This window comes from Schistocerca americana, chromosome 8, assembly GCF_021461395.2.
Source record: "Schistocerca americana isolate TAMUIC-IGC-003095 chromosome 8, iqSchAmer2.1, whole genome shotgun sequence".
Taxonomy (NCBI): Eukaryota; Metazoa; Arthropoda; class Insecta; order Orthoptera; family Acrididae; genus Schistocerca; species Schistocerca americana.
In genome coordinates this window covers 176,764,223-176,908,401 of record NC_060126.1, presented here as the reverse complement: position 1 = coordinate 176,908,401, position 144,179 = coordinate 176,764,223, and the positions used below count along the sequence as shown (strand labels likewise).

Sequence of the window (144,179 nt, the reverse complement as noted above, 5' to 3'; positions counted from 1 at the left end):
CCGATGCAACTCCGTCTCTGCAATCTAAACAAAATCCGACTATTTCTCTCGCAGAATGTCTGGATGACATAACGACAAATTCAAATGTAGCAAGTCGATTTCCTGTATTCAAACCAGGAGGCGAACTTCACCCTATACTCTTTATAAAAGCTTTTGAAACATCATTATCTCCTAAATGGAGTAATGAAAAACGCATTCAATTTGTAATAGGACATTTAGAAGCAGAAGCTGCGGAATGGGCAGTCCTGCATAGAACTGAATTCAGGGATTGGGATGATTTTGTTAAGCAGTTTAAACAAAATTATTGGTCAAGAGGAAAACAACAACACTTAACTTTAGAGTTGTTAGACCCTCCTCCATATTCTAAACGGTGGGGAGGTTATAGGAATTACTTCAAGTGGAATTTAAACCGTGCTCAATTAATTGAAGAACCAATTATTGAAAGTCATTTAATACGAGTCCTAATTAGTAGGTTACCGTATTACATAAAGGAAAGAAAAATGTTATTCTACGAATTATATAAAACCTTAATAATGGGGACGAAACAGTTAACACTCGGGGTGTGTGGTTATATTTTAACGACTTGTTGCATTGGAAAGCACAGAGGGAACACCAGAGATGGAAAATCTGCATTCCGAAAACTGTTGTGGGCGAGTTAATTACTTATATTCATGAAGGTTACGGGCATTTTGGAATTCATAAATGTATTAAACATCTAATGAAGTATTACTATTTCAAAAATATGTCACGTATTGTGAGAAGTATTATTAGGGCTTGTGAAACCTGTCAAAAGGTTAAAGTTAATAACAAAACTAAGCGTTATAATTATATGCTGTAATTCCTCGAGGTTTGTGGGATCTACTGTCATTAGATTTTTTCGGCCCTCTGCCTCGTAGTTCAGGAGGATTAACTTATGTGTTTGTTGTAATGGAATGTTGGTCCAAACATGTGAAGCTATATACTTTGAAACGAGCGAATACAGCAAGCGTTATACGCTGCCTCACCCGAAATTACTTTGTTAACTGGGGCATTCCTAAACGACTTATGTCTGATAACGGTAGTGCCTTTATTAGTCAAAGATTTCAAGATATGATAAAACAATATGGAATCAAACATATCTTAATTTCGAAATATCACCCTCAGAGTAATTTAGTAGAAAGAGTCATGAGAGAATTAGGACGATTATGTAGAACTTATTGTGCACATAAACATACTCGGTGGGCCAAACTAATGCCTGAATTCGAAAAGAAATGAATTGCCTCACCTAACGACGGGATTATCACTTATAGAAATTTTAGGCAAACTAATTATAGGTGAGCCTTTACTAGCTGCTCTACCTTGGCCACCGGTAAATGAGATCCAACAATGCATTCCAGACGAAAAAGTTTGCGAACAGATTGTAAAAAATGCCGAACGGAGAATTAAAAGTTATAATCAACAGGCTATAGAACCCTCATTTCAGGTAGGAGATCTTGTGTTAGTACGATCTCATCCTAAAAGTTCTAAGATCGGTAAGGAATGTAGAAAATTCTTCTTTATCTTTGAAGGTCCATATGTTGTACATAAGATTGTACATCCCAAAGCATTACTTCTTATGGAACCTTCATCAGGTGTAATTAAAGGATTATATAGTGTTGATCAGATGAAACCCTTCATTCCTAAATAAGTTAATATTTAGTAGATGTTACACACGGAAGAGCGTTCATAGTTTATTCATGTGAAGTTTTTCGTGATAGTTACGTATTATTTTAAAGAATGGAACAGAAAGCTTAAACAAGTGTTCTACAATAATCTACTGGTACTTCAAAAAGAGAAAGATAACCAAAAGGGGGATTTATATGGAAGAAATTTTGCTCTTAGGTCAAAAGGAACTTTGCATATTTTAAATTTACTCGGATAGTAGGAACCAAAGGGGATGGTTAATAGTTTAGGGACCATGGGCGTCCAGAGCTATATGGCTCACGAGAACATAGCAGAGTGCCTTTAATAGAGGTTTTTAATAGTGTTAATATAGAACACACCAAACGGGGCACTCTCGCTTGTTTCGCCTAAATAAATTGCCATTACCCAACAAGGTGTCCGAAGGCAAAGAAAGCCGTGCCGAGATTCTAAAGAAAGTTTTGCTTGATTTCTTCTTGACCTCAGGTATAAATAAGGCATTAGGGAAAAGAATGACGTAAAGTAAATAGTACTATTAGTTATTGTGAGAAACTTAGTAGTAATGTACATTTTTGGAAAGAATAACTCTAGTAAATAAATGAAACTGAAACTAATCTATCACAATTTGAATGCTCTGTCCTAATGTAACAACGTTAAAGAACGTACTAAATTAGTATTTATTAGCAACTATTAACTGAAGAGGAGCAATCTCCCTATATTCGGTTACGAATCACCATAATAGCACAATTAAGAGTAAATGACAAATAGTCACAACAATATCGTATTAAAAGGATTAAATCTATCTAAGAGCAAGGACTCTAGGTTACGTAAAATGTGAGGAAAATGTATTAACAGTTAAATATTGTATATTGAAAAGTTTAATTTCGGTTAAAACCTGACAAACTGAGCTTGTGGGTGGGGTATGTAGTGGGACGAAATTAAGCGTCACCCATCCACCAAAGTCAGCCCAGTTTGCAGGTGACTATAAGTTTAATTTAGTTTTGTTTATGTGTTTTCTTATTATTTGTAATAGATGTGAATTATCTAAAAGTTTTGTATTTTTTTTATGTGTTTCATGTACGGAGAGGTCGGCGCAACGAACGGGGACAGCATCTTCGTTGCCGCGACCAGAGAGGAAATTGCTGGCCGCTATACGTCGCGGGTCGACAGCCAAGGAGCAACGGAAGATCCTGGAACCGAGTTGTTGCGTCGTGTTTCTAAAAATTAAAAATGAAGTTTTATACTCTTTTTGTACAACAATGACGTCATATAGAGCTTAATCTTATTGAAATGTCAGTCACTGTCTGTCAACGCTCAAGTTCACATCTGTATGTGTAGGAAGCTAATAAAATAGTGTATGCTATTAAAGTTGAAACACGTGTCTTGAAGATTTATTTATGAAGAATTGTGTGAACGGATTAATAATATATTTGACAAGATTAGTAATTCTTACGTCGTTCACCGAAACTTTGAATCTAAAAAGTTTATTTAATGTGTGATTCTGATATCGATTAGATCAAGATAACGTGTGCCAATATAATTTTCCTCAGAAACAAACGAAATTTAAATTCGAAAAAGTTACAAAAACCAATTGGCCCAAGTGATGTAATTCTTTGCACACGACTCAACTGATGTTTTACAGTTTCGTTCAAGAACCATTCTATGACAATTTAAAAGAATATGAATCATTTTTTAAGTGGGTTGTAACTGACGTAGGTGACGAAGTCTGCACATGGTCATACATACATCAAACGAAAACTAATACGTCGTTACACCACATCCTGCCTCGGCACGGATGTGTGTGATGTCCTTAGGTTAGTTAGGTTTGATTAGTTATAAGTCTAGGGGACTGATGACCTCAAATGTTAAGTATCATAGCGATTAGAACCTTTCAAATAAGCTACGACGAATGTCTAAAACGGAGCGGGGATTACCTAGAAAAGTAGCTGGAAGGGGTAGCAAAGTTTTGCAAATAAAACGTTTTTGATTTTTACTGTGGTATCCATTTCGCGACCGATCTGAGCTTACATTCCGAATAGTCCTCGTAAATCTGTCAGAAATTACGACAGCAATTCCGTTTCATGGCTGTTCTAGCGCCTGAAGGTAGGCAAAGTACAACTATGGTACCGAAGAGATTGTCAAAAAATTTGGCGCTATAGAAGGGCGTGAAAAATGACTGATGAAAAAGCATAAATATCCTTCGATGAATCTGTTGACGTTAAAATTTTGTCGAATGGTTCTGAACGGTTCCAAGTAGTTCCAACCTGTACACAACACCAAAAATTGTGGTCGCGGTGCACTCCAAAGGGGTGTGATCGCGTTCAATGGGGATGCAGCCCCACAACGTCCCTAGAGAAGGGTTGAATCGCCAGAGGGTGTCAGCAAAGTTAAAGGTAGTCAAGAACATCTTTCTGTCGCTCACTGCACTGCTGACTCTCATTTTCAGCGACGAAATGAGTAGGAATCAAAAATGTTCAAATGTGTGTGAAATCTTTTGGGACATAACTGCTAAGGTCATCAGTCCCTAAGCTTACACACTACTTAACATAAATTATCCTAAGGACAAACACACACATCCATGCCCGAGGGAGGACTCGAACCTCCGCCGGGACCAGCCGCACAATCCATGACTGCAGCGCCTGAGACCGCTCGGCTAATCCCACGCGGCTAGTAGTAATCAACGTCCCATGGAAACTGATGGGGTTATGCCACCCCCTGTGGCCTTTTCGTGTAGATTCTGAGCGGCGGCGTGCCTGAAATGTTTTCCTCAGTCACCCACATGAAAACCGCGTGACTTCACTGCTGGGTCTAACGGTTCTGACCTCCATCGCAGAAGTGTCAAAAGAAGGAGTGAGATGTGAATGAGAGGGGGTATAACGCTTCCTCATCGTATGACATGTCCACGATGGTGTCGGCAGAATTCTGGTGGGTTTTTATGCTAATGTGACATCATTAACCTACCTTACCGCTCACATGAACTTCTGAGTTCTGGACTTTTTTTCGCACGTGCCGAGACCTAGCTGTTTGAAGCACGTGGCTGATGTCGCAGGGCGTCACTCTTTTGCACAGTTACAGAGGAAGGTTTTACACACCTTTCTGCCAAATTTCAAACATATGCGTTGCAAATGGAGCCAGTTACGTGGTTTGAAAAAGTGCGCAGTTTACAACTTGAGCACATGCTCTTTTGTTCTGAGTAGGAAAGTTTCTGTCAGCTCGTTGCATGGTGAAGACTCGCTATTTGATACCAGTTCATCATAGCAGAACACTCGATTACGAAGATAATGGAATTTCCCAATGACAAAATTCTACACAGTATTAAAACGAAAAGTACTGTGTCAGTTGACAATGTCTTCTTTCTACATTTAGATCCACATTCCGTACACTACTTCAAACTATCTGGCGGAGGGGACTCTGTATACCACTATCGCATGCTCTCTTCCTGTTCCAGTCAAAAACTTGGTCAAATGGCTCTAAGCATAAGCACTATGGGACTTAACATCTGAGGTCATCAGTCCCCTAGACTTCGATTTACTTAAACCTAACTAACCTAAGGACATCACACAAATCCATGCCCGAGGCATGATTCGAACATGCGACCGTAGCAGCAGCGGGGTTCCTGACTCAAGCGCCTAGAACCACTCGGCCACAGCGGCCGGCCCTATTCCAATCACGACTGGTGCACAGGAGTTTTGTGAGCAGTAGAGGAACGGATTGTTTGCATCAGCATGACAAATGATCCTGTCAGTAAGTAGCATCAGCAGAGATAATGATTTATGGGGATTTACATTCACGAAATCAGTTTACAGAGTCCTGACCAGAATCCAATAGAAACCCTTTGGATGAGTTAGAACGTCATTTTCGTTCTGGACCCCAGCACCTAACATCAGCAGCTTCTCTGGTTTCGCTCTTCAGAAAGAATGGCTGTCATTCTTCCACAGACATTCAACCACCTCACAAAGGCCATAAAAGCAATAGGTGGACACAACCCTACTCGCTTCTGCTAATACGTACCTGTACACTTTTAGTTACATAGTGAGTCAGCAGATTAGCATCCGCAGAGACAAGCGTACACACCACCGACAGCATCTAATTTAATTTTCTCTAATGTTCATGTGAAGAAGTCAATTCTGCGTATATAATTGCGTTGACTACTGTCGATTAGCTTGCTCTAAGTCATTGGGTATTTTTCAAAAATTAGTGTCGCGTAAGCTGACTTTATAGTGTACTGATAACCAAAAGAATAACGCCGAAGAAAACCGTCTATTGACACACAGTTACCATAGATTCAGAAAAATCGGTTTTGTGAAACACAATTAGCTCATTATTCACATGATGTAGTGAGTGCTATCGATAGGAGATGCAGGGGGTCTCAAGTTGATTCCATATTTCTAGAGCCGGCCGAAGTGGCCGAGCGGTTATAGGCGCTGCAGTCTGGAACCGCGCGACCGCTACGGTCGCAGGTTCGAATCCTGCCTCGGGCATGGATGTGTGTGATGTCCTTAGGTTAGTTAGGTTTAAGTAGTTCTAAGTTCTAGGGGACTGATGACCTCATATGTTAAGTCCCATAGTGCTCAGAGCCATTTGAACCATATTTGTAGATTTCCACAAGGTTTTTGACAGCGTTTCTGACAAGACACTTCTAATCAAATTGTGAGCCTTTGGAGTACCATCTCAGTTGTACGAGTGGATTCGTGATTTGCTGTACGTAGTAATCGACGGACATTCATCGAGTAAAACAGAAGTGATATCTTCCGCTCCCAAAGAAAGTGTTATAGGCCCTCTGCTGTTCCTAATCTATGTAAACGATTTAGGAGACAATCTAAGTAGCCTTCTTAGATTATTTGCAGGTGACGCCTTCATTGACCGTTTAGTACAGTTATCAGATTATCAAAACCAATTACAAACTGACTTAGAACGATATTTGTATGGCGTGAAAAGTGGAAATGGACTCTACCTAGGGAAGAGTGTGAGGTCATCCACACGGATATTAAGAGAAACCGTTAAATTTGAGTTACACGTTGAATCACACAAATCTAAAGGCTGCCAATTCAATTAAATATCTAGGAACTACAATTGCGAGCAACTTATATTGGAACGCATGAAATGTACTCGCAGTTGAGAATTGGATCGTCCATCTGCTGTATAAGGAAATGACGACAATGAAAATTTGTGCCAGACCGCTACCCGAAACCGTTCACGCGAGCGGTCGCCTTAACTACTTTGGCGATCCGTGTACGGCTTACGGTTATGTGTCGTCGTCACAGCCTATATTGGTGCATGTATTATGTAGTTACAGTGCATGGGAAGAAATTTTAACTCACAGTCCCTGCCTGGTTGCGGTGGATAGACGCGATATTGCAGTATCTGTGTTGTTAAGAAGAACTGGGCATTGTTCAGTGGCACATGCATGCATAGACAGCCTACACTACGCTTTCTGTCCACTACTGTAGTACTGCTGCTGGGTGGTATGGAATTCTTACAAGATGGGATTAAAGGGGGATATCGGAAAAGCCCAAAGAAGGGCAGCTCGTTTCGTATCTACATCTACATGTAAATGGATACTCTACAAATCTGGCAGAGGGTTCATCGAACCAACTTAATAATAATTCTCTATTATGCAAATCTCGGACAGCACACTGAGAACACGGACACCTATATTTTTGAGTGCGAACGCTGCTTTCCCTTATTTTATTATGATCTTCGTTTCTCCGATGTAGGCCGGCGTCAGTAATATATTTTCGTATTCCGTGGACAAAGTTGGTGATTGAAATTTCGGGAGAAGATTCCGCCGCAACGAAAACCGCCTCTGTGTTAATTATGTCTACCCTAAGTCCTATATCAGGTCACTGACATTCTCTCCCTATCTCTCGATAATAAAAAGCGTGCTACTCTTCTTTGAACTTTCTGGATGTACTCCGTTAATCCCATCTGGTAACGATCCCTTGCCGCGAATCAGTACTCCAAAAGAAGACGGACATGCCTAGTGCAGGCAGTCTCCTTAGTAGAGCTGTTGCATCTTCTCAGTGTTCTGCCAATAAATCGCAGTCTTTGGTTCGCCTTCCCCCAACATTTTCTGTGTGTTCTTTCCAATTTAAGCTGTTCGTAATTGTAATTCCTAGGTAACGTCAGAAATCACTTCTGTTTTACTCGATGACTTCCCATCAGTTACTAGGAACTGTGGCCTCACTGACAGGAAATAACGAATCCAGTCACTTAAGTGAGACGATATTCCACAAGCACGCAATTTGATTACAAGCCGCTTGTGAAGAACATTATATCGAAACAGGTGAGAAAGTGTCGGATATGATAAGCGGGTTGGGGTTGGAATCATTAACACAAACGTTTTTCATTACGGCAGGACCTTTTCACAAAATTTCAGTCACCAACTTTCTCCTCTGAATGAGAAAATATTTTATTGTCGCTAGCCTACAAGGGGAGAAATAATTATCGTAATAAAATAAGATGAATCAGAACTCGCACAGGAAGACTGAAGCGTTACAGAGTGGAACCGTAGAGAAATAGTCTGAGGCTGGCTGTGTAGATGCAGGCAGATGCAGATCAGCAGTAGTTGGATTGCGTCTGGCAACTGCTTGAGTCACTGTTATATTACTTGTTGTATAGACGAACTCAGGTTAAAGGTGAGCAAGAACTGGGCCTGTTGTGTATGGATACAGAGGGAACTGGTCAGCGTCCGGAACCACTTGGAAGCCGCACTGGCACGGTCGTTAGGTTTTAGGCTGCTGTCCTTGACTGCGTTGGCGTTGAGGCACCTGAGACGAATGCCTTGCCACCTCTGGCCTCACAGCCTCGCCTGGGATCCCTGACGTCACAGAGTCTTCCGTTTCGTCGTTCGTCCTTTTCCTGAAGCTGAATTCCAAGCAGTAACGGGGTCGCGAATCTCAGGAGGAAGGCGACAGTGGGTATTGGTCGCACGGTTGTTTCCTTATGCCTTAAACACGAATATGTGAGGAATTTCCAACTGCTATAAGTGCATCAGAGCCAGGACGAGACGCTTCGTTAGTTCGAACTGGGGCCGATCTTCCTAAAAGATTTGGACAACAGCAAATGGCGCGTTTGCTTGTCATTGGTAGCCTCAACGTTAGGCGGGTTATGCGGGTTATGGCGGGCAGATGAGGAAGGAAAGCCAGTATCCATTCTGTTTGCTTCCGGTGAGTCTTGTCCAATATATGGAGGAGTCTCAGCCGGTGGCGTCTGAGCGCACTGGATGCACCTGGCTGCAAATCGTGGCTCATGTCGGCACGAATGACGCCTGCTACCTGAGTTCAGCGGCTACAGGGGGCTGGCTGCTTTCGTAAAGACAGCTAGCCTCGCCCACGGTATAGAAGCAGAGTTGGCGTTTTTCAGTATCGTCCACATTAACAGTCGTAGTCCTCCTCAAGCTGAGTGGAAGCCATCAACCAGAGGCTAAGATATTCTGTGATGATCTTGAATGAGGATTTTTAGACCTCCGCTATCGGGTGAATAATTATAGAACCCCTAAAACTGGCAAGTCCTTCACTAAACTCAGAAAGCGGCTACTAGGATAGCAGGGTGCGTGCATATGTCGGTCTTGTAACACAGAGAAATCCTTCCACGTGCCCGATAATATACGTTCCATCAACCCTGTTAACCGAGGAGACTAGCATTCATCATGACAGAAGGGAGAAAGGAAATGCCAATATAGAAATTAGCTATCTACATGAACGCCCTCGAAAAAGTTCCACAACCCGTCTCACAAACAGTAATACTGCCTACATAGTACTGGGGAGAGATAGCAGGTTCAAATGCCTCTAAGCACTATGCGACTTAACATCTGAGGTCATTAGTCCCTTAGACTTAGAACTACTTAAACCTAACTAACCTAAGGACATCACACACATCAATGCCCGAGGCAGTGTAATGTCTCTTGCAGCGGTCTCTCCGCGCTATTTTCAGAAATTTTATAAATTATATAACTCAGTACATATCTCGAAATATCTCTTCTTATCCTACCGATCCCTAAACTTTAATATACGATGATTATCAATGCAAAGTAGTTTCAAGCCCTATTATTCCTTGGAGCGTCCATTTACTCCACGGAATAGCTTCTCTGCTATCTATGTTTTCTCTTATGAAAAGAATGAGGGAGGTTTGCCGATTAGCCGTGAAAGAACGAAGATGTATATGTATGTATTGTTGAGCTAGTCGCCATCTTGATGAGATTCTGTATGAGAAGGAATTTAATACATGAACTAAACAAAAGTAAGTGTGTTCGCATATTATTTAACTCATTATTATTGACAGTGTCTGCTTACTACGCTGTGTTGCACGGGATCTGTGGGGAACGTCTGATTTACACTGGACGAACCTGCCGTTTTGTATGCTCAAGATATCCAGTTTATTATTTCCAATAAATAGGCTAACACGGCCTTACCAGCAGATCTCCGGTCTTCCCTATGTGATCACCGAAAGTTAATGATTGTTACAAATGTTTTTAGGAGCTCGACTGACAATTTTCGTCGCACCGAAATTGCTTCACTGCCTTATGGAATTTGAGTTAAGCTCAATTTAATCAGGATAGAACAGTATTGAACTGTGTGAATGTGATAAGCCTGCTTTGTGAATGAAAATTCCCTTAATATACGCATGATCAGTGAAGCTAAATCAGGCCGGTGTGAGAGAGGTTTTTAAATTCTAGATCCCACAAAAATATTAAATTTGGCGACCGTGACAGGACACATTTTTGAGCATTACTTAAACATTGTGTGAATTTTATGTTGCATGTGCACGAGAGAAAAGAAGACAAGGCCTGTTCCAGAAGTCACAATTTCGCCACAACCTACGAGAATGTCGTTCAGGCCAGACAATATACAATTAAATTTTTGTACATAGAAATTTAGAATAACTATTTAAATGTCTAAAGGTGGACTTCGAATATTTTTAATCAGATTGATTGAGTGACTGTTGGGTTGAACGTTAGATAGGAAGTGTTTATTTTAAGTGAGTATTATGCAAAGTTTAGGTCAGTGTCATTATTAACTCAGATGCGAGTGACTTTATATTTTTATTGTTCTGTGAATTAATGGTTCTTACTAGGGCGGCTTATAAAATGGCAATGCAACAGCAGAGCGAATCACAACAGCCCTCAGCTGTTTCTGAGGTTAGTGAAACATTAGACGCTAGTAGACGCTGAAGTAGTGCCTAGCGGCAACATTAATCAGGCCACACAACAAAGCTTAAGTGTTTCGATGTCATCTGAGCAGGACGAAATAAACCCATTGACTGTAATCATGCAGCAGTTAACACTTGTTAACCAAAAATGCAACAGACTTAACTAAAGCGCAAATAGAGACTAAAAGGGAAATGGCCAAAAATGTAACAGACTTAACTAAAGCGCAAATAGAGACTAAAAGGGAAATGAATGAACAATTAGCAGCCAATCAAGTGAAAGTTGAACAATTAGCAGCCAATCAAGTGAAAGTCCAGGAGCAATTACTAGCTAATCAAACAAAGTTGAATGAGCAATTAGAAGCAAATCAAGCGGAAGTAAATAATCGATTAGTAGAGAGTTTTCAGAAACTTGATGATAAATTAAATAAAACTGCGGAAGAATTGAAAATTCAGAATGAAAAGACAGAATTAAAATTAGCTGCTCGAATTGAGCAAGTCACTCAACAGTGTAATGAAAATGCAAAGAAGTTACGCCTAGAGCTAACCGAGTATGTTGCTACTAGGCTTGATACTATTAAAGAGTAGGTCGAGTCAATCCCACAGATAGTTCAAGCACAAGAACAGATGCAATGTTCTATGGCGGTAATTCCGGTATTAGTTGAAGTTCAAGATGAATTAAAGCAACAAGTAAATGAGAAGTCATCAGATATGCAGGATTTGAGACAATCACAAGACAAGATTCCGAAGGACATCCAAAATTTGGATGAATCCATAAATAACATGAAGGAGAGACAAGACGAGGTTAATCATAAGGTAAACATTCTCGCGGGAAAATTCTCGCACAATCAATGACAATAAGTTATGAAGGAATGGAGCTACATTAATTAACCGATCAAGCACAGAAAGGGACATTAATGCACACGCTCGTCCTTGCAATCAACATCAATCACAACACTGTGAGGGCAGTCATAACGACTGCAATTGTAAAAGCAATACCGAGGAGTGAAACGCCAATTCCATATCTACAGCCTAGACAAGTAGTGCTTATAAAAAGCTTTAGGGGAGTATTGCCAAAAAATTGGAGTGAGTGGCAAAAGGTTAGTTTCGTGATCGGTTATATTCAGGGGTCAGGAGCTGTATGGGCATCTGATATGATATCAACTTGGGACACATATAAAGATTTTGAACGAGCATTTTTATCCAAATACTGGTCCGAAGGAGTACAAGAACGTTCAAGGCAGGAGGTATTATACCCGGAACCTTTTTCCTTTTCACGTGGTCTTTAAAGAAATACTTTGAGAAATATATAAACAAATCGCGGTATTGGGATAAGCTTATGCCTCTACAAGACGTGATTCGCATATTAAAATCTCGACTTCCGGCCAGCATCATAAATAGAATGCTGTATATTAATGAGCATGACCTTGACTCTTTCATGACTACGCTTGACACTATAGATATGATCGAGGAAGATGAACATCGGCCAAGACAACCGGTTATGCAGAGGAGAGCGATTGAGGCGCCAAACGCAAACCGGAACGGAAACGGATTTAATAATTATTATACTAGGAATAGTCAGAGATTCAACGGAAATAGTTGCAGAGGAAATGGAAATTTCAATAACAGTGCTGCGAGGGGCACGTTCAGAGACAATCGAACAGGCCGCAGATACAACCCAATGTTTGGAAATGCAAGAGATTATCAGAACCAGCAGTTTTCGAACAATAATAATGCGTACAGAAATTCTGACCCTCGATTTGAAGCAAATGACACAACCAGTCATCAACAACAACCAATCATAACAGAAGTAGTAGATGATTCAAGAGGAAATAATAATCGACATTTAAACTGAAGAGGGCCGCTTTATGCTCCGTAAAGTCGGACGGGGAATACATAAGGGGCAAACCTGTTTTAAACGAAATTAATTCCGTGGCAATTTTGAGATATAATGAAGGCGAATTAATGACAGATGAATGACGAGAGACTTAGAGGCCTGTGTAGTCGAAGATAGAAGGGTTCCTGTGTCTGAGATCATCACAGAAGTGGGAGGAATTTTAACCAATGTTGTATTGGACACAGCTTCATCTACAGACGTAGTATCCGGAACTTTGTTTCGCAGAATTAGTAAAATTAAGAAAATCCCTGTCCTACCAGTACAAAATTGCCGAGTGCAGTGGGAGCAAAATCCCGGAACGTCAAGATACAAACTCTTATAGAGATAAAATTGGGAAATGTAGTTAAACAATGCACATTCTTTGTAGTGGAAAAGTTTTTAGTAGATTGTATTCTTGGCATTGGAACTTTGCAAGCCTGCAATTGCAAGTTGGACTTGGTAGAAGGAAAGGTGCATTTTAAAATCGAAGATCAATTTGTTACACTGATCTTACTGAGAAAGGAGGCAGTGTATGAGCGATATTTCAGTGGTGCTGCTGTGCAGTTGATTTGTGCTGAAAATAATAATATGTACCGACTACCGATCAAGTCAATTCAAGTAGAGGATTTCAGACAAACAGTCGACCAGAAGATTGCTGAGTCAGATTGCCTAACGGATAGTCAGAGGGAACAATTATTCAATATATTAACAGCATATGAGTCAGTTTTCGATGAAAAGCCCGGAATTATTAGAGGATACGTTTGTACATTACAGATTAAGCCCCATAAGACATCTTGCCGCACACACTATCCCATTCCCTGGCGATTAAAACAACCAGTTCAGGAAGAGATACAAAAAATGTTAAACTAGAATCTTATTGAACCGTCGAACAGCCCATATTGTTCTCCGTTGCTTGTTGTACCAAAGCCAGGAGGAAAAATTCGATTGGTATTAGATGAAAGGGAAATTAACAAAATTATAGTACCTGTGCGCACACATCCGGAGAACACCGATGAGTTAATACAGAAATTTCAAGATGTATCCTATTTAACCAGTACTGATTTGAGAAGTTCGTTCCGGCAAGTCCAGTTAGACAAGGACTCAAGAAAATATACTGCTTTTATACAGGGTGTTACAAAAAGGTACGGCCAAACTTTCAGAAAACATTCCTCACACACAAAGAAAGAAAAGATGTTATGTGGACATGTGTCCGGAAACGCTTACTTTCCATGTTAGAGCTCATTTTATTACCTCTCTTCAAATCACATTAATCATGGAATGGAAACATACAGCAACAGAACATACCAGCGTGACTTCAAACACTTTGTTACAAGAAATGTTCAAAATGTCCTCCGTTAGCGAGGATACATGCATCCACCCTCCGTCGCATGGAATCTCTGATGCGCTGATGCAGCCCTGGAGAATGGCGTATTGTATCACAGCCGTCCACAATACGAGCACGAAGAGTCTCTACATTTGGTGCCGGGGTTGCGTAGACAAGACCTTTCAATGCCCCCATAAATGAAAGTCAAGAGGGTTGAAGTCAGGAGAGCGTGGAGGCCATGGAATTGGTCCGCCTCTACCAATCCATCGGTCACCGAATCTGTTGTTGAGAAGCGTACGAACACTTCGACTGAAATGTGCAGGAGCTCCATCGTGCACGAACCACATGTTGTGTCGTACTTGTAAAGGCACATGTTGTAGCAGCACAGGTAGAGTATCCCGTATGAAATCATGATAATGTGCTCCATTGAGCAGTACATACTGACGAAACTAAAATGAGCTCTAACATGGAAATTAAGCGTTTCCGGACACATGTCCATATAACATCTTTTCTTTATTTGTGTGTGAGGAATGTCTCCTGAAAGTTTGGCCGTACCTTTTTGTAACACCCTGTATATGGAGCGAGAAGCTATCAGTTCAAGGTCGTTCCGTTTGGTCTCGATGTCAGCTCTGGAGTTTTTATTTCTGCGTTGGACTATGCCCTTGGACCAGAACTACGTAGTCGAATAACAATTTTTGTGGACGATTTATTAATTGCCTCTAAAACTTGGGAGGAACATGTACAACTTATTGTGAGGATTTCTGCTGTGTTCAAACAAACTGGTATAACTGCAAATCTAAAAAAATCCCAATTTTCTCTACAGGGAATTAAATTCTTAGGACATATAATTAATGCAAAAGGCATTCTTCCAACAGAAGCGAAGATTAGTGCGATAAAAAATTTTCCAACTCCAAGAAACAGAAGACAACTGAAAGGCTTTATAGGCTTGGCTTCATTTTTCCGTCGATTTATTAAAACTCAAACAATGAACTCTGAAGCACTAAACCGGCTCCTGAGGAAAGATGTACCGTGGCAATGGTCTAATGATTGTGAAAAGGCTTTTTGTGAAATTAAGGATCAACTGATAAATGCTCCGTTATTATACCGCCCTGATATGAATGTCGGATTCTGTTTAGCCACTGATTCATCAGATGTGGGATTAGGATCTTTTTTATTTCAAATTAGGTATATTGATGGTGTAAAAACCTTTTGTCCAATTGCATTTGCTAGCAGAGTTTTATCCACCTGTGAAAGAGCACATACCACTACGGAATTGGAAGCTTTAGCAGTTATTTGGTCTTTGAAAAGGTTTAATTATTATGTATGTGGCTCAAGGATAACCGTTTATTGTGACCACCAATCACTAGCCTTTTTACAAACTTGTACGTTGCTGCATCCTCGCTTGTCAAGGTGGACGCTGGCGCTGCAAGAATATCAGTTTCAAATTATTCATGTAGCCGGAAAAGAAAATATTATAGCTGACGCGTTGTCAAGATCTCCAGAAGGAATAACACCTGAAATGGATGTAAATAATAAGGCAGAATTTCCAGTGCTTCTTCTTCAAGAAAATAATTACAAGTTATATTATATTCATTTATATAAGACAATGGCTCAGCTTCAGAAGAAGGATAGGCGATGGAATGCTATAATACGACAATTCAGTCAACAAAATTCTACGGTCAATTTGGAATACTACCGGCTTGTGAATAATATTTTATTTTTTAAATCTGGGAAGACTGAGAATTCAAAGTGGTGTGTCTGCATACCCGAAGAATATGAAGAACGATTAATTTGGTTTACACATTTGACCTGGGGTCCTGTTGGTGTTGTAAAGTGTGCTAATAAGATTAGATATTATTGTTACTTCCCAAATATAAGGCGAAAAGTGCACAAAGTCATACAGAAAAGTGTTCTCTGTCAAAAGGCTAAGCCGGACAGCAAGGGAAATAAAATTGCGCTTCACTCAATAATACCTGAAGCACCAAGATCACTTATACCATGTGATATTTGTGGGCCACTTCCTAGGGCCAGAGGTGGTGTTAAGTACATTGTTGGATTCTGTGATGTGTTTACAAAATATGTTAAACTATATCCTATAAAATCAGCAACTGCAAGAGCTGCCGCGGTAAAGTTTGTAAATGACTACATTCCTCATGCAGGGATTCCAAAATCTGTAATCTCTGACAATGCGAAGATATTTAGTGGATATTTATGGAGAAAATTAGTATCACAACTAGGAATAAAACAGATATTTACATCTTGCTACCATCCACAAGGGAATTTAATTGAATGGGTTTTCCGAGAACTAAACAGATTCATGAGAACGTACTGTCATGACAAACAAATTACCTGGATAAACTATTTGACCGAGTTTGAGCAGATTTATAATAATTTACCACACAGTTCGAAAAACTTTACCCCGAATGAACTGATGTTCAGAGATAACGAAAGAAACTTTTGGGTAGATAACTTGCCTAAACTCGAGGACACCAAAATGTCATGGGAAGAAAAAATTCGCAATGCTCTCATTGATATTACGGAGAAAGCAAGACAGCGAAAGGAAATCCATGATAGAAACATCAAACGGATTCAGACTTTCAATATCGGACAGAAAATTCTTTTAAGAAGACACATCAAGTCATCAAGGTTGAAGAAGACCATCAGAAAATGGAATCTAATTATTCAGGTCCATATATAATAGTTGATATACCGAATCCTGGTGCGTACTTATTAGCATATCCGGATTCTGGAAGAATAAAAGGATTATTTCCCCATGTAGACCTAAAGAGGTACTTTTAAGGAAAGTGTTTCAAATTAAATGAAAAGACTGTATGAAGTATTTGGGTGTTGAAAAAAAAATTGAAGTGCGAAGGACAGTATGCCTCAGCTACTGTGATAGGTTAAATGACAGCATGCCAAGCATCTGTGATAGTTTAATGAATAGTAAGCGATTACTTCTGTGATAGTATAGGAATATTTAGAAAAGTAAGTGGAACTGTAGCTATTGCTGCTGTGAAGACTTACGGGTTATCTGTCTACGCGATGATCACCAAAGAAGCTTGTGCGTGTGAAGTAATATACATTCAGGGAGTGTTAGGCTCCAGTGATAATAAGTTTACTGAAACTATATGATCGAATACGGCGCTTGCGTGTGAAGTTAGTGTTTGTAAACTGACAGTTCACAGGAGAACAAATGAACCGCGATAGGAAATTATAATCGATTGCAACTATCCACAGACATAAAGACTCGCTGTTTTTTTTTTTTTTGTTTTTTTTTATGGCGCGAGCTAAATTCTATTCAAGAGAATTTGATTAACTAGCTTAGTGTGTGTTTATAAAATTAGAGTTAATAAGAAAGTTCTTCATTGAATTTATAATAATGTGTCATTTCCAGTTGGATTTGTTTATTGTTATATTGCATTCATATATGTTCATGAGAAAATGCGGCAATCGGAGTATAAAAGATAAAAATTTGATCGTCAATCACTACTAACAAAGATTAATTTCAGCTGGAGAGGTCATGCAGCAAGACTTAATGAAAAGTTCTCTTTCAGCAAAATGTCATTGTAATCATGTATGAATAAGATATAATTTTTTTGGAAATTGTCTCAAATAATAAAGTTTTTAATATTCTGACATGCTATCCACATTCGTGCTTGAAACCAAATTAGGAAAGATTCAGATCTACTTCCAACTGGAAAAGCCAACGAAACAAACAAAACAAAAAAAATTAAAACCAGGATTAACTACAGTATCGATTAAGACACCTAGCTGTGGCAGGTATAAGACGAATGGATTTTCCCATTCCTCAGATGGAAGATTGGATGGATCAGGTCCATATTTGAGTTCAAAATGAATCTGGAGAAATTCGACTAACCCTTCTCTTCCAGGAATCTTTAATAGTTGACCATTCCTTAGACGAATTTCGATTGTTTCATGCCACAATCCTGAGTACCTGTTCCTGAGGTTCCTTCTGGTCTCTCAAATCCTTTACGTCTCCTGTCCGGTACGCCAATGCAACGCCTGTCCTCCGTGCCAAGTCCCATGTTCCTGTTCGATCAGTTTCACCGCAGTTCAGCAAGACATCGATGAAGAAAATTATTCAGAAGATTGTAAAAATTTGCATGTGTACAGATTTTTTTTTTTTGGCTAAGAGGCAGATTTTATCTTTCCTATGAATTCTAGAATATCTCTCAAATTTCTAAATTATTCTGTCTTTCCTATCATCTGTGATACCTAGTTGGGGTCTAAGCCTCCAGGTTTCCCGGGGTTTCCCTGTGAAGGCCAGTTGCTGAATAGGTAGACCTGATTAACAACTATATAAGTCCATCTTCCCTGGTTGTGTACGTGGGATGCGGGTATGCCCCAGTACACGTGAAAGCAACAACTAGGTATTTAGGTAACGAAGATCGGTGTTACCTATACCAAATCTCTTTCAACTCTTGTAATCAAAAAATCTTACTAACTTCTAAAATTTATAGGAACGCATGTTCCACAAATTCTGACGAGTTAGCTAAGCCAATAGTTAGCTCGCAAAGTGGATACATATATATACTTTGCTCGATGCGAGGGGCGATGTAATGTCTCTTGCAGCGGTCTCTCCGCGATATTTTCAGAAATTTTATAAATTATATAACTCAGTACATATCTCGAAATATCTCTTCTTATCTTACCGATCCCTAAACTTTAATATACGATGATTATCGATGCAAAGTAGTTTCAAGCCCTATTATTCCTTGGAGCGTCCATTTACTCCATGGAATAGCTTCTCTGCTATCTATGTTTTCTCTTATGAAAAGAATGAGGGAGGCTTGCCGATTAGCCGTGAAAGAACGAAGATGTATAAGTATGTATTGTTGAGCTAGTCGCCATCTTGATGAGATTCTGTATGAGAAGGAATTTAATACATGAACTAAGCAAAAGTAAGTGTGTTCGCGTATTATTTAACTCATTATTATTGACAGTGTCTGCTTACTACGCTGTGTTGCACGGGATCTGTGGGGAACGTCTGATTTGCACTGGACGAACCTGCCGTTTTGTATGCGCAAGATATTCAGTTTATTACTTCCAATAAATAGGCTAACACGGCCTTACCAGCAGATCTCCGGTCTTCCCTATGTGATCACCGAAAGTTAATGATTGTTACAAATGTTTTTAGGAGATCGACTGACAATTTTCGTCGCACCGAAATTGCTTCACTGCCTTATGGAATTTGAGTTAAGCTCAATTTAATCAGGATAGAACAGTATTGAACTGTGTGAATGTGATAAGCCTGCTTTGTGAATGAAAATTCCCTTAATATACGCATGATCAGTGAAGCTAAATCAGACCGGTGTGAGAGAGGTTTTTAAATTCTAGATCCCACAAAAATATTAAAGCAGGATTCGAACCTGCGACCGTAGCAGCAGCGCGGTTCCAGACTGAAGCGCCTAGAACCGCTCGGCCACCACAGGTTGAATCAGGTGTTAACAGCAATTAAGTTTTAAGTTATGACTGGAATGTCTATGGCAAAGATACGCTGAAAGCCGGTGGTGTAGACTTGTTTATAGGTGTAAATAATACCACAATGCTTAGTAAGGTTAGTACAGATTTCGAACGCGGAATAATTTGGGAGAAGGATGGTGCTTTTATAGACTCCGAGCCTCAGGAGCAGTAGTGGTCGAACACAAGGAAAAACTTTGAGAAGGTTATGCGTGCATTTCTTGAACATTTTGTAGTAACAAATGGAGATGAATGTACAAGCTACAGATTATGGGCCTTAAGCGATTACGTCGTGTAGTAGAGACAGTGAATCGCGTGAAATTGTTCTTTATGCATTATTCGACAATTACCTTGAGCAGCTGATTTGAGAACCGTCTCGTGACGGTAACATCTTAGATTTCCTGATTACAAAGAGGCTCGAACTTTTCGACTCAAATAACGCAGAACAGGGAATCGGTGGGTTCATGGCCAACATAGCATCTGTGAATGCGGCTGTAAATAGGGATGTTAAGAAAGGTAAGAAAATATTTCTGTTTATCAAATCTCACAAGAAATAGATTTCATACTACCTGAGCGGTCAACGTGAAACATTCGTCACTGAGACTAAAAATTTTGTGCAGAAATACATATAGTTCAAGAGTTTTATACAATGCGCCTTAGACAAATAAGTGCGGAGCAAAATTGCGAAATTAGGGAAAGATGCGACGAGGTTCGACAGCCATGTTAGAAAGCTGCTCCGAAAGCAAAGAGAGCCTCACTGCAAATTTCAATCTAGCCAAAGCTATACTAAAAAATAGAAAAATGAACAAGGCCATAAACAGTGTAAGGACAACCATGAATGAAATGTTCAACGAGTTTGGAAGTTAAATTGTATCTACCGGTTTGACAGGAAATATTAAGATGTTTGGATATTTTCTTTAACCAATAATTGAGTCAAAGTCAGCTGTATACATACTCTTTGACCATAATGGCATTCAAACGGAGCATAACAGAGGGAAGGCTGAAATACTGAATTTCTTTTTCCAAGAAAGATCGTACTGCGCACGACCACACGTGTAAATGACAGTTATCGGAACAAGTGACTGCGGTATATAAAATCATCTGAAACCACTCAACTAACGGGAGGCGAATAAAGCTGATGGGAAACCATGCGATTCTACATAGAGTATGTGAAAGGACTGGATCCTCTACTACAACAATGCAACGCAGGTCGCTATAGAAGCGAAGCGTTCCCAGTGATTAGAAGGAGATCCGCGAATCATTCACGTTCTCAGAAGGATCGTCGAAGGAATGCACAAAACCATAGGCCTCCTGCAGCAGCAAATGTGTTAGGCAGTGTCGCGTGTTTACCCACCCAGTATCCCTTGCAAAAGTTCCAAGTTATATTCTGTTTAAAGAATAACTTATGTTATAAATGCCCAATAACTATCATATAGTGAACAACGTACAATCGCAAAATCATGTACCAGTAAGGGTATTACATTAAACTTAAAGTTGATGTAAAACTCTTTAAATAACTTTATAGCCAGATGGATAAATTTCTGTGGAGGAAGAAATGTCGCTGGCTCAAAGAGAGACGGAGATAGCAACAGGCTAGGCAAAATGGCTGTAATCGCTGGTCTTTGTTTTGAGAAGAGAGAAGAATGTATTACTGCCGTACAAATTACTGGCAGTGAATGAAGTGATTGTTATGCTAAATATTTATATCGCCGTGTTGGCCTAAAGCAAACGTCACAATTGAAGTATCACGAAAGGGAAAGTTGCTGAGTTCACGCCGTGTTGTTATGGCTTCGATGACAAAGAATAAAGCCGAAGCAGCGTTATGTTAGCGGAATAATAGCAGTGAATAAACGCTGGAAGGTAACCACGGTCGTTCGAACACAAAAGAGAATACTGGCCTGGCTGTTAATTCGTGTACACGTTCTCATTGTTGTCAGTTCTCTGCCATTAGTTGCGTCTGGATTGTAAAAACATGCATAGTATCAAACTCCAAGACTAATTCGTGTCCCATAACGAAAAAAAATTAAACTGTGAGGAATGTATTTTTGCTCTCACATTTTATGTTGTTCTGACTTCCTTGTTTCGTATGGTTAATTTTAGCGAGAGGAAAATTTTTCCTTAATGTGTACAGCTAACCGTTCTGAGGTAGTATCATAGGATTCAGTTCCATCAGCTGCAGTCACTGTTGTTAGTGTTGAAAATTGTAGCGAAAGCACAGTACATTCTTGAATTGTTTCCCTGATATCCAGTCCAAGATTCAATCCGCTAAGGTTTTGTATACTGTTCATTCTGTCCGTGACTGTCAATCACACAGCCACCAAAGGGACTGACGATATCATAGGCACCTTCTGCATCGGACAGCTAATTTCACTGAGACGACAGGGACACCATCTCTCTAACATGGTAGGTATCTCTACATCAGTTACAGTTATGCCTAGGTTCAATTCATCCGTTTCGTCAACTTTAACCGGCAAGTGTTCGATTGACTTATATTAGAGCACTGTTGCGATCTGGAGAGCTGGGATCGCGTTGTGAGCAGGAGGCTGGGCTCGGGATGACAGTGAGTTGTCCAGTTTACATCTGGATGCATCAGTGAGACAGAGGTATCTGTTACAGCTATTATTTCTCGTGGTGAGTTTTACAGAGTTAAAAAGTGTCTTCAGGACGGCGGTCGGCGGCCAAACAAAAGCTTGTGCCAAAAGAAGTGCTCACGCCTTGGTAGTGGGAGGTCAGTGAGCCAGGCCGAGTGCTGTGCTGGTGGAAGCAGGGGAACGAGAAGGCATCACCTGCCCAGATGTTCTACAATACAGTGTAGCTACCATCTCAACACTCTCGTAGACAGTCAATCGCACGCTCGGATGAGGGCAGCCGACTGTAGTCCCGGATATCACTGTCTTGTTGACTAGACTACGGTCATCCATTATGGCTCGACCACGACTGCAACAGATACTCACGAGTTGACCAGGGGACTGCGAAAACGTGCCACATCTGGTCGGTGTGGAGTTAACAATTTGCATATCATCTGCGATGACCAGAAGCAGAGAAGGGTCGGCTGCACACCTGTCTTTTCAACCGCACCGTCCCAGTGGACAACAATAGCAGTCGATAGTTGTGGTATGCCTAACATTGGCTGCATCCTGGTATTGAAGTCAGCAAGCAGGTAGCAGGCATACCACCATCGATCAGTTCGCTGTGGTTTCACTGAATCTCAACAGACTGTCATTCTCTTTGGTTCTAGCGACACGGACAGAACATCACGACTGAATGTATCTTTGAGCGCCTAAAGCCACGTTATTTAAAGGGCTGAGCCTGCGCCTATGACATGGTGGCTCTGGGTGTAAGATCGCACTTGTCCTAGTATATCGTCCCGTCAGCGCTCCTTGCCTCGCTGTGGTAATTAATTGTTCTGGGCCGCCGAGCTTGGGTCTTCCCGCCTGCGTTTGACTTTTCAGTGGCGTTCTTGCGCTGAAGTTACGAAGTGTTACTTCACTCTACCTCGTTATGTAGCACTGGCGCAGAGCTAGCCTTCTCTGTTCTGAGCTCGTCTGCTACAACTTTAAAAATTCAAACCTGTTCAATAAAGTAATCCTGCTGCACAGCAATATTACATCTCCAAATTTAAACAAAATCATAAAGTAACAATATAGGGATACAGGAAAAAATATTTATTATTTTCAAAAAGGATAATTGCAGATTAAAATTTAATGTTATCCCTCAATCATCCACATCACTGAAAGCCATACTGATCTATCTTCAAAACAAATAGGAGGAATCTGCAGTAAGAAATATTTTAAAAAGTAAGAAAGAAACGCAAAGAGCGATGGGCCGTGCATATATCTACAGCTATATGAATTGCATGAAGCATGGTATCAACAAATCCTACAGAATCTGCTACAAGACATTTACACGAAGCATAGTTATAAAAGGCTGTTTCCCTGCTCGTTGCTCAGCACCTGTGTTACAATAACTCAATGAAATCTACCAGACTTGCATCAGTCACACAGGTATTGACGGACGACCACCAACATCATATGACGTTTGTCCAGTATATTGTTGCTTGTGACATTGGAAGAAAGAGGAAAGAAATATTAAGGCTAGGTCCCGTTGACAAGAAGGTCATTGGAGACATAGCACTAGCTCAGACTGGATGCGGAGGGAAATTATTTTTCGAAAGAACACTTTTAAAATTCGCCATAAGCTATTTAGAAAAGCCACACAAACGCTAAAGCTGAATGGCGAGACAGGTCCTATAAATAGCGAGCGTAATGAATTAACCAAAGAGCCATAGAACTTTAGTGGTAACGGTTTAAATCTAGTATCATTACCTTACATAAAAATTATTCATATGTGCTAACAAAATTTGTTCTGTTGAAGATCCCTTTGGAGCGCATTTCGTTGCTGCTTTTTTTCTCAGGTATAGGTGCATAGGTGCGTGTTTTGAAATCGTTCATAAGTGTTCGTTGTCTGTTCGATCGTTGAAGTCTCCCATTATGTCAATGAAATTTGATATCTGATTATTCAGCTGTTGGCCCGCATTCTCCCCAACTGAACGTGATTTTATTACTGTACCATACCCTGATGATCGAAAACATTATGACCACCGAGCACTGGGTCTTCACGATCAGCCACTAGAACGAGATGTGTAAGTCAAATATCTCAAGTAACAGTTTCAGTGTCATTTAAAGTGAAACGACAACAGAAATGTTACGTACTTGTAAGGAAGACAGGTAACAGACTGGGATTCATTCGAATAATCCTAAGAAAAATTAATGCGTACAAAAATGTAACTGTGAGAAAAATAGATGTTCAACTGAGATTCATTCGAAGAGTCCTAAGAAAATTTTATTCGCACGCGAATGCTGTAATTGTAAGGAAGATAGATATCAGTACGAAATGTATTACAAATGTCAGCAAATTCCAGTAGATTACGGCAAGGGGCAGACGTTATCGACCAATGAAAGGCTTCTTCCTTAAATTCTGACTGCGCGCGTTTCTAGTCCCTGGTTCCCGTTACGCTTCATATTGTTGCATCCATTGCTTGGTTCGTTTTTCGACGCTTCTTTTCCTTGCAGGCCGACAGTTTGAAACTGCACTGGGGAGTCTGCTAGCGCCCATCCTCTGTACATTGTTTTCCCAATTACTTCAGTACTTTTCAACTGTCTCCGAAACACATTTACATCTACATGATTACTCTCCAGTTCACAATTAAGTGCTTGGCAGAGGATTCATCGAACCACCTTCAGACTATTTCTCTACAGTTCCATTCTCAAACAGCTCACGGGAGAAACGAACACTTAAATCTTCCCGTACGATCTCTGATTTCTCTTATTTTATTTCGATAATCATTCTTCCCTATCCTCCGTGTATAGAAGGATGCCAAAAAACATTCTCGCAACCGGAAGAGAAGAAATGATAGTAAGATGTGCCTAGAGTCCTTCCAACTTTCGTACCCCACTGGATACACACACAAACTGTTCTTTACGCTCATGGTAATCGACGCTCACCCTGGAAGTTGGAATCCGTTACATTTCAGAACGAATGCTATGTCAATCGTAAGCAGTATACGTACTGTCCCAATCGCTTTCTGATCGAAATCCAAGTCCAGGGAATTGTAATCAGCACAGAAATGGCGCTTGAAGCAGTGCCTCATGTGGGTACGCAGTCTGCCTTCCGGCAGCGGTGTGCACCGAAAAACAAAGAGTTTTCCTTTACTGCCTCGCGGCACAGTGACTATATTCTGCCCCGTACCGAGGTAACTAATGGATTGTACCTCCACGTCGCTGCCGCTATTGGACTATCATCGTCGCTACTTGGCAGAGGTGCAATAGCACTTTTCTGATAAATCACTGTTGGGCTGATTAAAGTTTTCCTCTGTCGTTAGACGTCACGAACCATTTTTCTGTTCCACAGAGACCAGTTGGTATTGCAGCGGTTTTGTAAAACTTTATTAGTGTCTCTAAGACTGTTCATTATACAGATTCCTTCCTTCGACATACATACAGCTTAATGGTAATGATGTCAACATATTGAGGTTCGTACTGACAGTCGTTCTTACGAGTATCCTTTGTAAGTGTAAGGACGAGAGTAAAACGGTACTAATAGTGGACCCTCCGCCGCACTCCGAGCGGCCAACTTTTTCATGTCCTCAAGTGAGGCAACCAAAGGATACTACATTCGCTGGTTTTTAATTGTACAAACCAGTTTCAGCTGTTTGTTTACATCCAGTGCCCATTTAACTACATTGCCTGATAGAAAAATGGTAGCACCCACAAGACATAGTCGGGCGTCTTCTTACCTTGATACACGTTCACACTTCGGCGGATATGTAAATGATTAGAGTGCCAGTTCTCTGTGACCGGTAGAGCAGCCGCCAGAGTGCGTTAGTGGTGTTCGTGTTTAGCGTTGTTATCAGGTATGGCAGGATATATGAGGGGCGTGATGGCGTCATCTACATCTACATCTACATCCATACTCCGCAAGCCACCTGACGGTGTGTGGCGGAGGGTACCTTGAGTACCTCTATCGGTTCTCCCTTCTATTCCAGTCTCGTATTGTTCGTGGAAAGAAGGATTGTCGGTATGCTTCTGTGTGGGCTCTAATCTCTCTGATTTTATCCTCATGGTCTCTTCGCGAGATATACGTAGGAGGGAGCAATATACTGCTTCACTCCTCGGTGAAGGTATGTTCTCGAAACTTCAACAAAAGCCCGTACCGAGCTACTGAGCGTCTCTCCTGCAGAGTCTTCCACTGGAGTTTATCTATCATCTCCGTAACGCTTTCGTGATTACTAAATGATCCTGTAACGAAGCGCGCTGCTCTCCGTTGGATCTTCTCTATCTCTTCTATCAACCCTATCTGGTATGGATCCCACACTGCTAAGCAGTATTCAAGCAGTGGGCGAACAAGCGTACTGTAACCTACTTCCTTTGTTTTCGGATTGCATTTCCTTTGGATTCTTCCAATGAATCTCAGTCTGGCATCTGCTTTGCCAACGATCAACTTTATATGATCATTCCATTTTAAATCACTCCTAATGCGTACTCCCAGATAATTTATGAAATCAACTGCTTCCAGTTGCTGACCTGCTATATTGTAGCTAAATGATAAGGGATCTTTCTTTCTATGTATTCGCAGCACATTACACTTGTCTACATTGAGATTCAATTGCCATTCCCTGCACCATGCGTCAATTCGCTGCAGATCCTCCTGCATTTCAGTACAATTTTCCATTGTTACAACCTCTCGATATACCACAGCATCATCCGCAAAAAGCCTCAGTGAACTTCCGATGTCATCCACAAGGTCATTTACGTATATTGTGAATAGCAACGGTCCTACAACACTCCCCTGCAGCACACCTGAAGTCACTCTTACTTCGGAGGACTTCTCTCCATTGAGAATGACATGCTGCGTTCTGTTATCTAAGAACTCTTCAATCCAATCACACAATTGGTCTGATAGTACATATGCTCTTTTTCGAAACCCATGCTCATTCCTACAGAGTAGATTTCTAGTCTCCAGAAAAGTCATTATACTCTAACATAATACGTGTTCCAAAATTCTACAACTGATCGACGTTAGAGATATAGGTCTATAGTCCTGCACATCTGTTCGACGTCCCTTCTCGAAAACGGGGATGACCTGTGCCGTTTTCCATTCCTTTGGAACGCTACGCTCTTCTAGAGACCTACGGTACACCGCTGCAAGAAGGGGGCAAGTTCCTTCGCGTACTCTGTGTAAAATCGAACTGGTATCCCATCAGGTCCAGCGGCTTTTCCTCTTTTGAGCGATTTTAGTTGTTTCTCTATCTCTCTGTCGCCTATTTCGATATCTACCATTTTGTCATCTGTGCGAGAATCTAGAGAAGGAACTACAGTGCAGTCTTCCTCTGTGAAACAGCTTTGGAAAAAGACATTTAGTATTTCGGCCTTTAGTCTGTCACCCTCTGTTTCAGTACCATTTTGGTCACAGAGTGTCTGGACATTTTGTTTTGATCCACCTACCGCATTGACATCAGACCAAAATTTCTTAGGATTTTCTGCCAAGTCAGTACATAGAACTTTACTTTCGAATTCATTAAACGCCTCTCGCATAGCCCTCCTCACACTAAATTTCAGTCAGATGTTGACTGATCACAGTAGATGACACGAAGATGCCACTACTGTAGTGAAGTAGCACCTGCCAGAGTCTGAAAGCGGCCCCATTCTGTGTCTCGGTAAGACCGACTGGTCGAATCACGTAACATCCAGATTTGTGAGGCATTCGGATGTGACAGTGGCCCGATGTCGGACTGCACGGGAACGTGAGGGCAAACATATTCGTCGACGAGTTTCCGGTCGATCTCGATTGACCGCGCCATGAAGGATCGTCGTATTGTGCGCAAGGTCCTAAGTGCCTTATTGCAATAACTCAATGAAATCTGATCAGAGTTTTGTATAAGTTGCACTGGTCTTGATGGTCTACCCCCAAGACCATCCGACGTTTGTCCAGTAGGTTATTGTTTGTGATGTTGGAAGAAAGAAGGTTGAAAGATTAAGGGTTGGTCCCGCCCAAGATGAGGTCATTAGAGACAGAGCTCTAATGACTTTGAATATGTAAGGAAATTGCTTTTCAAAATAAAAAAAAATTACAAAGTTAACCATAAGCTATCTGGGAAAGAGACACAAAACCTAAAGCTGATTGAGAAGACGGGAATTTGGAATCAAGTCCTCCGAAAGGCGAGTGTAGTGCATTAAACACAGAGCCATAGATGTTTAGTAATAATGGTCTAAACCTAATATCATTACCGTATATAAAAATCAGTCATATGTGCTATAAAGTTTCGTGTTCTGATGAAGATTCCTTCAGCGGACTGCGTTTTTATTTTTATCTTGTATAGGAGTGTGTTTTCCAGGCGTTCATAAATGTTCGTTGTCTGTTCGCTCGTTGAAGTCTCTCGTTACGTCAGAATCGTATGCGACAGCAAGCGCTACCTACGATCTAGAACGCCGCACATAAAAACGGGATTCTTCTGGGGCTCATACCTCAGGTTCTGTTGGTGTCAGAAAGATAGTGTCAAGTGTTTTGGATAGCCCTTGAGCTTGGAACCATTTGTATGCCCAGCAGAAGGATCGTCTTAATGTCACTATCCCACAGTACAGGGTCAAAGTGTGAATGTTATACAGTTCCTCCTGCTTAGAAAATGTGACAAATCGGTTGGTTCTTTCTGCATTTCATGTGGTATACTGTGGGCCTTAAGGGGCTTATGAAGGCAGCATTAATTTATAGTCGTTTCCTTAGAATGATGTTTTCGTACCAAAATTTTTACGATATATTTCCAAGATCTGGATGTCCAGCAGTCTTGAAAATTTTCTTGGTATCTTTACCTGCTTCCGAGTTACAGAGATTCAACGTTACCCTACCTGTACACATAAAATATCCACGTAAAATCTGCTGTGAGGCGAACACGTAGTCTATAATGTGATACAACACGAAAAAATATGCTGTACACTGTCTCCGTTATCATTATAAGAATTCTAGGAACCCCCATCTTGTTGCAGTACTTAAGCACAGGCAAAATTTTTGTGCACTTTTTCGTAATTTCAGTTTCACATAAGTGAACTATCAAAATTTTACTGACACACGAAGTTCATTTCATGTGAGTGACATGATCTGCTGTAGCAGGGAAAATACAGGAACCAGCGGAGAAATGCTGCTATGGGAGCACAAGAAAGGCGAGTATGCTCCTGCGTAAAAGTCTCTGACTGTACCTGCCATCCCAGAACAAGTAATGGACACTCTGTGCCGTCCCACACCATCGTTCGGATACTAGTAGCAGCCGGACTACACAATTACCGTCCCATGTTAGCCTGCAGTTAACACTACAACACAAACAGCTGCTTCTGGAGTTGCTGTGACAAGGAATCATCGACTGTCGATGAATGGCTTCGCTTAGAGTTCACCGACAAATCGCGCATTTGTGGCAACTGAAGATAGCGAAACGAAAGCTGAAGTTTTAAATTTCGCGTTCAAGACAGCGCTCACACAGGAGAATCGTGCAAACATACCCTCATTTGAACATCGGACAGACTGCCATATGGGTTACATAGTAATAAGCATCCCTGGCGTAAAGAGACACATGAAAGATTTGAAAGTAAATAAATCATTAGATCCGGTTGGAATACCAATTCGGATTTACAAAAAGTGATCTACAGCATTGGCCCCTTACCTATCAAGGATTTGTCGTGAACCTCTCGCTCAACGCAAAGTCCAAAGTGCTTGGAAAAAAGGGCAGGTGACTGCAGTGAACAAGAAGGGTAAAAGAACGGACCCGCCAAATTACAGACTGATATCCTTAACTTCGGTTTGCTGCAGAAACCTTGAACATAGTCTCAGTTCGAATGTATTACATTTTCTTGAGACTGAGGAGCTTATGTCCACGAATCAGCATGGTTTTAGAATGCACTGCTCGTGCGAAACTTAGCTTGCCCTTTCCGCACGTGATATACTACGAACTATGGATGAAGAGCAACAGGTAGATTCCACGTTTCTACACTACTGGCCATTAAAATTGCTACACCACGAAGATGACGTGCTACAGACGCGAATTTTAACCGATAGGAAGAAGATGCTGTGATATGCAAAAGATTAGCTTTTCAGAGCATTCACACAAGGATGGCGCCGGTGGCGACGCCTACAACGCGCTGACATGAGGAAAGTTTCCAACCGATTTCTCATACACAAACAGCAGTTGACCGCTGTTGCCTGGTGCAACGTTGTTGTGATGCCTCGTGTAAGGAGAAGAAATGCATACCATCACGTTTCCGACTTTGATAAAGGGCGGATCGTAGCCTATCGCAATTGCGGTTTATCGTATCGCTACATTGCTGATCGCGTTGGTGGAGATCCAATGACTGTTAGCAGAATATGGAATCGGTGGGTTCAGGAGGGTAATACGGAACGCCGTGCTGGATCCGAACGGCCTCGTATCACTAGCAGTCGAGATGACAGGCATCTTATCCGCATGGCTGTAACGGATCGTGCAGCCACGTCTCGATCTCTGAGTCAACAGATGGGGACGTTTGCAAGACAACAACCATCTGCACGCACAGTTCGACGACGTTTGCAGCAGCATGGACAATCAGCTCGGAGACCATGGCTGCGGTTACCCTTGACGCTGCATCACAGACAGGAGCGCCTACGATGGTGTACTCAACGACGAACCTGGGTGCACGAATGGCAAAACGTCATTTTTTCGGATGAATCCAGATTCTGTTTACAGCATCATGATGGTCGCATCCGTGTTTGGCGACATTGCGGTGTACGCACATTGGAAGCGTGTATTCGTCATCGCCATACTGGTGTATCACCCTGCGTGATGATATGGGGTGCCATTGGTTACACGTCTCGGTCACCTCTTGTTCGCATTGACGGCACTTTGAACAGCGGACGTTACATTTCAGATGTGTTACGACCCGTAGTTCTATCCTTCATTCGATCCCTGCGAAACCCTACATTTCAGCAGGATAATGCACGACCGCATGTTGCAGGTCCTGTACGGGCCTTTCTGGATGCAGAAAATGTTCGACTGCTGCCCTGGCCATTACATTCTCCAGATCTCTCACCAATTGAAAACGTCTAGTCAATTGTGGCCGAGCAACTGGCTCGTCACAATACGCCGGTCACTACTCTTGATGAACTGTGGTATCGTGTTGAAGCTGCATGGACAGCTGTACCTGTACACGCCATCCAAGCTCTGTTTGACTCAATGCCGAGGCGTATCAAGGCCGTTATTACGGCCAGAGGTGGTTGTTCTGGGTACTGATTTCTCAGGACGAATGCACCCAAATTGCGTGAAAATGTAATCACATGTCAGTTCTAGTATAATAAATTTGTCCAATGAATACCCGTTTATCATCTGCATTTCTTCTTGGTGTAGCAATTTTAATGGCCAGTAGTGTAGATTCCCGGAAAGCATTTGCCACGATGCCCCATTGGAGGCTGTTAACGAATATACGAGCATATGGAATAAGTTCAAAGACATGTCAGTGGCTCGAAGACTTCTTTAGTAATAGAATCCAGCATATTCTCCTTGACAACGACTGTTCATCAGAGACAAGGGTAGCGTCAGGCGTGCTCGACAGAAGTGTGATAGGACTACTGTTGTTCTCTATATACACAACTGATTTGGCAGACAGGTCCGCCTGCTTAGCTGATTGGAAACGTGTTTGCCTACCACGCAGCGGGCCAGTGTTCAATTCCTGGCCGTGTCGGAGAGTTTCACCGCTCGTGGACCGGGTGTTGTGTCGCCCTCATCCCCATTTCATCATCGTTGACACGCAACTCGCCCAATATAGTGTCGGCTGAAATAAGACTTGCAACTCATTTCATTTGGCGGACAGGGTGGGCAGCAATCTGCGGCTGTTTGCTGACGATACTGTGGTGTACGGTAAGGTGTCGAAGTTCAGTGGCCGTAGAAAGATACAAGACGACTTAGACAAAATTTCCAGTTGGTCTAATGGATGGCAGCTAGCTCTAAAAGTGGAAAAATGTAAGTGAATGCGGATGAATAGGAAGAAAATACCTTCAATGTTCGGATACAGTATTACTAGTGTCCTGCTTGACACAGTCAAGTCGTTTAAACATCTGGCCGTAACTTTGGAAAACGATAAGAAATGGAACAAGCATGTGAGAACTGTTATAGGGAAGGTGAATGGTCGAGTTCGATTTATTGGAGAATTTTAGGAAAGAGAAGTTCACCTGTAAAGGAGACCGCGTATAGAACACTGATGCGACTTATTATTGAGTACTGCTCGAGTGTTTGTGATCCGTGCCAGGTCGGACAGAAGGAAGACGTAAAAGACATTCAGAGGCGGGCTGTTAGATTTGTTACCAGTAGGTTCGAACAACACGTAAGTGTTACGGGGACGCTTCGGATGCTCAAATGGGAATCCCTGGAGGGAAGACGACGTTTCTTTCGAGAAACACTCTAGAGAAAATTTATAAACGCGGCATTTGAAGCTGATTGAAACACGATTCTACTGGCGGCAACAAATTTTGCCTTTAAGGACCACGAAGATAAGATACGAGAAATTAGGGCGCATACGGAGGCATATAGACTGTCCTTCCTCCCTCCCTCTATTTACAAGTGGAACATGAAAGGAAATGACTTTACAGTGTACCCTCCACCACGCACCATACGGTGGCTTGCGGAGTATCTCTGTAGATGTAAATGACAATTGTCGGCGAGTATGGCGGCAACCTAGAGACATATTCGATTCTTCGTGTTTTGAAGAGGCGCAACAGCCTTACTCCAGTCATCATTGTGTGGTAAGCCATTGAATACCAATTCAGATCACGGCTGTTAGTGATCGAGGAAACTCTAGCAGCACAACGGTACGTCGCAGACATCCAGCGTCCTCGTGTGTTACCCCTCATGCGCTAATATCGTGGTGCCATTTTACAAGAGGATAATCCTCGTCCAAATATTGCCTTCGTGTTTATGAACCGTCTGCATGATGTTAAGGTACTCCCGCGGCCAGGCAGATCCCGAGATTTGTGTCCAACATGACATGAGTGGACCAGTTCGGACTTCAACTTCGTCGCAGCACCAACATACAGTATACCAATGACTTGTTACAACAGTTGGCCAGCTATCCTCAGATGAGGATGGCACTCTTCCGAGCCGAATCAGTGCATACATCCAGGCCAGAGGGCGGGCAACGTCTCTGAAATGACGTCACATATTCTCACAAACCTCAGTTATCACTTCGTTAACTCCCCCAGTTCTCGGACGTAAACTTATAAATAGAAAGAATGGGACGTGTCATATTGATGAGACATACCTTTTGCTAAGCTTTTAGATAGCCAAAGTTTGTATTTCAGATTTGTTATTTGTGTGTCGACTATTCTTGTTGACCACCTTGGATAGTACTCTTTCAGACTCCACAGTATTCCATCATATCATGGACGAACTACTACTCAAAGTTTCATTCATTTGAAAACTTTAATTCGAACGTACATCCTGCTACAAAGTAAAAGAATCACTCTGGAAGCATCTCAATACACCCTGGTTAAGCGATTCTTTATCATACCGGGTCTCCCAAGAGTGTTTATCCAACAAGATATGAAGATCGAGTTTGTAAGAGATAGGAAGGAGTAAAACCAGAATACAACCTTTGTTTCGTGCCAATGAATCGTATTCGCGTGGCTCAGTTGGTTGAGCTATTCTCGTGCGAGGCAAGCGTTCAGGCTCAAACTCCCATTAGGCACACTATTTCACATCATAACGAAGTTTCGTTCTGTTCATCTTGTGGTTGAAGCTCATTTTTTTCGGGTTTGGCTCCTAATATATAGCCGGCCGCGGTGGTCTCGCGGTTCTAGGCGCGCAGTCCGGAACCGCGCGACTGCTACGGTCGCAGGTTCGAATCCTGCCTCGGGCATGGATGTGTGTGATGTCCTTAGGTTGGTTGAGTTTAAGTAGTTCTAAGTTCTAGGGGACTGATGACCACAGCTGTTAAGTCCCATAGTGCTCAGAGCCATTTTTTTCCTAATATATAATTAGTCATCGAGTAAAACAGAAACGATTTCTGGCGTTCCCCAAGGTAGTGTTACAGGCCCTCAGCTGTTCCTTATCTATGTAAACGATTTAAGAGACAATCTGAGCAGCCGTCTTAGGCTGTTTGCAGATGATGCTGTCGATTATCGTCCAGTAAAGTCATCAGAAGATAAAAAAATTGCAAAACGATTTAGAAAAGATATCTGTATGGTACGAAAAATGGCAGTTGGCCTCAAATAATGAAAAGTGAGAGGTTATCCACATCAGTGCTAAAAGTAAACTGTTAAACTTCGGTTACACGATAAATCAGTCAAATCTAAAGGCCGTAAATTCAACTAAATACATAGAAATTGCAATTACGAACAACCTGAGTTGGAAGAACGCTTAGAAAATGTTGTGGGGAAGGCAAACCAAAGACTCTCCCTTATTGGCAGGACACTTTGAAAATGTAACGGATCTACTAAAGAGTGCCTACACTACTTTTGTCCGTCCCGCGGTCTGGGATCCTTACTATATGGGATTCGCGGAGTACATCGAGAAAGTTCAAAGAAGAACAGTACGTTCTGCATTATCGCGAAATAGGGGAGAGAGTGTCAATGACATGATACAAGATTCGGGGTGAACATTCTTAAAACAAAGGCGTTTTTCGTTGCGGCGGAATCTTCTCAAGAAATTTCAATCACCGACTTTCTCCTCCGAATGCGAAAATATGATATTTTGTTGACGCCGACCTACATAGGGAAAAACGATCATCACAATAAAATAAGGGAAATCAGAGCTCGCACGAAAAAATGTAGATGTTCGTTTTTTTCCGCGCACTGTTCAAGGTTGGAATAATAGAAAATTACTGAGAAGGTTATCCGATGAGCCCTCTGCCAGGCACTTAAGGGGCCCCGAAAACCCCTCTCTTTCCAATGTTAAAATAGCGCTTATAACTTACATGTTTTCTCAGAAAGTATTTGAGCTAGGAAGTTGAAATTTTTACGGTTTATTATCGGAGTATTGGCTACAACTTAACACAGGGATTTAAAAAAAATTGAGTTCAGTTGTTAGAGATTAATTTTTTCTATTGTAATGAAAATTCACTACTGTTTTGTGGCATTTTTTGTTTGCAAATTCAATAATACACAAGCTTTTTAAAAATAGTATGTTAAGTTACGCAGAACGGGCTGTGTGACATTTCGTGAAAAATTGAAGCAAATTGGTTTGGTAGACCCTGAGTGAACATGTAACTGTATAAAAAAACAAAACTTTTGGGAATCGAGAGACAATGTTTGGATTACCTTTTAGTATATTTCAGGCCCATAGGACGGATTATCTTCATCTTCCGCAAACTCCTCAAATGGCTGGTACAAATGGCTCTGAGCACTATGCGACTTCACTTCTGAGGTCATCAGTCGCCTAGAACTTAGAACAAATTAAACCTAAGTAACCTAAAGACAGCACACACATCCATGCCCGAGGCAGGATTCGAACCTGCGACCGTAGCGGTCGCTCGGCTCCAGACTGTAGCGCCTAGAACCGCACGGCCACTCCGGCCGGCGCAAACTCCTCCTCCAGCTTCTTCTTTGTCCTCCTCGTGTTTACTCTGAGGCTATTTACAGCCCTTTCAGCAGCCCAAAGACGTTCCTTGTCTAAAGCAAGCATCGTTCATATCGTGTGAAACCGATCTTCATTTCCATATTTCTAAATACTTTGCACCTTACAGCGTTGCCATCACTGAAAGTAGCAACAGCATCATACACACCATAGTGAAGTCTTTCTATGCCAACAAACAAAACCTTGGGGATTCTTGACCGTATAACACTATTTACGCTTTCATTGGGGTTTTGAGTTTTTCCGTGTACTCACTTTTTTAACAATTCAGGTGCTCCTAAGTCTCTGAAAATAGGTTTTATTACCTCCATTACAGCATCAGGCGAACTATGTTTACGGGTGTACACTTCACCAGTTTGCAATCCCTCGTTGTACTTACACCAATTGTTTTCTCTTTTGGGACACAAGTAGTTGACGGGGACTATCATCGATTGAGAAAGTATGAAAAAAAAGAGCCCAAATAGATTTCTTCATTTCATCGACACTGTGTGTCTTTTCTCTAAAAGCAATTCCATAATAGTTCTTTATGTTGTCGATTACACTGTCAGGTAACCTTCCCTTCCCATCCAAACCTTTACCGTCACTGGGTTTTTGTTTTTGTATGAAGATTCCAGACGTCGAAGTCTTGATCCCATTCGTTGCTGTACGAGTCCAAACACTCAAATTTCTGTACTACAACATCATCACCATAGGGTTTCAGTCCTTAAATGTGTTTGAAACTTTTAGAATTGCCGTTATCAAGGTAATCCAAATATCGCACTTTGTCACATGCAACAGGACATTGCAATGTAATAGCAACACCAGCCACTTACACTCCTTCACTACTGCCACTATAGTTAGCTGTGAAATTATTTTCATGTGTATCTTTATTTATTTTTTTTTTTTTTTTGTGGATACCTACAATATTTAGATATTACTGCTATGTCTAAAAATTTCCCTGTATACATACTGCTGGCAGATACTACATCATGAAGAGATGTGTGTACCCGTTTATGCCAGGTACCATCGAATGCTGCAGTCAAGTCTCTGTTACCACTGTTTTCTATTACTACCTCTTTCACAGCTTTCTTCATACATTCTATATATGCATCTTCTATTTTAGACCCTATAAAACTATTATAGTTCGTAAACTTGGTTTGGGGATTTGGGAGATTCATTATGCCACAGAAAACTGCACCTGCAGTAGCACCCTTACGAACAGTACGCAAGTCATAAACAAATATAATGATGTGCTCATAGATTTTGCTACCATTTTCTTCATTTGGAGTTATTACAACACTGTTCCAAAAGGCAGTCATGTGTGAACACCTACCACACTTCAGTTGCATTTCACTGGCAAGACCTACGTGATTTTTATAGAGTGTTCCAGACCAACTTCATTACGCTGAATACACCTTACACAGTTTGTAACAATTTCGTTAAGAACTGACGTATCAAATGTTTCATTCACATCCGATTCGTCCATAAAACATTCATACTTTTCACTAACTGAACAAAGCTTCCTCTGTGAAGTACTTCCTTTCTAACTTTCACTGCAATGGGCAAGTGTACCAACAAGGTTTTGTTCACACACTTGGTTAGTGTGTTTATTATTTTATTATTTACCTTTGGCCTTCCAACGTTTCTCGTTTCTGACTGGCTGACTAACGCCAACAAGTGGTCACCAGCTTCTTCAAAAAAAAAAAAAGAAACGACTATTGTTGACACCCACTACGGAACTCTACGGGAGATCTTTGTCTTCTAGACGCCACTGTTTGCAAGAAAGGTGTGTCCAATAAATTACATTAACACGCAGAGATTCAAAAACTGAACTACCACAGCACTCGAGTGAGACTAAATATTTCATACTATTCACTCATGTAACTTGCAATAAAGGTGATGTGATGGCGCAAAACAAAGGTAGTTGAGTAAAATAATGGTAATCTTTCATAAGTATGGCCAGGCAACAGAAGAAGATCATGTAGGACGACCATGCAGTCCTCCTGCTGTGGCATGCAATACTGAAAACTACATTGGCATCTAGAGAGCTGTCGAACACTCCATAGTGGCTCACTCACGACAAACACCGGCAAAGAAAACAATTCCTTTCAGTTTTCAGAAGAATAGGGGTTGCATACTCTCTGAACCTTGTTTAAAAAACAGCACATCCCGTTTTGTACTCAAGAACTAAATCCAGCAAAATACTCGTGTTGTCATGAAGAAACTTTTAATTTGCGTAATTCCTTGTGTCATCAAAGAAAGCCTACTAATGCTACAGTTGTGAGTTGATAAAGTTGTGCAATTGACACAATCTGGGGAAGACAGCTCTGAAAAGAAATTCCTAGAAAAATTTCTCGCCCCCTAGACAGCACTGAGGCAGGTAGATAAACCCAAAATCCTCACGCGCTACTTTATCTACTGGTGACAACAGAAATACAGGGTGATACAAAATGGTACGGCCAAACTTTCAGGAAACATTCCTCACACACAAAGAAAGAAAATATGTTATGGGGACATGTGTCCGGAAACGCTTGCTTTCCATGTTAGAGCTCATTTTATTACTTCTCTTCAAATCACATTAATCATGGAATGGAAACACACAGCAACAGATCGTACCAGCGTGACTTCAAACACTTTGTTACAGGAAATGTTCAAAATGTCCTCCGTTAGCGAGGATACATGCATCCACCCTCCGTCGCATGGAATCCCTGATGCGCTGATGCAGCCCTGGAGAATGGCGTATTGTATCACAGCCGTCCACAATACGAGCACGAAGAGTCTCTACATTTGGTACCGGGGTTGCGTAGGCAAGAGCTTTCAAATGCCCCCATAAATGAAAGTCAAGAGGGTTGAGGTCAGGAGAGCGTGGAGGCCATGGAATTGGTCCGCCTCTACCAATCCATCGGTCACCGAATCTGTTGTTGAGAAGCGTACGAACACTTCGACTGAAATGTGCAGGAGCTCCATCGTGCACGAACCACATGTTGTGTCGTTCTTGTAAAGGCACATGTTCTAGCAGCACAGGTAGAGTATCCCGTATGAAATCATGATAACGTGCTCCATTGAGCGTAAGTGGAAGAACATGGGGCCCAATCAAGACATCACCAACCCCAAACGTTCACAGAAAATCTGTGTTGATGACGTGATTGCACAATTGCAACATTACCTTCCTTCAATTGGGCCAACTGGCGGTCAATCGAGGAAGTTCAGTACATACTGACGAAACTAAAATGAACTCTAACATGGAAATTAAGCGTTTCCGGACACATGTCCACATAACATCTTTTCTTTATTTGTGTGTGAGGAATGTTTCCTGAAAGTTTGGCCGTACCTTTTTGTAACGCCCTGTATACCGTTTTTTATGTAAACGAAAAGTGTAATCTGCCTTCAAACGTGTTAAATGGCAGAATCATAGCACATCCCACTGCAAAAACCCAAACATGAAGGCAACTTTCACAAATCGCAATGCCAAACATACGACTAGTTACAGGAAATGTCTGATTAACCAGGAGCTGCTCCGAGTCTACAAATATGTAAGGAGCAAATCATGGAAAACTAAGGCACGGGACAGAGCAGTAAATCAGACTCTTCTTGCATCGAGTTTGGAACAATTTTATTCGCTATCAGGAAGAGATTCGACAGCGTCTAACTCAACATCCACACCAAACAACAACCACTCTGCTGCTACTCCTCGCTTCCGTACAACGATGCCAAAATTCTTCCTAGTACCCAAAATATCGTGGCCAGTTTTACTTTTATGCCACCGAGCTTTCAACAAGCACATGCCTACCATTCGACAAATCTCTGACCTAACCCCAAAATTCAATAAGCTAAAAATCATTACTGCTATGCAGAAAACAGCAGTCAAGCTCCGACAAAATACTAATGCATGCATTCGGATTTCGATCATCTATAGTGGAGTTTAAAATTTTTTCAATAGTTTCGATAAATAAACCCATCACTATTATGAACTGGAACGCCACTGACATTCTAAATCAACGCCTTCAAGTGGAAGAATTCTTCGACTCAAATCACTTTTATATAGCACTCATCAGCTAAACCCATGTTCACCCGAACCAAAGATTTAGAGTCAGGAACTACATTTTCTACACGACTGACCGGATTGCGGGGCCGCTGTGTTTGTAAAAAATCGAATCGCCCACAAAAAGATCACCACTCCTAAGCTGACCAGAACAGAATCAGCTGCAACCGAAATGTGCATAAACAGGAGACAGATTAGCTTCAATGGCGCATATATTCCACCAACAGGACCTCTTCTTTTTAAAAGCGATCTTGAAGCATTTAAAAACCGAGGATGGACGGTGATCATAGGTGGTGATATTAGTCTGAAACTGGCATTGCAGAATAATCATCACAATGGCAAAATTCTCCACTCATCCACAGAAAACTCCAAAAATATCACAATCCTGGTACCAGATGACTCCACGTAATTCCACTACAATCATTTACTATGACTCGATATCCTGGACAGATTCATATTCAGAAATATATGTTGATGAACCGAGATAACGGCTGCAAGTTATCTCGAGTTCAGTCATTCTCATCTTTGTGGAGAATCTTGTCTACCGTGACGTAGCCAGAGTAGTGATTATCTCCCACACTAAGTGGGAGAGATTCAACACCCTTGTTTCAAACAAGACTTCACCAAAAGCCAAACTAACCACACAGGTAATTTCCATCACGTCATCAAAGCCTTCACTGACATCTTTACAGGAATCTGTACCACATCCACCTCTACACTTGCCCATTAATCAGCCCGGAAATTAAAATTTAATAACTGAAAAAAAGACACTACAGGCGAAGCTGGCAAACCTATTGTGATCCAGAAGACCGACTTCGTATGGAATGGTTAAGCTGACAAATCAGAATTTAATCACAACAGCACAGAAGACGAATACGGAAAGAATCACTTCGTGAAACGGAACAGAGTCGCGAAAAATTATGGCACATAACAAAACGAAGAAAACACATAAGAATCAACGATCAAGCCCCTCCGTGGATTAGATGGATTAGTTTATGACCTCGATAAAGTTTGGGCCATGGCGGACTCCCTTGAAGTCCAATTTACCACGTCCAACACTAATGAAGCGAAGAATGTCGATCATGAGGAGATGGTCTTCAGATCAGTACCAAGAGCACTTGGGATCAATATTACGCCTTCAGTCCCACAAGTTACATCTGCAACTGTGTATGGGCGCTTTAAAGTCCTGCGAAAGAAAAAGGCCTGTGTGTCTGACAATATTACACTACCGCAGTTGAAATATGAGTCATCAAAAAGCATCGACTCTCTCACAAACATTTACAACGTCTACCTCCAAACACTTGTTCCCTAACCTGAAAACTTGCCAAACACCCTACGAAAGCCAGGAAATAATCAGTTACTTTCGCAAAACGATCGACCAGTTTCCTTTACTAAGCTGTCTTGGAAAAATTTTCAAAAAAGTCATCTTACAGTTTCTGTGCTACTTCCTAAACTCGAGACACGTCATCATTCTGCAGTAATTCGGCTTTCGTGGAAAGCACAGCACGTCCATGAAGCAATGAACACATCTGCTCAGCGAAGCTCTGTTTTTATATGTCGAAGAATCTTTCGATTAATTGTGGCATTAAGAAATCATTTGAGGTTTAATTCTGCTCAGCTATCTACTCTCACTCTCATAAATTAAGGATAATGCTGATACACTGATACACGGTGAAACAACGCTCTGGTGGGCGGTTTGCGGGTTTAAATCATGGAGGTAAGAATAAGGGGAGATGGCGCTACGTATCCCAGCCGTACTACGTTTTGAAGCCATGGGGGCGTGGCTCGCTGCCATGACACTCTGACCAAAACATTGCCAGTGTGCTATAGCGCTGCGTGTATTACAGTCGCTAATTGCACCATATACGCATGTAACGTCATCAGATTGGTTGTTTCAAAGTTTTTGTTTAAAATAAAATCTCGTAAAGGCGAAATTCCGCGTTTCTTCAGATTAAAAATAGTTTTTAATGTAATATTACGAATAGCTAGCCTTCAATGTAAACGATACAATTTTGTTAATTCAGTAATAAACGTGTATCACAAACTAAATAACAGAAACTGAAAACTATGTTAGCTATACCCTCCCTCCAAAGCCCCATAAATACATCTTGTTTGTAATACGTACTGGGACATTTCAGTTACGTTACACTACTGGGAAACACTATTCATTACCACCAATATTTACTGAAAAACGGTACATAGAATGGCAAATCTACACAGTGTCCTGTTTAGGCCTATACTTTACGCCAGTTAATGTAGTGTTAGCTTTTAATTTGGTACATGATGAAGACAAAGTGAGTTACTCAACACTTCGATTATCGACGATACGTACGTATTATACTGAAACGTGAACTTGAAAACTAAGAATTTAATTCTTTGAATTAACATACCTTTTGCAAAAGTTTTGGGTGTGTAGGGAAAACTAATGGTACAGCATTTTCTCGAAGTCTTACTGTTGAAAGGGAAGTTCGGTCTATGTCCTCTTCTCGGAAATGCTGAGAACATATAGTGCTCCATTTAGACGCACGCCAATTCTTCCTCCTCACGGCATTCTCCCACAGAGCTTTCCGACTTTCATTTTTAGGAAATCTAAAATCATACAGGAGAACAACACGCTATAGTACAAGTACCGATGTAGCACACGTTCATTCACAATGAAGTTGTAAAATCACACTTAACGAGACAACTTACACATGAAACGTTATTCCCTTCGATTTCGCATCACAATCAGAACGATTCGTACATCCGAACACCACACAAGTCACCATAATAGCGCAAAATCCTTCCAAAAGCGAGCGACAAGCCTATGCACACAAGCTTACAGCAGCAATGTTTTGGTCGGATTGAGATGGCTACCCTCGGCTTCACATAGCTTCACAGCTGTGACGTCGTGGCGTCTCCTTCTATTCTTACCTTCATGGTTTAAATCACCTCGAGGTATGACCATGCGGTGCATTTGACCTGCGGTCGTCGCACGGTGGCGCTGCCTGCAGTCCACATACACAGAGATGTGTTGGTGCATGTCAGAGTATGGTGCAGCGAGTAAGTGTGCAAACGTTTCCCGACATGATAATGCTGACTGTGTGTTGAAAATGGCTAAATGAATACATACTGATGACGTTACGAGGGGTAGAATACTAGGGCGACTGGAGGCTGGTGAAACACAGCAGGTCGTAGCACGGGCCCTCCGTGTGCCACAAAGTGTGATCTCAAGATAGTGGCAACGATTCCAGCAGACAGGAAATGAGTCCAGGCGCTACAGTGCCGGACGCCCACGGTGTACAGCACCACAAGAAGACCGATATTTCACTATTAATGCCCGCAGAGGGCCACGGAGTACTGCAGGTAGCCTTGCTCGGGACCTTATCGCAACCACTGGAACAGTTGTCTCCAGACACACAGTCTACAGACGACTGAAAAGACATGGTTTATTCGCCTGGAGACCTGCAAGGTGCATTCCACTGACCCCTGGTCACAGGAGAGCCCGTAAAGCCTGGTGCCAAGTACACAGTACATGCTCATTGGAACAGTGGTCCCGGGGTTCACGGACGAGTCCAGGTATACTCTGAACAGTGATTCTCGCCGGATTTTCATCTGGCGTGCACCAGATACCAACCCCTTAATGTCTTTAAAAGGGACCTGTAAGGAGGTCGTGGTTTGGTGTAGGTTGGGATTATGATTGGTGCGCGTACACCCCTGCATGTCTTTGACAGAGGAACTGTAACAGGTCAGGTGTATCGGGACGTCATTTTGCACCAGTATGTCCGACTTTTCAGGGGTGCAGTGGATCCCACCTTCCTCCTGATGATAATGCACGGCCCCATCGAGCTGCCATCGTGGAGGAGTACCTTGAAACAGAAAATATCAGGCGAATGGAGTGGCCTGCCTGTTCTCCAGAGCCAAACCCCATCGAGCACGTCTGGGATGCTCTCGGTCGACGTATCGCTGCACATATTCAAACCCCTACGACACTTCAGGAGCTCCGACAGGCACTGGTGTAAGAATGGGAGGCTATACCCCAGCAGCTGCTCGACCACCTGATCCAGAGTATGCCAACCTGTTGTGTGGCCTGTGTATGTGTGCATGGTAATCATATCCCACATTGATATCGAGGTACATGCGCAGGAAACAGTGGCGTTTTGTAGCACATGTGTTTCGGGACGGTTTTCTTAACTTATCATCAATGCAGTGGACTTACATGTCTGTGTCGTGTGTGTTCCCTATGTGTCTGTGCTATTAGCGCCAGTTCTGTGTAGTGCCACCTTGTGTGGCACCATATTCTGCAATTAACCTTAATTTACGAGCATGAGTGTACATCACGTGGTGAAAATGCTGAAGTCATTTTTAAAAACCAGAAAATTTTATGTAACCATCCTGAAGCCGAACAGCCAGATGAGGCCGAAACCAGCCGGAGTACCTCAGGACTCCACTATGGAAGGAAAGCTCCGCTGCTCTGGTCACAGACGAGCCAGTCGGGGCCGAACGGAAATCTGTATCTACATCAACACTCCGCAATACGCGTGTCATCCTCAGCCAATGGCATCATCTGAATGCAGTATGGAGGAAGGAACATGAAGACAGCAGAGCGCTCTCCCGCCCGTTGTCTGCTTCGCAGACCTTGGAACGACTACTTCTCATTAACGTAGCTCCTCAGTTGGCGTGACGAGGCTGAGTGGACTCCGATCCAGTCCTCCCACCAAGAAAAAATCCCTGGCAGTAGTGAGAAGTGAAGCCGGGCCCTCTACATGGCAGTCAGCAGCGTGATCACATTTTTTTTTCCTTCCTATTTCTTCGTCGTTTTTCTTCTGCAGTTCTGTGCGGATATCACATGAAATTCCTCAAATTCCTTCGATGAACACTTAACTCTGTTCATTTATTAAAAAACGAAATCAGAGAGGGTGGCCAATCTCTTGACAGGATACGCTGAGATACGATACCGGCACGTTTTGGGGTTGACGCGTCGAGCTGAACATCACGCTGCGCTTGCGAGCTGATGCAGCACGATCGCTCAGCTTCGGGAGCGGACTTCGTTATGAACACCACCCTTGATTCTCTTTATAGAAACGACATCCCCTAGCGACATGGAGGGCATCTCTCGTTGTTTGTAGACGACACTACTATAGGAGCAGATCAAATCTCAAATTCAAGGCCCGCAAATAACAACATAACCTTGAAGAAATTCAGAACTGTGCTTCTTTCAAAAGTTACCAATAATGTCACCAAAACTTAAACCATTATGTTTACAAACAGACGCTTCGGGATAATTCAGTTATTACAAATGGAATCATCGTGCCGTGGAAGACCAGTATCCACAAATCTTATTTTCTCGCTATGGTCACTTGTGGCTCTGAAATATGGCCCTTAGAAAATAATACCATACTGGAGAAAGTACAAGTTACGCAGATAAAATAACTAGGCGTAATCATCTATTGCAAGTTACCATTCAAAAATCATTTCGACTACATATTCAACAAAGGAAATCACATCTTCTATCAGCTGCATCCGCTGATCGAAGGTAATTCATTCACCATCACGACTAAAGTACAAATGTTTTCTTCCCGCTATGAGGGCTTATGGCTCTGAAATATGATCCTTAGAAAGAAAACTGCCCATCGCACCCACCTCAGATTTAATGATAAGGTTGCCCATTGGATTCCCGTCAAAAACTACACAGATCAAGAATGAAAACAGGAAGGTGTACTGAACTCTGGGAAAAAGAAGCAAAATAGAAAGAGTGAACGGTCGAACTTAAATATGTGTAATATCGAGGGATAGTAATGTGAGTCGTGTCGTGGTCACGGTGTTAAACTGCGATGGAAGAGATACGGGTTCGAATCTCCCTCGTGAACATTTTTTTGTTTTTTTCACAAAATTACGAGCTATCTATCCGGCCATTGATGTGTCTGTTCACTGTCAAATTCGTGTATCCATCGTGGTGTGATGTCCGTTTGCAACAGTACGTGTATCGAAGGGACCTACAGATGTACGTACCTCCGATTTATTCTACAGGCGTACAACATGTTATGCCTCTTTTGTTCCGTTTGGGAAGTTTTCACTCTTGAATGCCTTCGTTATGACGTTGTTTATATTTGCTTATTTGTTGGTTGTGAGAAGTCTTTGCGGCATCTCGCGTGCTCTCGCTAGTCATCACATTTACTTGTGACAGTAATACACTTAAGAGCCAAAGAAAGTGGTAAATCTCCCTAATTTGTGTAGGTTCCCCGCGAGCATGCAGACGTGCCGGAACACGAGGTAATGTGGACTCGACTAATGTCTGAAGTAGTGCTGGAGGGAACTGACACCATGAATCCTGCAGGGATGTCCATAAGTCCATAAGAGTATGAGGGGGTGGAGATCTCATCTGAACAGCACTTTGCAAGGCATCCCAGATATGCTCAATAATGTTATTGTCTGGGCAGGTTGGTGGCCAGCCCAGCAGAAGTGTTTAAACACGGAAAAGTGTTCCTGGAGCTACACTGTAGCAGTTCTTGACGTGTAGGGAGTCCTGCTGGGATTGCCCAAGTCAATTGTAATGCACAATGGATATGAATGGATGCAGGTGATCAGACAGGATGCTTACGTACGTGTCACCTGTCACAGTTGTATCTAGACGTATCAGGGGTCCCATATCACTCCAACTGCACACACCCCACACCATTACACAGCCTCTACCAGCTAGAACAGTGCCCCGTTGACTTGCAGGGTCCATGGATTCATGAGGATGTCTCCGTACCCATACACGTCCAACCACTAGATACAATTTGAAACGAGACTCATCTGACCAGGCAACATGTTTCTAGTCGTCAACAGTCTAGTGTCGGTGTTGGCGGGTCCAGGCGAGGCGTAAAGCTTTGTGTCGTGCAGTCATCAAGGGTACACGAGTGAGCCTTCGGCACCGAAAGCCCATATCGATGATGTTTCATTGAATGTTTCGCACGCAGGCACTTCTTGATGGTCCAGCATTGAAATCTGTAGCACTATGCGGTAGGGTAGCACTTTTGTCACATTGAACGATTCCCTTCAATCGTCGTTGGTCCCGTTCTTGCAGGATTTTTTTCTGGCCGCAGTGATATCGGAGTTTTGATGTTTTGCCGGATTCCTGATATTCACGACACACTCGTAAAATGGTCGTACGGGAAAATCCCCACTTCATCGCTACTTCGGAGATGCTGTGTCCCATCGCTCGTGCGCCGACTATAACACCACGTTCAAACTCACTTAAATCTTGATAACCTTCCATTGCAGGAGCAGTAACCGATCTAACAACCGCGCCAGACACTTGTGGTCTTATACAGCCGTTGCCGACCGTAGCACCTTATTCTACCTGTTTACATGCCTCTGCATTTGAGTACGCATGCCTATACCAGTTTCTTTGACGCTTCAACGTACATTCTTACCACATGACTCATATTCTATGATGAATAATGAGAGCAAGAGAGGTATCGCACAGACTTCTCACAGAAATAGAAACAACAAATGAAAGGGTGTGAACTTTATTACAAAGAAAGAATTCAAGAGTTGTAACATGTGGTAACTCTGCAGAACAAATGGGGGGTAGGTATGTGTGGAGGTCCCTTCGTTACACGTCGCTGTTGCAAACGGACATTACACCACGGCACATACACAAATTTGAATACAGCGAACAGGCACGTCTACGACCGGACGGACAGTTCGTAATTTTGTGAAAAAAAAAAAGTTTTGTTCACGAGAGAGATTCCAACCTGGGTCTTCCCCATTGCAGTCGAACACCGCGACCACATGACCACGGCACGACTCACGCTAATACCGCTCGATGTTGCACACATTAAATCTGGACCGTTTACTGTTTCTATTTTCCCTCTTTTTTCCACAGTTCGGTACACATTCTTCCTGTTTTCGTATTTGATCTGGGTTCAATTTGTGACTGGTTATGCAATGGAGCAACTTACCACTAACTCTGAAGGGGTGCGATGGGAAGTTTCCTTTGGTAGTAGGCAATACTAAGATGGAGAAAGTACAAAATATGCAGATCAAATTCCTACGAATGACAATAGATGGATTCCGTTACCCACCAAACACATTCATACTGGCTCGAAATCCCGAAAATTCATATGTCAGTTCAGCAGCAAGCTCAAAAGTTTTGCGCACATGACAAACTTTATCCATAGGACAAATCCTTTCTGATCCCAGTAACGAATTCCCAAGAATGATTCTTGACCGTCAGTTCAACTTTTAAATTTCCATCGATCGCACACCGACATAAAAACAATAAAAACGCTTCAAAAAAAACTACGTACTCGTGATTACTTATAAATCCTCATTTTCGTAACCTTACGCTCAGATAGAAGGAATGAGACCTTTCTGTCCCAGCTTTTTGAAGAAACTGATCTTGAACACTCTACTGCTGCGTTTCTCACATCTGAAACGGCATATGATTATTTGTAAATGCCGTTCCACTTAACATTCAACAAGCAGAATTGGTACTTTTCGCAGGCAGTGTTAATGTTACAAATCTAGTTACAATGAAAGAAATTGTTAACAATGTTTTTCAAAGAATTATTAAGCGGTTCTATGATGATTAATTCTCCCTAAATTTTGAGAAAACGTATTATACTACGCTAAACAGGGTCATACAAAAAGTTGAGGTAGCACATGAACAAGATTCAGTAAATAGGGTAGAATTCTACAAATTTTCGGGTGTACTTGAACTGGAAGAAGCATATTATTAAGCTTTTCAAACAATTAAGTTCAGCTACTTTCACTGATCCTATAATTGCTAGCGTTGGAAACAAACGAACTAACTGCCTGGCATATTGTGTATATATCCACTGAACAATGTGTAATGGAATCATTTTCTGGGGTAATTAACCACTTAAAAAGAAAGTAATGACTGCACAAAGGCCAGCAGTCGGAATAATATGTGACGTTCAGCCACGTTCCTTACGTATATAGGCACATTTTAACTACACCATCACAATACCTGTATTCGCTAATGAAATTCGTCATAAATAACCCATCACAATTTGAGAAGATTAGTTATGCCTATACTTACAACTGTGGAGGGAAAATGACGTTTATTACCTATTATTAGCCGGCCAGAGTGGCCGAGCAGTTCCAGACGCTTCAGTCTGGAACCGCGCTACCGCCACGGTCGCAGGTTCGAATCCTGCCTCGGGCATGGACGTGTGTGACGTCCTTAGGTTGGTTAGGTTTAAGTAGTTCTAAGTCTAGGGGACTGATGACCTCAGATGTTAAGTCCCATAGTGTTCAGAGCCATTTGAATCCATTACTAAAGACGTCAGTGGCTGAGGAAGGAGTACAATATCCAGCAACAAAAATTTTTGATCGTTTCCCCAATAACCTAAAATGTCTCATAGGTAGCAAAGTAAGTTTCGAATCTAATCTAAAATCATTTCTCCTGGATAGCTCCTTCTACTCCATGGACGAATTTCTATTTAACAAAATGGTAACCTGTAAAATAATTTAAATTGATGAATAAAATAAATTAGATTTAAGTGTGGATACATGGGTTGGACTAAGAATAATGTGTTCATTAATAAATATCCTGTAAACTGACTCGTTCCACTTCATTTCAAAGAAAGAATCGTTCAAGGAGTTAAGTATCATTTGCTGCCTCGAATCACTTTCAAATTTCGTCGAATGGTTTTGAATGGTCCCTAGCTGTTACAAGCTATGCTTTAGAGCAAAAACTGCGGTCGCACTGCGCGATCACGTTCAATGGGGATGCAGCCCCACAGTATACTGAGAGAATGGTTGAAACGTCCGACGGCGTCAGCAATGTCAAAGGTTGTCTAGAATATCATCCTGTGACTCATCGCACTGCTCAGTGTGTAGGAATCAACACCCCAGGTAAAGAAGTGGTTTTATTGACGCCCTTTATGCCCTTTGACGCCTAATGGCGTCTATTCTGATCGGCCGTGTGTCTGAAATGTTTTCGTCGCCCACGCATAAGAAAACAACATGATTTCAACGCTGTGTGTCGCCGTTCTGACCTTCATCACAAAGATGACAAAAGAAGGAGGGAAACGTGGGTACGTGGTGCTGTGACCATCTTCTATCCAGCCGGACGTAGTGACCGAGCGGTTCTAGGCGCTTCAGTCTGGAACCGCGCGACCGCTGCGGTCGCAGGTTCGAATCCTGCCTCGGGCATGGATGTGTGTAATGTCCTTAGGTTAGTTAAGTTGAAGTAGTTCTAACTTCTAGGGGACTGATGACCTCCGATGTTAAGTCCCATAGTGCTCAGAGCAATTTGAACCAACCTTCTCATCCTGTGGCACGGCCACGGTGGCGTTAGGTAGAATTTTGGGGAAATTTGGAGCCAATGTGACATTATTGTCCCACCTTACAACTCACATGAATCCAGCTGTGGGCTTTTTTCCGCGTTTATCGATACCTTACTGTTTAAAGGGTCGCCGAGCCCGATGGTGACGTCGCTGGGCTACACGCTTTTGCACGATCACAGAGGAAAGCTGTGGGTACCTTCGAGCCAAATTTCAAATTTATGCAGTGGGAAGTAATGAAAAACTGATCCCTTACTCATGTCTTGCAGTGTAAATTTCGCACCCTATACGGTGTGTTCCAAAGTCTTTGCGACAAACGTCAGGCTGGTGGTGATAGATCATGTCATAGGGAAAACTTTCGCTGAAGACAAAATATTTGTTGACGCTTACCGGAGGCGTCATGCACCATTTAAGATTGATTATGCCCCTGAGAGCTGGCAGGACATAGGTACTCTGCGTCGTTCAAATGTAAAGTGGGTTGCCTATCGTCCAGTCATTGGTTCCACACGAAAGGCCGTGGGCTGCTGAAAATTTGAAGTTCCTGATTCACTTCTAAGATCTTTCTCTGCTTAGTGAGACTCATTATTATATATTTCTTATTGAAAATGGTTATATCAATTTACTGAGCTGGGTAGTTCGGTAAAATCTCGTCGTCCCAGGATCGGCAGACACTAAACGACGCATAGCGTCGCCGGAAAGGATCAGAGAACATTTTGTCTCTAACAATATTAATATGATCAAGTATTATCCCTACTATACTTTATAGCTGTGTTCGAGCGGTTCTAGGCACTTCAGTCTGGAACCGCGCTGCTGCTATGGTCGCAGGTTCGAATCCTGCCTTGGGTATGGATGTGTGTGATGTCCTTAGGTTAGTTAGGTTTAAGTAGTTATAAGTCTAGGGGACTGATGACCTCAGATGTTAAGTCGCATAGTGCTTAGAGCCATTTGAACTATACCTTATACACATAAAGAGTGAAATTTCGTTATTTGGTATCCTTCCCGGTGTTATACGAGGGCTATTCGGAAAGTAAGATCCGATCGTTCACGAAATGTAAATCACTGTGAAAATCAAAAAATGGTTCAAATGGCTCTGAGCACAATGGGACTTAACTGCTGAGGTCATCAGTCCCCTAGAACTTAGAACTACTTAAACCTAACTAACCTAAGGACATCACATACATCCATGCCCGAGGCAGGATTCCAACCTGCGACTGTAGCGGTCGCACGGTTCCAGACTGTAGCACCTAGAACCGCTCGGCCACTCCAACCGGCGTGAAAATCAAAATGGCTTCTTTTGCATCAGTTAGCTACACCGTCCAGCTACTTCTCTGCATAGTCGCCATTCCGACTTAGACACTTGTCGTAGCGTAGTACCAACTTTCCAGTAGCCTTGTCACAGAAGGCAGCCACTGCGCTTACCATCAATTCTCTACGCTGATCTACAGCTCTTTCTATGTGCCAAAATGTTGACTTCATAGCCAGCGGTTCATGTGAGCAGAGATGAAACTCAGGGGGCCGGAAGGGAGGGGGGCATTATGGGCTGTATTGTGGACGATCAAACACTTTCCATCAACACTGCAGGAGCGTCTTCATTGGCCCTGCAGAGCGCGGCAGAGAACTGCCGTGAAGAAGGAAGCATGTGACAGCTATGTTATGCGGGATGCATGACATCAGGCGAAATCTCTCATAGGGCGCTGATACTTGGCGGGAGACGGTATTTATCCAGGCGTCGTTACAAGCTCACTGTGCGCTCATAACTGAAATGAGCATACCTGTGCAAACCGTCATCGGATTGCCACTTTGGTTTCCATTTCGCTCCCGATCGGACCTTGCTTTCCGAACATTCATCATAATTTTAATAGCCAGCAGCACAGCTTTCTACATACTAGCGCATCGTCTGCAACAACCATCACAGCACCGCACCAAGCACAGGCACTGTGTTCCGGAATACAGGTATTTCCACTGTTGATAGTGTACATTTACACGAAAGCACAGAAACACCAGCGCAGGCTCGTCTTCTGAACGCGAGGCGCCTCTCGTGGCCGGAGGCAGTGTAGAGTCTGCGGCCGCGCGCTCGTCTCGTTTAGGCCTCGCGCCTGTGTGAAGAACTCTTGGGCTTCGAGAGGACGCGCGGACAGACGGAGGCTGGAGTCCAGCTGTTGGAGGGGGACTAGGAGGGGGAGGGGGGAGAGAGGGGCGGCGTTATATAGTGGCAGCGCGCGTGGGCGGCTGCAGCCAGCATGAGGACCCCGGCAGAGGCAGCGTCAGCGGCGACAGCGCTTCTGGTGGCGGCGTGCGCGGTCGCGGCAGCAGCGGCTCCCAACGAGCTCCGTGAGTACTCCAGCCGTCCAGCGGCTGCATCGCCACTGTACAGTTAGCCGTGCGGGGTGCTTCTGGCAGTGTGAGAAAGGTTAAACACAGGTGGGCGTGCGTCCCTGAATCGACTACCAAAGTCAGAAATTGGACTTGTACATCGATACTCTACAGTCTATTTTACTTTGAGTGCTGGAGAGTATTTTTATAATCACTATCTTTTCTTCCCTGCCCTGTCCCACACACGTGAGAAGAATGTCGGTATCAGGGCTGTTGTTACGCGTTTTGCCGCCGTAGGAGAGAATTTAAAAATGCACCCCCTCCTTTTTCACTACCAACGGTCTCCCCAATGTACCCTTCCCCCCCCCCCCCCACCACCACCACCACCACGACCACCATCACCAACATCATCCAACGGCACAACAATGCAAATATCCTATTATATTTTTAATCATTAAACTAAGGTGATCAGGCGTTCTCATTTTCCGTGAAAATTTCTCAGTATTCATGCTTTGTCATTTCCTTTAAACTGATTGAGGAAATAGGTGTCCTCAGTTTCTTATTATCTTTCGTCCTCAGTCTTTGAGGTGTCTCAATTTCGCCTCTTTTCCATTTGTTGTAGTCGTTTGCTCAAATTTTTCGCTTTTTGATTTGAAATCAATTTTTTTCCCCCTTTGCTGTCCGTAAAATTTTACCGCCGTAGGCGACCACTTAGTCCTGCCTAGTGTTAGAAACGGTTCTGGTCGGTTGTCTCCGTATCTACAAGCGGTGACAATTATTTATTAACAGTTTGTACATAATTGATACAAGATTCAAAATTTTACTGTCCTTCTAAATAGTCACCATCATTGGGTATATAACCCATTGTCGGCGACGCTGAAGTCATAGAACACCCTTAGCAGCGCCAGTTGTCTCGATATTTCGAATGGAGCAGTCTACTGCCCCACGAATCTGTGTAACAGTTCTGAAGCGAATGCTGTGAAGTGCTTCCTTAATCTTAGGAATCAAGTCACAAGGGCTCAAGTCCTGGTAGTGTGGTGAGAGGTACAGCGACAATTTCTCCATGACCTGCCCATCATTTCCCAGAACAATTCTCGGACTTATATGTCGCAAATTGTGACTGATCTGTTCGATCTATGAGATTAGGATGTGCTGTACCAGCCACTATATTACCGAGACTTGAGCTCTTGTGACTTAAACTTGATTCCTAAACTATCAACACAACTGGGGCTCCTAAGGATATCCTACGATTTCCATATCGCTGACAACGGGCTATACGTACTCTAATACTGGTGACTATTTTGAAGAATAGTAAAACAATGAAACATGTATGAACCTATTTTGTACAAGTTGTAAATAAATAATTCCCGCTATTATAGTTAACAACCTTTGCAAATTAGTAAACGGCTTAGCAGGTCAATAGGACCCGTTCCAAGTTGCAGGCTGCCTATCTACCGACCTCCAGGAGGAACAAAAATTTGATTTTCAGTATTTTGTATAATAATTATTGACCTAATTTAAAAAATTAAAATGCTATCATTTAGAGGTATAACCTTATGCTGAAGATTTAACACGGTAAGGCAAGTATTACAGCTAAAAATGTGTATACGTGCTGAGACAGCGCAACTCAAGGCGTGCAAAACTCAGATTATATTCATCTAGTATTTGAGAATGAGAGCACTTAGTGACTTGCAGCAAACTTTACGACACTTTTTCTCTTTGACCCTCCCCCCCCCCTTCCTCAAAAAAAATGATGAAAGGGAAGAAGTTTAAAGGTTACTACATTGTAGCTTTTATTGCAGTAATACTTCAGTATTAGGTATGACGTTTCAGTTTTTTTCCTTCCTTACCACCAACTTTAGTTCGCAACACACAACAGTCTCCACACATATTACTGAATGCTCCTATAAAATTGTATCATTGTACGACACACATTTAAGGAATTATGATAATTAATGAGGCGCGTGAAGAAACAGCTTTTGCTTAAAACGAAGCGCCAGTTACCCTGACTGTCCTCATCCAGTACTTACCGACTTCCAACCAACTCATCATAATCATCATCTCCTTTCATGGGTTAGGTGTTGGAATCGCTTGTTCCGGCCTTCATCATCCATCTAACTAACTCTTACGAGGTCTGGCTATTTCTCTCTTTCCAGTTGGCCGATAACTCACTATCTTTCTTCATATTTATTTTCTGTCATTCTATCAAAACGATCCTTCCATTTCATTCTATTCTCTTCTGTCCCGTCATTACCTGAAAATATTTTCAAATCTGATGTTACTGTTTCATGCCTTATTTTATTCATTTTATTATAGGCTCCTATATATCTCATGAACTTCATTTCTACTGCATCTCTACGTCATTTTCCTTTTATTGTTAATGTCCACGGTTCGGAACCACATACAAAACTAAGTACAGCCGTAACTTTATGGAATTTTATTTGTGTTCCTTTCCTTGTTTTCCTTCCCAAAGTTCTTTCAGTTGTTACGCAGATAACTTGACATTTATTAATCTTGTTCTTAATGTATTTGGCATAGTTAAACTAATATCACATCGTAGATAATTGAAGTGGGATACTTGTTCTAAAATTTTCTCATATATTATTATTTTGTATCTCACTGGTTTCTTTCCTTTGAAAGCCATTACCTTTGTCTTATTTGCAGTGATAATTCAGTCGTAATAAACCGCGCTTTGGCTCAATCTATATACTACTCTTTATAAATTATTTTCTGTTTCTTGTATAAGGATCTGTTGATGAGCATATAACAGAGTATTTAATGGTACGCTAGATCCTATTTTAATTCCTAAGTGTATTTCATCTTTCCACTTCATAATTAGGTCGTCAATACGTAAATTAAATAAAGTGGATGACAGAGTATACCCTTGTCGAATACCTTGGTTTATTAAAATTTCTTCTGACATTTTGTACCGTGAAATTATAACTATTTTTGTGTTTACGTATAAACTCTTTATGGTATGAATAAGTTGTTTAGGAAAACCTTTTATTTGTAATACTTTCCATAAAAGTGGCCTTTTTACCTTATCAAAGGTTTTCTCAAAATCAATAAATGATAAATACGTTTCTAAGCCAAATTGCATTTTTTCAATAATTTGACTTATTTTTAATACATTATCACTACACGATTGTCCCTTTCTGAAACTTGATTGTTCCTCTGAGACTGCTATATCAGCGATAGCCCTTGATCAAGAATATTCCCATAAATTTTATGTCCTGCATTTATTAGACTTTTCCTCTATAATTTCCTGCGTCATTCCTATAGCCTTTTGCAAATATAGATATAACTGTTCCATTCTTCAGATACAGAATAGTTCTTCCAACACAAATTTAAAAATTGAAGGAAGCAAAATTGTAAACATAATTTTAAACTTTTTCTAAACCTTTTTCTCGCTGAAATACTTAGCGTCAGATATGCAACTCATTAACACTTTAACTATGCTGTAAAGCAATCAGAAGTTTGTAGCTGTTTTATTCATGTGAGTTCGATTCTTTAAGGAATTTGAGGTTTACTGGGATTCTCTCGTCGTGGTCATTTCGTGAGACATCTGTGACAGCAATATATTGTCCTACTCTTCCCACAACATATTCTCTCAGAATTTAACAATAAATATCTTCGTTACGCAGAACGCCTCTCTTACAGAGTCTGCCAATGCAATTTGCTAAGCACTTCCGTAATGTCCTCGTATCGACTAAAGGATCCTGTGACGAAACGCGCCGCTCTGCGCTGGATCTTGTCTATTTCTTCTACTAATTCAATATGGTGAGGGCCTCAGACTGATGAGTAAAATTCAAGAATCAATCCAACAAGAGTTGCATAAATTTCTTTTTTGGGTTGAATACATTTCCTTCAGATTCTCCCAATGATTGTCAGAACGGTAACTGCTTTTCTCACAATTTGTTTCATGTGGTCATTTCACTTTAGGTCGCTGCCTAATAGATACTGTACGTGTGTTACAGTAGTTACTGTTGCCAGTGATTTGTATCCAGTAGCGTAATCGCACAGTAGCGGACCTCTTGCGCGAAATACGTTACATTTTTCTACGCTCAGGATCAACCACTGGTCCCTGCTCCTGTTCCCGATATTCTTCTGATCTTCCTTCAGTTCGCTACAGTCATTTGGAGTTCTTGCCTTCCTACAAACCACTGTCCCTGCGAACAGCCTCATGGAGCTTCACACGTTATCCTCTATCTCAGTTATAAATTTTGCAAACAATAACACTCCTATCTCTATTACTTGGTGTTTTCTCGAAATTGCCTTTACATCTGTCGATTTTGTCCCATTAAGAGCGACGTGTTGAGTTCTGTCTGCAAGGAAGTCCTGAATTCAATCACAGATCTGGTACGATACTTAACAAGTTCGTATTTTGTTCACTGTAGTATAACAAATAACTTCCTCCAGGAAGGAATACGGTATCAACAAGAGCGACAATGTCTACAGCGGTCTGGACTGCACGGACGAAGAGAGCGAGCACAGTTTCTCAAGGTCTCTGTTTGCAGAATCATTGTTGCTTTTCAATGAGGAGGTGTTCGTTCTCCAAAAGTTCATAGACAAAACCCATTTTCTTGCCCTTTTTCTTCTTCCGATACAGTCTCCGTAGGACAACAAACGACCCATTTATGGGTTGCATTTTCTTCTTCTCGTTCCAGAGCCTCATCATAACGTCCCTTCTTCTCTCACGCTCTTCTTCCTCTTGTTTGCTGCATTGTTGACTCTCTATCCTTTTCCTGCATCCTTAATCGTCCATTTCTAAAATGTTGGTCGGTGTGTATTTGCTCTTGCAGTTCTCCTTCCCTTCCAGATTGGTCCCTAATCCTTCCTGAGTTCAACAACCCACATGATTCCTGTCTTTCCTCTTGTCCTGCTAGTTGTTTCTCGTACTCTTTCGGACGTTCTATCGATATTCATCGTGTTCACATGTCCCACAAATATTTCACTTTTCAGTCTAATTTCTCTTGATACTGTCGTCATGTTCCCGTGGTCCCCACATCCATCTCCCATCATTTCTTTTAGGTCCCAGTATTTTTCCTCAGTATTTTTCTGTCTTATTTTTCAAATTGTTCTGCAGTCTGCAGTGTATCTTCCTATTGTCACTTCCTCAGCCTCATATGGTACCTCATTCCTCACTGTTGCTAACCCTCTCTATTAGTCACTTATTACTGTTGTTTTCTTCTGTGAATTACTCTCCTAGTCATTTATGTTTGTCTAACTGTTTGACGCTGAGCTGCAACAAAACGTTGTGCATACAGTTCCTGACAGCAAACTTATGAAGACCAGTCACTAGGTAATCAATTAATGGCTGGTTATTTTCTTAGGGCTGGAGACAGATGAAAACCTGTCGTGGAAGTATCACATTCATAACTTTGTTAATGCACTCATTACTGTTGTTATACTGTTGATATTAGTCTACCGTGCGTGTGTCCCTGAAACGCGAAGGCCTATTCAATTTCAGTCTGTTAGGTCCTAAGGTATCATATTTTGGAGCAACCCTGTACATTCAGAAAGAACATTCTTAACTCAGAAAAGTGCGGTCAGAACTACCTGCTATATCAGTTTGCGAACTTCGTGGAGAATATTGCTCAATCGCCTCGAAGTCAAAATTTGGCCACCGCTTTAAATACGCTCCTTCACGCGATTTTTGATTAGTAATATTAATGTGATACCATGCTAACTGCCCCCTACCATGCACTTCTCAATAGTTTGTAGAGTATGTGTGTAAATCTTGACGTAAACAAAGAATAATACTAAGTGAACGCTGGACAGAAAAAAGATTTACAGTCGGATAATATTTCATTAATCATCGTTCAGGAATATTTGCACTATTCTACACGTTTCATCATCAATTGGATTCAAACTGACTGGAAAGTTTGAGTGATAAATCCCAGATTTTCAGATCGAACTTGGAAACGTTCCTTGTGGCTCACTCATTTTGTTCTGCACAGGAGTTCCTCTCAATCATTGGCTGCAACTTGTTATCAAGCAGTAGTGAGTCGCGGTCCGGGAAGACGGCAGTTCAAAACCCAGGCCGTCAACCCAGATTTAGATTTTCTGTGGTTTCCCTAAATCGCTTATGGCGAATGCTGGGATGGTTGCTTCGAAAATGATACAACCTTTCTCCTTCGCCATCCTTCCCTAACCCGAGCTTTTGCTCCATCTCTAATCGCCTTTCTATCGGCGGGACATTAAATCTTAGTATTATAGTTTTCAACTACCGTCAGCTGTAGTTCCATAATCAGTTTACCGGCAACCCGTTTCGACGAAACACTTCGTCATCTTCAGGCCCGCTAAATACTGTACATAATGGTTGAATTTTCGCGAAAGACGTCAGACAAAAAGTACCACGTGAAAATAACCGGTATCCGCGTCATCTCTTGTAGCAAACAACCACACACGGTGAGATCGCAAATAGAAGGTTATTGCCAATCGGTTTCGACGGTACATTACTCACCATAATACCCTCTAAATATATAGTGGCTGAACTTTCCCGAATGACGTCAGTCAGAAAGTCCCAAGTGAAAATAACAGGTATCCACGTCAGCTATACTTCTGTTTGCGGTCTCACCGTGTGTGGTTGCTCGCTACAAAAGCTGATGCGGATACTGGTTATTTTCACGTGTGACGTTCTTATTAGTGTCTACGGGAAAAATCAGCAACTATGTATTTAGACGGCCTGTTGATGACGGAGTGTATTCTCGAAATCGGTTGGCAATATATTGATAATGAAATTACAGCTGACGGTAATGTTGAAAATTGTAATATTCCTATTGCCTGTTGTCCTCTTCACCTACTTAACGAGGATGAATATGCGGAAATTAAACGTTGACCTTTATTCTTTCCGTTTGTAGTGTATTACACCAGTCTGCATGATATCATATAATACGAAATAAATATGTGGTTCTTACATAAGTTTTTTAAGGTCATTACAAGACTGTTGTTAGTTTTTTTTTTTTTTTTTTTTTTTGCTTAAAGAAATTTTATCGGGAAAGCAAGATGGGTAGACAAAAATGATCTGTCTCTTCATTTGAATAGGGTAGTCGCGCAAAGCAAACGCATTGGTGTGCAAAGGTGTGGCCAAATCGGAGAATTTTGTCTAGATATAAAAACACCTTGCATGAACCGCTTGTCGATCACAAATAAATATTGTTTCCATAATTACATATCAAGCTGGGGATGGTGAAATACTTTGTAAGAGCACTTCCACAAGATGAGTGCCGCTTTAAGTACCATTCTATGATAATTCTCTTCATCAGACAACAACTCACAAGTTAATGAAGGATCACGAATTTCAGAATAGAATAAATGTTAGAGAAAAAGATGCAAAGGCGGGAAAAGGTGCACGAACTGCCTTCAGGTCTGTAATCCAAAAATATCTAGGGAATAAAAAACATTCAAATAACAAGAACATTGTCAAAAGCATGTTGGAAAATTTGAAGAAGTTGTATTACGACATGAGTTAACAAGTCCGTTTCCTACGCCCCCAGATTGACGGATTTCCTGAAAATCTGCAACATCATAGTGAACATCAAGGAAACGCTTTCACCAATATACCAAAGTTATTTAGAAGAGGTACCAATGAAAACGGAATGAGAGTGTTACAGACTATAGTTTGATGTTGAAAGAGTGAAGTAAAAGTGAAGTTCCAATAAGCAAATAAAGAAAGGGTTTGAAAATTTCATGTAACAGAGTACTCACAAAGTCCATAAGAAAACTGTTTGCAGTATTTTTGCTTCATGCTAAAAAATTAAACATTAAATATAAAAATACAGGTCGCCAGGAGGAATGGTCAATGTTCAGAGATATGACAGGAATGATCACTAGAAGCAAATAAGTCCATTAAACGTGGGTCCTAAAACACATACCTTCGACGGTTCCGAAATTTCTAAAGGTGAAGAGGATGTTTCGCTCGGCTCAGGCACATCGTATTTACAAGCGTATGGAGTCTGCAATGCTACGTGAGAGGATTCATAAGACGCGGCGAGCACTGGCGGAAACCAGCAGTAAGCTTTTTCATCTCCACTTGGTTCTTAGTAATACTATGCAGTGTGGTGATTGGGATAAGATTGACGGTCTAACATTCCAAACTATGGAAGTTAGTGCAGAAATATCAGCAAATAGACGGAAGAAGAAGTTCAATAACTTACAGAACAAAATTTCGGGAGGTTCCGTTGAGGTCAATTCTCGAACTGTTATTAACCTGTCCGATAAAGATTTGTCAAAAGTTGAAATTTCTGTAGTGGTGAAAGGAGGCAATTTTGCTGTGACGCCCCAAAACGTACCCACAGAGGATATTGTAGCAAATATTGAGGCCGGTATCCGTCAGCTTCCACAGCAGTCCGCTGACGTAGTTAGGATGGAAACGGCTAGGATTTTAGGTACATGTAAGCCACCTAAAAGTAATTTATTGCCGGCACAAAAGAAGGCGCTGAGGGATATAAATGCAGATAAAAACATTATTGTTCTTAATGCAGATAAGGGTAATGCCACCGTCATACTGAACAGCGAGGACTATCATGGAAAAATCAATGATATTTTGGTTCCCTCCAATTACAAAAAACTCCGGAAAGATCCGACTATGAAGATTTTAAGAATGACAAATCGACTGGTGAAAGCATCTTCATTTGCCTCCGACGATAAGAAGCTGCTTTGTAAAACAGAAGCGTACCCACCTAGACTTTATGGCTTACCCAAAGTGCATAAACCTGAGATTCCATTGAGACCAATTGTCAGCGCTATAGGCGGACCAACACACGAGTTAGCTAGACACCTTGCCTCAATGCTGCAACCTTATGTTGGTAGGACGGACAGCCATATTAAAAATTCGGCTCATTTCATTGATAAGTTAAAGGAAACGAGCGTGGGCCCCGATGATATCCTCGTCAGTTTTGACGTTGTGTCTTTATTTATCATGATTCCGGTAAACGAAGCTATCTTATGCATAGCGGATAATTTTCCTACCGATATTGTGGCATTATTCCGACACTGCCTCACCACAACCTACTTTCAATACAATAATAACTTTTATGAACGGATTGACGGGGTGGCTATGGGCAGTCCTCTTAGTCCTGCTGTGGCCAAATTATTTATGGAGACTTTTGAACAACGTGCGTTACAGACTGCCAGTAAGAGACCAGCCAGATGGTATCGCTATGTCGATGACACGTTCGTAGTACGGACACACGGAGCAGAGGAGTTGGATGCCTTCCTGACACATTTAAACAGCATTAATCCGAAAATCCAATTTACTATGGAGACGGAAAGGAACGGACAATTGAATTTCCTGGATGTGTCTGTGATTAAAAGACGGGACGGAACGTTGGGCCATAAGGTGTATAGAAAGGCCACACATACTGATCGTTATCTACATAAAGATTCAAACCACCACCCTAGACAAAAAAGAGGTATAATGAAAACATTGATAGACATTTGTGAACCTGTTTATTTAAAAGATGAAACTGAACATCTACGGTCAACTTTCATGAAGAATGGCTATTCTAGCAAGGATACAGATCGAGCACTTCGTTCTAGGCAGAGAATCGGGAGTAACGACGAACAAAAGTCGCCCAAGGGCAAAGTTTTTCTTCCGTTCATTAGTAAGGTCACAGATCGCATTGGGAAAGTTTTAAGCAAGTATGGGGTGGAAACTATTTTCAGACCCACCAGGAAAATAAAAGAATTTTTAAGATCGGCAAAAGACGCACGACACCCTTTGGCTACACCGGGGGTATATAAAATTCCTTGTAGTTGTGGACAGGTTTATATCGGTACCACAAAGAGAAGTGCGAACACCCGTCTTGTTGAACGTAAGAGGAATTGCCGTCTGGGTCACACGGATAAATCAGCCGTAGCGGAACATGTTTACCAGGAACGTGATCATGAAATAAAATTCAGCGAGACGAGCGTCATATCAAAAACCTCGCATTATTATGCACGTTTGTATAGAGAGGCTATCGAAATTGATAAACACCGTAATAATTTTAACAGGAAAGACGGAGGTGTTAAACTGGGTAAAATTTGGATGTCAGCGTTGCACCGCAAGCGTGACGATCGATTACTTTCAATCGAGAATGTTGGCATTACCAGAGACAATCTCATAGCCGACGCCACGTGATCGACAGTGGCGCCCTCTGTACTGCCTATATAATCAGCGCTGTACCTCCGAGGATGTCTCCCGCAGTGGGAGACGAAACGTCAGGGGAGAGCTTTATACTTCGACCAGGGCCTATCAGCCCGGAAGTTTTAAGTGAAGACAATACCGGCCGTGAAAGCTTACATTGTATGAACATACCTTTTGACAATGTTCTTCCATACTGTGAAACAAATCTCTTCTACTGCAAGCTCTTTGATTTCCAAGTTTTGAAAGAGGTGATAGTATGGACCAAGGCAAGAAAAAAAAAGTTCAGTATACGTGGACTCTCAAAGTCTTAAGAGATATGTACACTTCGTCAGTCGAAGAAATGTGTTTCACAGCAGCGAAGATGAACAAGTGCTCATAGCTCTTAAGGAATGCATTTTAGAGCCCATGTATACTGAACTTTTTTTTCTTGTCTTGGTCTATATTACCACTTTTCAAAGTAAGGAACGCAAAGAGCTTACAGTAGAAGTGATTTGTTCCACAATATCAAAGAAGGGGGACTTGCTCTTAACTCTTAAGGTATGCATTTTAGAGCCCATCCTCACTAGACTTTTTTGCTTCAAATGTTCATTCCTGACACAACTCTGAATACAGCCGTTCCTCCTGAGACGCCCTGTATAGATACAGCGTAGCAGTGCGGAACAGCTTTAAAATATGAGATCACATTCTGCGAAATATCCTGACCTGACTGAATAAAATTAAATTAATTTTCAACATAAGCGTTACAAATATGCTCTAGAATATCTATTTTTGGAAAATTATGTGACATAATTTTAAAAATGCTGGCTTGTGTTGTTTTGCCTGCTATCCAAAGTACCTGGTGTCGATTCCCAGGACGGCCTGGGGTTTTTCCTTAGTGGGAAGACTGGACTGTAGTGCACTCAGCCTTTTGAGGCCAATTGAGGAACTTCTTGAGTACGCAGTAGCAGCTCCAACATCAAGAAAGCCAACAACGCGGCAACGGCAGGGCGAGCGGTGTACTGACCCCACGCCCCTCCGTACGACATCTAACGACTCCAATGGCAGAGGGCGACATGGCGGTCAATCGGTCCTGATTGGCTAGGGCCAGAACGCGGGGCTTTGCTTTGCTTGTGTTATTTATTGTATATCCTCCAGAAGACCGCAGTGAGCGGGAGAGGACCGCAGGGAGAACCCCTGGCAACCCATTCAGAACTTCAAACGCAGCAGCGGGTCTGATTGGCGCAGACGTCAGAGGGAACGCCAGTACCGTAGCAGACGGAAAACAGAACGACAGCGTTCCAGATCGCGGCGAGCGGGCACGGACAGCAGAGGGAAAGCCTGTGGAGGGGGTAGGCCACAGACATAAATACTGGACCAGGTCCACGCGAGGAGCAGTCTCTGGTCGCCCCTGATGAAGGTAACGCGCTACATTACTGAAATATCGTTCACGAACGACGGAACGACGCTGATATCCGGCAGAACAGCCAAGATGTCGATGCATTTGATGTTATTCTGTAGGTCTGAGGATGTTTGGATCCAAATCCAGGTTCGAGTTATTCCTGTTGCTGATCACTTTCTGGCGACATGTCTGTTACCAGAGAATGCCTCCGAAAAAGTTACTGGGCTGTGTCTTGTTGGAATTTAGCGTCTGTTATGTGTTCAAGGAAGAGTACAGCTTTGGCGTCCACAGTCTCCATGTAATTGCCTTTGGAATGATGCCTATTTCAAAGACCTCTTGTCATTATAACTCCTGCTGCCTCATGCATTGACGCCTGTGATTCGAGCGCTGTAACATGTGAAACCTCTAGTTGTAACTCAACCGTTAACCTTCGATTATTCATGCTACAACGGCACATGTGAGTATGCAAGAGGTGGAATTTTGAGAAAAGTCTCATATAACTCACAACAAAATAACGCTTGTCCAGGCGTTAGGCGACCACCGTGAAGCCACATACTTCTTTTGGAGAGTCATGCAAACGGAGTGGCCCAATGTCTACAGGAATCGTCATTTAGGAAAAAATCACAAATTATGAGTGTTCCCGCAGTAACACCTAGGCCTGGAATGCTGCAGACGACAGAGGAAGTCACTTCCCGCAGAGCAGCCTCGGCAACAAGGCAAAGCTCCATCAAATATTGTCGGTATTTTGGAAGACATTCTCACATCATAAGCTTCACAGTGTCTTTTCTTGCCTGCCCATTCAACTCACATGCCAAGTATTGAAAACCAATGGTAGCGTATGTGGTAGGTAAAAGACACATAAATAGTCGCTAATGTTCCGAGATTGTAGCCGCTCGTCACCCACTACAGCACTCCGTCTTCAGGCCACAAGTGGCCCATCGGGGCCATCAGAACGCTATGTCATACTTAGCTGAAGATGCAGATAGAAGGGGCGTGTGGTCAGCACACCGCTCTCGTGGTCGTTATGATGGTTTTCCTTGACCGGAGCCGCTACTATTCGGTCGAGTAGCTCCTCAATTGGCATCAGGAGGCTGAGTGCACCCCGAAAATGGTAACAGCGCATTTCCGTCCAGACGGTCACCCATCCAAGTGCCGGCCACGCCCGACAGCGATCTGATGGGAATTGGCGTAGCCACTGCGGCAAGGTGGTTAGCCTTTGTAAACTCCAGCCTTCTGCCATAATAAATCGTGCTTCAAGTATATAAAAATGTCTGCTGTCTTAGGTGGTGGGCCGCGCTGGGTAGCCATGCGGTCAGAGGCGTCTTATCACATTTCGCTCGGCTGTCCCCATCGGAGGTTCGAGTCCTCCCTCGGGCATCAGTGTGTGTGTGTGTTGTCCTTAGTATAAGTTAGTTTAAGTCAGATTAAGTAGTCGTCTAGGGACCGATGACCTCAGCAGATTTGCCCATCGGAACTTAACACAAATTTCCAAATTTTTTCACATGGTGGGTGAGATACCATTTTAAGCTGGAATTTTCGGAACATCCTGCCTGTCTAAATGTCGTCAATGGCTCGCCTGCAGATACCTGACAAGTGGCCAGATGAATATCGCGCGTATTAGTGAACGACTGGCTGCCATCATAGGATATCGTCGAGTATTCGGTTCACAGGGAAAGGCACACAAAAAACAAACGTATTTCGTGAGTTAGTAACAACGAAACGTAAACGGGAAACCAAAATGCACGGCAGTTAGAGCCTAAGGAGCTCATCGAGCGCCTCTCTCACATGTCATCATGAGTAAGTAAGGTTTCAGACGTGTGCTGTGCTACGGGTAGGCGTTATAAGGTGCCAATTTGCGTGTGCTTGTATCTTCTCACTAATGTAGCTGCATTCTTCAGAGCGTTGATCATTTATTTGTAACGACTTTACTAACATTCGGCATATATTAAACGATTTTCCTGTCATTCCACCGTAATGATGTAATTCTGTGTTCAGGGGTGTACATTATCATAATAGCCGACATACTGGCCGCAGCAGAATTTATCATCTGTGTTGATATTTAAATTTACATCATTTATTATCTCGTCTCGGTTGCACATTTTTTACCTTATGAAAGGTTTCCATCCATGTAGTTGGGTAAGTACATCACTTACATGTTTGAACTCTGCTATAATTTTCAAATGCGGCCGGCCGCTGTGGCCGAGCGGTTCTAGGCGCTTCAGTCCGGAACTGTGCTACTGCTACGGTCGCAGGTTCCAATCCTGCCTCGGGCATGGCTCAAAAATGGCACTAAGCACTATGGGACTCAACTTCTGAGGTCCCCTGGAACTTAGAACTACTTAAACCTAACTAACCTAAGGACATCACACACATCCATGCCCGAGGCAGGATTCGAACCTGCGACCGTAGCGGTCGCGCGGTTACAGACTGTAGCGCCTAGAACCGCTCGGCCACTCCGGCCGGCCCTCGGGCATGGATGTGTGTGCTATCCTTAGGTTAGTTAGGTTTAAGTAGTTCTAAGTCTAGGGGACTGATGACATCAGATGTTAAGTCCCATAGTGCTTAGAACCATATGAACCATTTCTCAAATGCGCAAGTGTTGTAGCGAATTTTCCCACTCATAAACAGAATAAGCTCGCAGTCAAAGTGACTAGCGTTTTAAAAACACAGATGCGGTTAGAAAGTGACCGTAATAATGAAAGTAGGATTATTCATAATTTAAACAAGAAGTTGAAGAGGCGTAAAACGTTAATCATCGGGTGAGAGAAAGATAGCAATGTGTTTTGATGTGTAGTTCCTGTACAGGGGGAGGGGCTGCTTGTGCAACAACAGTGGTGTGCAAAACTTAAAGATGAAAATAACTTTCGCGTGATTTACCACTGTCAAGAGACACAGCTCGATGAAACTGGGACTATACAGAAAATGAACTGCTACAGTATAGCACAGAAGGTAACAGACAGAAATACGCAATAAGACGAATCGAAGTGACAGTTTTATTCAAAGACAATAGTTTCAATGAAGTCACCGCGGTTTACGATGTTATAAACGGTGGGAAATTGTTCATAACAGGGTGCGTGATCACTACGGACGGCAGTGTATGATCTGCAACGCGCTCCCATGCTGGCCACAGTGTTAATGAGTTCTTGCGCTAGGGCGTCCCATTTCTCCACCAGCGGTGTTGACAACTGTTGGATGGCGTATGGTCAGCACACCGCTCTCCCGGTCGTTATGATGGTTTTCTTTGACCGGAGCCGCTACAATTCGGTCGAGTAGTTCCTCAATTGGCATCACGAGGCTGAGTGCACCCAGAAAAATGGCGACAGTGCATTTCGGCCCATACGGTCACCCATCTAACTGCGGGCCACGTCCGACAGCGCTTAACTTCGGTGATGTGACCAACGGGTGCGTGTGGACGCACTGCAGTATGTCTCCCCAGCGCCTCCCACACATGCTCGGTGGGAATTAAGTCGAGGAAACGGGCAGGCCAATCCGTTTGCCCAATACCCTCTCGTTCCAAGAACCAGCCCACCTGCGCTGTTCGATGCGGTCGCGCATTGCCATCCATAAAAATAAAGTCAGGACTGAACTCAGCCGTGAAAAGACGCACGTTGGTAAGGAGTACAATGTCACAGTAACGTTGACCGGTTAGTATACCGTGTTCAAAGATTTGGAGGTCAGTACACCCACACCATAACATCTGGACCACCAAAAAGATCGTGTTCGACAATGTCCGAATCAGTCTTCCGCCCTTCAGATGCGAATGGAACGGGAAGTAGCCCTGACAACTATTACAATGAGAATTACCCTTTGCCAAGCACTTCAGAGTGCTTTGCAGAGTGTATGTGTAGATGTAGATGTACCGTTTCCATATTAACTCCACCCAGGAAACGCCTTTTCTAAAGTCACAGTCTTTTTCTGGCAAAAGTGCTGTAAGCGACACGTTGAAATGGTGTGCGTTCTCTCCGGAAATACGAAGTTTCGCAGAATAATGTACCAGAGAGTTTAAAATAGTACCAATCGCCAAAAAAAAGCAGCTTTTATCGTCTGCCTGGTGCCGGCGATGCAAGCTACGACGCCTGTGAAGCTCACTCTGACGGGGCCGCACCGCGTGACGTAATATGGGCGGTGGGGCGCGTAATAACTGAAAGCGACAAGGAACACCTACAGGCAGACTGGTGCAGCAACGGGGTCACGGCGCCTGAGCGTTCCACAAAGACTAGCAGCCGCTTCTTCCAGCCGGCTCTCCTAACCTGCCACCTCTGAGACATGTGCAGTGAAACCAAACCCATTGACAGAATTTCGAAGGTTTATCGTGGATATTTTCTGACAATGGAACCTCCCCATTGCACCCCCCTCAGATTTAGTTATAAGTTGGCACAGTGGATAGGCCTTGAAAAACTGAACACAGATCAATCGAGAAAACAGGAAGAAGTTGTGTGGCACTATGAAAAAATTAGTAAAATATAGAAATTGAGTAGTCCATGCGCAACATAGGCAACATCAAGGTGAGTGTAACCTCAGCAGCGTCGTGGTCCCGTGGTTAGCATGAGTAGCTGCGGAAAAAGAAGTTATTGGTTCAAGTCTTCCCTCGAGTGAAAATTTTACTTTATTTTTGCAAAGCTTTGATCTGTCCGTTCGTTCATTGACGTCTCTGTTCACTGCAATAAGTTTAGTGTCTGTGTTTTGCGACCGCACAGCAAAACCGTGCGATTAGTAGACGAAAGGACGTGCCTCTCCAATGCAGACCGAAAACATTTGATCGCAAAGTCATGGGTCAACCAATTCCTCCACAGGAAAACACGTCTCATATATTCTATACGACACTGGTGACGGCATGTGCGTCACTTGACAGGAATATGTTGTCGACCCACCTAACTTGTACACTTAGCGAATGGGTAAAAAGATTCTTCTACCTTGTCCGATTTAGGTTTTCTTCTGGATGTGATAACACTCCCAAGAAAGTGATGAAAACATAAGAGTTTTTCACATAAACTGAAAATAAAAAATTAGAATTTTCCACTGGAGGGAAGACTTGAACCTAGGACTTCTCATTCCGCAGCTGCTCACGCTAACCACGGGACCACGGCGCTCCTGAGCTCACATAGTCCTTGATTTGCCTATCTTGCGCATTGACTACTCAGTTTGTATATTTTGTTTATTTTTTTCATAGTTCCACACAACTTCTTCCTGTTTTCTCGATTGATCTGTGTTCAGTTTTTCAAGGCCTATCCACTGTGCCAACTTATAACTAAATCTGAGGGGGGTGCGATGGGGAGGTTCCCTTGTGAGTATTTCGCTATAAGGAGCCCGTGGTCTCTGGTGTCTCGTTACAGAGTAATAATGGAATGTTTTATTCCGATTTTTATCCCAGTTACCTTTGTTTCCGTGAAAACACATTGACAACAGCGAGAAAGCCTATAAATACAAAATACAGAGTAATATGAAGGCCGCCAGATGAAAATGTACTACGATGTGTTTGCAGCGGGAAAGCTGTAGAACGGTATCGTCGTGCCCTCTTCCACAGCATTCAGTGAACCCAAACACGAGGTGCACATCGGCCGACTCCTTATCAGTAAACCTATCCGTTCTGCCGTGTATCACTGCCAATGAGTAACTTACCTCCGGAAAAAATAAACCCGGGGCAGAACTGAGCAGTCCTGATTGCAAGCTTGAGAGCGAAGAGTCAAATGAACATTACTGTTGGCAAAACCAAGTACTGTGACTGAATGAAACACGTTTTTTTACAAACAAGGCCCAGGCGAATACCGTCGATAACTGCACTGCTGTGCAGATTGGGTTGTTTTGGGGGAGGAGGCCAAACAGCGAGGACATCGATCTCATCGGATTAGGGAAGGAAGTCGGCCGTGCCCTTTTCAAAGGAACCATCCCGGCATTTGTCTGAAGAGATTTAGGGAAATCACGGAAAACTTAAATCAGGATGGCCGGACGCGGGATTGAACCGTCGTGCTCCCGAATGCGAGTCCAGTGTGCTAACCACTGCGCCACCTCGCTCAGTACAGCTGTGCAGGTGTTTTCACTGCAGTACAGGTACAAAGGTAAATGAGGACAAGAAATTAAACGAAAAGCAATGAATCTGTAACGAGCCACCAACGCCACGGACACGGATGTGTGTCATACTTGTTGAGTTCTGAGCCAAAGCAAAAGCGAAAACAAACTTCTCAACAACGTTTGGATCGTTTTTAAATGCATCGAACGGATTTTGTGTGCCGATTTATTACTGTAGATCAGACGGGGCTGCGTCACTTCATTCCAGAAATGAAACAGTCCTCAAAACATTGGGGAGCACTAAAACAGGCGAAGAAATATTACAACGCCCCGTCGACGATGAATTCATTGAAGATGGAGCACAAGATCGTATTGGCGAAGTACAAGTATATCGGCCATGCACTTCCAAATGAACGATCGTGACATTCCCCTTAAGTGATTTTGGGATATCACGGCAAACCGATCTCTACAAGGCCGGTTGGGATTTAGAAACACCTTCCTCCCGAAAGTGAGACAATTGTCTTGGCTCTGAGCCACCTCGCTCTCTCAAAACAGGCAAAATCGATTACATCAGGCAGAAAATTATGGACAATGTTCTTTTGGGATTCAAAAGGTATCGATCACATTTCAAAAAGACAAAAATTGAAGACTGGTGAATGTTGCTCATTTCTAGTCCAACCGGATGAGAAAATCGTGAAACGATATCTAGAATGGAAAAGAAAATTCGCACAGTGACACCCCACCTGCCTGCAAAAGAGCATTGTAAACAATAAAACTCAGCGATTCTAAATACAGTTCGTTGCAATATCCGCCCTGTTCGCCACATTCGGCTCCCAAAACAAAATAAAATTTGTGAACAGAAAACATTTTGAGTCTAGGCAAGAGGTTATATCAACCGTAGATGGACAGTTCGCAGATCTCCCGAATTCGCTCTTCATGGTTTAACCTGTTCACCACAGAAAGTTAGACGAAATGCATTTACCTGAAAAAGGAAAGATTAAAAAGTTAAGCGCATTTTTTACCCAATAGACTCGACCTCTCGTAACCAGACCAGAAAGTGACCAGCTAGGTGTCACGCCGTCCGTCTAATCGGACTTCGTGGACGATTTCATGTTTACAACAGTGCTTTTCGCCACGTGCACTATGTCGGCAATCAGCTGGTCCAGGCAGCACACGCTACGTCTGTTCGAACGTACTGTTCTTGCCTCTGCAGATTATTTTCCTCGCTGCATCCGCAAATTCGAAGTGGTACGTCAATGATATTTGCGCTTTTGCAGCGCTCTACAGGTTTCTGTAGGTATCATATATGGATACGTAACTGAGGAGGAAGTTCATGAAAATGTACGTCCGGGGCACAGCATTGGATGAAAGTGGGATGTGTATCTTCTGAAATTTCAGATGTGGTGCTAAATAAGAATGTTAAAAATTAAGTGATAGATGATTTACGAAATGAAAAACTGCAAAAAAGAATAGGTGAAGATAGTAATCTATGGAATACATTTATCAGAAGAAAAGACAAATCAGCGAGGCATCTGCCCCGGCGTAAGTGAACTTAAAACTTGGCGATGGTAGGACAGTATCAAACCATTCCAAAGACTGATGATTTAAAAAAATACCAACCCCTTTGTCTGTTATGAATGAAAATTCTTCGTGCTCAGCTATTGCTTTCCAGAGAATTGTATTGATGAAATGAGAATTAAATCGACACCCTAGCTGCAACAGGCGTTAACATAATCATTGGGGACAAGTTGAAAATGTGTGTCCCGACCGGGACTCGAACCCGGGATCTCCTGCTCACATGGCAGACGCTCTATCCATCTTTTTTTTTTCGATATTGTTCGTTGCATTTGTTCGGTGTGGATGTCCCGTGACACTCGTTCAAGTTCAGTGTTGAGCCATTGACTCAGTTTTTTATTACAAAGAGCAAGTAATCCTCTGTCCGAACACGCTGAGCTACCGTGCTGGCATCCATCTGAGCCACCGAGGGCACAGAGGATAGTGCGCCTGCATGGCCTTATCTCTTACACGAGTAGTGAGTGTGATGGACAAACATCTATTAGGCACACTACGAATGAAGTGGTGTGGACATGTTGGGAATGTGGGTCTCACGGGGAGCGTGCAAGGGTAAGGCCCTGAAGGCGCACTATCCTCCGTGGCCTCGGTGGCTCAGATGGATGGAGCGTCTGCCATGTAAGCAGGAGATCCCAGGCTCGAGCCCTGGTCGGGGCACACATTTTCAACATGTTCCCAATTATGTATATCAACGCCTGTTTGCAGCTAGGGTGTCGATTTAATTATCATTTCATTCTAGAGAAGCTGCACAGTCATCAATGGTATCTGTTCTTTGGGAACAGATACTACCTTCATATATATTAGTACTGATATATGCCTCCAAGATACCAAAACGTCATACGTTATTTTCCTTCATACTACGCTACCCGACAAAAAAGGTGAAGCACCCGGAAGAAATGGTCGAATGTCACTATCAACGGATATGTAAATTATTTAGAGTTGCAATTCTCTGCGACAGATGGAACGTTCACCTGAGGACATTTGTGTTGTCCGTGACTAGTATTGTCCCCAGGTTTAAATAGGGTCCATAAGAAGCGCAAACAGCGCCCGAAGTTGAGTGATCACTGTGAAGGAACTTCTGTGAGAAAGCGTCATCAGCCGCTGACGGAGTTTGAAAGAGGTCTCGTTGTGGGCCTCCGTTTGACAGGCTCGTCGCATCGCGCAATATTCAAATCTGTGGGACGTTCGGATGTGACAACAGCCCGATGCTGGACTGCATCGGAACTTGATGGCAGATATATTCATCGACAAGGTTCCGGTCGACCACGTGTGACCACCACAAGGGAGGACTGCCATACTGTGGACCAATCATATCGTAACTACACTCATGCTCAAAAGTTGAGGATAAACAACGCTCTGGTGGGCGGTTTGCGTGTTTAAATCACCTCTGGGTATGATCATGCGGTGCATTTGACCTGCGGTCGTCGCACGATGGCGCTGGCAGCAGTCCACAGACGCAGAGGCGTGTTGGTGCATGTCAGAGTACGGTGCAGCGACTAAGTGTGCAGACGTTTACATACGTGCCGATGGTGACTGTGTGTTGAAAATGGCTCAGAGAACACATACTAATGACGTTATGAGGGGTAGAATATTAGTGCGACTGGAGGCTGGTCAAACACAGCAGGTCGTAGCACGAGCCCTCTGTGTGCCACAAAGTGTGATCTCAAGATTATGGCAACGATTCCAGCATATAGGAAACGTGTCCAGGTGCTACAGTACGGGACGTCCATAGTGTACAACACCACAAGAAGACCGATATCTCACCATCAGTGCCAGCAGGCGGCCACGGAGTACTGCAGGTAGCCTTGCTCGGGATCTTACCGCAGCCACTGGAACAGTTGTCTCCAGATGCACAGTCTACAGACGACTGAAAAGACATGGTTTATTTGCCCAGGTGCATTCCACTGACCACTGGTCACAGGAGAGCCCGTAAAGCCTGGTGTCAAGAACACAGTACATGGTCATTGGAACAGTGGTCCCAGGTTATGTTCAATGTTCACGGACGAGTCCAGGTATAGTCCGAACAGTGATTCTCGCTGGGTTTTCATCTGGCGTGAACCAGAAACCAGATACTAACCCCTTAATGTCCTTGAAAGGACCTGTATGGAGGTCGTGGTTTGATGGTGTGGGGTGGGATTATGATTGGTGCACGTACACCCCTGCATGTCTTTGACAGAGGAACTGTAACAGGTCAGGTGTATCGGGATGTCATTTTGCACCAGTATGTCCGCCATTTCAGGGGTGCAGTGGGTCCCACCTTCCTCATGATGGATGATAACGCACGGCACCACCGAGCTGCCATCGTGGAGGAGTACCTAGAAACAGAAGATATCAGGTGAATGGAGTGACCTGCTTGTTATCCAGACCTAAACCCAATCGAACACGTCCGGGATGCTCTCGATCGACATATCGCTGCACGTCTTCAAACCCCTAGGACACTTCAGGACCTCCGATAGGCACTGGTCCAAGAATGGGAGGCTATACCCCAGCAGCTGCTCGACCACCTGATCCAGAGTATACCAACCCGTTGTGCGGCCTGTGTATGTGCGCATGGTGATCATACCCCATATTGATGTCGGGGTACATGCACAGGAAACAGTGGCGTTTTGTAGCACATGTGTTTCGGGACGGTTTTCTCAACTATCACCAATACCGTGGACTTACAGATCTGTGTCGTTTGTGTTTCCTATGTGCCAATGCTTTTAGCCCCAGTTTTGTGTAGTGCCACGTTGTGTGGCACCACATTCTGCAATTATCCTTAATTTATGAGCATGAGTGTACTTCACAACTGCGCCTGTCATCCCAGAAAAAGTTACGCACGCCCTGCAACGTTCTGCGTCAACCTGAGCCACTGGTCCGAGAGCAGCAGCAGCCGGACTAGTGAATAACCGTCCTCTGTGCGGCCTGCCGTTAACACCAGAAAAACGGCCGCCTTTGGAGTGGTGCCGTGACCGCAGCGCACGGATTGTTGATGAATGGCGATGCACTGTGTTGAGGGATGAAAATCCGGCGGTGACCGGGGGAGAGATCTCACTCAACCAGTGTTTGGGAGAGGCACAGCGGCGTTCTTCCTGGCGTCATGATGTGGGGAACCATTGCGTATGATTTCAGATGATGGCTGTTAGTGACTGAGGGAAGATTGACAGCACAACGGTACGTCACGAGCATCCTGCGCCTTCTGTGGTATCTCTCATTAGACAATATAGTGGTGCCATTTTTCAACAGGGCAATGCTCGTCTACATAAGGCACGTTTCTTAGTGAACCGTCCGCGTGATGTTCAGTTACTCTCGTGGCCAGCAAGGGCCCCTATACCAAATGCGTCGGACCAGGTCGGATGTCAACTCCGCCCCAGTTCAAATGGTTCAAATGACTCTGAGCACTATGAGACTTAACTTCTGAGGTCATCTGTCCCCTAGAACGTAGAACTACTTAAACCGAACTAACCTAAGGACATCACACACATCCATGCCCGAAGCAGGATTCGAACCTGCGACCGTAGCGGTCGCGTGGTTCCGGACTGTAGCGCCTAGAACCGCTCGGTCACCCCGGCCGGCTCCGCCCCAGTGCCAGTAGCCAATGGCCAGGACATTAAAGACCAGTTACAACAATTGTGGATCCAGTTGCTTCAGGAGAGGATACACCGGCCTTATGACAACCTTGTCTGCCCATGATAGCTGAGTGGTCAGCGCGACGAAATTTCATACCTAACGGCCCAGGTTCGTTTCCTAGCTGGGTCGGAGATTTTCTCCGCTCAGAGACTGGGTGTTGTGTTGTCCTTATCATCCTCATTACATCCCCATCAACACACAAGTCGCCGAAGTGGTGTCAACTCGAAAGACTTGCACCAGGCGAACGGTCTACCCGACGGTAGGCCCTAGCCACACGGTTTCCATGACACCCTTCCCAATGGAATCAGTGTATGCTCCACGCTAGGACAGGTGCAGTGTCATACTGATAAGTGTTCAGATATTGGCAAGCTGTTTTTAAATTGGACTCAATTTTGTATTCATTGAAAAAAAAAAAAACATATCCACTCAACCCACTAAGTTCCATTTCGTTTCCTCCTTTCTTTCTTTTTTTATCGTTTCCTCCTTCCTTTCTTTTTTTTCACTTTTCTGCCAGGTAGCGTATTTCCGATACTGTCATGCTTTCATTTTATTTCTCTGGCATTTTGTTGTAAGCAACTATTATCATCTTGCTATTCACTGAAGAACCAAAGAAACTGGTGTAGGCATGCGTATTCAAATACAGAGATATGTAAACAGGTGGAAGACGGCAAAACCTATATAAGATAACAAGTGTCTGGCGTAGTTGTTAGATTGATTACTGCTGCTACAGTGGCAGGTTATCAAGATTTAAGTGAGTTTGAACATGGTATTATATTCGGTGCACGAGCGATGGGAGACAGCATCTTCGAGGTAGCGATGAAGTGGGAATTTTCCCGTACGACCATTTCACGAGTGCACCGTGAAAATCAGGAATCTGGTAAAACATCACATCTCCGACATCGCTGCAGCCGGAAATAGATCCTGCGAGAACGGGACCAACGACGACTGAAAAGAATCGTTCGACGTGACAGAAGTGCAACCCTTCCGCCAATTTCTGCAGATTTCAATGCTGGGCCATCAACAAGTGTCACCATACGAACCATTCAAGGAAACATCATCGATATGGGCTTCCGGAACCGAAGGGCCACTCATGTACCCTTGATGACTGCACGACACGAAGCTTTACGCCTCGCCTGCGCCCGTCAAGACCGACATTCGACTGTTGATTACTGGAAACATGTTGCCTCATCGGACCAGTATTGTATCGTGCATAGTTGCTACAGAATGGCTCTCGGAACACTCTTCTGGGTTTTAACACTTCCGCTGGCCACCAAACTCCCCAGACATGAACATTACTGAGCGTATCTGGAATGCCTTGCAACGTGCTGTTCGGAAGAGATCTCTACCCCCTCGTATTTATGGACAGCCCTGCAGGATTCATAGTGTCAATTCCTCCCAGCACTACTTCAGACATTAGTAGAGTCCATGCCACGTCGTGTTGCGGCACTTCTGCGTGCTCGTTGGGGCCCTACACGGTATCAAGCAGATGTACCAGTTTCTCTGGCTCTTCAGCGTATGTGTTAGTGCACATCAGATAAGCTCACTGCAGAAATAATAAGTCGCATATCCCCTTATACCGTGTAAAAGCAGTTAGTAGAGATAATGAGCGGAGTTCATGTTCTAACAGAAAAAGTATCCGACTCGAACGACTAAAACCGAATAAAAACGACTTTGAATTACGGAGCTGTGCGTTCCACCTCCCCATCGAGGTCATCTACCTGTAAAACTCTGCATTTCTTCCACCAATATTTAAAGATTAACAAATTTAAAAAGTACAGAGCCAGAATTCGCCGAATAAACAATACCGGCAACAGGTATTTAAAGTTATGAAGCATCAGAAGTGCCAGTGGTCAGGTTATCCAGATCTTTGCTACTTACTGTTCCGTTCTACTCTGAAAACGCTGGTAATATAAAACCTTTTCCCAACCAGAACTTCAGGTTAGAAAATGCACACCTCGAACAAGAATGCTGCACATAAAGACTTAATAGCACTATTTTAGTCCAAATACGTGTCCATTATTCAGGAACGAACATTTTCAGTAACTTCTAGCAACCATACGAAATTCATCTGGAAACAAAATACAGTTTAAGAGATACCAGGAGGACTTGCTGATGGCCCACTTCTCCTACTCTATCATAGAGATTCGTAGTAGGTGCCCGTATCATTACTTTAAGGTGTTTGGGGTAAAGGAGGGAGAGTAAGAAATGTTGTTGTTGTTGTGGTCTTCAGTCCTGAGACTGGTTTGATGCAGCTCTCCATGCTACTCTATCCTGTGCAAGGTTCTTCATCTCCCAGTACCTACAGCAACCTACACCCTTCTGAATCTGCCTAGTGTATTTATCTCTTGGTCTCCCTCTACGATTTTTACCCTCCACGCTGCCCTCCAATACTAAATTGGTGATCCCTCGATGTCTCGGAACATGTCCTACCAACCGATCCCTTCTTCCAGTCAAGTTGTGCCACAAGCTCCTCCTCTCCCCAATTCTATTCAATACCTCCTCATTAGTTGCGTGATCAAACCATCTTATCTTCAGCATTCTTCTGTAGCACCACATTTCGAAAGCTTATATTCTCTTCTTGTCTAAGCTATTTATCGTCCATGTTTCACTTCCATACATGGCTACACTCCATACAAATACTTTGAGAAACGACTTCCTGACACTTAAATCAATACTCGATGTTAACAAATTTCTCTTCTTAAGAAACGCTTTCCTTGCCATTGCAAGCCTACATTTTATATCCTCTCTACTTCGACCATCATCAGTTATTTTGCTCCCCAAATAGCAAAACTCCTTCACTAATTTAAGTGGCTCATTTCCTAATCTAATTCCCTCAGCAGCACCCGACTTAATTCGACTACATACCATTATCCTCGTTTTGCTTTTGTTGATGTTCATCTTATACCCTCCTTTCAAGACACTGTCCATTCCATTCAACTGCTCTTCCAAGTCCTTTGCTGTCACTGACAGAATAACAATGTCATCGGCGAACCTCAAAGTTTTTATTTCTTCTCCATGCATTTTAATACCAACTCCGAACTTTTCTTTTGTTTCCTTTATTGCTTGCTCAATGTACAGATTGAATAACATCGGGGATAGGCTACAACCCTGTCTCACTCCCTTCTCAACCACTGCTTCCCTTTCATACCCCTCTACTCTTATAACTGCCATCTGCTTTCTGTACAAATTGTAAATAGCCTTTCGATCTCTCTATTTTACCCCTGCCACCTTCAGAATTTGAAAGAGAGTATTCCAATCAACATTGTCAAAAGCTTTCTCTATGTCTACAAATGCGAGAAACGTAGGTTTGCCTTTCCTTAATCTTTCTTCTAAGGTAAGTCGTAGCGTCAGTATTGCCTCACGCGTTCCAACATTTCTGCGGAATTCAAACTGATCTTACCCGAGGTCGGCTTCTATCAGTTTTTCCATTCGTCTGTAAAGAATTCGCGTCAGTATTTTGCAGCTGTGACTTATTAAACTGATAGTTCGGTAATTTTCACATCTGTCAACACCTGCTTTCTTTGGGATTGGGATTATTATATTCTTCTTGAAGTCTGAGGATATTTCACCTGTCTCATACATCTTGCTCACCAGATGGTAGAGTTTTGTCAGGACTGGTTCTCCCAAGGTTGTCAGTAGTTCTAATGGAATGTTGTCTACTCCGGGGGCCTTGTTTCGACTCAGGTCTTTCAGTGCCCTGTCAAACTCTTCACGCAATATCATATCTCCCATTTCATCTTCATCTACATCCTCTTCCATTTCCATAATATCGTCTTCAAGTACATCGCCCTTGTATAGGCCCTCTATATACTCCTTCCACCTTTCTGCTTTCCCTTCTTTGCTTAGAACTGGGTTTCCATCTGAGCTCTTGATATTCATGCAAGCGGTTCTCCTTTCCCCAAAGGTCTCTTTAATTTTCCTGTAGGCAGTATCAATCTTACCCCTCGTGAGATAAGCCTCTACATCCTTACATTTGTCCTCTAGCCATCCCTGCTTAGCCATTTTGCACTTCCTGTCGATCTCATTTTTGAGACGTTTTTATTCCTTTTTGCCTGCTTCATTTACTGCATTTTTATATTTTCCCCTTTCATCAATTAAATTCAATATTTCTTCTGTTACCCAAGGGTTTCTACTAGCCCCCGTCTTTTTATCTATTTGATCCTCTGCTGCCTTCACTATTTCATCCCTCAAAGCTACCCGTTCTTCTTCTACTGTATTTCTCTCCCCCATTCCTGTCAATTGTTCCCTTATGCTCTCCCTGAAACTCTGTACAACCTCTGGTTCTTTCAGTTTATCCAGGTCCCATCTCCTTAAATTCCCACCTTTTTGCAGTTTCTTCAGTTTTAATCTACAGTTCATAACTAATAGATTGTGGTCAGAGTCCACATCTGCCCCTGGAAATGTCTTACAATTTAAAACCTGGTTCCTAAATCTCTGTCTTACCATTATATAATCTATTTGATACCTTTTAGTATCTCCAGGGTTCTTCCATGTATACAACCTTCTTTCATGATTCTTAAACCAAGTATTAGCTATGATTAAGTTATGCTCTGCGCAAAATTCTATCCTTCCTCTTTCATTTCTTAGCCCCAATCCGTATTCACCTACTATGCTTCCTTCTCTTCCTTTTTCCTACTGACGAATTCCAGTCACCCATGACTATTAAATTTTCGTCTCCCTTCACTACCTGATTAATTTCTTTTATCTCATCATACATTTCATCAATTTATTCGTCATCTGCAGAGCTAGTTGGCATATAAACTTATACTACTGTAGTAGGCGTGGGCTTCGTGTCTATCTTGGCCACAATAATGCGTTCACTATGCTGTTTGTAGTAGCTTACCCGTACTCCTATTTTTTTATTCATTATTAAACCGACTCCTGCATTACCCCTATTTGATTTCGTATTTATAACCCTGTATTCACCTGACCAGAAGCCTTGTTCGTCCTGCCACCGAACTTCACTAATTCCCACTATCAACATACTAACAGCTCAAATTCCAGCGATCTTTGTGATTCAGTTCTACAGTTACGAGAAGCCAGGAAAATGTGGGCGCACTGTACTGGGATAGAGCACATGCACTGCACTAGTGCAAAGACGAGATATCTAACCCACCTTATTTAGCAGCACTTAAGCAGAAACAACCATTTCTACTTATTTTTTATTCGGTTTATAAGATACCTACGATTTTAAATGCAAATTAGTTTTCTGAAAAGTACAGGTCATTGTATTAAATTCATCAATAATCGTTACAAATTCTTATAAAAAGGTGTTATTTTTTATGATACGTGCAGAGAAAACGTGTGTTTCAAGACATCACTGCGACACACTCGACTTGTCGAACAATATATATACAAGAGAAACTTCGAAGGAGAACATATAATTTGTAGTATGCCGATTTTCTTGTAATTGCAAGATTTGTAATATGCATGGCAGTCCAAGACAAACAACGTTAGAAAAATCTTGTTAAATAGTCTGGATGACTGGTTTGCAAAATTGGGTTAGTCTGTATATGACTAGAGTATCGAAAGTCTCCACATTCATTAAATATGCATGTCTCAGAAAATTTGTTATGCATCCGCAGAAAGGTGCATTCGATTTGGTGCCTGCGCTTTAGATGTCATGGATTGGCAGAACTCAGACGTTTGTTGATCGCTTACCTTCTAATTGTTATCATTGCTCCATTCTATTACATCATTTCACGATTTTCTTATGATTTTGCTGGTCGGGGACGCGTAAATTCATGCTGCGTGTCAGTGACCTCGTCTCAAACTATTGCCAAGCAACGGCGAGAGCCGCTGCTGAGACCCCCCTGTGTTGTTGAGAACTGCATCACGTCGCGATATGTTGTTTAAGAAGATTGCGGCAAACGATCATCGTTCAGTTAAGAAAACTGACCAGCTATAATAGCGGACGCGCAACTACGTTGGAATAACAAGGACCATGAAACCGAGGATGCGGAGCTTCTGGATTCAAAAATAAATAGGAAAAAATGTGAAAATTTTGAAATGGGAAGGAAACTCGGAAAATTTAATAAAATCGCTTTGTTAAAATAATGATAGATTGTCTCGGAAATCATTCTGACATGCGATTCATTTATCTCCTGTCAAGATCAGTCTGCATTAGGATACGAACATCAGTTAATTGTATGTATAGAACGAAAGGGACAAGATGTGAGCATATGTCTCGTCAAAAGCCATTACAGAGCATCTGTTATGAGTGGTGTATACAACAGAGTGCACAAAAAAGGGGTCACAATTTAAATTTATTCCTTAAGTGGGTAGTCCTCTTTGTACATACGAGAATTAGGTGAATTTCATTTTTTTTTCAAGTAAAACTAAAAGTAACGGTAGATCTGATGATATAGTTTTATTCTTTACACTTTTGTTATTAGTAATTCATTTCTTAAGTTCAAAACGGAGGCTGCCTGTAATCGCTGCACAAGGTGGAAGGACCCCTTGAAATGGAGCAATGGTTATCGGCGGGAATTCCCGAAGCCCTCCTATTGGACCTGTAACAAAATAATTTTGTATACGTCATTTTCAATATATTTTCTACCAGAATACGCAGACTAATTGATAAATATTTAAGTTCTAATAAAATGGTGACTTGCTGAACAAAATGTCATTTTCTTCGCCCAAAAAAATCGAGACAAAAGGGTGTTCCGAAAATAGACTTTTGAGGATATCGCAAATCGGCTACGTATGCTGATAGAGAATTCAGTTCAGAATGTCGGCATCAAATTCCGACCAAAATCGTATGTACCGTTCCCATGTTATGTTTCCCGTCAAGTTGAAAACCCAGCTCCGAGGAAGACGCGTTTATGGTTTGAGTTACATTTTTTGAAATTACGCGTATCTCTAGTCAGCGATGCCTGTACCATATAGCAATCCTTCCAGAACCAAAAGCGGGTCCTCCATCTTCTTCGCGGCCATGATGGTCCAGCGGGCCTCGTTGACAGCGTCTGTCCGCCGCTCTGCTCGCTCGATACCCTTTTCATCCTCTTTTGTGAAGAATTTGTAACAGGCTGTTTCGATCTCAAGCTCGATAATATCCGTAACGCATGTTAGGCCACCGTTGAAATTACGTACTGTCACAATGGTCGCTATGTAGACTTTTTTTTAGTTGTGAATGGTTTTCGGGCGCACTTTTTCACTAATTGCCTTGCAACTCTATAACAGAATTTCTGGCGAACGTGGGATGAACACCACAAAAAGAAGAGATCGCAGAGAACATTTTAAGCCAAAGTAAAGTGATTTTTTTTTTATTTTCAGAGAGGACTACCCCCTCACGGGCGTTGTAGAGACTAAAAGACTAATCTAGAAATAGTCCTGTATTTCGAAACAACTGAAAATACCTACAGATTTTCTGGTCACAGCATGCTACGGAGGTAGGAAATAAACTCCATGAGAAGTTCCAAGACAAAAAGTACTAAATACAACGCGTTGGGTTGGCGTATAAGAAAGCATATATACACTTAAGAGATTCATTGACGTTCTTAAGACTCTGCTACACGATTCGTGAGAATGAAAAATGTAACGAACGAGGTGTGTCAGTATATCTTTAAAACATAATCTTTCCCTTTTCAGATTCAATTACCTAATAGAAGGGATTAATATACTATTTAAGCCTTGCTGTTTGAGAGTATCGACATTACAGCTGCATATGACTTCCTAGGAACGGTGCTGTCAGAAACGAATATGGAAGATTAGGATTTAACGTCCCGTCGACGGGGAGATCATCAGAGACAGAGTGCAGAACCAGGAAAGGAGGTTAAGGAAATCGGCCACAGGGTTTTCAAATGAACCATCTTGAGACTTGTCTCAAGCAATTTGAAGGGAAATCACAGGAAAGCATAATCTACATTGGCGGAAGGGGATCTGAACTGCTGTTCTCCTGAAAGCAAGTCCAGTGCCCTACACTGCAAATCGCTAGATGGTTCTCAGAAAGAGCTACAGTGAAGTATCATGCGACAAATTACTTGACGAAGCTTTTAACTTTGTGTAAACTGCCTAACAAACAGTAGGGAAGCACTTTGACGAGCTTTGTAGGAACGAGAACCTGAAGGAGCCCATAACTGGGTTGAAAGTAACACTTTTTTTTATCCGGTAAGTGGCAACATTTATTTGCAACTAAATACTTGGTTTTTTAAGGAATGAGGTACATTATAGATGCATGCGTAGCAATACAACATTTTACTGTATACCCGGTTTTTCTTAGGTTATATTCAACCGAATATTTTCAGCCCACTTTGGGCTCCAGTCATGTTCTGTAAGTTCTTCACAATGACACCTGAACCAATGTCGGAGCCAAACGCGTTTCCACGCTACACTATTTTGTAACTTTATGTCGTCACAGGCAAAACAAATACTGTCCGACAAATAAATAGATACATAATCTATTTGTTGTGGGCTCAACCACTGTTAATGCACTGCTAGTTTCATAGCCGCTAGCGATTCAAATCTGACAGTATTTTGCAGAAAAGAAAGTTCAACCAACGAGCAAAAGGACGTTTTCAAGCCGAAAAATATTTACGTTTTACGATATTGTAAGTCAGTATAGCGGTACATCGACTTGGAAACAGTGTCGAAATTTCAATACACCCTACTATTCCCCACTTTTTTGGCTAGAAACCCTATTTTTGCAATATAATCTCCATTCAATGCGACGTCTTTAGGCCACCTTACAGGTAAGGGCCTGTATGGTACCACTCCACTGGTCGACGTCGGAGCAAACGTGTTCCTACATCAGTAATCTCGTCGTCATCCAAATATTGTATCCCAAGGAGTGCATCCTTCATTGAGCCAAAGAGATGGAAGTTGGCAGGTGTGAGAGCCGGGTACACAACTTTGAGTACCCCCACTGGTGGACGAGTGTGTCAGCACTACCAATAGAAACGTGCAGTTGTGCAGCGAGGTGTTTGATTGCGGTCTGTCGATCTCTTCGAATGACAGTGTCTGCACATTCCAAAAGTACTGGAGTCACAGCTTGTGCACCTGACTGAAACGCAAGAGATCGGATAGGTTTGGGCGATCTTGTCACAATGATGACAGACGCCTCGCCCAATGACTCACCGTGCTTTTGTTCACTGGCAGGTCTCCGTAGACATTCTGCAAGCACCTACGAATATCCACGATGTTCTGGTTTTGCGCCAAAAGAAACTCAATGAGAACTCTCTGCTTGGAAAGCACCTGACTGTTACAGGCGCCATTTATGAACGCTACACATAGCGCCGCTGCCTATCATAACATAAAACTATACGGGCTGAAGCGGGAATTTCACGTCCCACAACAAATTCCGCAATTTTTGAACCGAATTTCGCCAAGAAAACGTTATTTATTGAACTCCCCTCGTAATAACTGGCACAGAGATGCAGAAACATTCTGTCTGCTTACATTCCATCCGCTAATGGAAGAGGGACAGAATTTAAAACATGGATCAATAAAGGAGTATCTTCTGCCACGCAGTTTACAGTGGTTTGCAGAGTCCAGATAAAACTCTGTGCTTGTAAGTTGCGTAGAAAATAAAACAAGACGAAATACTGAATTTTCTAATGTAATAGACCATTTCTGATTTACAAGAATGAGGAAAGCCTCACTTACATAAGACAAGAATTTAAGCCATTACCGGTATGTTACTTTCACAGTTCATTTTTAGGTCAATATTCAAACTTATATACTACTTTGAAATTATCTATTTGTTCTTGTTTTGTTTTGCAGTTAAGTATCAGATATTATTTCACTTTTTGTGACAGTCTTCTTTCGTTCGGAATGAAACCATAAAAATTGATTCATTAAAAAACTGAATAATGTCAATTCTTTATTCAAGTGGGAGGAGAGCGACCAGGGTAGTGATGTGATGCAGTGTGTGTATGTGGCTGTGAGAGATTATGTATTGCAGCATCTCCTGTGTGCGGGCGACATTTTGTTGAGTAGGGAATGAGATGGGGTTGAGGGTAGGCATTTAGGAGAGGAAGGGCCCCCAAATTAAGTAATTTCTCTATGTTTAAGACCCTAGCGTAATGGATGCGTGTATAGAGTGTTGTATGATGAGATGAGGGAGAGGGTGAAAGCCAGTGCTAACACATAATTTACTCCTCTCACGTAGTACCAAATGGATGGCGAATGGAAACGTATTTCACCACCAGGATTCGAACTGAATGCCAGTGCACTCTGTGTTATGTTTATGTGATGCAATGTGATGTATTTCACATCTATGAGGATCTCCCTATTACGGATGCATGAAAAGAATAATTTATATAAACTAAGAGAAGTAATTTTTTGCCATGTACTGAGAATATCATGATCACCCTTTGGTCTCATTATGACATGATTTTTCCTGTAGCCAGGGATAGGAATGCGTTCATCATTATCTCTGGAGAGAACTGCAAAGAGCAACAATACTCTCATGTACCTGTACAATAACTTTGTATACATTAAGTCTTAAGACAACGAATACTTGGATGGAGCTAATATCATCTAGGCCGTTAAACTGCATCATGTTCCTCTGCAAATTTCTTCTTACACAATTGATGTTTTGACCCTTCTGCTGGTATCTTCTGTAGGATTTCCTCGTGTTCCCAATTAGTTGAACACTGTAAAAAACCAGCATCTTGTTCATATATTGTAGGAAGTTTTGTTCTGAGGCAGTGGGATAACTGGGTGAAGTTTTTTCTGGCTACTGCAACATTGGTGTGCTGCCATCACTGGATAAGTACTGGTAATGAAAACAGTGAAGAAAGAGAGGGGGAATATTTACAGAAATATTGTTGACATGGTATAGAGATGGCTTCCTGTTAGTTGTTTGTATTCCTCTCTACCTGGATATTTATTTCCTCGATTGTGGGAACCCACAAAGCTGGAAGCTGCGATAAGCCTAGAAATTTTCATTCTTAGAAATCTCAATTGCTCCTCAGACTTTCTTTCTACAAATGTTGCATTCTTTGCTAGCACTTATTAAAATCTACACTCCTGGAAATGGAAAAAAGAACACATTGACACCGGTGTGTCAGACCCACCATACTTGCTCTGGACACTGCGAGAGGGCTGTACAAGCAATGATCACACGCACGGCACAGCGGACACACCAGGAACCGCGGTGTTGGCAGTCGAATGGCGCTAGCTGCGCAGCATTTGTGCACCGCCGCCGTCAGTGTCAGCCAGTTTGCCGTTGCATACGGAGCTCCATCGCAGTCTTTAACACTGGTAGCATGCCGCGACAGCGTGGACGTGAACCGTATGTGCAGTTGACGGACTTTGAGCGAGGGCGTATAGTGGGCATGCGGGAGGCCGGGTGGACGTACCAACTGAGGCGCCAGGTGGAAATGGCATGGCAAGCCGTTCCACAGGACTACATCCAGCATCTCTACGATCGTCTCCATGGGAGAATAGCAGCCTGCATTGCTGCGAAAGGTGGATATACACTGTACTAGTGCCGGCATTGTGCATGCTCTGTTGCCTGTGTCTATGTGCCTGTGGTTCTGTCAGTGTGATCATGTGATGTATCTGACCCCAGGAATGTGTCAATAAAGTTTCCCCTTCCTGGGACAATGAATTCACGGTGTTCTTATTTCAATTTCCAGGAGTGTATATCTTGGCCACAGTTCTCCTGATGTTCCACCACTGCAAATTTAAAACTTTGTTTCAAATGTGAATGCCAACACTTTGACAGTAAACCCAGGGTAAGTGATACTTACTTTTTCTTTATTAAATATATACTCTGCCTGACAAAAAGAAAAGTGAAGCATCCTGCAGACATGGCCAGAAGTCAAGGTAACTTCATACACATGTAGCCTACAGCCCTACACCAAAGGTGGGTGAGGGAATAATTAGAGTTACAACTCCCTGCAACAGGTAGAATGGCCACCAGAGTGCATTAGTGTTGTTTGTATTTTAGTGTTGCTACCATGTCTGAAAGAGTAAACAAGAGTTGTGAATAGTGTCAGATGTTGGGTGATCACTCTGAAGAACATGGAGATTCCATGTCCTGATCGGAGACTACATTACCAATACCTGACAGATTTGGAAAGGGGTCTCATTGTGGGTCTCCATTTGGCCAGCTTTTTGAATTGTGCAACATCCAGTTTTTGGGGCTTTTGGATATGACACTGGTCTGATTTTGGATTGCATGGGAACATGAGGAGACATACCACTTGTCAAGGTTCTGGTCAACCGTATCTAACCACCGTATTGGGGACCAAGCACGTCATAACTCCTTCACAGTTATGCTTGCCATCAGAGAACAAGTAATGAACTTCCTGAATTGTACTGTGTCATCCCACAAGATTGATCAGAGGGCAGTAGCGGCAGCCAGACAAGAGAATTACTGTTCCATGTATAGGCAACCAGTAACACAATAACATAAACAGCTGCATTTGGAGTGATGCCATGACTGGGAAGCATTGACTGCTGATGAATGGTGTCACATTTTGTTCAGCAATGAATTATAGTTCCACATTACCCTGGATGACTCCTGTCATGGGGGGCTACGTGTGGGAGGTTCCATTCTTCCAATATTTTGGAGAGGCACAAGGGTAATACTCCTGGCATCATGGTGTGGGGAGCTGTCAGGTATGACTTCAGGTCACAATTGGTACTGATTGAAGGAATTCTAATGGCACAACAGTACGCCACAGGCATTCTGCATTCACTCATGCAACAATATTGTGATGCAATTTTTAAACAGGAGATGCTCAATGATGTGCATCTCTATAAACCACCTGCATGATGTTGTGGTAAACCTGTGACCAGCATAATCCTCAGATTTGTTCCTGATAAAATATATGTGAGACTAAGTTGGATGTCAACTTCATCCCATTGCCAGTATACATGATATCAAGAACCATTTGCAATAGTTGCAGGCCTGCTTGCCTCAGGAGAGGCTTAATGACACCCTTCCCAACTGAGTCAGCACACACATCCAGATAACAGAGGGTGCAGCATAATCCTTATAAGTAGACTCGTCCTGCCAAGTTCTTTGTAAATTTGATTTGATTTCATAATCACTCAACCCGTGAAGTTTCATTTCATTTCCTGCTCCTGAGTGCTTGGTTTCTTTGTCAGACTATATACTTTTCATTCTCTATTGCTATCATTAGAGTGGACGTTTTGAGTTCTGATCCATTGTAGAGTCAGCCTTTTCAGTCAAATAGCAGACGAGGGTTACTGGGGCAGAGAGAGACTCATTTGGTAGTATATGGGAGATTTCCAGGCCAGCTTGGAAACCTTTTGAAAATCTTACTCATAACTATGAAATTGGACAACAATTTTAATAAATCTTTATCCCACAACTGCTTGCCTGTTATCATTTTCCATGATGAAATTGGGGACAGTAACTATTTTTAATTTAATTCTGGGACAATATGTTCCAGTCATAAATTAAAAAGCATACTGTATGCGTAGCTGTGTATACAGAGTAAACTCCATGACTTGCTCAGTATGTACTGTGCTGGTTTGCAGGTGATGCAACCTGAGGTGGCTCATGTGCTAGTTGTTAGCCCTCTTTTGGAAATAACTAAGTGAGATGGTGCAATGGTTAGCACAATAAACTCACATCAGAAGGAAGAGGTTTAAAAGCATTGTCCAGCCATCCAGATTTACCTAACTTGCTCAAGGCAAATGCTGGGATAGTTCCTTTGAAATGGGTACAGCTGATTTCTTCCCCAGCAATCCACAATCTGAGCTTGTGCTCTGTCTTTGATGACCTCACTGTTGACAGCATGTTAAAGTCTAACCTCCCTCCCTTCTACAGGAAATAAATATATACCGGTAATGCAGTAGGTAGATTGACCAGTTTGTACCTCATTACTGAAGTGCTTGTTACACCAACTCTTGAATACAATTACAATATCAGCATACGAACCAAAACTTTGATTTCAGAATTCCGCTGAGCTGCATGTCGTGTAAGATTATTGAGGACTTTGTCCATTGGTACTGATTCAGTTTCAAATTACTTTTAATCATAAAATTCTCAATGCATTTTTGCCTATAAGGATAGTGTCAGTCTTAGTTTCCACATACTGTGCAGTTCGCAAAGTGAGTTGCTTGGTTTAGTGTCACATAACACCAAACTTTCATCAGAACATATATATTGCAACAAGAACAGAAACATCTGATTGATGATGACCAGGCATACTGGTGCTGCACATGCAAGGGACAGAAAAGAATCACAAAAAAATTATTTTAAAGTAAACCTATGAGAGGAGAGCAGGTAGCTGGAAAAAATAATGTAGGAATGTTTGAAACCTAGTACAGCGAGCAGTAAAGGTTTACTGCAGGTGTTTATATCACCTAATTCCACATCACTGCCTGAACTCAGTCTGGGACCAAAATATTCTACCAGTTCAACAACAAAAACATTCTGCAAAGAACCTGACAGATCATTTTTTACTTTGTATTGCCCAATCTGGCAGCTGAACTTGCCTCCTACCCATTACACTGGACAAATTGATGCAGTAGTTAGACAGAGAATGCTTACTGTCTAACACAATGGTTCAAATCCATGATCAGCCATTTAGGTATGCCTTCCATGATTTTCCTAAATCAAATTCAAGGACGGTCCCTAACACTACAATGAAAAAAAATTTTTTTTGCCATTTTATGTGTTATTGCGTCTTATTTTATGGCAACACTCTACATTTACAAACAATATTGGCAGACCAGAAAAGGGCAATCAGAATGATATGCACTGTCAAGCACCTAATTAAGCATCTAATTTGCCATTCTGTTGGGATTTGTTAAAAATAATGTGGGCTCATTTGAAAAGAATTTCAGCGGTCATTCAGCAAATAATAGCCATAAAAACGATTTTCAATTGCATGAAACCTACTTGGTCATGGACAAAAAAATTGCTGTAAACTCCAGTTTTAGCAACTGTTCTGCAGTTCTGAAAGTTTGAGTGGTTAACTCATTTCAAAATCTAAACTGAAATGGCTCCTAGGGACATACTTCTTTTATTCTTGATAGGAGGTCCTCAAAGTAATTTCTCTGTGTTATATTACTTGTTTATGTATACCATCATAAATCTCATGGTTTTAAGAAAATATTTCTATAAGAATTCTGTGAATTATATTAGTAGTGGCTCATTTCAAAGTCAAGAGGCAGCAAGGTAAATAAATAGGCCACAATTATTTTACTTTCCCATCTTTATCCAACTGAACAAATTCTTCATCTCTAGTGATCTTCCATTTCTTCCCTTCCAGTTACCAATGTGTCCCGTGGCTGGGTGTACTAACTGAGAGCAGAGTGGGGGGTATTATACTGAATGATGTAGATTAAGTGTTTTCTTGGAAGTCTTGCAGTATAATATCTTGTAGTACACCTCATTAGTGGAGAATACATTTCTCACAAGGATCCACTTTCAGCATGTTGCCTGTTGCTTGCATAGTTGTTGATGATTGGTAAAATCAGATGTAAAGCACTTATAAATCCGTGTTAACTTGGAGCCCTTAGTTCAACACAACAAGAAAAGACTGAAAGTAATGGGCATTCAGTGGCTACATGTATAGAAAAACAAGGAACTTGTCCAGATGTCATTTGTGCTGGTAAATGTCAATAAAGGGAAGCTGTGACAGTGCTGTGGATGACAAAGTGCAGCTAAAATGTTGGATTACCCACTCTGAAACCACAATGAAGTCCTAGCAGAAGAAGTTTATTGTTTGTTGCGTATCCTGAGCTGTATGTAGTGAGTTCAGTAAATGTAGTAATTGTGAACTTCAATTTGTGCTGCTTTGGAAAGAGATCAGAATAGACCGTCAGTGAGAGAGCACTTCGATTTCCTGCTGCTAATAAGGCGAGTACACCGTTCGCTTGTTACACATTTTTACGAGCTTCAAACAGGTACAACTTATTTTCAGTTATCTGGGTAGTTACTATTTTATTTTTGTAATTTCTTGCGTGTTTGAGTGCCTACTAGACACAACCGTTTATTTTAATAACAGTGTAGTGTACAGTATCGCCGTTGCTATCGACCCTCGTATCGTACAGGCTTTTGTTTGTTTGGTTAGAACAGCTCAGTGTCGGTTAGACCGTCAGTGAGAGAGCACTTCGATTTCCTGGTGCTAATAAGGCGAGTACACCGTTCGCTTGTAGGGTAAACATAGTCATGTGTAGGGACTGTGGTTGTTGTGAGCGGACGCAAGGAGAATTGGCCACTCTTCGGGGGCAGGTGGAGGCTTTGTCTGTTAGGCTCATCGAGCTCGAGGCGCAGGCGTCGGCTCGTAGTGGCGTTGGGGCAACTGTGGTGAGACCTATGCCTACTTCGGTGGCCTTGGAATCGCATGGAACCCCTGATGTCGCTGCGTCTTCCGGCAGTGAGCATCTTACCGGTCAGCCATCACTCCAGGGTGAATGGCGGACAGTGGTGGGCTCGCGCGTGCCTGGCCGAAAGGCGAAGGTGGGATCTGGCCACGTGGCAGCTGCCTTACCCCTTTCCAACAGGTACGGGGTGCTTCCTAGTGGTGATGACATCGTTTCCGAGCCACCACAGGATGCCTCGCCTGTTGGGCCAGTGGCCGATTCTCCGGCAAGGTCCCGACAGTCACAGAGGGCGGGCCTATTAGTTATAGGGAGCTCGAACGTTAGGCGGGTTATGGAGCCCCTTAGGAAAATAGCGGGTAGGTCGGGGAAGAATGCCAGTGTGCACTCGGTGTGCTTGCCGGGGGGTCTCGTCCGTAATGTGGAGGAGGCCCTTCCGGCAGCTATTGAACGCACTGGGTGTGACCGGCTGCAGATAGTAGCACATGTCGGAACGAATGACGCCTGCCGCTTGGGTTCTGAGGCCATACTTGGTTCCTTCCGGCGGCTGGCTGATTTGGTGAAGACAACCAGCATCGCACGCGGAGTGCAAGCTGAGCTTAATATCTGCAGCATAGTGCCCAGAGTCGATCGCGGTCCTCTGGTTTGGAGCCGTGTGGAGGGTCTAAACCAGAGGCTCAGACGACTCTGCGACTATAATGGTTGCAAATTCATCGACCTCCGTTATTGGGTGGAGAACTGTAGGGCCCCCCTAGACAGGTCAGGCGTGCACTACACACCGGAAGCAGCTACTAGGGTAGCAGAGTACGTGTGGCGTGCACACGGGGGTTTTTTAGGTTAGAGGGACCCCCCCTTGGGCGAAACGATAAAATACCTGACGGCTTACCAGAGAGGACATTATCATCGTTGATAAAGAACGTCCGTCCTCAGAGACCAAAAACAGGAAAAGTCAACGTAATATTGGTAAACTGCAGGAGTATCCAGGGCAAGGTTCCTGAATTAGTATCTCTTATTGAAGGAAATAGTGCGCATATAGTATTAGGAACGGAAAGTTGGTTAAAACCGGAAGTGAACAGTAACGAAATCCTAGACACAGAATGGAATATATACCGCAAGGATAGGATAAACGCCAATGGTGGAGGAGTATTTATAGCAGTAAAGAATTCAATAATATCCAGTGAAGTTATTAGCGAATGCGAATGTGAAATAATCTGGGTTAAGTTAAGTATCAAAGGTGGGTCAGATATGATAGTCGGATGCTTCTATAGACCACCTGCATCAGCAACCGTAGTAGTTGAGCGCCTCAGAGAGAACATGCAGAACGTCGTGAAGAAGTTTCGTGATCATACTATTGTAATAGGGGGAGACTTCAATCTACCAGGTATAGAATGGGATAGTCACACAATCAGAACTGGAGCCAGGGACAGAGACTCTTGTGACATTATCCTGACTGCCTTGTCCGAGAATTACTTCGAGCAGATAGTTAGAGAACCAACTCGTGAAGCTAACGTTTTAGACCTCATAGCAACAAATAGACCGGAACTTTTCGACTCCGTGAATGTAGAAGAGGGTATCAGTGATCATAAGTCAGTGGTTGCATCAATGACTACAAGTGTAATAAGAAATGCCAAGAAAGGAAGGAAAATATATTTGCTTAACAAGAGTGATAGGGCACAAATCGCAGAATATCTGAGTGACCACCATCAAACGTTCATTTCTGAGGAAGAGGATGTGGAACAAAAATGGAAAAAATTCAGAAACATCGTCCAGTACGCCTTAGATAAGTTCGTACCGACTAAGGTCCAAAGCGAGGGGAAAGATCCACCGTGGTATAACAATCATGTACGAAAGGTACTACGGAAACAAAGAAAGCTTTATCATAGGTTTAAGAGTAGTCGAATCATAGCTGATAAGGAAAAGCTGAACGAAGCGAAAAAGAGCGTAAAGAGAGCAATGAGAGAAGCATTCAACGAATTCGAACATAAAACATTGGCAAACAATCTAAACAAGAACCCTAAAAAGTTTTGGTCATATGTAAAATCGGTAAGCGGATCTAAATCCCCTATTCAGTCACTCGTTGACCACGATGGCACCGAAACAGAGGACGACCGAAGAAAGGCAGAAATACTGAATTCAGTGTTCCGAAACTGTTTCACTGCGGAAAATCGTAACACGGTCCCTGACTTCAGCCGTCGCACGGACGCCAAAATGGAAAATATTGAAATAAACGATATCGGAATTGAAAAACAACTGCTATCACTTAGTAGCGGAAAAGCATCCGGACCAGACGAGATACCCTTAAGATTCTACAGTGATTATGCTAAAGAACTTGCCCCCTTTCTATCAGCAATTTATCGTAGATCGCTGGAAGAACGTAAAGTACCTAGCGACTGGAAGAAAGCGCAGGTCGTTCCCATTTTCAAGAAGGGTCATAAATCAGATGCGAATAATTATAGGCCTATTTCGCTTACGTCAATCTGTTGTAGAATAATGGAACATGTTTTGTGTTCTCGTATTATGACGTTCTTAGATAATACAAATCTCCTTCATCATAACCAACATGGATTCCGCAAACAGAGATCATGTGAAACTCAGCTCGCCCTATTTGCCCAAGAAATTCACAGTGCCGTAGACACTGGCGAGCAGATTGATGCCGTATTCCTGGACTTCAGGAAGGCATTTGATACGGTTCCGCACTTACGTTTAGTGAAAAAAATACGAGCTTACGGAATATCGGACCAGGTTTGTGATTGGATTCAGGATTTCCTACAAGAAAGAACACAACATGTCATTCTTAACGGTTCAAAATCTGCAGATGTAGAGGTAATTTCGGGAGTACCGCAGGGAAGCGTGATAGGACCTTTATTGTTTACAATATACATAAATGACTTAGTTGACAACATCGGTAGCTCCGTGAGGCTATTTGCAGATGACACGGTTGTCTACAAGAAAGTAGCAACATCAGAAGACTCGTACGTACTCCAGGAGGACCTGCAGAGGATTAATGCATGGTGCGACAGCTGGCAGCTTTCCCTAAACGTAGATAAATGTAATATAATGCGCATACATAGGGGCAGAAATCCATTCCAGTACGATTATTCCATAGGTGGTAAATCATTGGAAGCGGTAACGACCGTAAAATACTTAGGAGTTACTATCCGGAGCGATCTGAAGTGGAATGATCACATAAAACAAATAGTGGGAAAAGCAGGCGCCAGGTTGAGATTCATAGGAAGAATTCTAAGAAAATGTGACTCATCGACGAAAGAAGTAGCTTACAAAACGCTTGTTCGTCCGATTCTTGAGTATTGCTCATCAGTATGGGACCCTTACCAGGTTGGATTAATAGAAGAGATAGACATGATCCAGTGAAAAGCAGCGCGATTCGTCATGGGGACATTTAGTCAGCGCGAGAGCGTTACGGAGATGCTGAACAAGCTCCAGTGGCGGACACTTCAAGAAAGGCGTTACGCAATATGGAGAGGTTTATTATCGAAATTATGAGAGAGCACATTCCGGGAAGAGATGGGCAACATATTACTACCGCCCACATATATCTCGCGTAATGATCACAACGAAAAGATCCGAGAAATTAGAGCAAATACGGAGACTTACAAGCAGTCGTTCTTCCCACGCACAATTCGTGAATGGAACAGGGAAGGGGGGATCAGATAGTGGTACAATAAGTACCCTCCGCCACACACCGTAAGGTGGCTCGCGGAGTATAGATGTAGATGTAGATGTATACTGAAACATGGTATCAGTGCATGCTGAGCTGCATCACAGTCATTGCTTATCAACTTATATACTCAACACATTCATTTATTGTCCCTCATTTTCACAAAAACATGACCTTAAATCTTCAGTTAGCTAAGCTAGCACTTTCACAAACTGTCCAAATTGATTCACTGAGTAAATCTTTATTTATTTTTATTTAGAAACATTTTAATTTGGTAACAGTTCACAGCTTGTCCATTACTTCTTTCAAAGTGTTGGCATCCTTACTTTACATTGAACCATCCCTAATCTAGTTCCTTATGGGTGCATTTATGTATTTATTTGTCCACATAAATCTCTTTTTCAGTACATACACTGTACACAGGATATTGGACAGAGAACCTTCTTAGCTATTGGTTTTACAAACATCAGACATACATGATTTAAATTTTTATAACAGATTGGATCTATACAGTTACAGTAATAATTACAAATTTTATTAAGTACTGTATATTTATAACTTATTTCTATGATTAAGCATACGAATTACATTTTTTCTTGCATAAGAAACTGTGAGATTGAATAGTAACAGTTTTTCAGAAAGTAGTCTGTCACAGACTTTTTAAAGCTCTTTAGTTCAGGAAGAGATTTTATATTTCTTGGTAATCTGCTGTATAGTTTTGTTTCTGCATGATATACACCTTTTTGGCCTAATGTGGTGTTACAATGACTAACATGTATGTCAATCTGACCAGGTACTGCTATCAGGGACACTTTTGTTTTGAGGAAAAACGTTTTCTTTTCTCAGTGTACTTTTTTTGACACGCATGACTACTTCCAGTACATAAATGCAGGGAAGGGGTAAGATCTTTAGATCTTTAAAGAAAGATTTGCATGGTTTTCTGTTGCTTTTTTGTTTCATTATTCTTATAATTGCCTTTTGTTTCCTGGAAACTATTATGGTCTGGTGTACATTTCCCCAAAAAATGGTACTGTACTTCAGTATTGAATGTACATGAGCAAAGTATACAGCCCTAACTGTTTCTGCACTAGTACAGTTGCAAATAATTCTTACTACATAGCTCACTTTTGCAAGTTTTGAATTAGGGATGTGATATGAGAGCTCCATTTAGGATTTTCCTGCATATGAATCCCAATAAATTTAGTTTCAGTGGTAGCACCAGTGTTTCGATTGTCTGTACCTATTACTGGTTGTACTGCATTTTTGTTTTGATCTGTGTGGCAATTCATGAGTACTGTGTTTTGGATATTAGCTGTCAGCCTGTTTCTGGTAAACCATTCTGACACTTTTTTCGTAATATCTTTCGCAGATGAAGTAAGATTTTCTTCTTTATTTCCTTCAATCAATAGACTGGTGTCATCTGTAAACAGTACTGGTTCAGAAACCCTGACACGTAATGGGACATCATTAATGTATACCAAAAAAGAAAGGGACCTAAAATAGAGCCCTGTGAAGCGCAATGACTTAGTCCACATAGTTCTGAAAGGTGTATCTGGAGTTCATTGACTTCCATGTGCTTAATTTCAATTACCTGAGAGTGGTATTCCAAATATGATTGAATCTACTGATTTGGCACATCTCTTGCACCATACCATTCAAGCTTTCTCAGGAGCACAGAATGATCAATCACATCAAAAGCTTTTGTTGGGTCCAATAATAAACCTGAGATTTTGCTGTGGTTGTCCACTACATTTAACACATGGTTTATCACACTGAAAGTGGCCATTTCAGTTGACTGCTGAGGTCTGAAGTCACATTGACATCCAGAAATAATATTATTCTTGTTGAAGAATGCAGTTAGTTGTGAAAGTAACACTTTTTCAATAATTTCTGAAAACCTTGACAATAGTGACACAGGCTTGTAGTTACCTGTGCATTGCTGATCACCTTTTTTTATATAGGGGTATTACTTTTGCCATTTTCAGTTGCTGTGGGAAGAAACCACATGACAAGGATGAGTTGCATATACCTAACAAAGGAGAGAGTATGTATCTTGCTGTTATTTTTATAATATAATCTGGAATATCATCAATGCCAGATGAATAATTGCTCTCCAGTGAATTAATGGTATTTAGGAGTTCTGTTTGGCTTGCGGGACTGAGGAACATGGATATATTATTTGTTTCAACACATGAAAATTCTTTCAGTGTTGTATTGGGTGCATTACTGAATTTTTCCTTCACTAATTTTCCAGCAACAGTTGCATAATAAGAATTGAAGTTGTTTGCAAATGCCCTAGGGTCAGTGGCATTCTTGCCATCATTCGATATCACAATATTTTTTTGAGTTTCCTTCTTCCCTGCAAGGCCCTGCACAGCTTCCGACATGGACTTAGTGTTATTGAATGACTTGATAATATATTTGTCATTTTTCTTAGATTTTGCCTCTTATATTTAAAGGCTATGCAGCACATCAAGTTATCTATGTATATTGTGATATATTCCTATATCTACATCTAAATACATACCTTACAGGCCACCGTATGGTGTGTCATGGACTGTACCTTGTATCACTACTAGCCATTCCCTTTTCTGTTGACTCACAAATGGTGTGAAAAAAAAACAATCATCTGCATGCCTCCATGCAAGCTCTGATTTATCTTGTCTATATGGCCCTTACACAGTATGTATGTTGGTGGCAGCAGAATCATTCTCTAGTCTGTAGCAATTGCTGGTTCTTTAAAGTTTCTTAACAGTGATTGACTAAAAGAATACCTTCTTCCCTCCAAAATTTCCTTCCATGGACTCACAGCATTTTTGTAATACTTGCATGTTGTTCAAACCTATCAGTACTGAACCTAGCACCAGTTCTCTGAATTGTTTCCAAGTCTTCCTTTAATCTGACTTAATGTGGATCCCAAACACTTGAACAGCACACAAAAATGAATCACAGATTGTTTTGTGCATTGTCTCCCTTGTAGAAGAGCTACACTTCCCTAGAATTCCTCCAGTAAACCAAAGTCAAGCACTCGTTTTTACTACAACAGACCTTATGTGCTTCTTCCACTTCATACTGCTTTGCAGAGTTCCTCCAGATACAGTATTGAAATGATATGAATGTGTCAAGTACCACGCCACTAATACTGTATTTGAACATTACGGGATTGTTTTTTGTACTCATATGTGTTAAACTGTTTCTTTCCATATTTACAGTAAGAGTAAACAGCATAGTTTAACTGCACATACATTTTTAAAATGGGAACTTTACTATGAAGTGGGCATTCTATGTGGAAGTATGACCATGAACTCTGGTTTGGGAGGAAAAGGAGTGAAATCTACATTCAGGTATCCAGATTTAAGTCTTCTTTTGTTTCTCTGCAAAGCATAAGGAGAAAGCTGCAATGTTTTCCAGAAAGAGGAATATTACTAATTCTGCCCCCCCCTCCCCCCCCCAACCGCATTTGGTTGAAATACCACTCTATTTCTAATAACTTAAAGCATCTCACTACAGAAATCTCTTGAAGTCAAGAAAGGCAGTCTTGTTTATTTTCTAATGTCTTAAAAGTCTGTTCTATCAGTCAATATCAATGTGATTTTGCAAGGTCAATCACATTCATGCAAAACTGGTGTGGCCTTAGGATACCCTTTTAAACAAATTACCCAAAAATGTGCTCAGTTTACTTAAATCAACTACTACCACATATAAAGCAAATGAAAATAACAAAATTTGTTGATGAACATAACCAAATGTACACTTTCATTAGCATATAGATGGCTTAGAGTTGTATAGTTGTTTTCTCCACATTCGATATATTTGAGGAGTATTAGCTGTTCTTTTTGACTTGTTATTTTTGTTGGCATATTATTGGATTTTCTCAGATGTTCTACATTTTTTTCAGTGTAAATACAACATTATTGGCTTGTGACTAAACATATTTTAGATGAATATATTCTGGATCGATTTACAACATTATAGGCTTGTAAATAAACATATTTCAGATAAACATATTCTGGTTCAGTTTTCTAAGTTTTAGCACATTTTTTGCTTACATGCTGAATTTAACAATGAGCATATAATTTTAGATAATTATGATAAAAATGCCACCTATAATCATTTCAATAACATAAAAATATGTACTTAGTACATACTTATGAAATTAAGCTGACTGTTTGGCTATGAAAGCAATCTCCAACAGCAAATATTTATTAGATACCTATCACTCTTTTGGGATGTTGTGTGATCTTATTTCATTTATTTTGAACCATGATTAGGCAAATGGGACTGTTTATGATATCAAAGACAAATTAAAACAATTAAATATATTAGTCGCTGATGGTTGTCCTAATGTGTCTTTTGTACATTTTGTGTGTTCCCTATATAATCCACGTCTTAGGACATGATGCAGCTTCAAACTCAAAGTCGGAGCTACATTAAAACTCTCCCACAACTCAAACGGACCTGTGATCATTTCTGCTGCTCTTCTTTGTACAGATCAATGTCCCATGTCAGTCACATATGGTACAAGCCGCACAAATTTGAGTAATATTCTAAGATAGGATGCACAAGTGATTTTTAAGTAATCTCCTTTGCAGACTGACAGCATTTCCCCAGCATGATGCCAATGAACTGCATGATTGTTTAAAGTTTTGAAGGGGTTTTAAAACATAACGTACTGTTCTATACAATCTCTATACTGTTTGATGTGGCAAACGTGTACATCTTGCGATAAGAACAATCATAGTGCAATGTTGAACAGCCATTGAGTTTAACAGAAATGGTTATTTTCCAAATACCACATAACACGCATGGTGCCACAGTAATTAGGACACTAGATTCCCAACTGTGTGGATCAAGTTTCCAAATCCTTGTTAGGACTTCTTGATTAAATTTTTCTGTTTTTCCGTTAAGTCATAGGGTAAAATCCAGTCTGTAAAGGATAACAGCTGATGTATGTTCAAATCATCTGGCCAAAAATTAAGAAACAGCTCACTGTACTGCAAGAATACTGGAAGGAAGCATCATGTGAAATTTTACATGAAGTAGCTTTGAGAGTAAGAAGTAATTTAAAATAAAAAACCACTAATAATTTTATTAATTAAACAAACAACTAAACACTATCAGTTCTTGTATCTAGAAACTACCTATCAGTACTGTATAACATATTTGTTATAAAACCAGTAACATAAAAGAAAAATAATTCACAATGCTATGTTTTCAGCAAGCACTTTCAAATTATGCCACCGAAGCCAGCCAGATGTTGCTCAGTGCATTACAGATGCATTCCAATCAGCTGTACCAGAACTTAAGAAAGGTAAGGCATTTTAATCTGCGTGTTTACATGAGATTCATCCTCAATTTTCCTTAAGTTAAGAGAAAATCCATTCTGTATGTTACATTTGTGATGTGTCCTATGCCGTAGCACACACTCAATAACTGACTGTCCCAAATCATATGTAATCAACATTTACTTCTTTATCCAAAATGCAGGATACAACTAAGTTGTATCACACAACTACAAACATACTTTAACAATAGTGAATGTTTGATAAAAAACAATATTATTTAGTCTTTGTCCATGTAAAATAACTTGAAAGATAATACCTTCCACAGAAGGAATCCCAATGACTAGAGTCACTGAAACCATTTCCGATCAGAAAAGTAAATCCTAAGTTCATTTAGCACTGGCACTTATTTATGAAAAGTCAAAGTGCTTTCAGTCATATGATGACAGCGATTACTAAGCTCAGTTGATAGTCTAGCTCCACACAAGAATACCAGTCTTGGAACACTGGTCCCACTGAAGGCCAAGTCAGACAAGGAGAAATTCCCTTGATAATGTCTGCCTGCTTGTAGTGGCTGTGGTGAGGTATCTTCCAGATTGGATGGCTGCTGGAACCATGAGGTGTAGATCTTGGTGGTCATTCTGTGTCATAATCACTTGCACTGGCTGAGTAAACTGAAATGGCAGACAGCAGCAAGGCACTGTCGTAATTACAAGGCTGGCAGAGTAATACCTACTGTTGCTGGGATAGCAAGTGATTTATGGAAGTGAAGTAGGGCTCCTGACTGTGGCGCTGTTGGCAGGGATGCATCCCGCAATGGTTCTGTGGCTGATGGTTCTTGTGGTGAAGCTAGTGCTGCATTTTATTGTGTCACTTCGAAGCAGACCAGTGTATTCTCGACACAGTCCAGCTTCTTGTGGTTGATACACTCAGCCTGCAGTACTGTTGACATCTGGGTCTGCCAAGGGAGTGAGTAATTGGAGCACAGGCAACTGGTCGACCATGTCTGTAATGCGGGTAGCCTTGGCTGTAGGTGACTGCAGTTAATGCTACAGTTACGTGGATGAATACAACATAATGGATCATGGATTTTATGGCAATTGATACAATTTCCTACATTATTCTGTTTTGTCACAAAATGTGGGACAACTCGCTTTATCCCACCAATGAAAAAAAGTTACTAGATAATATTGGAAGAGGAAACACTCAAGACCATGTACAATGCACAACAAAAATTTAAGTAGTAAAGCAAAACCAAGCTGAAGCATTGTTAAACAATAAAGAACTAAAAATTGCAAGTAAATGAAATTTAATTCTCAGATAATTGCTGTGACAGAAATAGTCATGTGTTTAAATTCTTGGGCACTAATTTCAATGATTACTTCCGCACTTTTGTAGCAAAAACAGAAATGGGACCTACAGAACATGATAGATGAAGTAATAAATGAATTTCAAATATCATATGTTGCATGAAAAGTATTCTCACTAAAGAAAACCAAAAATTATGCTGCCAAAATATCTGTTAGTATAAACAACTTTATTGAGAAGGAATTTTCTTAGATTAAACTGTACACTCAATGGGGACTCAAATCTCAGTCCTTGACTTTTGTGGGTAATTCTATTACCAACTGAGCTTAGCAGGGATGAATCATGAACCCCACTCACATCTTCAGTTCTACCAATTTCTCTCCTCATTTTTCAAACCTCACAGGCACTCTCCTGCACACAAAGCCATTTCTCCACGAAATCCAAACTTCCAGGAGTAGTTATACAGGAACAGTTCTATGAAGTTTCAATAGTATGAGAGAAGTACGAGCAGAACTGAAGTTGTGACAGCAGTTTATTGGTTGTACTTGGATGGCTCAGTCAGTTAAGTGCACAGCCTGTGAAAGGCATGCCTCTAGGATAAAACCATATGACTGAACTACGAAAACATTTTGAGATTGTAGCAGTTGATACTAAATTCAAGAAGCCTTTAGTTGTATGCCACTACTGGTCACCTAATGGTAGCATACCAATATTCATTTTGAAATTAGATACAGTACTACAACTCTAGAGCTCAAAGTACCCTAATATTTTGTTATGTGGTAACCTTAACATAAATGTTTTTAAAGAGTTTTCAGCTTAGCAAAAACTAGGGAATGTGTTAATATGCTGCAACATGGAAAAAATGAACCACAGATGCACAAGAATAACAGCCACTAGTTCCTCTGCTAGTGACATATTGATTGTTAATGGCAATAATGCACATACAACAGTTTTAATGGTATATCTAATCGTAACTGATTGATATTGAATATAGTTATGTCCAATGCTGATAAGCAGACAGAAACATCTCAACACATATACAAATGAGCATCAGTGGGCAACAGTAAGGCAGCAGCAATTTCACACATTTACTCCACAAAGCTAACTGGAAGGGTATTTATAGCACCTATGACGTTGTCAGTAAAGTAGATAAATGGATAGGTACTCTGTAGTACTGTTACGATGTAGCATTTCCAATGAATTTAAATCTGCACTGCACCATTGTAAAACATCTACTAAGAAAGATTAACTTTAGAAATATAAATCATTTGCAAAAACAAAAACAGGTTGCTTAAATATAGCAGAACTAAAAACAATAATTTATATCATGACTATTTCAGACATTATAGAAAACAATTCTCAACAAGGGTATTCAAGAATTCAAGAAACTGTACAACCGGCAATTTATATACAACTCAAGGAATAAATCTAAAGCTATTGGGCATTAACAATGATATAATTGGTAATGAAAACAAGGGCTGATCAATAACATAGTGGTACATTAAGAATAAGGATAGATTATCTCTGGCTCTAGAGAAATATCTAAAGTATTCAAATATCTACAGTATTCAACAACCACTTCATAAACATTGGATACAACCTCTCTCTTCAAATTAGTGCTCTTTTGCCCTTTCTCTGTTCAAACCTAGACTTATTCCCCCAAACTTATTCCCCATACAGTTGAAATCTGCAGTTTTATAAAACAGAAACCTACCTCACACTCACAGGGTTTGGATGGCAAATCTGATTTACCTCAAACAAATGTGGCACCATGTGCCTTATCCCCTTAAGAGATTGAATAATCTGCTCCTTGCTCTCGTATCATTTCTGTAAAATGCCCAAGGCAGAAAAAGTGGTTTCTCACTTTAAAGAAGATGAAAAGACTGGTCATCGGCCTATATAAAATATGTAAGGTCCTTGGCAAAGCAGTATATGAGCATGTTATTAAGTTCCTGGAAGGCAAGTATTTATTGAGCCCTCATTAGTCTGATTTTTGAAACGGGAGATCAATAATGGGACTCTATATTCATTTCTAAGTAAAGTTTATGGGGCATTCAGTGACAGAAAGCATATGACAGGATTATTCCTTGATCTCATAAAAGTCAGTCATGAATTAGAATAACTGCTGTAGTATGTAACAACAGGAAAATGAACGAATTCTTTAGATTGTATCTCTTAGACAGAAAACAAAAAGTCACAATTACTTAAAAATATAGGGAAGCACACCATCAAAGAAGCAAGACATAAGACAAGATATTCCTCAAGGTTCAACACTTGGTCCAGTTATATTTATTATATTTATCAGTGACCTGCTCTGAAGCACTCAAACAAGCCAACAAGTAATGACACCAAAATACTGTATTCAAACCACTGTCCTTATGAAATCTGTAACATGATTTCTGATAACAAGCTGAAACTAGCATATTGATTAAGCTCAAACAAATTGTTACTAAATAAGACAAAACTGTGCATATAAATTTTTGCCCTCACATATAGTTTTGCCAATTGCATGTAATGTCATATTTGTAAATGTACCTATAAAGCAAGAGGTAATCAGTAAATTCCTTGGAATATGAATAGGTGACATTCTATGGTGAGATGTATTTTTTTTTTTTTTTTAATTGTAAGTAGACTGAGCAATTTTTGCTACCCATTTAATGTCCTGAGTAAAGTTTGTGACACTGAAACACAGGAATGTGCACATTTCGCACTTGTACACTCAGTGCTCATATGCTGTATTCAATTTCAGGGCAGTCACACAAGAGATGTTTATTATGCAGAAGAGAATAATTAAGTTCATCACATAAGTGCCTCTCTCCTCCACCACTAAACATTTCTGGGGCTCAGTATCCTACCTGTGTCTTGTGTCTCTATTCATGATTAAGTCTGATTTATTCATAAAAATTTGCATGTTTACAAAAAAAACTGTGACATCTGCCAACACCAGACACATCATTCCAAAGATGTATCTACAGTTAGCCAACAGAACACTGTAGTCCAAGGTGCATGTGAGTTGTTATATACAAATGGCTACCCAAAACCTTTAAGTTAGATAGAAAAGGATTCAAAACAAAACTAAAGTGTTACTTCAGAAGAACTGCAACTATACAGTAGAATGTATGAATGTCTCTCTAAAATAACCAAGTTAAATACTTTCTTATGGTTTTGACCAACTAGGATCATGTTAACAACTTCAGTTCCTCTTCTTCCTTTGTTGTTGTTTCCTATTTTTCCAGTATTCCCTCATTTTCTCCCCATGAAGTCTCTTCCTTTATTCTGTCCATGTTGTTCCCGATTTTTTATTTCTTCTGCTTTGAAGACCTTCCAAATTTAGTGTTTTGTTTTTATAATGGTTTCTTTCTGCTATTTCTGATTCTTTTATGTTGTTTCTTTCAAGATCTTTTCTTACTTCTGTAATCCATGATATTGTCGATTTCTTCTTCCAGAAATCAAGGAGTACTTGTTTTGTTAGTCTATTTCCATCCATTTGGTAGAGATGTCCAAAAAAGGTTAATCTTCATTTGGCCATTACTTCAGATATTTTCTCTATATTTTTGTAGATCTCCTCATTACTTCTTATTTACAACCCTCTGCAGTTTTCATTGCACCCATTATTTTTCTAATAATCCTTCTTTCCAGTACCTCTAGTTTGTCCGTCTTATAGTTCATCATTAAGCATTCAGATCCATATAAACATTCTGGTTGTACCACTGTGGTGTAGTGTTTTAGTTTTGTTTTTCTAGATATACATTTCTTGTTGTAAATATTTTTGGTCAAACCATATGCTCTTTCCATTTTATTAATTCTTACATCTATTGCAGATTTTTCTAGTCCATTCTGTTGTATAGTTTCTCCAAGATATTTAAATTTATTTACTCGCTCTATTTTACCTATTTGTGTTTCTATGTATTTTGGTGCATTTTTTAAATATTTGTTATGAATTTTGTTTTTTCAGCTGAAATTTTGAGACCAGTTCTGTTTGATAATGTTTCCAGAATGTTTATTTGAGTAACTGCTTCTGTCAGGTTTTCTGAAAGTATTGCGAAATCATCTGCAAAAGCCAAGCAGTTTAGCTTAATTCCATTTGCTTTCCTTCCCAGAGTTATTGGTTCAATTTTGTGATTTTTTAGCTCCGAATTCCAGATCCTTACAATCTTTTCTAGAACACAGTTAAACAGTAAAGGTGATAAACCATCACCAGTTTTTATTTCAAAAGGCTGAGATACTTCTCCCATAAATTTGACTTTAGATACTGTACCTGTTAGAGTTTCACCAATTATGTTTGCTAGTTTTGATTTAACACCAAATTCTGTAATGACCTTATCTATTGTTTCTCTGTCCATACAATCAAATGCTTTCTTGAAATCTATAAATGACACTAGTATTGGTTTGCTGGTTAACATTCTATGGGGAATTATTGACTTTAAGTTAAAAATTTGTTCTGCACAGGATCTTCCCTTCTGAAAACCACCCTGATATTCTCCTAGTTGTTTGTCTAAAGTATCTACCACTCTGTTGAGGAGAATTTTTGATAATATTTTGTATGCCACTGGCAGAAGTGACACTCCTCTGTAATTACTGACATTTTGTTTATCTCCCTTTTTATGTAGTGAGTGGATTAATGCTGTTTTCCATTCAACTGGAATCTTTTCAGTTTTCCAAATGTTCTCAAAAAGCAGCTGTAGATCCTTTATGATTTTTGGTTCTGACCACTTCAATAATTCTGCTGTAATGGAGTCTTCACCACTTGCTTTATTGTTTTTGAGTGTTTTGATGGCTTCATGAATTTCTAGCTCTGTTGGCGGGAGATCTTCCTCTAGATTTTGAGGTGTCACTGGAAAATCTAATTTATCTGTTGGAACTGGACACTTAAACAACTTTTCAAAAAAATTTGCTAAAATTTCACAATTTTCTTTATTATTTAATCCTATTTTGCCATTTTCACCTTTGAAACAAATACTTGGTGCCTGATATCCTTTAAGCATGTGTTTGAAGGTTTTGTAAAAATTTCTAGAATTATTTTTAGTGAAATTTTCTTCTGTTTTAATAAGCTGACAATTCCTTTTGATTTTCTGGATTATTTTTTATGTTTCTTTTCTTTGTTGTCTGAATTGTTCAAGGTCTTCCTCTTTTTTTTAACATCTCCATTTTCTCCATTTTTGAGCTCTTTGTATTAGTGCTTCTTCACACTCCTCATTCCAACATGTTTTCTTTTTATTCTTGGTTAATCCTAAAGTTTCCTCTGCTGCTTGAGTTATTTTCATCTGGAGTTCACGCCAATCACCATCTTTACTTGTCTCAGTTTCTTCTCTAAATTTTTCTATATTTTCTTTTGTAATATTAGCTGTAGTGGTGTTGTATCTGCCTCACTTTCTTGGTCGCCTTTTTTTGGTTTAGATGGGAGAAATTTTATTTTAATCTTAGAGAGATAATGATCTGAATCGAATTCACCATTTCTGACTATTTTAACATTCATAATCTCCATGATGTACCTTTTAGATATGGCTACATGACCCAGTTGAAATTCGCTTGCATTTGGATTTGGATGTCTCCAGGTTTTGGCTTTTCTTGGTAGTTTGTGGAAATGTGTGGACATGAGATTTAACTGGAACATTTTACGCATGTTGATCAGTCTTTCACCATTTCTGTTTGTTCTTGAGTGTGCTGGATATTCACCTACAATAGTTCTAAATTTCTTTTCCCTCCCAATTTGTGCATTAAAGTCACCAAGAAGTATTTTAACATTCTTTTTAGGTATGATAGAAATTTCACATTCTAAAAGATCCCAGAATTTACACTCCTGGAAATTGAAATAAGAACACCGTGAATTCATTGTCCCAGGAAGGGGAAACTTTATTGACACATTCCTGGGGTCAGATACATCACATGATCACACTGACAGAACCACAGACACATAGACACAGGCAACAGAGCATGCACAATGTCGGCACTTGTACAGTGTATATCCACCTTTCGCAGCAATGCAGGCTGCTATTCTCCCATGGAGACGATCGTAGAGATGCTGGATGTAGTCCTGTGGAACGGCTTGCCATGCCATTTCCACCTGGCGCCTCAGTTGGACCAGCGTTCGTGCTGGACGTGCAGACCGCGTGAGACGACCCTTCATCCAGTCCCAAACGAGCTCAATGGGGGACAGATCCGAAGATCTTGCTGGCCAGGGTAGTTGACTTACACCTTCTAGAGCACGTTGGGTGGCACGGGATACATGCGGACGTGCATTGTCCTGTTGGAACAGCAAGTTCCCTTGCCGGTCTAGGAATGGTAGAACGATGGGTTCGATGATGGTTTGGATGTACCGTGCACTATTCAGTGTCCCCTCGACGATCACCAGTGGTGTACGGCCAGTGTAGGAGGTCGCTCCCCACACCATGATGCCGGGCGTTGGCCCTGTGTGCCTTGGTCGTATGCAGTCCTGATTGTGGCGCTCACCTGCACGGCGCCAAACACGCATACGACCATCATTGGCACCAAGGCAGAAGCGACTCTCATCGCTGAAGACGACACGCCTCCATTCGTCCCTCCATTCACGCCTGTCGCGACACCACTGGAGGTGGGCTGCACGATGTTGGGGCGTGAGCGGAAGACGGCCTAACGGTGTGCGGGACCGTAGCCCAGCATCATGGAGATGGTTGCGAATGGTCCTCGCCGATACCCCAGGAGCAACAGTGTCCCTAATTTGCTGGGAAGTGGCGGTGCGGTCCCCTACGGCACTGCGTAGGATCCTACGGTCTTGGCGTGCATCCGTGCATCGCTGCGGTCCGGTCCCAGGTTGACGGGCATGTGCACCTTCCGCCAACCACTGGCGACAACATCGATGTATTGTGGAGACCTCACGCCCCACGTGTTGAGCAATTCGGCGGTACGTCCACCCGGCCTCCCGCATGCCCACTATACGACCTCGCTCAAAGTCCGTCAACTGCACATATGGTTCACGTCCACGCTGTCGCGGCATGCTACCAGTGTTAAAGACTGCGATGGAGCTTCGTATGCCACGGCAAACTGGCTGACACTGACGGCGGCAGTGCACAAATGCTGCGCAGCTAGCGCCATTCGACGGCCAACACCGTGGTTCCTGCTGTGTCCGCTGTGCCGTGCGTGTGATCATTGCTTGTACAGCCCTCTCGCAGTGTCCGGAGCAAGTATGGTGGGTCTGACACAGCGGTGTCAATGTGTTCTTTTTTCCATTTCCAGGAGTGTATTTACTTTCTCCAGATTTCTTCTGTTGTCAGCATTTATAGGTGCATGACATTTTATGAAAGTGCAACTTTTATTCTTGCACTTCATTGTTAATATGGATATCCTTTCTGAATTCGATCTAAATTCTGTTACACTATCTATGATTTTTTTGTTTACATAAAATGCTGTTCCAAACATCGGCATGTTTTCCGTTATTCTCACTGCTGGTTTCCCTTTATAAATTCTATAACGTTGTGCATCAACTACATCGTCATCTAAGAATCGTGTTTCCTGAACTGCTATAATCTGTATATCGTTCTTCTGCAGAAATAATTCCAATTCCTTTTGTTTCCCAGTTTTCAGAAGAGAATTTACATTTAAGATTCCAAAGTAGTGCTTCTTCTTGAACTGAAACTTGGAAGGCTTTTTTATATATTTCATCTTTTCTTCACAGCAAATGTTGGGACTCCCAAGAATCCTAGGTCCCATTGCATTACATGATGTAATGGTGTGTTCCTCATCAGAGTTACCACTTCGGGTAGAGCATCCATTGTGCGAACTTTCCATATTGCGACTTGAAGCTGTAAATTGTAAAGAGTAGGGAATCCAAGATCATCCCTGAATTCCCAAAGTAAGACCAGGTTGTTAGCTTGGAATATTATTTATTCAGCCGCCACTAACATGTGGTACAGACGCTGTCGGGGTGTCGCCACTAACATGTGTAATCGTCGTGCCCTCTGTCCATTTCGGCCTTGGTTATGGTTTATAGCTTATTAGTTCATTGTACAAATGTTACTGTTATTTTTCTTGTTATAAGTCTGAAAATAACTAATATAAATATTATCTTAATTACCCTAAGTTTTTACCTGATTTACTTCATTATATAAATGTAACTGTTAAATTTTCTCATTGTGAGTTAATTATAACAATACCAGAGAAGGAAAGTTGCTACTCACCGTATAGCAGAGATGCTGAGTTGCGATAGGCACTACAAAAAGATTCACACAATTAAGCCTTTTGGCCATTAAGGCCTTTGTCAGCAGTAGACACACACACACACACATGCACACACACACACACACACACACACACACACACACACGCACACACACTCACGTAAACTCAACTTGCACACATATCTGCAGTCTCAGAGAGCTAAAACCACACTGCGAACAGCAGCACCAATGCATGATGGGAGTGGCGACTGGGTGGGGGTAAGGAGGGGGCTGGGGGAGGGAGGGAGAAGGATAGTATGGTGGGAGTGGCGGACAGTGAAGTGTTGCAGTTTAGACGGAGGGCAGGAGAGAAGGTGCGGAGGGGGGAGGGGGTAAGTAGCAGAAAGGAGAGAAATAAAAAGAAATTAAAAGACTGGGTGTGGCGGTGAAATGACAGCTGTGTGTGCTGAAATGGGAACTGGGAGGGGGCTGGATGGGTGAGGACAGTGACTAATGAAGGTTGAGGCCAGGAGGGTTACGGGACCGTAGGGAAAGTTGCCACCTGCACAATTCAGAAAAGCTGGTGTTGGTGGGAAGGATCCATATGGCACAGGCTGTGAAGCAGTCATTGAGATGAGGGATATCATGTTGGGCAGTGTGTTCAGCAACAGAGTGGTCCACTTGTTTTTTGCCACAGTTTGTCGGTGGTTGTTCATGCGGACAGACAGCTTATTTGTTGTCATGCCTACATAGAATGCAGCACAGTGGTTGCAGATTAGCTTGTAAATCACATGACTGGTTTCACAGGTAGCCCTACCTTTGATGGAATGGATGATGTAGTGACCGGACTGGAGTAGGTGGTGGTAGGAGGGTGTATGGGACAGGTCTTGGATCTAGGTCTATTGCGGGGGTATGAGCCATGAGGTAAGGGATTGGGAGCAGGGGTTGTGTAAGGATAGATGAGTATATTATGTAGGTTCAGTGGATGACGGAATACCATGGTAGGAGGGGTGGGAAGGATAGTGGGCAGGACATTTCTCATTTCAGGGCACGACGAGAGGTAATCGAAATCCTGGCGGAGAATGTAATTCAGTTGCTCCAGTCCCGGATGGTACTGAGTTACGAGGGGTATGCTCCTCTGTGGCTGGACTGTGGGACTTTTGGAGGTGGTGGGAGACTGGTTCAGATTCATTGATGACATCTTTGGCATCTGGATTGAGGGTGAGGACACCTTATTCACATTCCTCCAGAGCGTCAACAACTTCTCCCCCATTTGCTTCACTTGGTCCTACTCAACCCAAGCCACCTTCTTACATGTTGACCTTCAACTCAGAGATGGCTACATCAGTACCTCTGCCCATATCAAACCTACTAACCACCAGCAATACCTCCACTTCGACAGCTACCACCCATTCCATACCAAGAAGTCCCTTCAGTACAGCCCAGCCACTCATGGTTGTCACATCTCCAGTGATGAGCAGTCCCTCTCAAAATATACCAAGGGTCTCACTGAAGCCATCACTGACCGCCTTATCTCTCCAGTCTCGCACCACCTCCCTAAGTCCCACAGTCTGGCCACAGAGGAGCATTCCCCTCGTAACTCAGTACCATCCGGGACTGGAGCAACTGAATTACATTCTCCGCCAGGGTTTCAATTACCTCTGTCATGCCCTGAAGTGAGAAATGTCCTGCCCACTACCCTTCCCACCCCTACTACCATACTATTCTGCCATCCACTGAACCTACACAATATACTCGTCCATCCGTACACAACCCCTGCTCCCAATCCCTTACCTCATAGCTCATACCCCTGTAACAGACCTAGATGCAAGACTTGTCCCATACATCCTCCTACCACCACCTACTCTAGTACAGTCACTAACAGCACCTATTCCATCAAAGGCAGGGCTACCTGTGAAACCAGTCATGTGATTTACAAGCTAAACTGCAACCACTGTGCTGCATTCTATATAGGCATGACAACGAACAATTTGTCTGTCCGCATGAATGGCCGCTGACAAACTGTGGCAAAAAAACAAGTGGACCACCCTATTGCTGAACATGCTGTCAAACATGATATCCCTCATCTCAATGACTGCTTCACAGCCTGTGCCATATGGATCCTTCCCACCAACACCAGCTTTTCTGAATTGTGCAGGTGGGAGCTTTCCCTGCAATACATCCCACATTCCCATAACCCTCCTGGTCTCAACCTTCATTAGTCACTGTCTTCACCCATCCAGCCCCCTCCCTGTTCCCATTCCAACATTACACAGCCGTCATTTCGCCACCACACCCAGTCTTTTAATTTCTTTTTATTTCTCTCCTTTCCACTACTTACCCCCTCCCCCCTCCAAACCTTCTCTCCTGCCCTCCGTCTAAACTGCAACACTTCACTGTCCGCCACTCCCACCATACTATCCCTCCCCGTACCCACCCCCGCCTCCTCCTTACCCCCATCCAGTTGCCACTCCCATCATGCATTGGTACTGCTGTTTGCAGTGTGGTTTCAGCTCTCTGAGACTGTAGACATGTGTGCAAGTTGAGTTTACGTGGGTGTGTGTGTGTGTGTGTGTGTGTGTGTGTGTGTGTGTGTGTGTGTGTGTGTGTGTGTCTACTGCTGACAAAGGCCTTAATGGCCGAAAGATTTAATTGTGTGAATTTTTGTGTTGTGCCTATTGAGACTCAGCATCTCCACTATGTGGTGAGTAGCAACATTCCTTCTCTGGTATTGTTACATTCCATCCTAGATTTTCCTTTGTTTGAGTTAATTATAACATTTACACAAATTGCAATTATAATTTGTTCCACACCCATTGGTTTTTCTTGTTATGAATTAATTATGATATTCATACAAATTGAAACTGTGACTTGCCTTATATCCCTGTGTAATAACACACATCAGGATTTCTGGAATCAATAAAAATAGTTTGGCACAATGTTTTATTACAGAAGATACATAAGGAACCGACTCGTGGAGATAACATCTTGGACCTACTGATAACAAACAGACCCGAACTTTTCGACTCTTTAAGTGCAGAACAGGAAATCAGTGATCATCAGGCCGTTGCAGCATCCCTGAATATGGAAGTTAATAGGAATATAAAAAAAGGGAGGAAGGTTTATCTGTTTAGCAAGAGTAATAGAAGGCAGATTTCAGACTACCTAACAGATCAAAACGAAAATTTCTGTTCCGACACTGACAATGTTGAGTGTTTATGGAAAAAGTTCAAGGCAATTGTAAAATGCGTTTTAGACAGGTACGTGCCGAGTAAAACTGTGAGGGACGGGAAAAACCCACCGTGGTACAACAACAAAGTTAGGAAACTACTGTGAAAGCAAAGAGAGCTTCACTCCAAGTTTAAACGCAGCCAAAACCTCTCAAACAGAAGCTAAACGATGTCAAAGTTAGCGTAAGGAGGGCTATGCGTGAAGCGTTCAGTGAATTCGAAAGTAAAATTCTATGTACCGACTTGACAGAAAATCCTAGGAAGTTCTGGTCTTACGTTAAATCAGTAAGTGGCTCGAAACAGCATATCCAGACACTCCGGGATGATGATGGCATTGAAACAGAGGATGACACGCGTAAAGCTGAAATACTAAACACCTTTTTCCAAAGCTGTTTCACAGAGGAAGACCGCACTGCAGTTCCTTCTCTAAATCCTCACACAAACGAAAAAATGGCTGACATCGAAATAAGTGTCCAAGGAATAGAAAAGCAACTGGAATCACTCAATAGAGGAAAGTCCACTGGACCTGACAGGATACCAATTCGATTCTACACAGAGTACGCGAAAGAACTTGCCCCCCCTCTAACAGCCGTGTACCGCAAGTCTCTAGAGGAACGGAGGGTTCCAAATGATTGGAAAAGAGCACAGGTAGTCCCAGTCTTCAAGAAGGGTCGTCGAGCAGATGCGCAAAACTATAGACCTATATCTCAGACGTCGATCTGTTGTAGAATTTTAGAACATGTTTTTTGCTCGAGTATCATGTCGTTTTTGGAAACCCAGAATCTACTATGTAGGAATCAGCATGGATTCCGGAAACAGCGATCGTGTGAGACCCAACTCACTTTATTTGTTCATGAGACCCAGAAAATATTAGATACAGGCTCCCAGGTAGATGCTATTTTTCTTGACTTCCGGAAGGCGTTCGATACAGTTCCGCACTGTCGCCTGATAAACAAAGTAAGAGCCTACAGAATATCAGACCAGCTGTGTGGCTGGATTGAAGAGTTTTTAGCAAACAGAACACAGCATGTTGTTATCAATGGAGAGACGTCTACAGACGTTAAAGTAACCTCTGGCGTGCCACAGGGGAGTGTTATGGGACCATTGCTTTTCACAATACATATAAATGACTTAGTAGATAGTGTTGGAAGTTCCATGCAGCTTTTCGCGGATGATGCTGTAGTATACAGAGAAGTTGCAGCATTAGAAAATTGTAGCAAAATGCAGGAAGATCTGCAGCGGATAGGCACTTGGTGCAGGGAGTGGCAACTGTCCCTTAACATAGACAAATGTAATGTATTGCGAATGCATAGAAATAAGGATCCTTTATTGTATGATTATATGATAGCGGAACAAACACTGGTAGCAGTTACTTCTGTAAAATATCTGGGAGTATGCGTGCGGAACGATTTGAAGTGGAATGATCATATAAAATTAATTGTTGGTAAGGCGGGTACCAGGTTGAGATTCATTGGGAGAGTGCTTAGAAAATGTAGTCCATCAACAAAGGAGGTGGCTTACAGAACGCTCGTTCGACCTATCCTTGAGTATTGCTCATCAGTGTGGGATCCGTACCAGATCGGTTTGACGGAGGAGATAGAGAAGATCCAAAGAAGAGCGGTGCGTTTCATCACAGGGTTATTTGGTAACCGTGATAGCGTTACGGAGATGTTTAATAAACTCAAGTGGCAGACTCTGCAAGAGAGGCGCTCTGCATCGCGGTGTAGATTGCTCGCCAGGTTTCCCCGAGAGGGTGCGTTTCTGGATGAGGTATCGAATATATTGCTTCCCCCTACTTATACCTCCCAAGGATATCACGAATGTAAAATTAGAGAGATTAGAGCGCGCACGGAGGCTTTCAGACAGTCGTTCTTCCCGCGAACCATACGCGACTGGAACAGGAAAGGGAGGTAATGACAGTGGCGCGTAAAGTGCCCTCCGCCACACACCGTTGGGTGGCTTGCGGAGTATAAATGTAGATGTAGATGTAGAAGTTCTGATTTAATTCTGTTGGAAACCATGGGCCATGGCATGAAATGAACATCATTATTTTATATACATCAAGAGTATCTTATTTATTTAACTTAAAGGACAATACTGCAGCATCTGAGTTGACTTTCCATCTCTGATCCCATGTTGGGAGTCACTTATCACCTCTCTTTATTTAAGAAAACTTTTTATATTCTAAGGAACATTTTTTCCATAATTTTGCTGAGGCCTGACAATACTGAAATCAGCCTATAATAATCAATATCACTTTTTGCACCATTCTCATACAAAGGTGTTAATTTTGCATTTTTTAGATTATTTGGAAACACACCACTCTCTAGAGATGAATTTACTATGTCTGTTAATGGTTCCACAATAAATGTTGCACTAACTTTGCTAATAGCATCTGGTAACTTATCAACAACCACTGAATATTTATTAGGTAATTCTTTTAGGATTCTTGACAAATCCTCAGGTGTTGCTACATACATGAATAATGTGTTTGGATGAATTTTTTGATCTGAGTGACTGGCTGGCTGTTTGTCAAGGTTTGTATTTATTAACTGCTGTGCTAGACTAGAGAAATAATTGTTGAAAGCACTCACCACATGTTTGGGGTCAGTTAGTTTCTTTTTATTCATAATCTGCTTTATATTACTGTGATTAACTGGCCTGGTGCCCATTTCTTTTTTTATAACTTGCCAGGTTGCCTCAGTTTTATTTTGTCATTTTTTTAAATAACTCAGTATTCTTATGTATCTTGTGAAACATGTAATAAAGTTAGAATTAGTATTTTGCTTGGAGTACTCATACAAACACCTTTTATTTTGACATGATATCCTTATCCCTTTTGTAATTCACTTGTTTGTTTTTTGAGTAGAATGAAACAGTTATTTTCTTGGGAAAGGCCATTTAAAAAAAAGTTTGAATGTAGCCATAAACTTATCAATATCTCACTTGTACCATTACAGTAATATACATTTTTCCAATTTCCACCTTTAAGGAGAGAACAGAAATATTCCACATTTTTTGTACTGAAATTCCTTACAGTGTGTTGTATTCTACTGGAAATTGAGTGTTCTGAAATATTCATGGCAAGAATTTGAGCATTGTGATCACTAAACCCCATGTTTACAACTTGTATGTTATAGGCATATTTGCATGTATTTATCAAGATCTGGTCAATAACAGATGCAGAAGTTGGTGTTTCTCGAGTTGGTTCAGTTACCATTGCACTGACATTGAACGAAAGTAGTAGATTTATAATGTCATCTTTGAATTTATTGGATTTCAAGAAATCAATATTAAAGTCACCACATATAATTATATTTTTTTTGGGAGAGTGAATTTCTTCCAAGAGGTCCTCCATGCAACTGTAAAACACTTTTTTGTCCCCATCTGGTGACTTGTATACACAAACAATAACTGTATTTTGCCTTAGTAGTTCAGCTATAGAGAGTTTTGTATCTTTTTCACAGGACAGTTTATGATGTGTAGTTACACTTTTGAATTCAATGTTTTCTCTAACATATACACTGGTACCCCCAGACTCGATATTTTCCCACAAAACATGCTTCCAAGTTTGAACTGAAGAATGTACGTTTGCTCTAACATATCTTGTTTGAGCCAGTGTTGTGTAAAGCTTAGTACAGAAATATCATTTAGTCATTTAACATTATTTCTATTTCATTTAGTTTATTTGAGAGTGATTGAAATTTTGATGCAGTAATTTAAAATTAGGTACAGGGAGTAAATCATTTCTTGCTTGACCACTTACCTCACTACTTGAGCAAGTGTACTTAGTAGGAAAAAATCCTCGCGTTTTTCAGGGACGGTGTTTGACGTATGGCTTTCTGGTTCACCATATGTGGGTTCCTACCTTTCTTCTATTGAAATGCTCCCAATTTCCACTTTTTTTCGTCCTTTTTTCACCCATCTGCCCATTAATGACTGCCTTGTTGCTGCATTTGATGGCTTGAAATTTAACCTATGATATGTTTTAGGGCTTCCAGCATTTGGAGTCTACTCAATAGATCCACTGAAGGTAACACAAATGTTGATTGATCAAGGAGATGGACCAGTTAATATCAAATTGGATTTCACTGATCAGACATTCACAGGATTTGGAGACATCACTGTGAAAGATGTAAAGTAAGTGAAGACTGAGAAAGTGAGACTGTCTACAGCTCAACAAAGAGTGATATAATTATGTTTATAATGTTTCAATCTGTGTGTGTGGGGGGGTTACACACTTGTGTCCATACATACATTGTCAGTGTTGTACAGTTTGAATTGTTACATAAAATAATTCTAAATCTTTTTTCTCCCCAGGGTTAATCTGGACCCAGACAACTTCCATATTGATGCTAAGGTATCAATTCCCAATTTGGACCTAAAAGGAAAATATCAAATTGATGGGAAAGTCCTTGTGCTACCAATACAAGGGAAAGGAAACAGTGACCTGACATTAAGTAAGTTTGGATATTTATCAGTCACAAAGCCAATTCAAAAGCATCAGTGATTTCATCACACTTTTTTCCTACAGAATTCACATTCTTATAATATTAGTATAAGAGCTTTTAATGTTTTCTGTGGTTTCATTCTTCCATTACAGCTTTCTACACAAAAATACATTATCTAACAATAATGATAACACACATAATAAGTGCACCTGATATGCTACATAACATACTGCCCTCATTTTAAGTTCAAGGATGTAGACACATGTGTTCATCCTGGAAATTTGGGCACACCTCATCAGCCATGAGTCATGCAAAAATGTCTAGGGTTCTAGTATTTGACTAGCAAGGGCATTTTGTTTTTTTCAATCTTAAACCTGGCGGGTGTGGCTAACTGTACTGCCACAACTTTTCACCTAAACATTTGGCAACATAAAAGGGATACTGCATTATGTTGTTATCTTGTATGAAGTAAATCATGCACAGGTTTTTGATTATTTTGTCTCTATTCCTTTTTTGTCTTACTGTTTAGAAATGGGCAAAAGAAAGTGTTTGTTTAATGTTGACCTGCAATAGGAATACAAATTTTTGAAACCGTGTAATCACAGTAACAATGAAGTCCTTTATTGCACACTATGGACTGGAGAATTTTCTGTTGCATGTAAAAAAAAAGAGATTTAGTATTTATTTTATTTATCCATCTATTAACAATAAATATGGTATGGTTGTCATCCAAATACACATGTAAATTGATGGGAAACCATTTCAAGGAAATGGAACATGCAAATATGTAAATAAAAAAGTATGTACAAAATAATTGTCATGGAGTAGATGATGATTTTAAAGTGATTTATTACATACAATTTTTAAAGCAAAAAACTTTCAATGCCTAGACCACAATTTTCCTATCACAATTAAAGTACGATAATTAGTTTTGATTGCTATCTGCAACCATCTTCATCGTTCAGAATGTGAAAAGGTGGTGAATAGGCACTGTAAAGCATCGTTAGGTGTAGTCATGCAACAACGTGCATTCATAAATAACAAAACAATAACAGTACATAGTTCAAAAAGATCACCACAAGCAATCCATGTTGTAAACCATAATCTGCTGCAGTATTTTCCTATTATCCTGAACTTGTACACGTTTCATAAGGACAACTACTTCATGTGCCATGCAGGATCATTCTTGTGTAAGCCAGACTATGGAACAGCTGACAGTTTTTGGAACCATTGCACATCTGTTCTCACAATATATCTTTCTTTCTTTCTTTCTTTTGCTATCATCATTATCCCACATTGTGCGCAGGGTTGGCAGGAATAAGGATGGAGTTGGCATGGTCAGTTTTAAGGGGTGGCCGGATGCCCTTCCTGCCACCACCCCACACCCCCCGGGATGGAATTAGTGTACCCCGGCTGTCTGCATCCAACGTAAATCGTGAAATAGTGTGAATGCGTTTCAAATGTCTGCAAGTCATGTAACTGAGGTGGGACGTGGGAACCAGCCCGGTATTCACCTAGTAGGATGTGAAAAACCGCCTAAAAACCACATCCAGGCTGGCCGGCACACCGGCTGTCATCATTAATCTGCTGGGCGGATTCGATCTGGGGCTGGCGCGCCTACCTGAGTCCAGGAAGCAGCGCGTTAGCGCTCTCGGCTACCCTGGCAGGTTGTTCTCACAATATCTGCTATTCTATTGCAAGTAACACACGTTTGATCCAACTTTTACTCAAGCAGCTGTACATTTTCCTATATTGCTGTCATCCAACGAGATTACAGTATACAACCTGGCTTGCTCACAGTGAAGATTTTAAACTAAGTACTTTTTTTGTTTTGGTATTTAAATCTGCATGTTATTGCATTATAACAGCTAATGATGCTTTCCTATGCTTATTCAACACACTTTCACATTTTGGACGATCTGAAGGTGGTTGCAGATAGCAACCAAAACTTGTTATCATACTTTAATTGTGATAGGAAAATTGTGGTCTAGGCATTAAAAGTATGTTTTTACTTTAAGAAATTTTTATTTCATAAAATAATACAAGCTCATACAATACATAGTAACACAGAATAATACAAGATCATACAGCACATAGCAATAGAGAATAACACAAAATCATAGAATACATAGTAACACAAGTTCATATACATGTTTGCTTGTGGTATTATAATTGCACAGTCTGTTTTCCATAGGGCTTTGCTTTTGCCCTCCCTAGACAGAAAGTCCGTATATACACTACAATAATTAATAATATTATGAAAAAGATAGTTGCTACTCACCATATAGCGGAGATGCTGAGTCACAGATAGGCATAACAAAAAGACTGTCAGAAAGTGAGCTTTTGGTCAACAAGGCCTTCTTCAAAATTAGACAAAACACACACACACAAACACACACACATACACACAGCAAATGCAATTCGCACACACATAACCACAGTCTCTGGCAGCTGAAGAGATTTTACATCACGCAACAGCTGTCCATTAGATATGCAAATACAGCAAAAGAATAATCACACTTGGAACTCACAGAACAAAGAAAGATAAGCCAAAAAATAATGAGAAATGTTAAACACCAATATCAAAAAGATGTAATTCTAATTATAAAAACAAATAGCAAGAAAACAAGCTCAAGGGCTTACCACAAAATATTTAGCAGACAACTACAAAGATATGATCCATCAACATTAATGCTAAAGGACAACAATAATAAGATGGCCATAGCAATAGAAAGAAAACAAAGAAATTTTAGCAGAAACATTTACCAAATTACTAAATTGCAAAGACTGCCCAGAATTACTTCAAATACACACAGATACCCTATTAAAATAACAGCAGAAAATATAAACCCACTTGCAATCCATGATGTCTACAAAGCACTGAAAAAGCTCAAAACTACAATGCAAGTGAGAAGATCAAACATCTGTGCAAGTTTGGAAATATGCAGCAGGCCGAATGAAGATATCATTACACAGAAGCAGAAAGAAAATCTGGAACAAAGAAGAACTTTCAAAACAATGAACTACAGCTATAATTTATCCATTAAACAAAAAAAGAGAGAAATCAAATTCAGACAACTATGGAGGAATTTTCTTTTAGATATCACATATAAAGTGATGTCATGAATTCTATACAATTGTTGTAAAGATTCACTTGAACTGGAACTGGGAGAATACCAAGTAGGATTTAGACTGTGCAGAAACTGCCCAGAACAGACAATTACCTTGAAGCTGGTGATGAATTACTACAAAAGAAGAAAAAACAGCAAGTCAACTTTTGTAGACCTCAAAAAAGCTCGTGATTGATCTTCAATGATGAAGATACTAAGGAATTTTGGTCTGCATCCCAAATTAATAAAGCCGGCCGCGGTGGTCTAGCGGTTCTAGGCGCGCAGTCCGGAACCGTGCGACTGCTACGGTCGCAGGTTCGACTCCTGCCTCGGGCATGGATGTGTGTGATGTCCTTAGGTTAGTTAGGTTTAAGTAGTTCTAAGTTCTAGGGGACTGATGACCACAGATGTTAAGTCCCATAGTGCTCAGAGCCATTTGAACCATTTTTGAACCAAATTAATAAAAATGATAACCTGAACTCTAAGAAACACCAACTGTAAAGTAAAATTCAGAGGTGAAATATCTGAGCCATTTATTATTAAAACAGGGTTAAGATTGGGAGGGGGTTTATCGCCATTCCTTTTCAACTCTGTTCTGGAGTACGTGACGAGAGAATACAATGGTAAAACGAAAATCCTAAAAACATAAGAATTGGAACCAAGAAAGATCAAATAAACTTAAACTGCTTGGTATTTGCAGATGACCTAGAGTTAGTAGCTAAAAACATTTAACAGGCCAGAAGTCAAATAACAAGCCTAGAAAATATTGCACAAAAGATAGGCCTACAGATATCATTAAAAGGACTGAGATAGTGGTAGCAAATTCACTAATAATCAACCATATAATAGTAAATAACAGGAAAGTAAAAACAGTGAAGTAATTTAAATACCTAGGAGAAATTATGACCTAGAGAAGGAACTACAGTGCAGTCTTCCTCTGTGAAACAGCTTTGGAAAAAGACATTTAGTATTTCGGCCTTTAGTCTGTCATCCTCTGTTTCAGTACCATTTTGGTCACAGAGTGTCTGGACATTTTGTTTTGATCCACCTACTGCTTTGACTTAAGACCAAAATTTCTTAGGATTTTCTGCCAAGTCAGTACATAGAACTTTACTTTCGAATTCATTGAACGCTTCTCGCATAGCCCTCCTCACACTACATTTCACTTCGCGTATTTTTTGTTTGTGTGCAAGGCTTTGGCTAGGTTTATGTTTGCTGTGAAGTTCCCTTTGCTTCCGCAGCAGTTTTCTAACTCGGTTGTTGTACCACGGTGGCTCTTTTCCATCTCTTACGATCTTGCTTGGCACATACTCATCTAACGCATATTGTACGATGGTTTTGAACTTTGTCCACTGATCCTCAACACTATCTGTACTTGAGACAAAACTTTTGTGTTGAGCCGTCAGGTACTCTGTAATCTGCTTTTTGTCACTTTTGCTAAACAGAAATATCTTCCTACCTTTTTTAATATTTCTATTTACGGCTGAAATCATCGATGCAATAACTGCTTTATGATCGCTAATTCCCTGTTCTGCATTAACTGTTTCAAGTAGTTCGGGTCGGTTTGCCACCAGAAGGTCTAATATGTTATCGCCATGAGTCGGTTCTCTGTTTAACTGCTCAAGGTAGTTTTCAGATAAAACACTTTTTTAAAAAATTCACTGAATTCTTTGTCCCTGCCACCCGTTATGAATGCTTGAGTCTCCCGGTCTATATCCGGCAAATTAAAATCTTCACCCAGAACTATAACATGGTGGGGAAATCTACTCGAAGTGGATAGTGTTAAATGAAGTGGTGTACAGCAAACTGGAGGACATTATATATGCAATACAGAAAAGAAGATCTCTTTTTTGATCACATTATGAGGACACCATATTACCAAGAAAAATTATACAGAAACTTTGGAACATGAAGCAACAAGTAAGATGGATGAAGGAAATCAGGGAGGATGTGAAAGTGGTATAATTAACTCTGGAAGATTTGCAAAACAAAACGGAAAATTTAAAGAAAATGAAAAACGTAAAAATGAGATTTAAATGAAAAATAGACACACAACAAACAATACAATGGGTATTTTCAGATAAGGAAAGACAAAAAATATCAGAATGAATGAAAAGATACCGGACAGTTCGAAAGAAAACTTATTGAAGAAGATTCCGAGAAAATGAATGACTGAAGTGGTCCAATGAGGCTGTAAAACCAGAAGAAGAAGGAGAAGAAGAAGAAAAGGTTTTGGGACCAAAGACAGTATTTTAAGTTCTGCATTAATACCGGGTGATCAAAAAGTCAGTATAAATTTGAAAACTGAATAAATCACGGAATAATGTAGATAGAGAGGTACAAATTGACACACATGCTTGGAATGACATGGGGTTTTATTAGAAATTGCAAAAGTTCAAAAAACGTCCAACAGATGGTGCTTCATCTGATCAGAATAGCAATAATTAGCATAACAAATTAACACAAAGCAAAAATGATATTCTTTACAGGAAATGCTCAATATGTCCACCATCATTCCTCAACAGTAGCTGTAGTTGAGGAATAATGTTGTGAACAGCACTGTAAAGCATGTCCGGAGTTATGGTGAGACATTGGCGTCAGATGTTGCCTTTCAGCATCCCTAGAGATGTCAGTCGATCATGATACACTTGCGACTTCAGGTAACCCCAGAGCCAATAATCGCACAGACTGAGGTCTGGGGACCTGGGAGGCCAAGCATGATGAAAATGTCGGTTGAGCACACGATCATCAGCAAACGACGCGCACAAGAGATCTTTCATGCGTCTAGCAATATCGGGTGGAGAGCCATCCTGCATAAACATCGTACGTTTCAGCAGGTGTTTATCAGCCAGGCTGGGGATGATGTGATTCTGTAACATATCAGCATACCTCTCACCCGTCATGGTAGCAGTTACAAAACCAGAATCACACATTTCCTCGAAGAAAAAAGGCTTGATAACGGTAGACATGATAAATCCAACCCATTCCATGACGTTCTTGTTGTGCAATGGAGTTTCCATGACAGTTCTAGTTCTAGGATTTTCGGTAGCCCAAATTCTGCAGTTGTGGGCGTTGACAGACCCTCAGAGCATGAAATGAGCTTCATCGGTCCACAACACATTACTCAACCAATTGTCATCTTCCGCCATCTTTTGAAACGCCCACATGACAAATGCCCTCCGCTTCACTAAATTGCCAGGTAATAGTTCATGATGTTGATGGACTTTGTACGGATAGCATCGGAGGGTACGCCTAAGTGCCAACCAAACAGTAGTGAATGGAATGCCGGTGTGACGTGCGACTGCACGAGCGCTGAGTTCCCAGTGCATAGATGAACCTGCTACAGTCTCCATTTCTTCCTGAACTGTCTCAGCAGCATTACGCCTTGTACTCGGTCAGCCACTACAGGGTCTATCGTCTAAACAACCCGTGGCTTCGAACTTCGAAATCATTCTCGCCACAGCTGCATTTGTCAATGGACCTTTACTCGTTCAGATCCCCTTCCTATAGCTACAGGATCGTAACACTGAACTAGCACATTCCCCATTCTGATAATACAGCTTCACTAAAAGTGCCTCTTCTGGTAACGTCAACACGCTGCGACTGCTGGCGCATCTGATTCTCTCTCTCATTACAGCTCTTTTTATACACGATTGTCATGCGCAGTCACTGACGTTTTGCCGTCCAGCGCCATCTGCCAGACATTTTGTGAACTTTTTTTTTTTTTGTTCTGATGAAAACCCGTGTCATTCCAAGCATCCAAGCATGTGTGTCAATTTTTACCTCTCTATCTACATTATTCTGTGGTTTATTAAGTTTTCAAATTTATACTGACTTTTTGATCACCCGGTATAAACATTATCAGAAAATGTTTATTTGTCTACATAGTCATTTAACAAGTAGAAACACTGTTAGAGTTGACATTTTTTAAATTCTACCTTAAATCTGTTTTCATCTTCTAACTTTTTGATGTTGACTACGAGTCTGTTGCAAAGTTGTATACCTATATGTTTCACATGCCTTTGAGTGTTTGTTCTTTTTGTTCACTGAGTATAGAGCGCTGCGCTATTTCACGTGCTGTAGTTATGGAAGACGGCATTTGTTTGAAACCTGTAAGATGGGCACTGGCACATAAGACACATTTGTATGTGTGTATACAGGGTGTTACAAAAAGGTATGGCCAAACTTTCAGGAAACATTCCTCACACACCAAGAAAGAAAATATGTTATGCGGACATGTGTCCAGAAACGCTTACTTTCCATGTTAGAGCTCATTTTATTATTTCTCTTCAAATCACATTAATCATGGAATGGAAACACACAGCAACAGAACGTACCAGCATGACTTCAAACACTGTGTTACAGGAAATGTTCAAAATGTCCTCCGTTAGCGAGGATACATGCATCCACCCTCCGTCGCATGGAATCCCTGATGCGCTGATGCAGCCCTGGAGAATGGCGTATTGTATCACTTTTTCTTTTTTGGTCATCAGTCTACTGACTGGTTTGATGTGGCCCGCCACGAATTCCTTTCCTGTGCTAACCTCTTCATCTCAGAGTAGCACTTGCAACCTACGTCCTCAATTATTTGCTTGACATATTCCAATCTCTGTCTTCCTCTACAGTTTTTGCCCTCTACAGCTCCCTCTAGTACCATGGAAGTCATTCCCTCATGTCTTAGCAGATGTCCTATCATCCTGTCCCTTCTCCTTATCAGTGTTTTCCACATATTCCTTTCCTCTCCGATTCCGCATAGAATCTCCTCATTCCTTACCTTATCAGTCCACCTAATTTTCAACATTCGTCTATAGCACCACATCTCAAATGCTTCGATTCTCTTCTGTTCCAGTTTTCCCACAGTCCATGTTTCACTACCATACAATGCTGTACTCCAGACGTACATCCTCAGAAATTTCTTCCTCAAATTAAGGCCGGTATTTGATATTAGTAGACTTCTCTTGGCCAGAAATGCCTTTTTTGCCATTGCGAGTCTGCTTTTGGTGTCCTCCTTGCTCCATCTGTCATTATTTTACTGCCTAGGTAGCAGAATTCCTTAACTTCATTGACTTCGTGACCATCAATCCTGATGTTAAGTTTCTCGCTGTTCTCATTTCTACTACTTCTCATTACCTTTGTCTTTCTCCGATTTACTCTCAAACCATACTGTGTACTCATTAGACCGTTCATTCCGTTCAGCAGATCTTTTAACTCTTCTTCACTTTCACTCAGGATAGCAATGTCATCAGCGAATCGTATCATTGATATCCTTTCACCTTGTATTTTAATTCCACTCCTGAACCTTTCTTTTATTTCCATCATTGCTTCCTCGATGTACTGATTGAAGAGTAGGGGCGAAAGGCTACAGCCTTGTCTTACACCCTTCTTAATACGAGCACTTCGTTCCTGATTGTCCACTCTTATTATTCCCTCTTGGTTTTTGTACATATTGTATATGACCCGTTTATAGCTTACCCCTACCTTTTTCAGAATCTCGAACAGCTTGCACCATTTTATATTGTCGAATGCTTTTACCAGGTCGACAGATCATATGAAAGTGTCTTGATTTTTCTTTAGCCTTGCTTCCATTATTAGCCGTAAAGTCAGAATTCCCTCTCTCGTCCCTTTACTTTTCCTAAAGCCAAACTGATCGTCACCTAGCGCATTCTCAATTTTCTTTTCCATTCTTCTGTATATTATTCTTGTAAGTAGCTTCGATGCATGAGCTGTTAAGCTGATTGTGCGATAATTCTCGCACTTGTCAGCTCTTGCCATCTTCGGAATTGTGTGGATGATGCTTTTCCGAAAGTCAGATGGTATATCGCCAGACTCATATATTCTACACAGCAACGTGAATAGTCGTTTTGTTGCCACTTCCCCCAATGATTTTAGAAATTCTGATGGAATGTTATCTATCCCTTCTGCCTTATTTGACCATAAGTCCTCCAAAGCTCTTTTAAATTCTGATTCTAATACTGGATCCCCTATCTCTTCTAAATTGACTCCTGTTTCTTCTTCTATCACATCAGACAAATCTTCACCCTCATAGAGGCTTTCAATGTATTCTTTCCACCTATCTGCTCTCTCCTCTGCATTTAACAGTGGAATTCCCGTTGCACTCTTAATGTTACCACCGTTGCTTTTAATGTCACCAAAGGTTGTTTTGACTTTCCTGTATCCTGAGTCTGTCCTTCCGACAATCATATCTTTTTCGATGTCTTCACATTTTTCCTGCAGCCATTTCGTCTTAGCTTCCCTGCACTTCCTATTTATTTCATTCCTCAGCGACTTGTATTTCTGTATTCCTGATTTTCCCGGAACATGTTTGTACTTCCTCCTTTCATCAATCAACTGAAGTATTTCTTCTGTTACCCATGGTTTCTTCGCAGCTACCTTCTTTGCACCTATGTTTTCCTTCCCAACTTCTGTGATGGCCCTTTTTAGAGATGTCCATTCCTCTTCAACTGTACTGCCTACTGCGCTATTCCTTATTGCTGTATCTATAGCGTTAGAGAACTTCAAACATATCTCGTCATTCCTTAGTACTTCCGTATCCCACTTCTTTGCGTATTGATTCTTCCTGACTAATGTCTTGAACTTCAGCCTACTCTTCATCACTACTATATTGTGATCTGAGTCTATATCTGCTCCTGGGAACACCTTACAATCCAGTATCTGATTTCGGAATCTCCGTCTGATCATGATGTAATCTAATTGAAATCTTCCCGTATCTCCCAGCCTTTTCCAAGTATACCTCCTCCTTTTGTGATTCTTGAGCAGGGTATTTACTATTACTAGCTGAAACTTGTTACAGAACTCAATTAGTCTTTCTCCTCTTTCATTCCTTGTCCCAAGCCCATATTCTCCTGTAACCTTTTCTTCTACTCCTTCCCCTACAACTGCATTCCAGTCGCCCATGACTATTAGATTTTCGTCCCCCTTTACATACTGCACTACCCTTTCAATATCCTCATACATTTTCTCTATCTGTTAATCTTCAGCTTGCGACATCGGCATGTATACCTGAACTATCGTTGTCGGTGTTGGTCTGCTGTCGATTCTGATTAGAACAACCCGGTCACTGAACTGTTCACAGTAACACACCCTCTGCCCTACCTTCCTATTCATAACGAACCCTACATCTGTTATACCATTTTCTACTGCTGTTGATATTACCTGATACTCATCTGACCAGAAATCCTTGTCTTCCTTCCACTTCACTTCACTGACCCCTACTATATCTAGATTGAGCCTCTGCATTTCCCTTTACAGATTTTCTAGTTTCCCTACCACGTTCAAGCTTCTGACATTCCATGCCCCGACTCATAGAACGTTACCCTTTTGTAGATTATTCAATGTTTTTCCTCATGGTAACCTCCCACTTGGCAGTCCCCTCCCGGAGATCAGAATGGGGGACTATTCCGGAATCTTTTGCCAATGGAGAGATCATCATGACACTTCTTCAATTACAGGCCACATGTCCTGTGGATACACGTTACGTGTCTTTAATGCAGTGGTTTCCATTGCCTTCTGCATCCTCATGTCGTTGATCATTGCTGATTCTTCCGCCTTTAGGGGCAATTTCCCACCCCTAGGACAAGAGAGTGCCCTGAACCTCTATCCACTCCTCTGCCCTCTTTAACAAGGCCGTTGGCAGAATGAGGGTGAGTTCTTATGCCGGAAGTCTTCGGCTGCCAATGCTGACTATTTATCAAAATTTAGGCAGTGGCGGGGATCGAACCCAAGACTGAAGACGTTTTGATTATGAATCAAAGACGCTACCCCTAGACCACGGGTTGTATCACAGCCGTCCACAATACGAGCACGAAGAGTCTCTACATTTGGTACCGGGATTGCGTAGACAAGACCTTTCAAATGCCCCCATAAGTGAAAGTCAAGAGGGTTGAGGTCAGGAGAGCGTGGAGGCCACGGAATTGGTCCGGCTCTACCAATACATTGGTCACCGAATCTGTTGTTGAGAAGCGTACAAACACTTCGACTGAAATGTGCAGGAGCTCCATCGTGCATGAACCACATGTTGTGTCGTACTTGTAAAGGCACATGTTCTAGCAGCACAGGTAGAGTATCCCATATGAAATCATGATAACGTGCTCCATTGAGCGTAGGTGGAAGAACATGGGACCCAATCAAGACATCACCAACAATGCCTGCCCAAACGTTCACAGAAAATCTGTGTTGATGATGTGATTGCACAATTGCGTGCGGATTCTTGTCAGCCCACACATGTTGATTGTGAAAATTTACAATTTGATCACGTTGGAATGAAGCCTCTTCCGTAAAGAGAATATTTGCATTGAAATGAGGATTGACACATTGTTGGATGAACTGTTCGCAGAAGTGTACCCGTGGAGGCCAATCAGCTGCTGATAGTGCCTGCACACGCTGTACATGGTACGGAAACAATTGGGTCCTGTAGCAGCAATTTCTCTGACGCTGACATTAGGGTTATCGTCAACTGCATGAAGAATTGCCTTGTCCATTACAGGTGTCCTCGTCATTCTAGGTCTTCCCCATTCGCGAGTCATAGGCTGGAACGTTCCGTGCTCCCTAAGATGCCGATCAATTGCTTCGAACATCTTCCTGTCAGGACACCTTTGTTCTGGAAATCTGTCTCGATACAAACGTACCGTGCCACGGCTATTGCCCCGTGCTAATCCATACATCAAATGAGCATCTGCCAACTCCGCATTTGTAAACATTGCACTGACTGCAAAACCACGTTCGTGATGAACACTAACCTGTTGATGCTACGTATTGATTTACTTGATGCTAGTACTGTAGAGCAATGAGTCGCATGTCAACACAAGCACCGAAGTCAACATTACCTTCCTTCAATTGGGCCAACTGGCGGTGAATCGAGGAAATACAGTACGTACTGACGAAAATAAAATGAGCTCTAACATGGAAATTAAGCATTTCCGGACACATGTCCACATAACATCTTTTCTTTATTTGTGTGTGAGGAATGTTTCCTGAAAGTTTGGCCGTACCTTTTTGTAACACCCTGTATAATGAAGGTGTTGTTAGTATTTTAAACTTTTTGAATATGGGTTTCCAGTGTGCCTGTGGATGACAGTATTGTTATTCACATATTCCTATTAAAGATCGTGTGAAAATATCTAAACATAGGAATCCTATTAATACCGCTGCTTCACCAAATGTCAGATTTATTTAAAGCCAAAGATGGTAATAATGTAGATCTGGAGTGCGCTGCTAAAGAGGCTGCATTTTCATACCACACAGCTAGACACAAACACCATTTCTGAAAAAAGGTCATGGCTGGTAAAAAATGTGACTGAAAAAATAAAGATAATGCTTCAGTAAACTGCTTTGACTAATTTCAAAAACATGTCATGTGCTGGATCCAAAAAAATATGGTAATCCCAGTCATAGATTAGTCCTAAAATTGTGCAGCTGAAGTAACTGATAGCACATGCTCTCTCTACTTCACTCATGGAGCAAGGTTCTGTACAATTTGCAAGTAAACACTACTGCTTGGGTTTATGTAGTGACACCATTTGCCCATTTTCATTATCCAACTGTCAAGTTTTACAATAGCACAATCTAGTCTATGGTAAGTGTTCTGGACACAGATTTCATGGTAGAGTAGTTTCAGTATGAAATTGTACATCATCACATGCAGAGAAATATCAAGCAAGACTGCAATAAGGTATCTGAGTCAGTTAAATGCTGCCAAGATACCAGTAATTAATATTATATAAGTTGGGTGCTAGACAGTAAGCAGTTGTACTCCAGTCACCATTCCAGTTCTGTTTTCTCAGTCCATTCTAGAGTTTTTCAGCTGTAAAAGCTTACTGCAGTTGATCTAAAAAACATGACTAATTTCTTCATTATAGGCACAAAGATCTGGATGATTCACAGAGAGTGAATGCATAGACCACATTTCATCGTGGATGTGTAACGTATATTGTAATGACTGCCAGTCTCAGGAGTCATTTAAGATATTTGCATGATTGTGATAGGAAGTTCCCTCATCACAACAACATGGAAAGCAATACTTCACCATAAGATCATATTCAGCTGTATGAAATTTAACAGGCAACAGTGTGATTCTGTCTGCAAGGTCTTCTATGCAGCCTGTGACTTATCTTTGCTGTGACCAAACTTCTGTTTCTAAATCTCTTAAATTTCCACATTATTTCCATCATGTTTTAACTGCAATTGATTGAGCCATTACCATTACATTGCTTCAAGAATCACTTGACTTTAGTATTTTTTTAGTTTTAAAAACAAATATATCAGTGGACTAAAAATAGTATTGTCAATTTGCTCTGCACATCAACTTACATCTATCATGCACTGAAGCAAAAAAGAAACTGGTACAGGCACACATAATCAAATACAGAGATATGTAAGCAGGCAGGCATGGCACTGTGGTTGGCAATGTCTATATCAGACAACAAGCGTCTGACACAGTTGTTAGATTAGTTACTGCTGCTACTATGGCAGATTATCAAGATTTGAATGAGTTTGAACACGGTGTTATAGTCGGCGCATGAGCAGTGGGACACAGCATCTCTGAGGTAGCGATAAAGTGGGGATTTTCCCTACGACCATTTCACGAGTGTATATTATGAATTACTTGAATGTAGGAATCTGGTAAAACATCAAATCACTGCAGCCAGAAAAACATCCGCAATAATGTGACCAAAGACAATGTGAATCATTCAGTGTGACAGAAGTGCAACCCTTCCACAAATTGCTGTACATTTCAATACTGGGCCATCAACAAGTGTCGGCATGCAAAACCATTCAATGAAACATCACCGATATGGGCTTTCGGAGACAAAGGCCCACTTGTGTACCTTTGATGACTGCATGACACAAAGCTTTACACCGCACCAGGACTTGTCAACAACGACACTGAACTGCCGGTAACTGGAAACGTGTTGCCTGCTCAGACAAGTCTCATTTCAAATTGTATCAAGTGGAAGGACGTGTACAGGTATGGTGACAACCTCGTGAATCCATGGGCCCTGCATGTCAGCAGAGGACTGTTCAAGCTGGTGGAGGCTCTGTAATAGCGTGGGGCATGTGCAGTTGCAGTGATATGGGACCCCTGATACATCTAGATATGACTCTGACAGCTGACACATATGTAAGCATCCTGTCTGATTACTTGCATCCATTGAAGTCCATTGTGCATTCCGAAGGACTTGGGCAATTCCAGCAGGACAATGTGACACCCCACACATCCAGAATTGCTACAGAATGGCTCCGGGAACACTCTTCCATGTTTAAACACTTCTGCTGTCCACCAAACTCCCCGCACATGCACATTATTGAGCATAGCTGGGATGCCTGGCAATGTGCTATTCAGACGAGATCTCCACCCCCTCGTACTCTTAAGGATTTATGGACAGCCCTGCAGGTTCGTGGTGTTAGTTCCCTCCAGCACTACTTCAGACATTAGTTGATTCTGTGCCATGTCATGTTGTGGCACTTCTGCATGCTAACAGGCGCCCTACGCAATATTAGCCGGGTGTACCAGTTTCTTCGGCTCTTCAGTGTAATTGACTACTTTCATGTGTACTTTTACAAAGTGTGTCACAGCAAATAATGTCATACTCTGTATTTACTTCTTTGCGACATTCTGTACCTTTGGAGGCTCATCTTCTTGATTTCTAGGAGTTGGATGGTCACTTTGAATCCCCATTTAGCTACAAAATGCACTAAAGAAATCTGAAGTAACACTGTTACATCTGTAGTGACTTTTCTTCTGTCCAGCTCTCGGATATTTCTCTGTAATTTTACATGTTTAGCAGCCACCTCTTTCTTCCAACAAAGCAAATGTTTTAAAAGTTTCTAAAGGTTAAGATTTAATGTCTGTTTTCTTCATTTCCGTGTCTCTCTGCCTATTCCAGTTGTACCTGTTTCAGCAATCAGTATATGTACAATTATCCCCTTCTTCAAATTTTGAAAATCATTCAAAATTCAAAGACAAAGATTTGATAGAATCTTAGTATTTCATCTTAACACCCTTTATTTCAACTTAACAACCTTTCTGCCTAAGTTAAATTGTAAATGTCTTCTGATGTCATGTCTTGATAGACATTTGTGAAACCACATCCTTGATTAAACATTAATAAGGACACCCAAGGAAAATAACAATAATAATAATAATGGTGAATTGGTCTGGATGAAACTAACTTTTAAATTAAATGTTTAAAGTTACTGTGCAATACACAATAATATTTGATTTTATGACATTTATTTATGAACATCAAGGGCTATTTGACCATCATTTCTGTCACGTGGTAACATATATGTGGGATACTTTTTTTACCTACGCCTCAGTATTACATAATAGAGAAATGAAATTGAATATATAAACAATTAGAGTTAGAAAGGAATTCTATTTAATGAATATTTAAGCAGAGGGCCCAGGAGCAGAACTAGTGAAAGCGTAAGTGATGGCACACCAAGACCTGAAATATCTTTCCTTCTTTTCTACCATCCTTTCCTTATTTCCTCCTGTTTTCTACTTTTGTCCACATGCTACAGAAATTGCTTTAAACTTTCTTGTAACTGGAGAGTTAATGCTTCAGTTATATGATAACGGCCTGTCAGAGACAATACATACATTTACTGACCATGTTATGCTCTAATCAAGATTCACAACATAAAATTATTTTACAAACTATACGGGTTCCAGGAAATGAAAGATTCATATTTTATCAAAAGTGATGCTGGAAATGAACTGGAGGCATTTACAAACACTGTGCTTTGCAATGATGGTGATAAATCCTCTGAAGTTGAAGAAATGTGTGACTTTCTAACACCATTCATAAAATATCAAAGATAATGCTTTTCTTCTATTGGTCTTTAAAAAGTGTTGAGAAAGAATGACTCAACAAAGCAGTTATTTTCAATTTATCCTTAACAATGACATCATTAATCTCAGTTTCAAACAGGAAAAATTCAGTAAAGATCATAGTTATAAGAAAGCATTGATACTAACTTACAGCTACATTAAATACAACAATTGGAGCTTTCTCATCATTCTGAATTTTCTGGCTACATCAGAGTTGCTGAGCACCACCTTTTTAAGATTTTTCATTTCTGACACAAAGTTCCTTATGCTAAACCATGTTCAGTTTTAGCATAGTCTTCTGCAATGAAATAAGCTATGCTTCATTCAGTCTTCCATTTAGTAATTAGACCTAAAGAGCAGCCTAACCACTCACCTAGTGGTACAGCCAAAGTATTCATATAACTTGTACCCCTGAGAACATTTCCCAGTATCTAGCCAATGAAGCAAAATTTGGCATCTGTCTTACACATGATTCAGCCTAGTTTTAATTTCATTTCATATCCTAACAAACTGTTACACCCAAGTATTTGTAGAGTTGACAAATACTAATTGTGATTCATTGGTATTGTTATGATAGAATACTATGTTTTTTGCATTTTGTGAAGTGGACAGTTTTACATTTCTGAACATTTAAAACAAGTTGACAGCTTCAGCACCATTTTGAAATTTTATCAAGATCTGACTGAATATTTATGCTGATTTTTTTTCAGATAGTACTTCATTATAGGTAACTGCATCATCTGTAAAAAAAAGATAAGCCTGAAGTTACTACTAATGTTGACTATCAGATCATTAACAATACTTAGCAAAGGACCCAACACACCTCTCTGAGGTACAAATGAAGTTATTCCTATATGTGCCAATGACTCATCACTCAAATCAGTATGCTGCATCCTCCACACAAAAAGATTTTCAATTCTGTAACAAATTGTGTTTTATAACTCATATAAGCACATTTTCATGAATAAGCATTAGTGTGGTAATGAGTCAAAAGTTTTTTGGAAGTCAGAAAATACTAAACCTGCCCAACTGCCTTGGTCTACAGCTTTCAGGATGTCATGTGAACAAAATGGGTGTTGGATTTCATCTGACCAATGTTTCTGAAATCTCTGCAGGTTGGCATGGTGAGGATCATTCTGTTCCAGATACCTCATTATGTTTCAGCTCAGAACATATTTTAAGATTTTCCAATAGATGGATGGCAGCCATATTGACTGATAGTTTTGTGTGACTTTGATACCCTATCTGTAGATGGGAGCAACCTGTGATATTTTTCCTAATGAATTAAGTATATTTATCTGATTAATATTCTATGAAAGCAATGCATCCTACATTTTCTCCTTCAAGACACTGAGCAATTTGTGGAATTTGAACCATGGTTGGTTTCCAGTTGCTTTATCCTATCATAGAGTGTATAACTCTATTGCTTTGCAAAATGGGTGTTAATGATGTACAATTAAAACTGTGTGTCAATATAGATTTTTTTAATTTGTACTATTTTAAAAATACAAAAACTTTAGAATTTTATAACTTATTTGAAGTGAAAGTGGTCTCTTGATTTTATATCTACAGGGCTATTACAAATGATTGAAGCGATTTCATAAATTCACTGTAGCTCCGTTCATTGACATATGGTCATGACACACTACAGATACGTAGCAAAACTCATAAAGTTTTGTTCGGCTGAAGCCGCACTTCAGGTTTCTGCCACCAGAGCGCTCGAGAGCGCAGTGAGCAAAATGGCGACAGGAGCCGAGAAAGCGTATGTCGTGCTTGAAATGCACTCACATCAGTCAGTCATAACAGTGCAACGACACTTCAGGACGAAGTTCAACAAAGATCCACCAACTGCTAACTCCATTCGGCGATGGTATGCGCAGTTTAAAGCTTCTGGATGCCTCTGTAAGGGGAAATCAATGGGTCGGCCTGCAGTGAGCGAAGAAACGGTTGAACGCGTGCGGGCAGTTTCACGCGTAGCCCGCGGAAGTCGACGAATAAAGCAAGCAGGGAGCTAAACATACCACAGCCGACGGTTTGGAAAATCTTACGGAAAAGGCTAAAGCAGAAGCCTTACCGTTTACAATTGCTACAAGCCCTGACACCCGATGACGAAGTCAAATGCTTTGAATTTTCGGCGCGGTTGCAACAGCTCATGGAAGAGGATGCGTTCAGAGCGAAACTTGTTTTCAGTGATGAAGCAACATTTTTTCTTAATGGTGAAGTGAACAGACACAATGTGCGAATCTGGGCGGTAACGAATCCTCACGCATTCATGCAGCAAATTCGCAATTCACCAAAAGTTAACGTGTTTTGTGCAATCTCACGGTTTAAAGTTTACGGCCCCTTTTTCTTCTGCGAAAAAAACGTTACAGGACACGTGTATCTGGACATGCTGGAAAATTGGCTCATGCCACAACTGGAGACCGACAGCGCCAACTTCATCTTTCAACAGGATGGTGCTCCACCGCACTTCCATCATGATGTTCGGCATTTCTTAAACAGGAGATCGGAAAACCGATGGATCGGTCGTGGTGGAGATCATGGTCAGCAATTCATGTCATGGCCTCCACACTCTCCCGACTTAAGCCCATACGATTTCTTTCTGTGGGGTTATGTGAAAGATTCAGTGTTTAAACCTCCTCTACCAAGAAATGTGCCAGAACTGCGAGCTCGCATCAACGATGCTTTCGAACTCATTGATGAGGACATGCTGCACCGAGTGTGGGAGGAACTTGATTATCGGCTTGATGTCTGCTGAATCACTAAAGGGGCACATATCGAACACTTGTGAATGCCTAAAAAAACTTTTTGAGTTTTTGTATGTGTGTGCAAAGCATTGTGAAAATATCTCAAATAATAAAGTTATTGTAGAGCTGTGAAATCGCTTCAATCATTTAGAATAACCCTGTACATTTACATACCAGTTCATACTCAGCAAACCACTGTGAAGCATATGGCAGAGGGTACATTGTGAAGTACCATATGTTATGGTTTCTTCCCATTCCAATTGGGTACGGGACGAATGACTTTTTTGTGACATAGTGCATGCTCACACATCTCTAAATGCCACCGAGATAATAACAGCAGTTGGTGCAGTTCCAAAATAGGGTTGGAAAATGATTATTGTAACTTGTTGATGGAAACCACAGACAGTTGACATTATAGTTATATCACCCCTGTTGACAGGAATGGGAGAAAGAAATACAGTAGAAGAAGAATGGGTAGCTTTGAGAGATGAAATAGTGCAGGTAGCAGAGGATCAAGTAGGTAAAAAGATGTGGGCTAATAGAAATCCTTGGGTAACAGAAGAGATATTGAATTTAATTGATGAAAGGGGAAAATACAAATATGCAGTAAATGAAGCAAGCAAAAAGGAATACAAACGTCTCAAAAATGAGATCGACAGGAAGTGCAAATGGCTAAGCAGGGATCGCTAGAGGGCAGATGTAAGGATGTAGAGGCACATATCACTAGCGGTAAGATAGATACAGCCTACAGGAAAATTAAAGAGAGCTTTGGAGAAAAGAGAACCACTTGCATGAATATCAAGAGCTCACATGGAAACCCAGTTCTAAGCAAAGACGGGAAAGCAGAAAGTTGTAAGGAGAATATAGAAGGTCTATACAAGGACAATGTTCTTGAAGACAATATTATAGAAATAAAAGAGAATGTAGATGAAGATCAAATAGGAGATATGATACTGCATGAAGAGTTTGACAGAGCACTGAAAGACCTAAGTCGAAACAAGGCCCCAGGAGTAGACAACATTCCATCAGAACTACTGACAGTCTTGGGAGAGCCAGGCCTAACAGAACTCCACCATCTAGTGAGCAATATGTATGAGACAGGCGAAATACCCTCAGACTTCAAGAAGAATATAATAACTGAACTATCAGTTTAATAAGCCATGGCTGCAAAATACTAACATTCTTTACAGACGAATGGAAAAACTGGTAGAAGCCGACCTCGGGGAAGATCAGTTTGGATTCCATAGAAATGTGGGAAAACGTGAGGCAATACTGACCCTACGACTTACCTTAGAAAATAGATTAAGGAAAGGCAAGCCTATGTTTCTACCATTTGTAGACTCAGAGAAAGCTTTTGACAATGTTGACTGGAATACTCTCTTTCAAATTCTGAAGGCGGTAGGGGTAAAATACGGGAAGCGAAAGGCTATTTACAATTTGTACAGAACCAGATGGCAGTTGTAAGAGTCAAGGGGCATGAAAGGGAAGCTGTGGTTGGGAAGGGCGTGAGGCAGGGTTGTAGCCTATCCCCGATGTTATTCAATCTGTACATAGAGCAAGCAGTAAGGGAAACAAGAGAAAAATTCAGAGTAGGAATTAAAATCCATGGACAAGAAATAAAAACTTTGAGGTTCGCCGATGACATCGTAATTCTGTCTGAGACAGCAAAGGACCTGGAAGATCTACTGAACTGAATGGACAGTGTCTTCAAGGGAGGATATAAGATGAACATCAACAAAAACAAAGCGAGGATAATGGAATGTAGTCAAATTAAATTGAGCGATGCCGCAGGAATCAGATTAGGAAATGACACACTTAAAGTAGTAAATGAGTTTTGCTATTTGGGGAGCAAAATAACTGATGATGGTCGAAGTAGACAGGACATAAAATGTAGACTGGCAGTGGCAAGGAAAGCGTTTTTGAAGAAGAGAAATTTGTTAACATCTAGTATAGATTTAAGTTCAAAATGGCTCTGAGCACTATGGGACTTAACATAGATTTAAGTATCAGGAAGATGTTTCTGAATGTATTTGCATGGAGTGTAGCCACGTATGGAAGTGAAACATTGATGATAAATAGTTCAGACAAGAAGAGAATACAAGCTTTCGAAATGTGGTGCTACAGAAGAATGCTGATGATTAGGCGGGTAGATCACATAACTAATGAGGAGGTATTGAATAGAATTGGAGATAAGAGAAATTTGTGGCACAACTTGACTAGAAGAAGGGATCTGTTGGTAGGGTATATTTTGAGGCATCAAGGGATCACCAATTTAGTATTGGAGTGCAGTGTGGAAGGTAAAAATTGTAGAGGGAGACCAAGAGATGAATACACTAAACAGATTCAGAAGGATGTAGGTTGCAGTAGGTACTGGGAGATAAAGAAGCTTGCACAGGATTGAGTAGCATGGAGAACTGCATCAAACCAGCCTCTGGACTGAAGACCACAACAACAAACAACAATAAATAAGGCTCAGGTCAAAGAGAGGAGAGGAGGTGACAGACAGAGAAGGGAAATGTACATAAAAGGTGGAAGAAGGACATGGGCAGAGAGGGGCGGGAGGGAGTGGGGAGTGAATGCACAGCGAAGGGAAGGGAAGTGAAGGAAGAGGAGGAGGAGGAGGAGGAGAAGATGGACAAAAAGGGGTGTTGGAAGAGATGGGCAGAGAGAGAGGGAAGATGTTTAGGAGGTACATCCAATTCCCATACAAATTTAGCAGCTGCGAAGTATTGCCAGGTTCACTGGTTAAACATCAAAAGACATTTACTATAGCAGCCAAAGCTGCAAGTAATTCAAAATTTTATGATAGGAATTACAAGATCGAAATAACAAATAAGATTGTGTAAAGACAAAAAATCACCTGCAGCATATTGACGAGTGGCACATACTACCCAAACGCAATATTATTACACTTAGCCTCTCACGGTCATCGTCAGAAACATGCATTGATGTTACAGTAAACAAATACAGTGGTTACCAAGGAAAATGAATCCCTGTGAATGATCTCATGACAGCTGCACATTTACTATCAAGTGGTTCATCATGTCATCATGCTGAAAACTCACAATAAGCCAACTGAAGCACCCTCGCTCCCAGGTGCAATAATATTGCGGTCACCTAATACATTGTTACTTGGACAAGCCAACAAGTTGAACCGGCCGGGGTGGCTGAGCGGTCCTAGGCGCTAGTCTGGAGCCGTGCAACCGCTATGGTCGCAGGTTTGAATCCTGCCTTGGGCATGGATGTGTGTGATGTCCTTAGGTTAGTTAGGTTTAAGTAGTTCTAAGTTCTAGGGGAATGATGACTTCAGACCTTAAGTCTCATAGTGCTCAGAGCCATTCGAACCATTTTTTGAGCCAACAAATACTTTATCTTACGTGTGAGCATAGGCAACCATGGCAGACACCATCTTCAACATATTCTTGCAATGAATCAAACTATACAGCTTCGAGAAAATAAAAAAAAACCTGCTTATTTAAGAAATAGATGTTAATTGTCATAAACATAGTGAGACACTATGTGTAAAATTCCTGGGGATAAGCAGGATAATAGCTGACTAGTAAACTAATTAAGCAGTTCAGTTCAACATGTTTCTGCAGTGTGTCTCTGTGAACAAATATATTTACCAAGTAATTTCTCTTAGTCACCGTAAAAGGCACTTTCAGCTCTGAAACACTAAGAGTGCGTAGCAGTTCTTTATTTTTCATTTTTCTTCTTTTTCTGTATTTTCCTATGCCAAGCAATGACTTAACTTTTTTCTATTTTCTATGTTATCTTTATTATCAAGAGTTTGCTCCTTCAAAGTTAATTAATCACTGGAAACATAAGTTCTTTACACAGCTGTGAACAGTTTGCAAACATAAGTTGCAGCAATTTACTCGAACAGAAATTCCGAGATGAACTATCAACAATATGGAGAGGATAAATTGCTACTAACTGCACAGAGGGGGTGCTGAATCACAGACAGGCACAATGAAGATGAATATTTTGGTTTTTGGACAAAAGTCCTTTTCAGAAGTAGAAAACACACACACATTTACATAAGCACAGCTTAGTCACTCATGTGCCCTGTCTCCAGGCATCTGCAGACAGAGGCCATGAGCATGTGAGTTTTCTGCTTCTGAAAAAGGACTTCTTCTGAAAACCAAAATATTTCTAACATTCTTTTTCATTGTGCTTGTCTGCACCTCAACATCTCCTCTACATGGTGAGTAGGGATCTATCCTTCCAATATCATTGTAGCTTACTCAATTTACATGTAACAAAAAGACTTGCATATACTCTGACTATTTGAAAGAATGAAATAAATATGAAGACACAGATCACCATATCTTATGGAAGGTGCTGAGCTGTGGATGAGTATACAAACAAGAACTTGACAAAAAGAACACACACACACACACACACACACACACACACACACACACACACACACACAGAGAGAGAGAGAGAGAGAGAGAGAGAGAGAGAGAGAGAGAGAGAGAGAGAGAGCAAATTTCCTTTTAAAACTGTATGTTTCAGTAACATAATGTAATAAGACATTAACATTTTTATGAATGTGATTCCACAAAAAGAAGTGTTTTTATTATTGGGTGTTCATAAATGTGCATATTAATGCTGTAACTCCTCTTTTGATTTTCAGAGGATGTAATCTGCGATGTAGTCATGACAGGAGAACCAGTGGAAAAGTCTGGTGAAAAGTATGTCAACATCAAAGACTTCAAGATTAATTTTGAAACCAGTCGCCTTTATCTTACTTTTGAAAATCTTTTCAATGGTGATAAGGCGTTAGGGGACAACATGAACAATTTCATCAATGAGAACTGGGATGTGATCTTAAAAGAACTGAAACCAGGCATATCTGATGTTCTTGGAGCCATTTTCCAGGATATATCAAATAGAATATTTTCAAAGGTTCCCTATGACAAAATCTTCCTGCCTTAAAAATTCTTCTGGTGTTATTCATTCTACAAACCTAGACAAACTGGTGCTGCACCTTTGCTGATAGAAAAAGACAGAGTTCCACTATTGTGAAATTTATTCTATATAGAGGCGTCTGATCATTGTGCATGATTTGAATATTACTAGTCAAATAGAGCATCATTTTGTAACCTTACTATGTATGCATCATGTAACACAAAAGAACAATGTATTACAAATACTTACTACAGTGTAATGAACTATGTAATTCAAGTAAGAGATTTGAGTTAATGAATGAATGAAAAGCAACAAATAAATAAATAAGCTGTACAATACAATTCTTGGTATTCAATGTAGTTAATTTTTGTCAGCTGCCCATCATTCATGCATAGACATTGCCTCGAGTTAAAAATCGTCCTCCCTGTAGCAGCTTTACTCATTCTAGCATGCTAAATTCTTTCCCAATCCAGTTTCCAGTCTTCATTTGCATTTCCACACACTTTAATACCTTGGGTTCCATCTGAAAATGTGTCATTCTGTGCTGAAGATTAAACACCTTGTATGGAGTATCAGCATATGACTAATGAACATCTAATAATAGCTACAGTAACTATAAGTAGATAGAAAAAATCAGTATACACATACATACAGGTACATAACTGATTCATTTTTATTATTCATCATCCTTTCCATTGTGTGTGTACAAAAATTGTAAGGAGTGAATTGGCACTTCTGTTATCAACACAGGAACTGGCATCTTCTCTGAACATATTTATATCTTAATGTGTTTTTTACTAAGACATCTGTTTTATGGAAAACAACGACACTATGTAATAAGGTGAACTAAATGTACCACAAGACATTTTGCAACCCATATCTGTCGAATAATGTGTCTAATTAGTCTAGTTTTATATATATATCTGCTAAGAGGCAGAAATGTTAGCATAAAAATAAAATTCATAAAATATTTATAATCTTTTTCTGTCACTAATGTTGTAATTCCAACTAACAAGTCTATGTATAATCATAAATATGATCATGATTATTATTATTATGAACAATATGTAAATGATGGATTGCTACTCATCACATAGAGGAGGCACGGATTCTAAGGCAGTCACAATGAAAGGAATACTAGAAATATAAAGCTTTTGGACAAAGTCCTTAATCAGAAAACACACACACACACACACACACACACACACACAGCTACTGTACCCATGTGCTAACACCTGACCACTGTACCACCCAAAGACAGTAGTCACATTTACATGAGAAGTTGGTAAGTAAACATGTATAGTTCTACTTTTGAGGAAGCACTTTGCCCGAAAGCTTTGTTTTTCTAGCATTCTTTTCACTGTGCCTGTCCAACTCTACACCTCCCCTATGTGGTGAGTAGGAAAATGTTCTTTCCACATTGTTATTCAATCCTGGACTTTCCATTGTATGATGATGATAATTATGCAGCAAGAGTCCCTAAAGTTCTCTATATTGAATATTACAGGTAAATGATAGCACCATGTGAAAGATACAGTCCTTGGCAAATACAAGTTATTCAATTTTGGCATGCGAAAAAGCATAATGTTATGACACACAGCCAGTACTACTACTTTATACAGAAATATGTAAATTTTAAACAATAACCTGAGATTCTATTGCCACCACAGTGTGTGTACTTGGGGCTTTTTAGGACCCAAACTGCACTAGCCGCCATTCGGAGAGACAAACTGAGAGGGCATCAGAGGCACAACAATATAAAAATTCTATAATGCACTTATGCCAATTAGTAGCACCCACTTGGGGGACAAAGCTGAGAGAGGAACCCACGTGCACAATTTGCATACTGTGTGTATCATAGCAGCAAAAACTGACAAGTGAAAAAAGTGTGTGTGGGGGGGGGGGGGGGGGGGGTAGATGTGGTGTTGCTTGTGTGGAAAAATCTTCTCAAACTAGCCCTGTGGGTACCGGAGATATTGCTTTTTTGGTAAATAATTTTACACACAATACAAGATTTGACAAATGTCAAACATTTGTATAATTACATGAAATTATTGGTGCATGGTAGAGACATCATCCTTATATGCCAGTAAAAATCATAGTAATCACTGGCACAATTTGGTTTATACTTTACTGGAACATTCATAAATCATCATGCATTTCTACACACAAAAAAAACTTGTCTTATGGTACAAAGCCAAGGGGCACTGGAGTCTATACAACATTCTACCACATCAGCAAAGCAAATCTCTAACATCTATGTGTCTTCTGGGAATTACAGCCACTGGCTATAGTACAATAAACCAGCTACAGCCAAATAACGAAAAAATTAAGCTTCACAGAAAGTGATTCATAGATGCATCCTAGGAGCAATATATCCTTGCTTAGTAAATTAATAATTAAAGGAAAAAAGTGTCATGGGCAGAGAAATCACACATTTCATAACCACTACATCCTAAACACTAGCTTTTCAAAATTATTCTACAATACTTGGAAGAGTGCCAGCTTATAATACAGAAAATACATAAAAATCAATGCAAATTGCACTGAAAAACTGTAAAGGATACAGAAATAAAAAGACACATGGTATTTCAGTGGTGACACTGCTGGAGCCCTGCTCTCTCTCTCTCTCTCTCTCTCTCTCTCTCTCTCTCACACACACACACACACACACACACACACACACACACACACACACACAGAGAGAGAGAGAGAGAGAGAGAGAAAATGTGCACAGGAAATTAATTACTAATTACTGACTATAATGTTTCATTTAAATGAGACCTACATAGTTCACAGCATTTTTTTAAAAAAAATTGATGCAGTAGTAACAATCACAGCTGCCATGTTCGATAAGTGATTTACTTTCATCAGAAACTTGATGAGTCAACGAAAATACCTCATTGTTATGCTAGCAGTTTTACAGTTCAGTTCGTATTCTGGTACTGCAGTCAGCATACTTGTACTGATAATAAAATCAAGCATTTTTTCAATTTACCAACACCGCACATCAGGCCATGGGTAAGAAAATTGGTGCTTGCACCACAGCCATAATTATGAGTATCAGAAGATAACTATCTTCCTTATTTTTTGTATTAAAGAAGCCACCATAAACAAAACTGATCATTAAATAAACCAACCACCCTTTCAGAAATATCACTAGCAATATTTAACTTGAATTTCTAGCAGATGTTACTGACCTTTTCTCAATTAATGCCCTTGAAGACACAGTATTTTGGAATGCTGACCTATATACAGCATCATAATTGTGCTATAACAACAAATG

At 41.3% G+C, this 144,179-nt stretch overlaps 1 protein-coding gene across 1 annotated transcript; it reads left to right on the top strand.

The window, feature by feature from the left end:
- The first annotated feature begins 52,157 nt into the window (after positions 1 to 52,157).
- Positions 52,158 to 141,865, top strand: LOC124545459 (protein takeout-like). The gene is made up of 5 exons (XM_047124386.1): positions 52,158 to 52,251; positions 100,082 to 100,174; positions 116,808 to 116,955; positions 117,136 to 117,275; positions 140,619 to 141,865. The coding sequence occupies exons 1-5, from the start codon at positions 52,161 to 52,163 to the stop codon at positions 140,918 to 140,920; spliced, it is 774 nt and encodes a 257-aa protein (XP_046980342.1). The 5' UTR covers positions 52,158 to 52,160; the 3' UTR covers positions 140,921 to 141,865.
- Positions 141,866 to 144,179: the final 2,314 nt, after the last annotated feature.

Coding starts and splice junctions, on each gene's coding strand:
- LOC124545459 (XM_047124386.1), top strand. CDS start 52,161: ATGAGGACCCCGGCAGAGGCAGCGTCAGCGGCGACAGCGCTTCTGGTG. Junction 100,175..116,807: donor TGTACCAGAACTTAAGAAAG/GTAAGGCATTTT, acceptor GATATGTTTTAG/GGCTTCCAGCATTTGGAGTC. Junction 116,956..117,135: donor ATCACTGTGAAAGATGTAAA/GTAAGTGAAGAC, acceptor TTTTCTCCCCAG/GGTTAATCTGGACCCAGACA.